The 121,896-nt window shown below is 42.1% G+C and overlaps 1 protein-coding gene across 3 annotated transcripts; it reads right to left on the bottom strand.

Moving 5' to 3' along the window:
• Positions 1–15,248: 15,248 nt before the first annotated feature.
• Positions 15,249–83,408, bottom strand: CACNG7 (calcium voltage-gated channel auxiliary subunit gamma 7). 3 transcript variants are annotated; one of them, XM_070766875.1, is made up of 6 exons: positions 83,350–83,408; positions 66,660–66,899; positions 54,970–55,074; positions 35,460–35,600; positions 26,902–27,047; positions 15,249–16,226 (listed from the first exon to the last, which is right to left on the bottom strand). In XM_070766875.1, the coding sequence occupies exons 2-6, from the start codon at positions 66,853–66,855 to the stop codon at positions 15,969–15,971; spliced, it is 846 nt and encodes a 281-aa protein (XP_070622976.1). In that variant the 5' UTR covers positions 66,856–66,899; positions 83,350–83,408; the 3' UTR covers positions 15,249–15,968. The 3 variants fall into 3 exon arrangements, with proteins under 3 accessions (XP_070622976.1, XP_070622975.1, XP_070622977.1); XM_070766874.1 differs by lacking the exon at positions 83,350–83,408 and adding an exon at positions 81,815–82,260; XM_070766876.1 differs by lacking the exons at positions 35,460–35,600; positions 83,350–83,408 and adding an exon at positions 81,815–82,260.
• Positions 83,409–121,896: the final 38,488 nt, after the last annotated feature.

Raw genomic sequence — 121,896 nt, 5'->3', positions numbered from 1 at the left:
GAGAGGGGCGGCATACGAACAAACAAACAAACAAACAAATAGACAAACAAACAAACAAATAAATTTTCCATCTACTTGCATTTCTGCGTGGGATCTTTCAGTTGCTTCTATATCAGCTTGCCTTTTTCCCCTCTTCTTGTTTACCACAACTGCTTCCCGACTTGAATTCTTAATATGAATTTCATCTTAAGGTGTTGAAGCTCAGCAAACTGGGTTCCAAAAGGTGAGAGTTCTCATATTTGGCAAGTTTAAGATGGGTGGAGTTCAATTCTTATATAATAATAATAATAATAATAATAATAATAATAATAATAATAATAAGGGACTGAGGTTAAAACATATGAAGAACAATTTCAGGAATTGGGTATGTTGAGTTTAATGAAAATAAGGACCAGGGGAGACATGATAGAGTGTTCCACTATCTCAGGGGTTGCCACAAATAAGAGGGAGTCAGGCTCTTCTCCAAAGCACCTGCGGGTAGAACAAGAAACAGTGGGTGGAAACTAAACAAAGAGAGAAGTAACTTAGAACTAAAATTTCCTGACAGAATAATCAGCCAGTGGAACAGTTTGCCTTCAGAGGCTGTGGTGCTCCATCACTGGAGCCTTTTAAGAAGAGACAACCTGGACAACCTTTTGTCTGAAATAGCATGGGATGTCCTGCTTGAGTCCAGGGTTGGACTAGAAGACCTCCAAGGTCCCTTCCAATAAGGATGATGAGAATGATGATGATGATGATGAGTCTTCAGAGAGGGGCGGCATACAAATCTAACAACTTGAATTGAATTGAATTGATGGTGATGGTAGCTCTTCAAACTTGGCAACTTTAAAATGGGTTGGACTTTAAGACGGATGGATTTTAATTTCCTCATTCTGGCTGGGAAATTCTGGGAGCTAAAAAGTGTGATGGTTGAGAAACACTGTCTCACACCCTCCTGCTCCCCACCTCCTGAGTTCAATCCTGCCTTGTCCCATTTTCCTTAGGTGTCTTCTTCAGAAAACATCATTCTGAGATGTTTTATTTCAAATTCAAAAAGAGGGGAAAAAATGTGCCACTCACACCATCAAACATTTGACATTTTGGCGAACTCCCCAGCCAAATGCACAGAGAATTAAATCTCGAATGGGGGTGGGCAATGCAGGATTTCAATGCCTCTTTTCAGTTCTCTGATGGGTCAGCCAGGAAGAGTGAACATTAAGTTGTGAACTTGGTGGCAACTAGGGAGTAGGAAGTATAAATGTCTCCTGGTAGCTGGTTTCTTGCTTATTGGAGGTTGCATTTCCTTTACTACTATGATCAGTTTGGATTCTGATGATTGAGTGGGGTAGTCATTACAGCTACTCCTTTGTGTTTGTCTAGTTATGCGCAATATCTATATATCTGCAAAATGTTTTCTCTCTAAAGATAAAATATTTGTGGGAACTCTGGATTCTTTCATTCTTCCTCCAGACCTCCTGCTGCTGTGTAATTTTCTGAAGTGGCTTTGCAGGGTATCTATGGAGATTCTCAGCCATCCAGGTCATGGTTCTCCCAAAGCTGCTAACTGTATTTTGCTTTTCCTTGAAAATGTTTCATTTCCCTGCATGAAAAATGAAATGTCTTCAAGAAAGAAAATCAACCTCCCTTTGCGTTTTGAAAAAGCAGTTTTGGGATAGTTTTGCAAAAATAAAATTGTTTTTTTTAATTGTGCCTTTATTGTTTTTATAAATAACTCAAGGCAGCAGACATACTCCTTCCTCCTCCTATTTTTCTCACAACAACCTTGTGAGGTATGATGGACTGAGAAACACTGAACAACCCAAAGTCACCCAGCCATTTTTTTTGCCTAAGACAGAACTACAACCCGTGCCTGAGAAAATACGGAATATTTTGAAATTCTCTGGAACATTTTGAAAACACACTTTACACCAACTCCAACTCCTTCTCTAGATTAGATAATATGTGATTGGAAAAAGATGTATTAACTCAGCATATGACTAACAGACAAATGCTTTCTTTTGTAAATATTGCTGGACAACAAAAATTTGGCTTCCTGAACAATTTTGGATGCAGCTGATAGATTTTTGGCTGCTAATCAGACAAATAACCTGTAATTTAACCATTTTATGGAGTCTTTTGTTTTTATACTATGGCAAATATACACCCTTCAATACTTCTTGGCTCTGTTGAACACATGAAAGAAACAAACGAAAACATGGAACTGTTATTGAAGCACTTGCAATACACCAAGTACAACTGAGATGTCTGTGGAGAATTAAAAGTAGTGGCTCTACTGTTTAGAATGCAGCTTGGATATACCAACTGCTACTGTTGTATATGCAAATGGGACAGCTGTGCAACAGAGGCACTTTACATTAAAAAGAATTGACCGCTCCAAAAGAATTTGGTGTGGTTTTTTTGCCTCTGCTTCACATAAAACTCAGACTGATAACAAATGTTGTGAAAGTTATAAACAAGGAAAATGAAAGTTTCATTATTTGAGACCGATGTTTCCAAGAATAATTGATATCAAGATTAAGAAAAGCAGATTTGTTGGTCCACAGATCAGATACGTCATCAGTGACAAGCAGTTCAAAGATCTGTTAAATACTGAATAATGCATTGACTGCCGATCGGTTTCTGGATGCAATTCAAAGTGTTGGTTATGACCTATAAAGCCCTACATGACATCAGGCCAGATTATTTGCAGGACAGTCTTCTGCTGAGTCCCAGTGACTGGTTAGGTCCCACAGAGTCAAGCTTCTCCAGGTCCTGTCAACTAGACAATGTCATTTGGCGGGGTCTCGGGGAAGAGCCTTCTCTGTGGGGGGCCCGGCCCTCTGGAATCAGCTCCCCCCCCCCCCCCTAGAGATTTGTACTGTCCCCAATCTCCTTGCCTTCTGTGCCACCAGGCTTGGGACCATTAGACTCTAGCTCCCTGGCCGACAAGTGTAGGTATGTTTTGCAGTTTAAATGGGAACGAGTGATTTATATGTTATTAGGGTTTTTTAAGGAATTTAGCTAAATTAATTGGATTTTAGATATTGTTTTTGATATGTTGTGAGCCGTCCCAAGTTCTTGGAGAGGGATGGCATACAAATCCAATGAATGAATGAATGAATGAATGAATGAATGAATGAGTGAATGAATGAATGAATGAATGAATGAATGAATGAATATTAAAATGTGAATGCGATTTAGGTTATTCTATTATTATTTATAAAAGATAATATATGGATATAAATTGCACTGAAGGTAGATGTGATGTTATGTATGTTTTTTAATGTGGAGAAAAAAATTATTTTTTTTTTTAAAAAAAGAGCTGTTAGTGGGGCAAGAGAAAATTACCTGGAAAGCATTCAAGGATGTTATTGAGAATTTTCTTGGCAGATGGAGATCACTGAACAACATTCAGATGTTTGGCAAACTTCCTACAGCAGGGCTATCAAACCTGTGACATGTTGTTGTCATACGACGTGTCACAATTCCCCCCCCCCCTTTGCTAAACCAGGGATGAGGATGGCCAGTGTATGATGTAGTTGACCTGCAGGTCACAAGTTTGAAGTCTCTGTCCTACGGTGTACAAGACTGTACTGTAGTCTACTGTAGTGCAACATGTCACTGAAGATTTTCTGCATTCACACGGGTTTCTTTTCTGAAAATCAGTGACACACACAGTGTATATATGTTTTCACCATGACATTGCTACAATGGAAAAATATATATCAGGGCAATTAGGATCCCATCAAAGCTTGCTGACTGCTATTTTGCTAGACATTGCAGCGAGATACATCGGACACTTAGTATAAATGAAAATCAGGAGCAAAACACTTTTGTTCCTGTTGAACTCGTGCAGCATGTCAGAAACATTATGCGATGAAATACATTATAGTCATTATAAGTAGTCCGTATTTCTCAAGATTCCTATGTGCTGCACTCATTCTGAAATTATATTTGTGATCAGTTTGAAGAGCTCTATTACGATCACCAAAAGTCTTTCAGGAAGCAAAACCTCTGAAAAAAATTCTTCTCTAGTGTTGTGGTTAGCTCTGGCCCAGCTCCTGCCCCAAGGACTGTGGATGTGGGGGAGACATCCACATGCTGCAGGCCTGTTTTGCGCCCCCCCCCCCCGGTAGAATCTGCTGATGAAGGCTTCTCTGACCAAGAAGACATGAGTGACAGGGAGGAGGAGAGTGTGGCAGACAGCTCAGAAGGAGATCAATTATCTAGCTCCTCCTTGGATTCAGAACAAGAGTTAATGATACAGCCACGCCTGCGGAGAGCGATGCATAGGCAACAACAACTGAGAGATTATTATCAAAGAAAATGAGGTCACCTGTGGTTGGGTGGGGCTGTGGTAATTAGTGAGGCTGCTATAAATAGCAGCCTGTGGGTTTGGCCATTGTGGAGGATTATCTGATCGTTGTGTTTCGGTACTGCTTTACTGACTTTGACCTTTTGTGTGCTGATTTTTCCCCGCTTTGAAACTAAACCAGAGCAAAGTGTGTTTCGCTTTGTGAAAGAAGAAGGACTGTGAATTGCCTCACAGCTGCAAGATAAGTATCTCAGAACTGATAAGGGACTTGTACAAATTACCAATTTGTTTGGAGACGAGTGCTCTTTGCTATACCAAAAGAGGGCTTAGTTTATGTGAATTTTCATTATAAAGAACATTGTTTTGAATTTTCAAACGTGTGTGTGTCTGAAATTTGTACCTGTGAATTTTTGGGAGGAGTCTACCAGAGAGCCCAACAGAACATCTAGTGTATTTGCAGTTTTTGACAAGGGTGTAAGGGGTTTATATTTGTTGCTATTTTTAATCAACTTCTGTGAGGCCTCAGTCACCAGTCTTAGGCCGTTTAGGCTGTTTACATATTGAAATTAAAAACAGCCGCAAGAAAAATAAAACCAAAAGTCTAATACATGTTCATATTGGAAAAAGATAACCAGCTCGATCCACAGCTCACATTAGAAAAACATCTCTCAGCTGTGGCGAGGGGGGCGTTTGCCCAGGTTCGCCTGGTGCACCAGTTGCGGCCCTATCTGGACCGGGACTCACTGCTCACAGTCACTCATGCCCTCATCACCTCGAGGTTCGACTACTGTAATGCTCTCTACATGGGGCTACCCTTGAAAAGTGTTCGGAAACTTCAGATCGTGCAGAATGCAGCTGCGAGAGCAGTCATGGGCTTACCTAGGTATGCCCATGTTTCTCCATCACTCCGCAGTCTGCATTGGCTGCCGATCAATTTCCGGTCACAATTCAAAGTGTTGGTTATGACCTTTAAAGCCCTTCATGGCATCGGACCAGAATATCTCCGAGACCGCCTACTGCCGCACGAATCCCAGCGACCGATTAGGTCCCACAGAGTGGGCCTTCTCCGGGTCCCGTCAACTAAACAATGTCGGTTGGCGGGCCCCAGGGGAAGAGCCTTCTCTGTGGCGGCACCGGCCCTCTGGAACCAACTCCCCCCGGAGATTAGGATTGCCCCTACTCTTCCTGCCTTCCGTAAACTCCTTAAAACCCACCTTTGTCGTCAGGCATGGGGGAATTGAAACATCTCCACCTGGGCATGTTTAATTTATATATGGTATGCGTGTGTGTATGTCTGTTAGTATATGGGGTCTTTTAAATCTTTAAACATTTTAAAAATTGTTGGATTATTTATGATTTGTTGTTACATGTTGTGAGCCGCCCCGAGTCTTCGGAGAGGGGCGGCATACAAATCGAATAAATAATAATAATAATATTGATATTGGTCAGAATAAATTGCCAAAGAATGCATCCTATCCTAGGACTGACAGTTTTATGAACAACCATAGAGCAGGCATGTCCTTGGCAACTTTAAGAACTATGGACTTCAACTCCCAGAATTCCCCAGCCAGCCATCATGACCGAGCAATTCTAGGAATTCTAAGATTTGTAGTCCATAAGTCTTAAAGTTCCCAAGGTCAAACATCCCTGCAATGAAGCATCAGAGCCATATAGACATAGGGCTGAGGTGGGGAATGCTGCTCCTACAGGAAGCTACAGGAAAGGCACATTGTGAGTTTGTGACATCCCATAAATTCACAACCTGGAATTGGCCATTTTTTCCAAATCTTCCTGGCTAAGTAGGAATGACCGGTTATTATCTGCAGTAATCCCTTACAAACTCTGTACATGTCATCTTCTGATTCATCTTCCCATTTGCCCTGCTGTGGCTAGGAAATTTAAACCTTTTTAAAATTTCCTATTTAACGTCCTTGTCTACATTCTCCTTTCTTGGTTGAGGGAGGGAGGAAGGGGGACAGGGAGGGGTGGGAGGGAAAGAAAGTGATTATTTTTTGGGTATAGTTTTTATTTTAGCACAACTTCCTCTTTCTCCTCACTCATTTAAAAACTTTTATTTCTACTACTTCCCCTAATGCAGAACCTTGGGTTTGGTTTTGCACCACAACTCCCCCCCCCCTTTCTAAAAATCTCCCAATTGCACTTTCCTTTCCCACAATCCCTGTTGTTCTTTCTTCTTCTTTTTCTATTCCCCACCCCTTTTAGCTCTCTCTCTCTCTCTCTTGCTGCAATGGTTATTCTCGAACTTTACCTAATTTTTCCCCCACTAGATATCTCTCCCTTCCCCCCCCCCAGCACAAATCTCACATTTGCTGCATCCAATTGCAGGCATCATCTCCTATTGTAGTCTTTCTGGCTTAGTTTAGACCACTCCCCTCTTCCCCCCATCAAAGACTTCAGTCTCACCACCATCACCCAACACTCCCCCCCCCCATTCCCTGTTTGACGTGCCACATTAATTGCATCCTTCCTGATTCCAGTCCCTCTCCATCCCCACCCAGTTCTTCTATGCGGCACAGTTTCTGCCAGTTCCTCTGTTGCCACGTGTGCATCCAAGGTACCACATTCCCAGCTCATTGCCATGGTGACCATTAACCCCTTCTACATTTGCCAGGAGGCTGAGCGGCTCTTGATGCTTCCTTATGTTGAGTAAGAAAGTTGAAGGACTTCCAGCCTCTCTGGATTTCTGCTCCTCTGAGCTCTGTGGAGAAATAGACCCCTGGACAAAGAGCCAAAAATCCCAGACCCCCCCCCCCAACCCACACAAATGACCCTGCCAGATTCCATTCTCCCTTTTCTGATAAAAGTAACCCTTTCTCACTCCATTTTTGGGGACAAATTTCCTTCATTTTCCTGCTTTCCGTGAATTTTCTCCCCCAGAGAATCAAAATTCTGCTGGTTCTACCCAGGAATAAATAAGTGAACCAATGCAAGGAGGCATCTCTTACTTTTTAATTATTATTTATAGTCCACCTTTTTCTTTCTTTCTTTTTTCCTTTCTTTTCCTTTTCTTTCTCTCTGTCTCCCTTCTTTCCTTTATCCTTTATCCATTTATTTATTTATAATATAACTCCTTTCCCATAACAACAATTATGTGGGTTGGGCTGAGAGTGAGTGACTAGCCCAAAGGCACCCAGCCAATTTTCATGGCTGAGATGGAGCTAAAATTCAAGTTTCTTGGATTCTAGACCTGAACGTTCATCACTAGGTCAAACTGACTCTCTATGACCCATTGTTTTAACTCCCTGGGCCTAAAAGAAAGAAATTCCTAACCACTGGATAGATTTTCGTAGCCTTATACACTCTGGAATTTTTTAGGATTTCACCAGAGAGGGAACTCCGTAGCCACGATGCCAAACTTGTTTTGTTTGAAATAAAGTTTATTGAAGTTGTATTTACAGTATAATACAGAGTAAATAATATTTTTTGTCCCAATCCCTCCACATTGCAAGGAGGGAGATGGGGTTGGGACACTGTATTAATAATAATCATAGTAATTAATAACAATTTCCTTGTAATTATTTAAAAAACCAAGGTTCTTTTGTTCATTAAACACCCCCTCCCCTTAGAATCCCCTTGCCCCCTACCCCATTCAACCCAAAAAATCTAGGATGCAGACTAATAAAATAACACCAGTGTCTTTCGAAACCAGCACTGTGGCTCTGCCTCATTTGTTGCAGAACCCATTTTTCTCACAATAGCAGCTCCCTACTTGCTTTATTATTTGAAATTCCATTCTGTTTAACTTTACTATTAATAGAGAATAAAATGCTGGGCTGGTACCAAGATGTGTGTGTATGTGTGTGTGTGTCTGTTTTGCACAAAGCCGAACACTTGTTTCTTCCATAATGTGATCAAACTGCTATGAATAGCAATATTTTACTTAAGGGAAGTATATGGCTTGATCGTGTTTATTTTTCTCCCCAAGCCATCCTTCTAACCTCAGTGTGGACATCATTCCCAATTCCTCCTCTCTTTCATCGGTGTGAATGTACAAGATGGCTTTTAGCCCTTGAAAGTCTTTTTTTTTTAATTATGTAAAATATTTAGCTCCATGCATGTGGAACCCAAGTATTGACAAATGTGTTATTTCTCTCCGTGTCCAAATCCACGAGCCAGAGGGACCCATCTTTATTCCTCTTGCAGAATATCTGTCTTAGCAGTTCTAGTCTGGATGGAAGCTGAACAGGTGCACCTTCCGCCAACTATGGGATGTAGGATTGGTGAAAGCCTCAATTATTTGATTTTCATTCATCTGTGAAGGCACATGAGCCCTGCTCTTTCCGAGCACAATAAAAACAAAAGCTTTCCTCTTGCTGCTTTCAGCTCTTTTCCGCAGGAAACCATGAGTGCGGAGTTAGCAAATTGAGGTTTCTGAAAATACATTCGCACCTTTCAAAGTTACATTCGGGAGGAATCCTCACCAGATGTTTTCCCCAATGCTGCAGAGTCACCCTTCTTAAAGTTATGGGAAGCGTCTCAGAAATCGGGCTGCCATGTTTATTTGAAGTTTTCCCTTTCCTCTGCATGCACTATGTCTCCTTCCTCAGAAAGCTCATGAATAGGAACACGGATAGATGAAGAGGAGTAATTGTCCTTTCTTGATTGGTATATACTCAGACTGTGCTGCCATGGTACATAGAAATGTTCTAATTTCTGGATTCACATAACAGGTTGAAACTAGCCACGAAGGTGGGATCATAGTGTCATATACATTGCCTTATCTAGATTGCAAAATCCTAGATGACCTCTAGATGCAGCAGCAACAGCAGATATAAAATTCTACCTCTTGGGTGCCACCTGCTGTTCAGCTCAGGTACAGTATCTTAACAATGCACTCAGCTGAAATCTGGGCGGCTAGTTTTGTACTTGCCTCCTGTAACCCAGTCTTACATGCCCCTTGGCTGCTAGGGCATTGAGCCCATTTGAAGCAATGATCCAAGGCCACATGTCACTAATAGACAATATCTCTCCACTCCTCATTCAGAGGTGGATCAGCGAACTGTCCAAAGTCAACAGAAGCAGGTGTCCAATTCATGCCTTCTGAACCCTGAATAATCCAAAGGTTTATTCCCGAGTCAGAATGCAAAATATAAAGGACCAAGACTTACATAGCAGTCACTTTATTGAATGGTCTCCTTCCTACTGTTTTTTTTTTGTAATTTCCATTATTCTTCCATGCTTTCTATCCTGAACTGCAAAAAGCTCTCTCTTTCAATGCATCCCTCCTTTAAATGGTTTCAGCAGTTCCTGAATTTTGTGCAGACCCTGCAGGAGGAGAGCCATGCTTAGTTGCCAGAAGCAAAAAGATCAGAAGCTCCCGAAAACTTATGCCTTTTAATTCAACACACACTAGTCGGAAATTGTGCTACTGAGGGCTTCTGGTTTAAGGGTGGTTTAGGGGGTGGAATGCGACAAGCGTGAGAAAGTAAACACTGCCCTAATTGAATGTGCTTGGACCCATCTCTCGAAGAGATTCGTGGCAGCCAAGATTGCAATGTTGATCTTTCAATTTTGTTGCTGTATCCCGGAGCCAGGAACCAGCTGGAAGCTTGCCTATTGCACATCAGCCACGGGATGCAAAAGAATGACCTTCTCACAAACTACCAGTTAGAAAAATGTGGGAAGAAAGCAGTGGGCATTCTTTTTATGTTTCACACCGTCTTTGCACTTGCTTGCGGGTGTGAATTTTCATTCACAGCCTGTATACCTTAATCTTCCATGTGTCAGCAAGCGTATACAAAGCTGCAAGACTTTACACACCTGATTACTACAGCAAACAACCACCCACTTTAGTGGGATTTATTTCTGTGTAAACAATCGGAATATGATATTTTTCCCCCCCTTCTTATTAAAAAACATAATCCTGTGTTCAAAGCTCTCATTTGTCACCCAGCATATATTTTGAATAAACATTGCTTTTTAAAAATCTTGAATGTTCTGAGTTTTAATCATTTTTATAGAGATGCAAAGAATAAGCCCCCCACCCCCCCACCCCAAAAAAATCCTTATAATAAATGAGGCTGTAATACTGTTTAAATAGGATGACATCAATGAATCTTTCCATGGGCATCCGTTAAAAACATATAAAATAAAGAATATATGTTTGTTTATTTAAAAGAAGGTTTTTCTTTTCTGAAAATGCATGATTGAATATGCTGTCATATTATCTCAGCAGGTTCACTGGGCTGGAGGTTTAGATATCTATGACTAAATTCACTTAAGCCCTGCTTAAGAACAAGAAATTATTTTTCAGCTTTCTGTAACTGAGTAATATCTGAGCAAATATGCATAGGACTGAGTGGTAAAACCACTTTAATCCCACAGCAATGTTACTCAGCATTTGATTACTTACTAACATCTCTGCTGTAAAGTCCTTACATCTACAGATTCCCTATGGCAACCTCTTGGGCTTGGAGGAACACCGGGGAGGAGGTGGTTCTGCCCAGTGCAAAGAGCTGGCACCCACAAGCACACACAACTCCATTCACCTGAGTGGCAGCTGCATGGGTGCCACTTGTGCAAATGGATCATTGCGCACAAGGGTGACCCACCACTTGTGCAAATAGAGCTGCGTGTGCACATGTGCCCGTCAATCACATGCGTGGCCGTTCCAAATATGCCCCAGGAGTGGGCGGCAGTCCAGACCTTGAGGACTCCCGCCTTACGGTTTCTATTAAATTCCCCCCCCCATCAGGATTTTCCTTGTTGTCAAATCAGAGCTTCACTGAGGTCAGATGTTGTGTTCCGAAAGGAAAACTACTGGCCCAGGTAAAGAGAGTTTCCCAGCAGATGGAAACAACTTGGAAAATTTAAGATCTTGTCTTCCCTCTCGTCTGATTGCTTACCAATCGAGAGATGATCTCGTGGACCTCAGGAGCGTTATAGACCATTTCTTCTCAATTATGAAATGACATTTTGCTCTCATGGTGGTTGTTTGGACTGGCTAATGGACAATGCCCAAGATAAATAGGAGCAGAATGGGTCTTCCTGACTGAAGCCACAAAAAAAAATATAATAATAATTGGAGAACGCACCAAAGAACAAACCCTTCAGACTTTGCCATGCAGCGTTTACAGTGGCCCGCTCCTCTTATCTATGCCGTGGTCCTTCGTCTGAAAGGGCTGCCTTTAAATAGGAAGCAGAAGTCAGTATTATTACGTATCTGCCACAGTAATGTTTTCTTAGACATTCGAGATCAAAGGGACTAGAAACTTAATTTAGGGCAAAAGAGTAGGTTTTTTCACTATCCTGATCATTCCCAGCGCCTCCTGGAGGGCAGGTGTTTCCATAATTCATACCCATAGTCCCATGATTCCCCCCACCCACACCCACCCCAAGATTAGAATGTCTTATTATAGTGTCACTATATACAGCCATGAAAAGTCAGTGGTTGACTTTGGGTCAATTGCTCTCTCTCTCTCTCTCTCTCTTTCTATCTCTGTGCCCAGTCTACTTCACAGGATTGTTGCGGGAAGGATGAGAGGATATTGTTTTATATATATATACATACATATGTATATATTATATATATATATATATATATATATATATAAATGTGGGGGAAAGACTTATTTAAAGCCAGGTACACCCTTTTGCAATGGAGCAAGGGTAGCAACTCCTCTTTTTTGCTCTGAATAAGCCGAGATGGAGAAGCAAATAGCAACTAAAACACCAGGGGAGATGCCCTTGAGCGAGGAGAAGGGGATGAAAGCACGTGCACGAAATAGATCTTGTGCCGGATTGCGATTGTGAACGCAGTACCTGAAGGTGAACTGAGCTGCAGTAGATGCTGACACAGCAGCATCAGCAGGAGACATGCCGGGGGGGGGGGGGAGTGCAGGGGTGTGTGTGAGATTCAGGAGGCTCTTTGCGCGCCAGACCTGAGTCAGCATTTTTCCTCCCCTTCCTCTCCCTTTTCAAAGCCATCCAGAGGGATCTGATGCTCTTTATCCTTCACAAATCCTTGTGATTTGCCCGGATCTTTCTACTTCTATGGTGTCTGCACACTTATTTTTCCTCAATGGCCTTCTAGTGCAGTTCATCGCCATCACTTCAAACTGGTATTTTTTTAAATTAAAAAAAACAGGAGGCTAGGATGGTCTTTGCTTCTCTCAAGAAGCATGCGCTGCAAATATAGGGGAAATTCTGTATTTGGGGATGACTTCCGTTTCCAAGTTTCTCAAGTTTCAAATATGTGGATTTCTACTCCCAGAGTTCCCCAGCCAGCCAGGGGATTCTGGGTATTGAAGTTCACACCCCTTAAAAGTTGAGAAACATTGATCTCCCTCTTGCAAAATGGATGAGCCACTTAATCCAATAAAGCGATGTTCCTTTCTCATTCCTTTTAAAGAAAATGGAGCGTTCTCCTCCCCACCCTTTGCTTGTATGATGGGCCAGAAAAATAGGCTGATTGGGGTGGGTGGGAGGGGTGTTGTAAAAAAAAAAATCACTAAGGAAAAATACAATCCTCTTGTCTTACACAAGATGTAAGCATGGGGCTGAGGTGAAAGGACAGGTAGTCCCCAAGTTACAGCCATTTGTTGCTTAGTGACCATTTGAAGTTAAAATGGCATTGGAAAAAAGTGACTTAAGACCATACCTACGACCATTATAGCATCCCATGGTCAATTTAACAACCCCAAGGATTCACTTAATAATTGTGGCAAGAAAATTGTTAGGTGGGGAAGACTTAACAACCTTTTTGCTTTGCATCAGAAATTTTGGGCTGCATGTGATTATAATTCAAGGACTACCTGTGTTTCATTTCTGTCAAAATAACTCCTTTAGACCTAGCAAGATTCCTCACATGTTTTTCGTTTACTGTTTACTGCTTCACTTTTCCACCAAATGCACTCTATTTTTCTGTCCCCTCCTTTTTTTTTTAATCCAGCAATTTATATTGGCGTGCTTGCTTATCATGGCATTTTCTTCCAAATTTCATTGCAATTTTCAATACTTGGTTCTTCTTGGCTCAACACTGAATACACAGGAGCAAGAAAGGCATAGCTGAATAGCAGAGAGAAAAGAGGAACAGGGAAAGGTGTTTTTTTAAAAAAAATGATAATGGATATATATATTAAAACAATGGAATATCATAAATAATTAAATTAGATCAGGGAAAGGTAAAAACATTGGGCATCTGGAATGTCTCCACCAGCAATAAAATCTGTAAAAAATTGAAAATTGAAATTAATTAAAAGATGAAAATGTGGTTAATTAAAAATTAAGAGCAAAGGAGCAGAAGCCCCAAAAATATATGTAATTTTTTTAAAAAATGGAGAAGGCAGTAAAGCAGTAAGGAAATTGAGCAAACCACCAATGAATAATGCCTGAAATAAAATTGAAAGAGTTGAATACTAAATTCTTTTATGAGTGTGGGGTTTTTTCTTTGTAATTATATATGTGTGTCTGTGTGTGTGTGTGTGGTTTTCACCTCGCTGGCCATACGTGGCATCAAAATGGAAGGAACCATGACTGAAGAGAGTCTTGCACTGTAAGGAACTTCGATTTGTGGCCGACTATGGCCAGGTTGCTTGGGATGGAGGTGGCATTTGAGGCATTGATGGCTGGAAGACACTGTTAGTTCCTTACCCCTTTATGATGATGCATTAGTTGTTCTTATTGATTGGGGGCGGGGTTTTCCAAATGAAAATGACTCTTCAAAAAGGTTTCTTGAAGAACAACCTGTAGAGTCGTTTCTTCACAATACTGAAGAAAATAAAAACGGAGAAACAGCCAGGAAGTTGAGTCAGCAAGAAGGTAAATGACATGAAAGGCTTTGGAGCAGTTTTAGATGTTAGCTAGGTTACTTCCTTCAATGAGAAGAACAATGAGATTACAGAGGGGGAAAAATATCCCTGATAGGATCCATCTATTAGCCTGCTATGATGATGCCCTATTATTTCAAAGGTTTCAAGAACAGGCTTGGAAGCAGTATCAAAAACTTGCCAAAATGGGTCAGTTGTGACTGTATTAAAAAAAAAAAGTGGCCTAGTCATTGGTTGACATAATCCAGAACAGGGATGTTCAACCTTTGACTTCTGTGGACTTCAACTCCCAGAATTCTTTGAGTTCAAGTCCACGAGTCTTCAAGTTGCCAAGTTGGACATCTATAAGATGAGAACGAGGGAGCAAGAACTGCAGTTAGGGATACAGAAAAAATTACTTGGATTGCTTCTAACTACAATTCGTAATTAAAAAAATTATTGGGAGAGGGGAAACCTACAGGAAATTGCTAGACCAGTCTAGCAACAATCTAAGAATTACGCTTTATTCCAGAATACAGTTAGTCCTTGACTTGTAACCCTTCATTCAGCTACTGCTTGAAGTTATACCAAGCACTGGGGAAAGTGACTTATGGCCAGTCCTTTTGCAGCAACACCAGGATCACATGATCAAAATCCGGGCACTTGGCAATTATTAATGTCCATTGGATCCCAGAGTCATGTGATCACTGTTTGCTTGCAACAAGCAAAGTCCATAGGAAAGACAGAGTCACTTAAGGACTAGAATGATTCATTTAACAACCATGGCCAAAAAAATAGCCATAAAATCATGCTGAGCCACTTAACAACCACTTACTTAGCAAAGGAATTCTTGCCTCATTTGTGGTCATAAGTAAAGGACTACATGTAATGAAAAGAAAAATAGCAAGATACTTCGTTGAACCAGGCCAGCGGTAGGCAAAGTTGGCTCTTCTATGACTTGTGGACTTCAACTCCCAGAATTCCTGAGACAATCATGCTAGCTCAGGAATTCTGGGAGTTGAAGTCCACATGTCATGGAAGAGCCAACTTTGCCTACCCCGGAACCAGGCCATTCTTAGTCAAACCAATATGGTATCCCAATGGTATACCTGTCATTTCTTACTAACATCATGGAAAGGTTTATTGTTTGCTGATGGATAAAGCTGGAGAAATGGGGGGGGGGGGTGTTTCGTCATGGAGGAAAATAAAACAAGATGCCATTTGATGTCGCCAAGAAGAGTAAAGCAATTATGTGCTGTTTGATAAGAGGGGGACACTGAATCTCTCCGATCAAGAATTGGTTAAAAAAAACCCAAAATCCAGCATTTGCTAATTCTTCCTCTCAAGATCTGAAAAGCAGAGATTGTTTCACAACCCCGTTTTTGTCAAATCTTTGGGGAGAAGGTTGAGGGGAGCATGCCTGGCGAGCTGTTTCTTGATAGCGACTCCAACTCTCTTGAGTGAAAGGAGAAAAACATTTGAAGCAGCGTAGCAGCTTCGTGCCGCTTCTCGATCCATCTGTGGAGGATCAGGAAGGTAGGGAGGGACGAGGAGGATTTTTTTTTTCATTGGATGGTGGAGCTTCCTGGAAGAGTCCAAAAAAATAAAATAAAAACAGGTTTCCAACATGAGCATCAGCAATTATAGGTGACTCCCACTAGCTGGAGAAGAAGAAAATGGGAGAAAGGGAGAGAGAGAGAGAGAGAGAGAGAGAGAGAGAAACAGAGATGGAGGGAGAGGGGGAGAGAGAGAGATGGCATTTATAGCAAAGCAGATGGTAGAAGGTCTTCAAAGAAGGAGAGAGGTCCCCATTAGTAGGGCATCCTCAAGGGGGGGGCTGAGGGGATTGGACAATGTAGTCTACAAGCAAAGGTCAGGCTCCGTGTCCACCATGTTCTATGGCAGGTCTAGCAAGGTGATGTTGATATGTGCATATGTTCGGGATACTTGATGGCTGGCGGGTAGTTCTGAGTCATCTGGATGGAAACATCACTAGAGATGTCAGAAGGGCTGCGCCCACGGTGCCACACTTCAGGGTGCAAGAACTGGCCCGAATAGTCAGAGCAGTCGCTCAAGCGCGGACGGTAGAAGGCCGGGTGCGGGCGATACATTTCCTCTTCGGCGTAACGCTTGGTGAAGAGGTACACGGACATCACACCTGCACCCTGCACAGAAGTGACAGAAGGAAGGGTCGAGATTAGGATACAAAGGCATCATGAAAGACACAATTACAAGACAGGCAACACCAGTATCAGTAACTCTGAAGAGGGCACCTCCCTGATGGGAGAGCTGTTAGGTGGAATAAAATACAACGACAAATAGTTTTCACTGCACCGGTTACTCAACTTATCATCACAATTGAGTCCAAAATTTCTGTCACTAAATTGAGATGGTTGTCACATCTTTTCCTTTTAACTACCTTTCTTGCCACAATTGTTAAGTGAATCACTGCAGTAGTTAATGCCACAGTTGTTAAGTGAATCTTCATTCCTCATTCATTTTGGTTGCCAGAAGGTTGCAAAATGGGATCACATGGCCAGGTGTGCTGTGTGCGCAGCTCTGCATGTCCGGTGTGAGTGCACGTCCGAGCAAGATTTTGCTTCTGCACAAGTGCAGGAAGAAAAATCTCACAAGGGGATGCACACGCATGCGAGATTTCGGTGATATTTTTTGCTTCCATGCATGCACAGGAGCAAAAATCACCGAAATCTCATATGCGCGTCCCCTCGGGAGATTTTGCTTTCTGCGCATGACATGCAAAGCTGAGTGCGCAGTTCAATTTTCGCTACCGCTATGGCATTGACCGTACTTGTAGGAACCCGCTACTGCACATGACCGTGGGATATTGTAGTACCTGGAGTACCTGGTACATAAATACATGCCAGTCACCAAGAATCCAAATTTTGATCACATGGTCATGGGGCTACTACAATGGTTGTAAGGGTGAAACATGCTCATAAGTCACTTTTTTTCTCTGCCACTGTAACTTCGAATGCCTACTAAATGAATTGTTTGTAAGGCAGGGATTACCTGTAGTTGTGAACATTAGATTCTAGGGCAGTGATGGTGAATCTTTTTTGCTTGGCGTGCCCACGCCAATTTCTTCCCCCCATGCATGGGCCCATCTCACTCTGACCCCTGCGCATGGGTACAAGCCCCCGCGCCCTTGCACATGCGCAGAGGCCTCACTGAAGCTTATGACAGTGAATAAACAACTCAACGGGCAAGCCAGAAGTTTGGGAAAAGAGACTTCCAGTTCTCCAATTGGACTGTTTTTTGCACTCCAGAGCTTCAGGAAGCTTCCCTGAAATCTACAGAGGGTGGAAAATAGTGCAATGGGCAAACTGGAGACCATTTTTCTGAACTTCTGGTTTGCCCATTGGGCCATTTTTTGCACTACAGAGGGTGAAATGGCCTTCCCAAGGCCAAAAATCAGCTCACCAGCAAGCACATGCCTGCTGGAGCTGACATAGGGCAACGTCTCACGGGGCCTTTGATATGGCTCCACATGTCATCTGTGGCTCGCGTGCCATAGGTTTGCTATCACTATTCTAGGAGATAACATGTTATATTTTATTATAGGGAGGGGGGGGGGGAAACCAAAGAAACAATTGGTCCTCTAAAATAAAAAATGGCAAAGAAATAACAGACAATACGGACAAAGCAGATTGTCCGTATATACAACACATTCTTCGTATTTGTCTTCACTCAAAAAGAAGCTGTAAACCAACAAACCAATAACACAGCTGCAGGATATAGAATTGGAACTCAACTCCACATCAGCAAAAAGGCAGGAAGAGACCACCTGTTAGAACTCAACATGTACAAATCTCCAGAACCAGAAGGACTACACCCCAGAGTCCTGAAGGAGCTAGCAGAGGTCATTGCCGAACCACTTTATCACATCTTCCAAAGATCATGGCTCACAGCAGAACTACCAGACAATTGGAAACAAGCCGATATGGTCCTCACAATTATTGCATGTTGTGAGCTGTTCCGGGTCCTCAGAGAGGAGAGGCATGCAAGTCTAATAAATAATAATAATAATAATAATAATAATAATAATAATAATAATAATGGCAAAGAAACAGACCCAGGAAACTACAGACCAATTAGCCTTATGTCAATACCGGGAAAATACTAGAAAAAATAATCAAGAAACAGATCTGCCACCCTCTAAAGACAAATAACATAATAACCAACAGCCAACACGGGTTTGTCATGAACAGATCATGCCAAACCAACCTCATCCCATTCTTCAATACTGTGACCAAATCAATTGACCAGAGCAACACAGTGGATTTAGTATACCTGTATTTCAGCAAAGCTTTCGACAAGGTTGACCACAATCTACTACTCCACAAACTAGAGAAAAGTGGGATAGACAGCAACATTACCAGGTGGACTAGCAACTGGCTGACCAACTGCACTGAGTGAGTAGTCCTAAATGGGTCCATGTCCACATGGAAATAAGTCAGTAGTGGGGTACCACAAGGATCAGTCCTAGGCCCAGCACTTTTCAACATATTCATTAATGACTTTGATGGGGGAGTAGAAGGGGAACTAATCAAATTTGCAGACAACACCAAGCTGGCGGGAGTGGCCAACATCCCAGAGGATAGGCTCAGGATACAGAGGGACTAGTGCAATGGACCCAAACAAACAAAATGAAGTTCAATGCAGAGAAAAGTAGAATCCTCTACCTAGGTAAGAAAAACCCAAAACACACATACAAAGTGGGTGAAAACACTCTCTAGAGCAGTGAATGTGAGAGAGATCTTGGAGTCTTAGTGGACAACAAACTAAACATAAGCCAACAATTTGCAGTGGTGGCTAAAAAAGCCAACACAATCTTAAACAGAGGAATACACTCAAAGACAAGGGAGGTGCTAATACCACTCTATGATGCCCTAGTTAGACCACACCTAGAGTGTTGCATTCGGTTTTTGTCACCACACTACAAAAGAGACATTGATACTATAGAAAAAGTGAAGACGAGAGCAACCAGAATGATAAAGGGATTAGAAACTAAAACATAGGAGGGAATGTTGCATAAATTGGGCATGGATAGTCTTGCAAAGAGGCAGTCCAGGGGGGACATGATAGCAGCAGGGAGGACAAATACTTGAGAGGCTGCCACAGAGAGGGGGGTACACATTATTTTCCAAAGCACCAGAGAGCCAGACAAGGAGCAACGGTTGGAAGCTGTCCAAGAAGATAAGAGGAACTTTCTGACTGTGAGAGCGATCAACCAGTGGAATGGCTTGCTTGCTGAAGTAGTGAACGCTCCAACACTAGTGACCTTCAAGAAAAGATTGGACTAAACCAGAGACGTTCTTGTGGGAATTTTACCAGAAAGTTTTAATAGAGATCTACTTAATTGTGTGTATATTAATGGCGGCTAGAATTGTTTCCACACAAAACTAGAAATTGAACAGGATACAGTGTTCCCTCTAATTTTTTGGGGTGGGTGGGTGGGCGGAAAAGTATAGTGTCTGAGCGGCAGTCCCTTCAGGACTGGACGGCACAGAAACAATAAATGAATGAATGAATGAATGAATGAATGAATGAATGAATGAACGAACAAACAAACAAACAAATAAATAAATAAATAAAAAACCCACCCTGTTTTGCCTCAGAGAATTTCAAAATAAAATACTGTACTGTGTGTCTATAACAGTGAGCTCATAATAGGGCAACTCTATCAATATCAAAATGCCACTTAAATAGTTGAGCTAGTTTCAAACTAGATTTTGATTTTCTTTCTCTCTTCCTTACTCCCATTCTTTTTCTTTTTCTTTTCCTTCCTCTCTTTTTTCTATCTGTTTCGCTCTCTTCCTCTCTTCCTCTCTCTCTCCTTCCCTCTCACTCCTTCCCTCTCGGCTTCTGGGCAGGTTTGGAAAACTCTGAGTTGATGATGATTTTTAAGTGAGCGATTGCTCAGCTTAGAGGGAACTATGACAGGATACCAACAGAAAGAGAAATAATAAGGAAGATTATGGATTGTTCTGAAATGAAAAGACTTACTTTGAGATTTAAAGATAAAGAAGATTCAGACTATTAGAGAATCTGGGGAAAATTTTACGAACGGATGGAAGTTAAAAATAATTAAAGTATATGAATATTTTTGTAAAAAAAAGTGAAGTAAAAGATTGAAAAAATAGCAGGTAGACACCAGATAAAAAAAAAGAAGAAGAATTGGTGGCAGCATTAGTTGCTAATGTAACACAAATTTAAGATGGTTTATGTTTTGTATTATCTATTTTTATTAGATTAGCTAAATGTTGGAGGGAGGGGATTTTTCTATTCTATTATTTTCCCCCTTTTCTCTCTCCCTTTCTCTGTAAATAATGATGAATATGGGATTTATAGAATAGAATAGAATAGAATTTTTATTGGCCAAGTGTGATTGGACACACAAGGAATTTGTCTTGGTGCATATGCTCTCAACGTACATAAAATAAAATATACATTTGTCAAGAATCATGTGGTACAACACTTAATGATTGTCATAGGGGTCAAATAAGCAATGAAGAAGCAATATTAATAAAAATCTTAGGATATAAGCAACAAGTTACAGTCATACAGTCAACATGGGAGGAAATGGGTGATAGGAATGATGAGAAAAACTAGTAGAATAGAAGTGCAGATTTAGTAAAAAGTCTGACAGTTTTGAGGGAATTATTTGTTTAGTAGAGTGATGGCGTTCGGGGGAAAAACTGTTCTTGTGTCTAGTTGTCTTGGTGTGCAGTGCTCTGTAGCGACGTTTTGAGGGTAGGAGTTGAAACAATTTGTGTTTGATATTGAGATTTTGTTTTTGTTCTTTTCTCATATATCCATATAAAGATCCACAGAATTAAAATTTTGAAATGCTTCACATTAATTAGGTAACTGGAGTCTAAAAGATATAAAGAACAGTTGCAGGAACTATGTCTAGTTTTATTTAAAAAAGGACTAGAGTTGACATGATACTATTGTTCCAATATCTCAGTGGCTGCCTCCAAAAGAGGGAGTGAAGCTATTCTCCAAAGCACCTGAGGGTAGAACAAGAAGCAATAGGTGAAAACAAAGAGAGAAGCAACTTAGAACTAAGGAGAAATTTCCTGACAGTTAAAACAATTAATCGGTGGAACAGATGCCTCCAGAAGTTGTAAATGCTGGAGGTTTTTAAGAAAAATTTAGATAACCATTTGTCTGAAGTAGTGTAGGGCTTCCTGCTTGAGCAAGGGGTTAGACTACAAAATCTCCAAGGTCCCTTCCAACTCTGTTATTCTGTTATTGGCTTTATCTAGAACAGTGTTTCCCAACCTTGGCAACTTGGAGATATCTGGACTTCAACTCCCAGAATTCCCCAGCCAGCATTCGCTGGCTGGGGAATTCTGGGAGTTGAAGTCCAGATATCTTCAAGTTGCCAAGGTTGGGAAACACTGATCTAGAATATGTATTCACAAAGGTAAAGCTGCTGTGGCATCGCTGCAGTTAATTGTGATCACATGATAGTGGTTAAAGAAAGGTATTAAAAATTAAGATTTAAAAAGTGCGGAGGGGGAAAAAAAGGAAAAGGGAAAGGGAATTTAGAAGAAGAAATCATGCAGATCATTATTTCCTAGTTTCCAATAAGGAAGCCCAATGGAGAAGCCTGCAGGAAGTCAGAATTCGTTCCTGCTCCTTTTATTATTTTGTCTGCCTGTGGTCATTCTGTTTTCTCTTTAGGTAAGGAAATATCTTTGAAAGGATCACCCAATGGGTCATGCCTTGTCTTCTGTGCCTTAAGGGTACTGTTGCTGGATGCCTTTGGAAAAAGAGGGAAACTACTGTTAGATGGCTACAGTTAGCAATGACTTAACGGGTGGGGACAAGACAAGGACATTGTTTGCCCAAAGAGGAAAATTGTCAGAATATGATTTTGCTGTGATGAACAAAATTTGTCCTACACTGGCAGCCTCTAGAAGACATAAAGTGGCATAAAGAAGAGAGATTACAGGCAGAAGACTCCTTTAAGCCTAGAGCCAGTTTTGTGTGTCCTTGTCAAGACCAGTGTTTTTCAATCAGTGTAGCGTGCCGCGAGACATAGTCAGGTGTGCAGTGAAGAAGGAAGCTCGGGTTTCGGTCTCGCAACTTTTTGCTGAGAGAAAGAAAGCAAAAGAGAGAGAAAGAAAGAGAGAGAGAGAAAGAGAGAGAAAGCAAGAGAGAGAGAGAGAGAAAGAAAGAGAAAAAGAAAAGAGAGAAAGAGAGAGAAAGCAAGAGTGAGAGAGAGAGAAAGCAAGAGAGAGAGAGAAAAGGAGAGGAAGAGAGAGAGAGAGAAATGAGCAAAAAGGGAAGGAAAAAAGAAATGAGAAAATGATTGAGACAGAGAATAAGAAGAAAGAGAGAGAAACAAAAGAGAGAGAGAAGTGGCTCTTGATTTAAAGCATATGATAAAAAGCACCCAAAAATAAGAGAGAGAAAAAACCCAGCCCTCACCTGTTTTTGAAAATGGTTCAACAATGTGTACACACACACACACACACACACACACACAAGGTGGGGAGGAGACATGGATGGAAAAAGAGAGGAGAGTGTCTTAGGGTGTCATTTTGTGTCATTGTGGTTGGTGGTGTGCCCCAGGATTTTGTAAATGTAAAAAATGTGCCGCGGCTCAAAAAAGATTGAAAATCACTGGTCAAGACAACACTGATTTTTCCAACCTCCCTTAAAATGCAAAACAAGGTATTCCAAGCAATCAGCGTAACTTGTTCTTTTGGAAAAATTCAAGGTGCTAGCTAGTCATCATCTATAAAGTTCGATGTAGCACAGGGCCAGGTCATTTGCAGAACCACTTCTCCCTGCAAGTATCTGCCTGTCCCATTAGGTTAAACAGAGTGGATACACTCCAGTTCCCTTCCTTTAGATGCTGTCATTTGACAGAACCTCAAAGGTGCACCTTCCCTATATATTTACCTTTTGGAATAGTCTCCCACCGGAAATTGAAGGAGTCACTGTGAACCTTTTTTTCCCCTGGGTGCCAAAAGTGCATGTATGTGCGCTATCGCACATGTGCAAGTGCCCACACCCATAATCCAATGCCTGGGGAGGGTGAAAATGGCTTCCCCCTAGGAGCCGTTTCCCAACTTCTGGTGAGCCCATTAGGCCCGTTTTTCACCTTCACCAGGCTCTAGAGGTTTCCCCATCCCCACAGAGGCCCTCTGTAAGGCAAAAATGCCCTCCCATAGCCTCTGTGTGAGCCGAAAATCAATTGGCCAGCATGCAGATGGATATTGGAGCTGAGCTAGGGAAATGGCTTGTGCGCCAGCAGATATGGCCCGTCGTGCCACCTGTAGCACCCGTGCCATAGGTTCACCATCACTGCCATAAGAGAAAATCTGGCTCTTTCCCAATATTTAGGGGGCTGCCACTAAGAAGACAGGGATCAATCTATTCTCCAAAGAACCTGAAGGCAGGACAAGAAGCAATGGATGGAAATCGAATCAAGGAGAGAAGCAACCTGGAATTAAGGAGAAATTTACTGACAGGAAAAATAATTACCGTATTTTTCAGACTATAAGTCACACCAGTGTATAAGACACATCAACTTTTCAAAAAGGCAAGTTAAAAAAGAAGATTTTGTCCTCCCAGGGCCCTAGGAGCAATCTGCAAGCTTCCCAAACCCTCTGCATGCCTATTTTTTTTTTGCAAAAATGGGACTGTTTTTCGCAAAAACGTGGGTGTTTTTGCCTTCTCCGAGCCCCCAGGTACACTCTGCAGGCCTCCCAAGCTCTCAGCCCCATTTTTTGCAAAAAAGGGGCACGGGGGGCAAAGCTTTGGGAGGCCCAAAATGGCTGCAAAAAAAAGGTAAACAGTGGAACAGCTCGTCTTCAGAAATTGTAGGTGCTCCACAAGGGTGGATTGCTACTGCTACCACTGGTGCACTGCGTGCGCAGCTTTAGTTGTGTTGCAGGTGCGCACGTGCTGTGCGTGAACGTCCCCAGCGTATTTTTGTTTCTGCGCAGAAATGTGCCAAAATTTTGCAAGGGGACATGCGCGCATCCCAAAAAAATACCAAAAAAAGATGGCAGCGCCCATAGGACTGCCACTGGAGCGGTTGCGTGCAAATTGCACAATCTGGCGGCTGCTACCAGTGCGCAATCCACTACAGCACCGGTAGCAATCCAAATTAAGTTCTTAAGTAGATACCACTGTACTTGGCCATTGGTTCATATTTATATTTATGAATTGAACATCATGTGATCCCCTTCTGTGATCTTCTGACAAGCAAAGTCAATAAGGAAGCCAGATTGACTAAAGGTTACTAACTTAAAAACTGAAGTGATTCACTTAACAACTGTTAAGAAAGAAAAATCATAAAACCAGGCAAACTCACTTAACAGCTTAGCAGCAGAAATTTGGTCGTACAACAAGGACAACCTGAATTGTTCGTTTGGATTGCTGTGTGTGACAGGCAGTCATTGAAGTTTGTTAAATCACTATTTTATTTAAAAAAAATAAACATTTTGTCTGCACTTTTAAAAATTACTCCGTATCCATTTCTCTGTGCACTTCTGAGGCTCAGTATTTAAATATATTATTCTTTTTTTCTGAGGAAAACTGAACGATCGACTTGTAAGATTAAAGAAAAATACAGGTTTGTAAAAGAAATCTGCCCATCATAATAGTCATAAGGCATGTCAGTCTTAAAGTGGCTATGTGACCAACTAGATTTTCCAACTTTTTTTATGGTGATTGTTAAATCACCATAAAATGGTGAATATCACAATCATTAAGCAAACCAATGGTTCCCCCTATGGGCTAGTTTTATTGAAAACCGGAAGTAAATGCCAAAAACATTGTAAAATGTGGCCATGTGTCTGACCACGGGAGTCTGTAAATACAGTCTGGTTGTCAAGGGTCCAAAATGTGGTGGGGGCTGCCGGAACCTCAGAACCAGGGGTAGTGCGTTGTAACCAGGAGAAGGCTGCTGAGGGTTCGCAGATGTTTGGGAGTATCTCTAGTTAAGACTCTGTGCAGTTCAGAGAACGACCAAATCCCACTCCTGGTTGGCCACGCCCACCCCACCCCACCCAGAAGTCCCCTTGCGACCCGTTTTGGATGCAGGATGCACGCAAAGGCTCGGAGAGGGCAAAGGCCGGAAGTTCCAGTAGGCCTGTTCAGGAAGGCCGGAAGTAGAACGTTCAGGAAGGCTGGAAACTTCCAGTAGGCCTGTTTTTCTACAGGGTCTCCAGAGTCTGATGAGACAATTTTCGCCCTCCCTGAGTCTTGAGGATAGCTCCTGCAGCCTGGAGAGGGCAAAAATGCCTCCTCCTGGTGTAGGAAGACAAAATAGCCACACCCACCCAGCAACCAGGAAGGGAAGCCCTTGCTAACATCTTTGAAGCCCACCCCTAGTTGTAACTTCAACTGTCAGTAAGCAATTGGCCATAAGTTAGGATTATTTGTATCTCCATAGCTACATTTCTCCTAGAAGGAATGGCCAGAACAACAACAACAATAACAACAAAGCTGAGGTTGATTCCCCCCCCCTCCCTAGTAGACAGGAACACATTTCATCTAACAATAACAATAACAACAAGAGTTGGAAGAGACCATGGAGGTCTTCTAGTCCAACCTCCTGCTTAGGCAGGAAACCCTACGTGTTACAAGAGAGGGAAAAGATTCACTTCAGACAAATGGTTGTCCAACATTTTCTTTAAAACTTCCAGTCGTTGGAGAATTCACAACTTCTGGAGGAAAGTTGTTCCACTGATCAATTGTTCTAACTGTCAGGAAATTTCTCCTAAGTTCCAAGTTGCTTCCCACTGTGGTATCCAGGATACTACAAGTTTGCCTGAAATGAAAGAGAGTGGCTACATACTCTGTATGTTGTGCTCTAGAAGCCAGAAGAGGAACAACAATGCAATAGTATGATACAAATTGACCTCTCCAGGTTCCTTAGAGGTCAGTAAGGGGCGTGCGTAAGTGCACCAGTGTGCCTTCCGTCCCCTGTCCAATTGTCTCTCCTTATCTCATTTATCTTTTCTTTCTTTCAAATTTGTTTACCTATACTTTTATATCTTTCCTTCTATTCTTTTCTTTATTTATATTACTACATATCTATTCTCTTCAATGTGTATTATGTATTAGACAAAATAAATAAAATAAAATAAAATAAAATAATAAAATAAAATAAAATAAAATAAAATAAAATAAAATAAAATAAAATAAAATAAAATAAAATAAAATAAAATAAAATAAAATAAAATAAAATAAAATAAAATAAAATAAAATAAAATAAAATAAAATAAAATAAAATAAAATAAAATAAAGACTTGTTTGTGGGCCTATCCATTAGCCTCAAAGTGATTATTGCAGGAGAGAGTGACTTAAGACATTGTAGGGTTCATCTAACAGTTCATAGGTCAGATTTTAAAATTTTGTCCACCACTCCTCACTGTCTTTTCTGTTGCAGTTCAAACGTGGAGATTGCTGGCAGTTACATGAGGCTTTTCCAGCCATTCGGTAGGTAGAGGAGGCAAGCAATTCCTTCTGCTCTGACCCTAAGCCTGAAAAATGCTATTTGAGGCACACTGGATTCACACATTGCAGTGAGCCATGATTTTTAAAATCACACTTTCGACAGCCAAACCTTTCCCCTCTCTTGTAACACATAGAATCATCCAAATAGTGTGCTGATACAACAATGCAGAAAACGCAAACGGAAAATGGCCTGACACATAGTTCATTGTGTTCACACAACCCACTGAGCCCAAAGCAAGCTAGTTACATTTTGATTCAGCAATTAAAAAAAAAATACGAAGGGGAGTCTAACAATGCTGAAATGGAAAGGTTTTGTATTCTCTTCTGTACCTCTTTGAGCAAGAAAGAAGAGGCAGCAAATGCGAAGGACCATCCATAGCGATACTGGAAATACTGCTCCGACCCACTGGGGCGGTTCATCACTTCGTCATTGATGCTGGAGATGTACAGGACTAAGCCCACCACCAGGGACAACCCTGAAGAAGAAACACAAGGTTAAAAGAAGGTGTTATCTCACTTCTACCAACTTCCAGGTTAAGTCTAAGGGTTTGTAGAAGCTTCATTTGGGGGTTGAATTGAGGTCTAATCTCTGCAGCTGTTTCTTGGCTAACTAAAGGTCTTTCAATGTTTAGCTTTGTGGAGAGGTTTCTCCTTGGCAGATAATGCTCCCTGCTCTCATCTCCATTGCTTATATATTCCTCTCAATGAGGAGGACTTTTGCTCTGGATCACAATGGTGCTCCCAAATTGTAGGTTGGATGCTGTCCTCAAGAAATGACCGAAGAGTTACTGAAAACAAGGGTGTTTCCTGTTTCCTGCACAGACCCAAGCTGAGTTTCATTTCTTGCCCAAGACAGCATAGAGCAGTGGTTCTCAACCTGGGGGTTGGGACCCCTTTTGGGGTCACAAGGGCTGCCTAAGACCATGGGAAAAGACAAATTTCCCATAGTGTTAGGAACTAAAGCTTCTATTCTGTCACCTTGGAACATATTCTTACAACCTGACCAATCAGGCATTTGCAGTGGGGGGTGTCCCTCTGACCTTCCTGACAATGAGCTTAAAGTTCTGCTGGACTTATGGTTGGGGGTCACCACAACATGAGGAACTGTATTAAGGGGGCGCGACATTAGAAAGTTTGAGAACCACTGGCAGAAATATAAAAATATTACAGGGCAGGGCAGTATGCCACAGTACAATTTTGTGGAGCAGTTTTATGGATTTCTACTACTTTCTCTTCAATGCCAACACTGCAGTGTAGAGTTAGTGTTCAAATTACTCCTGGCAGTGTCTTGAAACTACTGATCTTCCGCATCCCTTGGGACTCCTGCCCCAGAGAAGTGTAATTTGAACTCACTGCTCCCTTCCTGACATTCTTCACAGGACAACACTTTAAACCCTAATGTCTTAGGGTCCAACTAATTCTAGAGGCAATAACCCCCAGGTTTATTTCCTCCCAAAAAGGCAACTGGACTTTCTTCTTTCTTTGAAAACATTTTGCTTCCCGTCCAAGAGGATTCTTCAGTACTAATGGAACTGAGTTAGAACTGAAGAAGCTTCTTGGATGAGAAGCAAGTGTTTTTAACCAAAAAAAGTCCGATTGCTTTTCGGGGAAAAAACCACCTGTGGGACAACCATGACCTGGATGATTGAGAATCTCCATGGACATCTAGAAGCAATACTACTTATTCTGCTTGCCCTTTCCTCTTTGCCTCTGGCACAGATGTTACCTAGACTTATGAAAAAGAATAGAATATTAAGTACTTTGTGTTATTAAGGAATTTGTCTCCGCTACAGAAGCTCACAATGTACATGCAAAGCAACAGAATGACCATAATAAGATACCAATAAGAAGGAATAGTAGAGAAGATGAGGATAATAATAATAATAATACTACAGCCATACAACATGGATTAATATACTTAGACATAAAACTATACTGTGAGGATTAGGTACTCAGTGGAGTGAGGGCACAAGGGGAAAAACTGTCCCTGTCTCCAGTTGTTTTGGCATGCAATGTCCTATAGTACTGTGCTGAGAAAAGGAGTTGAAACAGTTTATACCCACGATGTGAAGTGTCTATAGCTATGAGGGTGAACCTGTGGCATGCATTTGATGGCTCATGGGCACACAACCCGTGGCCCCAGCTCAGCTCTGCTGTGCATGCATGCATGCCTCCCACCAACCAGCTAGTTTCTGGATCTCTGCCGTGCATGCGCAGGGGGGCATTCAGGAGATGTGTGCACATGTGCAGGGGGCTGGGAACATGTGTGGGGGTTGTACATGGGAGTGGGGCACACGTGGGAGTGCACACACATGCACAGGAGTAATGTGCATTTGTGGATTGTGCATGCATGCATGTGTGGTGGGGCACTGGGGTTGTCGTGCATGCATTGCATTGCGCACTTTTCCACGCACACATGCACACTTTACGCACTCAGTGCCAGAAAGTTTAGCCATCACTGGTCTATGGATATCTTCTCAACCTTTCTTCTGACCTGCGCAATCAGAGGTGGCATTTAGCCAGATCTGCAACAGCTTCCTGTGGGTGGTCCTGCCTCCACCAACCCACCCCCGACCCTACTCAGGCACTAAGCCGTCCTATTTAGATACATTTTCAAACTGGGCACATGTATGCAAGCCATGCATAGGAGTAAAGCGTATAGATGAAAGGCCGTGCGCATGCGTGGAAGGCGCGCATGTGAGCAAAGCATGCACATGCAGTCTCACACATTTTCGGTGCTGGGCAAACCAGTAGGAAAATTAGTTGAATCCCACCTTTGTGCACAATATATAGGTCTTCTATAGAAGCCAGTCTGATTGCAGTTCTTTTTTCTTCAGTTCTATTCATCCTAAAAGAACTTACCAACTAACCTAAAAGAACAGTTCTAGCTATCCTCAAAGAGAATGGCAGCTATTTTCTTTTCTTTCTTCCTTTCTTCCTCCTGATGAATGCAATTCCTGCCAAATAATTTGCGTAAGGAATCAATGTGACCAGGGGCCGGAGGAAATAAGAAGGGCTGAACTGGTGCCCACCAGAAACTGGCCAATTGGTGCTGGATTAATTCCAACACTTTGGGCTCTGGGCACTGTCTTCCAGGAAATTCCGCTGGGAGTGGTGGGGAAATCCTGTTTTTTTCAAAGGAAGGTACCTTCCAGAGACATGGTTGAGCATGAACAACTATGGGTCTCTAGGTGGCAGAGAAGAATTGAACATCCCCACACCACTCCTATGCTTGTCAATTGTTCAGGATAGAAACATAGAAGATTGACGGCAGAAAAAGACCTTGTGGTCCATCCAGTCTGCCCTTATACACTGCTCAAAAAAAATAAAAGGAACATTAAACAACACAATATAACTCCAAGTAAATCAAACCTCTGTGAAAGGGGCGAGTACAAGTGCACTAGCGTGCCTTCCGTCCCCTGTCCTATAGCTCTCCTATATCTCCTATACTTTTCTTCTATTCCTATATCTCTTCTTCTATTCTTTCATTGATATGTTCTATTCCTATATCTTCTTTTCTATTCTTTCATAGATATATTTTACTATGAGTATCTCCTCTATGACCTTCATCATGTACTTTACTATGTGTATATATATACACCAGGGTGATTCGACACAAAAATATGTAACCCTTCCCTGGTGCAGAGCTGAAGGGATTGGATACTGTAGCCTAGAGGATAATTCTCTGCCTTACAAGGCAAAGGTTGCAGGTTCAAGTCCCATTGGGTACGGCTAGCTGATGAGGCCAAAATAGATCTATCCTAGTCTCCCTTAATTTTCAAATTCAGCAAAAAAACATGTGATTATATATATATATATATATACATACACACACACACACACACACACACACACACTAAAACTCTCATTGTGAATTGGACTAACTAACTAACTAACTAAATATATATGTCCACTTAGGAAGCAACACTGATCGACAATCAATTTCACATGCTGTTGTGCCCATTCAACTTTGTACAGAACAAAGTATTCAATGAGAATATTTCATTCATTCAGATCTAGGATGTGTTCTTTGAGTGTTCCCTTTACTTTTTTGAGCAGTATACTATTTCCTGTATTTTATCTTAGGGTGGATATATGTTTATCCCAGGCAGGTTTAAATTCAGTTACTGTGGATTTACCAATCACTTCTTCTGGGTTTGTTCCAAGCATCTACTACTAAGGATGCTTTTGAATAAAGTTTTAGTGCTCTTCTAGACAAGCACTCCATTTATATTCAACATCAGCCTGACAGCTAGAAGGGATTGGCTGGGTTATGAAGCAACAGAGAGTAAACAAGAAAAGGATGGCTCGGGTACTCTTTTGATTAGCTGTCAGAAGTACAAGCTTATCCAAGCTTATCCAGCGCTTCGAAACTAGGAAACGTGGTGATAAAACAACCTCTTCCTCTACCATCTCCACCAGCCCAGCGGGGCAAATTCTGACAAGATGTTGGTCCATAGAACCAACATCTTCTGTAACCACAGCAGTGTCACCACTCAGATTTATATGGAGAAAAGCAGCAGAGTTTGAAATTGGATGACCATTGAAATGTTGCGTCTCAACAGTGAAAAAAAAAGGTACATTTCCATCTACCAAACATCTAATGTGCACCCGAGGTAAGTCCTAAAATCTTGCATTTCCACGAATACTGGTAGTTCTCACTGAGCGATTCCCCAGTGGAATCTGCAGTTCCATCGCTGAACAATATGGATGTTCAGCAAGACATCTTGTGACCACAATGAGCTTGCAACATCACTTCCAGCAGGGTCGTTAAGTGAGACATCATATGACCACAAAACTTGTTATTTTGCCACCAGGTTCACCCTTGACCTGCCCTGTTAGAAACCAGGTGTGAACTCCAGAAATGGCAACCATGCGATCACAATCATGTTACTTCCCCAGCAATGTCATAACTTTGAATAGTCACTAAGCAGTTCAATGAGCAATAAGTGCAGACTTTTTTGAACTCCTAGAGTCCTCAGTTAAAATGACAGGGGGCATGATTCCTGTTAAAAACACTTCCCTCCTGAACCCTATTTAACCCTTTAACATATTTAAATGTTTCGATCATGTGCCCCCTTTTCCTTCTGTCTTCCAGACTATACAGATTGAGTTCATTCAGTCTTTCCTGATACGTTTTATGCTTAAGACCTTCCACCATTCTTGTAGCCCGTCTTTGGACCCGTTCAATTTTGTCAATATCTTTTTCTGGAGACCTCACCTACAAAAAGATATTGACAAAATTGAACGGGTCCAAAGACGGGCTACAAGAATGGTGGAAGGTCTTAAGTATAAAACGTATCAGGAAAGACTTCATGAACTCAATCTGTATAGTCTGGAAGACAGAAGGAAAAGGGGGGACATGATCGAAACATTTAAATATGTTAAAGGGTTAAATAGGGTTCAGGAGGGAAGTGTTTTTAACAGGAAAGTGAACACAAGAACAAGGGGACACAATCTGAAGTTAGTTGGGGGAAAGATCAAAGGCAACATGAGAAAATATTATTTTACTGAAAGAGTAGTAGATCCTTGGAACAAACTTCCAGCAGACGTGGTTGGGAAATCCACAGTAACTGAATTTAAACATGCCTGGGATAAACATATATCCATTGTAAGATAAAATACAGGAAATAGTAAAAGGGCAGACTAGATGGACCCGGAGGTCTTTTTCTGCCGTCAGTCTTCTATGTTTCTATGTTTCTATGACGTTCGCAGATTTTCTACCCTGTCTTGCAGATCCTATACTCCCTACTCCTATGGGGACCTTGCAGCTGATTTTAAGGGAGGATGGGTAGTGAACAAAAACTGAAATAAGTGGAAAGGATTTCCTAATCTTCTTCCATTAAGAAAATAAGATAAACCTTTATGGTCCCTTTTTTTCTGTGAACACATTGACACACATTAGAAATGAAATTCTGATGCCTGCTCTCAGAAGAAAATACTGTATACTGCTTAAAAAAATAAAAGGAACACTCAAATAATGCATTCTAAATCTGAATGAATGAAATATTCTCAATGAATACTTTGCTCTGTACAAAATTGAATGTGCACAACAGCATGTGAAATTGATTGTCAGTGTTGCTTCCTAAGTGGACAGCTTGATTTCACAGAAGTTTGATTTACTTGGAGTTATATTGTGTTGTTTAAGCGTTCCCTCTATTTTTTTTGAGCGGTGTATATACCGTATATACCCATACATCCTGGTTTGGACCGATTCTAAAGAACCGGTAGAAACTTGGGGGCTTGGGTCACTAGAACCAACAGCGTTCTAGGCCTGCCATGCCCCAGAACTGGTTCTCCTGGCAGCGCCATAGGTGCCGCTCATCTTGTTTTTATCTTCTGCGCATGCACAGAAGCTTTTTAAAAGAACTGCACATGCACATGACATGTGTGGTGCATGCACACACGACACACCCCTGAGCAAACCAGCAGCAGGTGAAACCAGAACTCACTCCTGCAATACACATATATGCACACACATTTATTTATTATTTATTAATTTAATTTGTACGCCGCCCAACTCCTGAAGGACTCTGGGCGGCTTACAACCGCTAAAAAACAACGTAAAACAATTTAAAAACCCAATTAATACAATCAGACAATTCTTATTGAGGCCGGATCTAGATGTGTTGATCAATCATGGCCCTAGGCTTGTTGACAAAACCAGGTCTTTAGGACTTTTCAGAAAGCCAGTAGAGTGGGGGCAGTACGGATCTCCGGAGGTAATTAGTTCCAGAAAACCGATGCCACCACAGAGAAGGCCTCCTGCCATGGTCCCACCAACCGGTAGAGCTCATGTAGCAGTGGTGTGATATGGGCATAGTGAAAAGCACATATTATTGCTCATAGACTGCATTTTGTACCAGCTATAAACTCCTGACAATCCTGAAGAGCAGCCTCATGTAGAGCATACTGTGATAATCCAATTGTCAGGCTGAAGCCAGAATGCTTGGGGGTCTTGGCCTGCCACACTATGCTATATTATTTTGGAATGTTTCTTGCCATGGGAAGTGGGGAGGGGCGGTTGCATGAAGAAGTAGAGATAGATAAAATAAATTCGTTTTAGTGTTCAAGGTCATCCTTTGTTCAGCGCCTGGCTGGAAGAAGATGGGAGTGTATGGACCTGCTAGCCGAAGATTAGTGGTCCATGACGAACTTGTGGGTGTGGGACAGGAGAATGAACTTTAAACTGGAAGTAGAAACACTGGGAAAATCCTATTCAAGTTTCCCCAGATGTACTAAGATGGCTCTAGGAATAAATTGGAACTTTAGGAAATCTTTGCCTCAGACTCTGATTTAAACTTAGGTATTAATTGGAATACTGATACCAATTGTGAAAGGGCCGGCGTGGGAATTATTGTCTGTAGGCCTTTCACTCAAGGAAAGGGTGCAACTAGTGCACAAGATGAATTTGGACAAAATCCCCCCTGGCTATACTAAAAAAATTAAATAAAAATTAATTCCCTGGAGAGAAAAGGAATATATAAATTATGCCTGGCATATGCATATGCTATAAATACACACAATATACAGTGGTACCTCGAGATACGAGTTTAATTCGTTCCGGACCTGGGCTCTTAAGTCGAGCAGCTCTTATCTCGAACGACTTTTCCCCATAGGAATTAATGTAAATAATTTTAATTGGTTCCAGCCCTCAAAAAACTCACAAAGTTAGTCTAAATTATGCAGAAAGACATGTTTTTAATGAAGAAATGTACATGTACATATAAATGAATAATGAAGTTTCTTTCACTTAACTTGTAAACTTTCTTAAACTTTTAAATTTACATATGTTCAACTTCTCTGCCACCCAATCCTGTAGGACAGAGGTCCCCAACCCTTTTTGCACCAGGGACCGGCTTTAAGCGATCAAGAGAGGAATGGGTGAATGAATGGACGGAGGGTGGGAAGGAAGGAAGGAAAGAGGGAAGGGACAGGAACAGAGGAAGGAAGCAAGGAAACTTATGAAAGGGGAGAGTAAGAGAGGAATGAGTGAAGGGAGGGAGGGAGGGAAGAAGGTGGGAAGGAGAAAGAAAAGAAGAAATAGAGGAAGGGAAGGTAAAAGAGAGAAAGAAAAAGAGCAAGAAAGAAAGCTGCAAGCACCCCCCCGAGCCCCCCAGGCCGGCTGCAACCTTTTAAAACACGCGCGCCGCTTCGCAGCTGTCTCCTGAAGCCGAACGCGGAAGTTAGCGTTTGGCTTCAGGAGACAGCTCCTTGGCGCTTGTATCTCGAATTTGGGCTTGTAAGTAGAACAAAAATATCTCTCCCCTCCCAGCTCTTATCTCGAGTTGCTCTTAAGTAGAGCAGCTCTTATGTCGGGGTTCCACTGTATATACTAATTACTTTCCATTTTATTAATGGAATGGCAAATCTGGATGCTATCCATAGATATTCATTCATTCCTTTATCAAATTAGCATGCTATTTTTGTTCTTGTTCAAAACCAAACATTTTGGGTAGCTTATGCGACCCCGCAGGGTAGAATCTAAAACCTCTGTCCTCTCTTTGTACTTCCTCATTTTTTATTTAAAACGTAAGTCATCGACTGCTGTATTTGTTTCTGTCTTGGATCTGACAGTAATTATTGATCACAATCTGTGTGTTTTGCTTTGTGGGGTTGAGATCTCCCTGGGGGCGCCCATTCTACTCCACAGGAACAGCCCCACTGAATCAGAGGAACTCTAAACTTGGCAATTTTTAAGACTTGTGACATGCTCATTGAGGAATTCTAGGAGTTAGCCCACAAGTCTTGGTTGCCAAGTTTGGAGACCCCACTGTAAATTCCCATTCTTGATCTTCAACCCAGAATTGCCTCTGCTATTACATTAAGCTCAGAGCTTGCAGCTCAATCTCCCTTAAGCAGAACAGCCCCAGCTAGTGAATCCTTACCAGAAAGGATGAAGAAGATGCCTGAAACGAAAGCCAGGATGGTTCTCTGTGGGCGGATATGTCCAATATTGCTAATGACAAAGGCTGTGAAGACCAGGAAGAGGCTGACCATAGGAAAAGGGGTGGCTGTGCGAATGGTCTCTGCCAGGAGAAAGGGAGCAAGAGAAAAAAGAGAGAGGGAGGGGGGAAAAGTTAAATTGGAGTCCATCCCTAGACTTGTGCTCAGAGTTATTTCACATTAAGGCTTCTTAGACCGGAGGGATCCCACAAATGAGACGGCTTAAGAGCATACATTGCAATCTTTTCCTTCACTGGTAAATAACTAGCAGCAAGGGATGGAAACTAATCAAGGAGCGAAGCAACCTGGAACTAAGAAGAAATTTCCTTATCATTGAGAACAAACAAAACAGTGGAATGGCTTGCATTCGGAAATTGTGGGCGATTCACCATTGGAGGTTTTTAAGAAGAGGCTGGAGAGCCACTTGCCTGAAATGCCAGTGATGGGTATTTGAAATGGTATAGGGCAGCCATTACAGATATAAGGTCTTCTGCTTGAGCAGGGAGTTGGATTAGAAGAACTCCAAGACACCTTACAACTCTTTTATTCTATATTCTGATTCAATCTGGACTTTTTTTGACCCCTTCCTGTGAATATTTATTTAAATCTGACACTTCTTTCTAAAATCAACCTGCCCACATTTAAAAGATGGAGAGTGGGGAGAGAGAATTTTGTCAGGGTCAACCATAATGCGTTTCATTCCTTTGCAATATGAATCTGTTTTCTCGCTATAAGTAAAGGAAACCCCCAAATGAATCATAAGAACTCCCTGTCAGATTCTGTCACAGTGAAGTAACTGAGCCAAAACGTTTTTAAACTTAACCCGAATCAACTCACTCTCACCTCAGGGTTAGCAAAATGCTTATTCTGGAAAAACTGTGCAACATATCTCAGCTGTTTCAGAAGTGACACTGATGACTACAAAAAGAAGGGTGTGATGATGAAAAGGCTAGAAAACTTGATAGCAGAACTCAGTAGGATAGTATAAAGATTTGAAGTCCAATCCTAGAGCTTAAATAATAAATGAAGATGTACATCACATCTTTTTATGGAACAAGGTCATACCGATAGTATTAAATATATTTCATCACAGCGGAGTGGACCAAAGTCTATTGTAACTTGAAGAACCATCCTGCATACTGCAATTTTCAGCACAACATATATAGCATACATCGTCCATGGTATATATGTTGCAATAGAAAACAGCAATCTTTTGCATGTTATATCATCTACACCACATCATACTGATTTATAGATTCTCATCCACTCAGTTTGTTAAATTTGGAGAAAGCATGCTGAAATGTGTTTATTATTTTTAGGAAGATAGAAAGATAGATAGATAGAAAGAAAGATAGATAGGTGGATAGAGATAGATGGATGGATGGATGGAAGGAAGGAAGGAAGGAAGGATGGATGGATAAGATAGATAGATAGATAGATAGATAGATATATAGATAGATAGATAGATAGATAGAAAGGTAGATAGATAGATAGATAAAAAGATAGGTAGGTAGGTAGGTAGGTAGGTAGATAGATGGATGGATGGATGGATGGATAGCTAGATAGAAAGATAGATAGAAAGATAGATAGATAGATAGATAGATAGATAGATAGATAGATAGATAGATAGATAGATAGATAGATAGATAGGTGGATAGAGATAGATGGAGGGATGGAGGGATGGAGGGATGGAAGGAAGGATGGATAAGATAGATAGATAGATAGACAGACAGACAGACAGACAGACAGACAGACAGACAGACAGACAGATAGATAGATGGATAGAGATAGATAGACAGACAGACAGACAGACACACACACACACACACACACACACACCAACAAAACACATATAAACATAGAAAGCCAAACTGAGAGCCAGTGTGGTCCAGACTAGATACCAGACACCAGACTAGAAAACAGGAGACCATGAGTTCGAATTCTGCCTCAGCCGTGAAAGCTAGCTGAGTGATCTTGAGCCAGTCACTTCAATCCAACCTACCTCATAGGTTTGTTGCTGGAAAAATAAGAGGAAAGTGTTTTGGATATGTCAGCTGCCTTGGATTGTTGTAAGTAAAACACTGGTGGGATTCAAATAATTTAACAACTGGTTTTCTGCCCTAATGACTGGCTTGGTGGGTGTGGCAGGTTGGTCATGTGATTGGGTGTTAATGGCCAATGAAATAACTGTCATCACACCCAGCCCCACCTCTCGACCAATTGCCTCAAAGGCCTCAACAAGGTACAGTTTCCCTCTCTATTTATACTGAACATCCAAAATGGCCAGAAAATCAAACCAAAACTCAGCCGAAAAGCGGGCAGGTCCAGCCAGTGGTGGAATTAGCCAGTTAGCCGAAGTGGGCAGAATTTTAACAACCCATTTGCCTGAATTGATCTGAATTGGCTGAATCCCACCTCTGGTTGAAAAACTAATAAAGTTGGAACAGAAATAAATACATACATAATATATACATACAATATATAATACATCTGTAATAGGTGGCTACCAGAACAGTAAAGGATGCTGTACTGGTAGTAAAAATTGAGTTGCGAGTACATTTGACTGTGGGCATGCACACATGTCCAAGCGTGTTTTTGTTTCTCCTCATGCGCAGGAAGCAAAATATTGTGATGGGATTTCGGTGACTTTTTGCTTCTGCGCATGCGCGGAAGCAAAAAAAAAATCGCCAAAATCTCTCTCGTGCAAGATTTTGCCTTCTGCGCATGCGCAGAAGCATGACCACGCTGGGAAACACAAGCGCGTGCCCACAGGCAAAGTGAAACTGTGTGCACAGGGCACTGGTAGCAGCAGGAATGGGAATCCGCCTCTGTAATACGTAACCTTGACCTTTAAAGCCCTTCATGGCATCGGACCAGAATATCTCCGAGACCGCCTTCTGCCGCACGAATCCCAGCGACCGATTAGGTCCCACAGAGTGGGCCTCCTCCGGGTCCTGTCAACTAAACAATGTCGGTTGGCGGGCCCCAGGGGGAGAGCCTTCTCTGTGGCGGCACCGACTCTCTGGAACCAACTCCCCCCGGAGATCAGAACTGCCCCTACTCTTCCTGCCTTCCGTAAACTTCTCAAAACCCACCTTTGCCGTCAGGCATGGGGAAACTAAACATCTCCCCCTGGGCCCGCTGAATTTATACATGGTATGCTTGTGTGTGTGTATGTTAGTATAGGGTTTTTTAAAACTTTTAATATTTTAATTAATTGGATTATGTATTGGATTGTTTTTTCACTTGTTGTGAGCCGCCCCGAGTCTTCAGAGAGGGGCGGCATACAAATCCAAATAATAAATAAATAAATAAATAAATAAATATACACACACGTGTGTGTGTGTGTGTGTGTGTGTGTGTGTCTTAAGCCTTATTAAAGTTTTGGTTAGCAAAGCATAAACCGGGGTACTTCGTAAGGCACCAGGCAAACAACCAAGAAGCCATGAGTTCTAGTCCCCGTCGTCGTAAGCCTGAAGCTACCCGGTTAACCTTGTTCCAGTCACTCTCACTCAGCCCTAAGAAGGAGGCAATGGCAAAACACTGCTGAAATTTATTTATTATTATTTACTTATTAATTTGACTTGTAGGCCACCCAATCCCGTACGACTCAGGGCGGCTCACAATAAAAAACTATACAATAAAAATAAATAAATTGCAAAGAAAGTTGCCAGGAATCAACACTCACTCAAAGGCACCCCCTCACACACACGCAAAAGGGACATATAAATGTGTCCTATTGTAAAACAGCACAAACATCTGATTATCTACCTTTGTCCTAATACTGGAATTATTTACTCTCTTGCTTTAAATATAAAGTTTTAGCAAAGTTTTTTCCCGAACGCCATCACTCTGCTAAACAAATAATTCCCTCAACACTGTCAGACTTTTTATTAAATCCGCACTTCTATTTCTACTACTTTTTTTCTCATCATTCCTATCATCCTTTTCCTCCCACTTAGGACTGTCTGACTGTAACTTGTTGCTTGTATCCTAAGATTTTTATTAATATTGATTGTTTATTCATTGCTTATTTGACCCCTATGACAATCATTAAGTGTTGTACATCATGATTCTTGATAAATGTATCTTTTTCTATTCTCTACACTGAAAGCATATGCACCAAGATAAATTCCTTGTGTGTCTAATCACACTTGGCCAATAAAATTCTATTCTATTCTATTCTATTCCATTCCATTCCACTCTATTCTACTCTACTCTTTTCTATTCTGATAAGTGGATTCCACTCCATTCTGTCTAACAATTCACTGCCATATTCAATTCATATTCATATTCATTACTCTGCCTGAAACATGTTTAGTTTTTTTAAACATAAAGTTTCCTAGGACACGAAATTGGGATAAATACTGCATTTCTGTGATTCCCTTCAAGCTTTGTATTTGTGGATTACTATTTCCAATAAGGTGACACAATTCACAATTTCCAGCTGTTGCTCATTGTTCCCTGCTGGTGGCTGGACGTTTCATTAGTTCCTTTATAATCAAATTGGGTGTCTTGGACTTCTTGCACTTCTGAGTAATTGCATAGAAGACTTTTCGGAAATGCAGCTTTTCTGACCCCCTCGAGGGCAAATTCTATCCACCCATGTTCGTGCTTGAATTAATAATGCAAGAGCTCTCTCCAGCTCTGTATTCAACCGCTTTCCTCATCAAGATACCTGGACTGTCTGTTCTGAAGAAGCTTTGAGGGGAGGCCGAGTTAATCAAGGTAGACAAGAGAGCAACCCAAATTTCCATGGCTTCTGAGTAATCAGAGAAGCCAGAGGAACACAATTAATCACTAACTTCTACACGATTGCCAAGAGATATGACATGGATGTGTCCTGCTGTGTGGTCAGTGAGAGCTGAATTTATTTTATTTATTTGTCAAGTATATACTGGGAGTATACACACCCTGTTTCCCCAAAAATAAGACGTACCCCAAAAGTAAGGCATGTCAAAGGTTTTGCAGAATTTGCTAATATAAGGCACCCCCCGAAAATAAGGCGTAGTCAAGTTTACTTACGGTACGGTGAAAAAACATACGGTACCATTCAAAGCTGTTCATAGCGGTACCGTAATAATGTGGCGTCCCCTGCTGGCCCCTTCTATCACTTTGTACCGTCCAGTACAGCAGACACAGTCTGCTCATGTCTCACCGCCATTACAGTCTCCACTACAGTGCGTAGACTGTAGTTCCTCTGGTGGCCAGAAGCTGCAATAGCGGGAGTATACTGTTGTACCATATAAGTGCCGTTGTTTGTGTGTGTGGGTGCCATACTGACAGGTACCGTACTGTAATCAGTGTACCGTACGGTACACTTTCTTTGGGGGTGTCAGCTTTTCTGCCTGTGAATTTGTCTTATTTGAGAAATATAAGGCACCCCCCAAAAATAAGACGTAGCACAACTTTTGGAGCAAAAATTAATATAAGACAGTGTCTTATTTTCGGGGAAACACGGTAGATATAATACCCATAGATGAGATGGGTACTAATGAGAGGGAAACATTAGGACAGGGACAGTAAGCATGCTGGTGCCTTTCTGTGTCTGTTGTGTACTCGTGTATTCCTGTGGTTGAAGCTCAACTAGTTGTTGATAGGAAGGACGTTATAGTAGATGAATTTATGAGCTATGCTTAGGTTGTGTCGAAGATGACGTAGTTCTAAACTTTCTAAGTCTAGGATTTCAAGTCCTAGTTTGAATGTGAGTTTGCTACTAATTTAAGGGAGCTGGTTACAGCAACTTTCTCAATTTGTGCCCTGATCAAAATATTGAATAACGTTTCTAAGCCACCTAGTCAAAAACACCTCTAACACACAAAGCAAAATGAGGTGTTAGGCTTCTGAGATGGGGGCAGAATATATATTAGATTTTGTTCCTATCTCAGCAGCTATCCCCTTATTTTATATATTATGGTATGGAAGAGGAGTAGCATTAGTTTTTTAATGCTGCACGAAATTTTGAGTGAGAGGCAGAGGAAGAGGAGAAGGTGAGGGACCTTCTTACTTGACTTACAACAATAGCAATAGAACTTACAAACAGACTTATATACTGCTTTACAGTGCTTTACAGCCTTCTCCAAGTGATTTACAGAGTCAGCCTACTACATCCAACAAGCTGAGTCCTCATTTTACCACCTCAGAAGGATGGAAAGCTGAGTCAACCTTGATCCTGGTAAGATCTGAATTGCCAAATTGCTGGCAGCTGGCAAAAATAGCCTGCAGTACTGCATTCTAACCACTGCACCACCATGGCTTTCTTTCGGAGTTATAATGACACTGAAAGAAATGAATTATGACCATTTTTCACACCTGCAGCATCTCCATGGTCATGTAATTTACATTCTGGTGCTTGACAACTAATCCATATTTATGAGGGATGCAATGTCCTGGGATCATAGGAAAGTGATGATCAAAGTGATTCATTTAAGAAATGGGGCAAGAAAAGTCATAAAATGGGGCAAAACTCAGTTAACAAACTAGCATCATAAATGTTGGGCTGGATTTTGCTTGTAACTCAAGGACTACCTGTATATCTCTGCTCTGTGCATTGCCAGTTTGGCATTTGTTGCCTATAATGCAAACTTGTTAGGGTCATCTTATAAACTAATATTTCCTGTTCTGCAGCATTCAAACAAGATCAGATTAAAGGCATTAATGTTGGGGGCAAAGCGTACTATCTCTGAAAGTAAAATATATGATTTTGAATGTTCCTCCTTGCAATAATTCCCTGTGCATAATATATGTATACTGTATATGTATGTATGTATGTATGTATGTATGTATGTATGTATGTATGTATGTATATATGTGTGTGTGTATGTATGTATGTATATGTATGTATGTATGTATGTATGTATGTATGTATGTATGCATGGAGAGAGAGAGATCCACAAAAGGAAGAAAGTTTCTAGTTCTTTCCCTATTGTCCTTATTTTCCAGTCTGCACCAAACTAGAAAATAATAATCTCTTATAGAAACATAGAAGATTGATGGCAGAAAAAGACCTCATGGTCCATCTAGTCCGTCCTTGTACTATTTCCTGTATTTTATCTTAGGATGGATTTACCAACCACGTATGCTAGAAGTTTGTTTCAAGTATCTACTATTCTTGCGGTAAAATAATATTTTCTCATGTTGCTTCTGATCTTTCCCCCAGCTAACCTCAGATTGTGCCCCCTGGTTCTTGTGTTCACTTTCTCATTAAAAACACTTCCCTCCTGAACCTTGTTTAACCCTTTAACATATTTAAATATTCCGATCATGTCCCCCCTTTCCCTCTCTCTGCTATCACTGATGATATTACCTGATTGGGTAATGAAATGTCTGCAAGATAACCACCAAGCTCCAAGGACCCTTCATTTCAATCCTGAGCTACAAATATCATCTTCTATTGGTAATATTATATCTTCTAAACCAGCAGATGACAGCAAATGGCTTCTGTGGTCTAGGTTGTGTTGTGGTTAGTTCCGGCCCAGCTCCTGCCCCAAGGACCGTGGATGTGGGGGAGACTTCCACATGCTGCAGGCCTGTTTTGTTCCTGGTGGAATCTGATGATGAAGGCTCCTCTGACAAAGAAGACATGAGTGACAGGGAGGAGGAGAGTGTGGCAGACAGCTCAGAAGGAGATCAATTATCTAGCTCCTCCTTGGATTCAGAACAAGAGTTAATGATACAGCCACGCATGCGGAGAGCGATGCATAGGCAACAACAACTGAGAGATTATTATCAAAGAAAATGAGGCCACCTGTGGTTGAGTGGGGCTGTGGTAATTAGTGAGGCTGCTATAAAGAGCAGCCTGTGGGTTTGGCCATTGTGGAGGATTATCTGATCGTTGTGTTTCGTGACTGCTTTACTGACTTTGACCTTTTGTGTGCTGATTTCCCCCCGCTTTGAAACTAAACCAGAACAAAGTGTGTTTCACTTTGTGAAAGAAGAAGGACTGTGAATTGCCTCACAGCTGCAAGCTAAGTATCACAGAACTGATAAGGGACTTGTACAAATTACCAGTTTGTTTGGAGACGAGTGCTCTTTGCTATACCAAAAGAGGGCTTAGTTTAAGTGGAATTTTCATTATAAAGAACATTGTTTTGAATTTTCAAACGTGTGTGTGTCTGAAATTTGTACCTGTGAATTTTTGGGAGGAGTCTACCAGAGAGCCCGACAGAACAGGTTGGGAGCTAGGTTAGTACTTGGGTGGGAGAACCAACAGGGAATATTACAGGTCCAGAGTAGACTGAGAAATTAAGCAATATCCCAGAAGGAGACCATGGCCAATCATTTTGGTATTGCTACCAAGAAATCGGAAATCAAGTGATTTGCGCGTTGGTTCCGACCTCCCCAGAGGCTTTAAGCAGAAGGTCTGCTGATCAAACAGGGGAAAATTGATCTCAGGCTACAGGAATCACGTCACACGAGGCCATCAGTCAACCTCCCCTATCTTTTCTCCATTCCATTAGTCATTGCTTGTGCTGATAGAGGATTTGGATATGGATGAGTATATAAAAAAAGAATAAATATAAAACCGGGAAGGGCAGCTTTGATAGCAGAGGGTAAATAAATTCTGCTCACTCCTTTTCACCTGCTTAAGGTTTCTTCTCCCTCGTCTGGATACAAACATCCTGCATGCCTTCACTTCCTGCTTAAAACCCATCCTCACTGAGCTTTTTCCTGCACAATGTCATAGCTGGGTTTTCCCCCTTTCTGGGTGGAATTGCAGAAGAGTTTGCTGCTGATAAAATGACATTTCCGTTAACTATCCCATTTGTCCTTGATGGAATTTCTGCTTGGGACAGCACTAATAATGAGCTGCATAATTCTTTCTACTCTCCGCATGCCAGGATTGCACCATTTTCTGACCGGCGCTGACTGCTGAGAGCACGAAAAAAAAATAATTCTTCCCAGGTTAAAATATAACAGTAAAATAGTTCCTTATTTTATCCAGCAGAGGGAGCAAGAATAAATGTACTGTATTTGTTTTTCTCTCTCCCTCTCTCTCTCTCTCTACACAAAAACATACATACTCAGAGTGTAGCAAAAAGTGAGAAAATTATTTGATGGCCGCAGCTAGACACAGCGGACTCTAAACTCATTTCTGCCCTCTGGTGGCTATCTGGATTTGTGCAGAACAGATATGGTAGCCCCACTTGCTGTTAATTGCTGCCATGGAGATCTTTCCTTGCTCACCAAATTCCCACAAAGTTGCCTTAATCTAATCACAGCAACCTTAATTACTCTGGAGGAGTGTGTTTTTTCACTCCTACTCTAGTTGCAATCCATGACAGTTTCAAAATCTCATTGTGCCAGTGGTGGGCTGCAGCCAGAATGGCTAATTGTGAGTGCAGGATTGAGCGCATGCAGGCAAGCAAAAAACCCTTGGTGAAATGCACCCACACATGCTCCCTGTGCAAGATTTTGCTACCTGCACAGGTGCGGGAAGCAAAATTGTGCTCAGTCCCGCACTCACGCTCCAGAGCTGTGCAGCTGCGCATGATTAGCTGTCCATCCATTACCCTGGGGGGGGATTATTGACCCTCAGAGAGGGTCCGCAACTTGGGCATCCTCGTCGACCCACAGCTAACTTTAGAAAACCATATTTCAGCTGTTTGCCCAGGTTTACCTGGTGCACCCTATTTGGACAGGGAGTCTTTGCTCACGGTCACTCATGCCCTTATCACCTCAAGGTTCGACTACTGCAATGCTCTCTATATGGGGCTACCTTTGAAGAGTGTTCGGAAACTTCAAATCATCCAAAATGCAGCAGCACAAGCAGTTTTGGGCCTTCCAAAATATGCCCACATCTCTCCATCACTCCACGTACTGCATTGGCTGCCGATCGGTTTCTGGACACAATTCAAAATGTTGGTTACGACCTATAAAGCCCTAAATGGCATCGGACCAGAATACCTCCAGAACCATCTTCTGCCACACGAATCCCAGCGACCGATTAGGTCCCACAGAGTTGGCCTTCTCTGGGTCCCGTCGACTAAGCAATGCTGTCTGGCAGGACGAAGGGGAAGAGCCTTCTTTGTGGGAGCCCCGGCCCTCTGGAATCAACTCCCCCCAGAGATTCGCACTGCCCCCACCCTCCTTGCCTTCCATAAGAATTTGAAAACACATTTATGTCACCAGGCCTGGGGTCATTAGACCCCAGCCTCTGCCCAATGAATGTATTCGGTGTGATAGTATGTGTGTGACTCTTTGATTTTAAATGTTTAGTTTTAAGATAATTTTTAAAAATTAATTGCTCTATTAATTGGCCTAGAATGTTTTATTTATTTATTTGTTTGTTTGTTTGTTTGTTTGTTTGTTTATTTATTTATTCATTTATTCATTCATTCATTCTTTTTACTAAAATGTTGTAAGCCGCCCTGAGAGGGGCAGCATATAAGTCCAATAAATAAATAAATAAATCTCCCCATCCCCAAAGCATGCACGTGTGAGATTCGGCTTCTGTGCATGCGCAGAAAACAAAATCCCATGCGAGGATGCTCGTGTGCATGAGATTTCACCAATTTTGGGTGGGTTTTTTGCTTCCATGCATGTGCGGAAGCAAAGAAATTGCTGGAAATCCGTGAAATCCCATGCGCACGAACGTCCTCATGCGAAATTTCACTTCCCGGGGATGCGCAGAAGCCATATCTCACGCCCATGTGTGTATGTGCCCATCAGACACGTGTGCACCTGCGCTGGTCACCAGGAGCGCACCGGTAGCGCTGGCGACAGAGAGTCTCCACTGGGCAGCAGCATAAGCGCCACCCAGTGGTGAAATCCATTTTTTTTTTTACTACCAGTTCTATGAGCCCGGTTTGATGGGTGTGGTGTGGCTTGGTGGGTGGGGCAAGGGAAAGATACTGCAAAATCCCCATTCCCAACTCACTCTGGGGCCAATCAATGGTGGTATTTGCCGGTTGTATTCCGCTACCAGTTCTACACAACCTGTTGGATTTCAGTCCTGATGCCGCCATCTTGTTTTTTGTTTCTGTGCATGTGAAGCTTTTTTTAGTGATGGGTAGGTATCTAGGTAGGATATTTGAACCTGTTGTTGACTGACTGCTGGGGGAAGCTTCTAGATGTTGCCTAAAAAGATATACCAGTGATGGCGAACCTATGGCACGGGTGCCACAAGTCGCACATGGAGCCATATCTGCTGGCACCTAAGTTGTTGCCCTAGCTCAGCTCCAACGTGCATGTGTGTACTGGCCAGATGATTTTTGGCTTGCACAGCAGTTCTGGAGGGCATTTTTGGTTTTCAGAGAGCCTCCAGGGGGATTTGTACCCTCCCCCAGCTCTGGGGAAGCCATTGAAGCCTGGGGAGGGCAAATATGAGCCTACTGAGCCCACCATAAATTGGGAAATAGGCTGTTTTCAGACTCCAGAGGACCTCCATGGGGTGGGGGAAGCTGTTTTCGCTCTCCCCGGGCATTGAATTATGGGTGGGATGCTCACAGGTGCTTAATAGCGCATGTGCATGCTCTTTCAGCACCCGAAGAAAAAAGATTCGCCATCATTGAGATATACCAACCTTCAAATATCCTCAAACTTCTTTGTCCATGTGGATAGGTATGTTCTTAGGTTTGAACCCAGAGCTAAGTAACTACCCCACTTCCCTACTCAAATCCACTTAATCCTTATTGATTGATTGTTTATTTAGATTACTATCCTGCCCTTCTCCAGAAACTCAGGCAGCTTACAACAATATGAACAAATTACAATACAAAATACAATATAATACAAAAGTGAAACCCAACCTAAAACTAATAATTAAAACCTGTATAACCATGATGGCACACCTATGGCATAGGTGCCACAGGTGGCATGCGCAGCCAAATTTGCTGGCAGGCGAGCCATTGCCTAGCTCAGCTCCAACACACATGTTTGCCTGGCCAGCTGATTTTCAGCTCACAGAGAGGCTCTGGGAGGGCGTTTTCAGCTTCCAGAGGGCCTCAAGGAGGGATTGAGGAGGGCGTTTTTGTCCTCCCCAGGCTCCCAGGAAGCCTCTGGAGCTTGGTGAGGGTGAAAAATGGGCCTACTGGGCCGACCAGAAGCTGGGAAATGGGCCATTTCTGGCTTCCAGGGGGCCTCCAGGTGGGGTGGGGAAGGCCATTTTCGCCCTCCCTAGGCACTGAATTATGGGTGTGGGTACTCACACATCCACAATAGTGCGCACACACATGCTTTTAGCATCCGAGGAAAAAAAGGTTCGCCATCACTGCCCTATAATATAAGAAACCCCTGTTAATTAAAATCCCTATAATATATAAAAAAACATTCATTCAACAACAGTCAACAACAGTCTTGTACTCACATCTATGACTGGAACAAGATGTTAAGCTCAACAGCCCTAGGCCTGCTGACACAGGTAACTTTTTAAAGCTTTGCGAAAGGCCAGGAGGGAGGGGGCAGCACAGATCTCTGGAGGGAGTTGGTTCCAGAGGGCCGAGGCAGCCACAGAGAAGGCTCTTCCCCTAGGCCCCGCTAGTTGGCATTGCTTAGCTGATGGGACCTGGAGAAGGCCAACTCTGTAGGACCTGGCTGCTGGGATGCATGAGGCAGAAGACGGCCCCATAAGTATCCTGATCCCAAGCCACGTAGGGCTTTATAGGTCATAACCAATACTTCAAATTGCGTCTGGAGATATTAATTCATGCCGCCACCCAAGCCTGGTGAGTCTATTGATGAGAATGTGGCTGGCACCCTAAAGGTTAAATTAGCTCCCTACCACCTCTTGCAAAAACCCCTTCATTTTTTTCAACTTCCAACAAAAGAGAGCTGTGTACGGGTTTTCTTTCTTTCTGCGGTGCCCATTTTCTCCACAAAAATAACTACTAACTTGTTAATTCTTCTGGAATTCTTGGCTGAGAATTTATAATGGAGCCTTCTGCACGGCTCCATTAATCACCTCCTTTTTTTTTTTGCCAAGAAAATGGCCCATATTAAGAATACTTGATTTACTTTGAATTAGCAATCTGGGTTAGAACAAAGAGCATTTTGCCAATCCCTTAATAAGGAAATGGGGGATTAAAAACAAATAAACTTCGAGGCACCAATTAAATCCATCTCTACGGTTAGGATGCCTGATTCCTGGGTGGGTGGGAGAATACTGTTTTAGTTAATAAATTAGAATCCGAACATTTTCAACAGAGGTGTCCTGGGAGGAGAGCTGATGTCGAATTGAGGATCATGCATCATAACACAAACGGTGTGTTTGTACACGAGCTGGGTGGGGATTATGTGGCACTATTTATTGCTTCTTGCATGGCATCGTTTTGACAACATTATCACACCCTTTAGGCAGAATGGGAAATAAACTGCATGCCTGTGAAATCAACAGATGTTGAAACACTGCTGCATTCTGGAAAAGCTAAGTTGATTATCTGTACAACAGATAAACCTCAAACCAATTCTCATAATTTGGATGAAGTATCTCAGCAAAAAGTTGGAAAACAGTGTTGATATAACTATTTGAACTAACTGGTTGTTGGACTTTACCTGAAGAAAATAAAGGAGCATTTGGGAAGGAGACAATTAGTGCCTCCAAAGTAGAAAAAAACCTTAAATCTGTTAGCACTTAGAACAAGGTAGTTCAACACTCCGCAGTCTGCATTGGTTTCAGATCAGTTTCCGGTCACAATTCAAAGTGTTGGTTATGACCTATAAAGCCCTTCATGGCACCGGACCAGATTATCTCAGGGACCGCTTTCTGCTGCATGAATCCCAGCGACCAGTTAGGTCCCACAAAGTGGGTCTTCTCCGGGTCCCGTCAACTAAACAATGTCACTTAGTGGGACCCAAAAGAAGAGCCTTCTCTGTGGCAGCCCCGGCCCTCTGGAACCAACTCCCCCCAGAGATTAGAATTGCCCCCAGCCTCCTTGCCTTTCATAAGCTTCTTAAAACCCACCTCTGCCGCCAGGCATGGGGGAACTGAGATACTCTTTCCCCCTAGGCCTTTACAATTTTATGCATGGTATGTCTGTCTGTATGTTTGGTTTTATAATAAGGGTTTTTAACTGTTTTAATATTGGATTGTTACATGCTGTTTTTATTACTGTTGTTAGCCGCCCCGAGTCTACGGAGAGGGGCGGCATACAAATCAAATCAAACAAACAAACAAACAAACAAGTAAATAAGTAAGTAAGTAAGTAAGTCAGTCAATCAATCAATCAATCAATCAATCAATGTAATTATTAATGCATTGGGCACCATTTTGGTCTGTCGTGACTTCATGATGCTGCCTACATCAGGGCTGTCAAACTCTCGGCCCGTGGGCCAGATGCATCACACGTTGACCATGCCAATGCTGAGTTTAACAAAAGGGTGGGAGCGAGTCCTGATATGTCACCTGACACCGCCACGACAAGTTTGACACCGGTGGTCTACATCTCAATCCCAACCAATATCTGAGAATTGTAAGTCAACATTAACTATTCCGTTTGGTGTTTTCACTCTTCTTCCAACATACTTTCTTTGCTAAGGAGACAATCTGGAATGCTTCATTGAGAAGATGATTGCTAACTTGGACAGAGGATGAGACCAAGGTCAGCTCCTATTAGCCATTTTAGGAAAATGAGGGTCTTGTTGGTTGTGGGAACCTGCATTTCATAACCAGTACCTGAGTGTCAAAAAACCTAAACTTGGCTTCCACAGAGACACTTTTCCAAAATATTGTCATATCTGATGCTGGACTTTTATAAACACACTAAAAGGATCTTTGTTTGAAAGCAGGTTTTGTGCCCTTTTATGAGAGAGATAATTCTGCATTAAATCAAACCAGGAAATAAAACTGGTTCCTCCCAGTTGTGTTTTTGTGGTTCCATTCTCACTAGGTAACATTACAGAATTTGCACAGCTCTGGCTTGCTTTTGCATGGTTATACCTTGTATTTTATCTTCCTTTATTTCCCTTTTTAAAAAGAACTTTAGTTGATGGGGAGAGGGGCTCCATTTGTTGCAATCTAACCATTGGCTGCTACTGTTGTTACTATTCACAGGGTAATAATAATTGCTTGTTCTCCGTCAATATCCACTAACCCAGGGATGGGTAACTGTGGCCCCCTTTATGCCCTGTGGATCTCAACTCCCAGAATCCCTGATTTTACCTCAGCTGTGAATATCCGCCTGATCTCTCTGTTACTTCACCTGAGCCAAGATGGCGGAAGTCCACAGGGCAAAAAAAGAGAGCCGTAGTTATCTACTCCTGCACTAGTTAGTTCTGGCTAAATCCAGTGACAAAATTGGAACTGGATTTCTTCATCATTAATCATTCTTAATCAATTACAGCCCTAGTAGAAAACAAAGTTTATCAATCATTTCCTTCGATTTCACCGCCCCTCCCCCCATCTCATAACCAGGCCTTTTGCCTTTTTCATTCAGACTATTTTCAGACACGGGTTTAGCACCCTTTCAGAAAAGTGGTAGACCCGTGTTCAGAAATAGGCTGAGGGACACATACGTCATACGCCTGGACACTTCTGCCACTGTGCCAAACATGTCATTTCAAGCATATTCTTATGTGCTCAATCCTGCCCTTTTTCAGGGAGAGTGATTTAGCAGTTTACTTTTGGTGGAAGGGAAAAAAAGGAACTTATTTATTTTACAAGATTCTGTTTTTGAAGCCCCTCTGGGTGGCTTACAACATGGGGAATTCAAGCAATCGCTTTCTTTAACTTGCCCCCCACCCTCATTAAATCGCTACAGATAGCAACCATTGATGGTTTTGTTCATAGGACTAAGTAAGCAAGAAAGGGAGGCACAATTTTTAAAGCTTCTCTATCTCCTTATGACTACCAAAATCAGTGAATGTGTTCCTGCTAGCTGGTAAAGCTGGGGGTAAAAAGCAAACCCAATCACTCTTCTTACACATATGTAAAAGAGGTGATGCTTTGATCACATGATTATGACAGCCATCTTGATTTTTTCACTCGCCTCATGCAGACCCCAATCTCTGAATTGGAGAAATGGTGGCTGCCATCCCCCCTCCCTGTTCTTGGTACCGGATGAGCAGCTGGTCTGCCGCAACTGCCTCGGGGCAGGACTCTGCAAGGCTTGTGCCGTTGCATGCATAAACTGCATGACTGCTGCAAACTTCACCACACAGACAGCCGGGGTCCTGTTGCAGTTCGTGCATGCAATGATACAAATTTTGCAAAGTCCTGTTCCACCAGGCAGTGCCATCACGAGTCCCGCAGAGACTCATTTCTAGCAGGTGGGCCTTGTGCAGGGCCGCGAGATGGGCATCCTACCTGACACTTGTAGCTCCGACACATCCCTCGTCATTGTGTCCAGATAAGCCCATTGTTAGTGATGGGTGAACCCAACGGTGTTCGGGTTCGGCAAGTTCGGACGAACTTTACACAAAATTCACCTAGTGCCGGTATTAGTATTTGGGGATCTTTGTTTCATGGCAAAGGATGTGTCACAGTCAAAGGAATACTCAGGTATTTGGAGGGAAATCTGAATGTGGGTCTTCAAATACAAATATCGGAAGAAGGGAGGAGTGTTAAAAGATATTGATGACTGGGAGAGCCATGTTAACAAGGTCAGCTAATGAATAGGCATAGCAACTGAGTCAGCCAATGGGAGCTAAGCACATCTGAGTCTGTGCAGAGAATCGAAACTGAAAACTTAAGCTTAAGGCTGGGCATGGCTTAGTCCACTCTGCTCTCTATCCATTCTGTATCCACAGCCTACTCTGTGCTTGTCTGCTCTGCTGAAATGAAACTAACTCTACTGTTTGTGTTTATTTGAAGAAATAATCTACTTGTGGTATTGTATATATATTATTATATATTATTATTATAAAGAAGTTAATGAATCCAGCTGAATCAGTTATCTGTGTGTGTTTCTGGAATTGATGTTTATGCAACAAACTCTGATACAGATGGTCACTTGATCACAAACAAGTGAAGGTCTGCCCCGCTCAAATCCAGACAACAACTGAATCGGGGTTGGGTAGATGTCCCAGCCCACCAGCTGAGAGGTGGCCAGAGGCAGTGTTTGATTTAATTACCAATATGATACTCAGCACAGAAACCTGGCTCCCTTTTTTATCGATTGATTTTTATCCTGCTTTTATTCTTATCCAACTCACAATGGCATGCATATACTGTGACTCTCTGAGGTGAGTTGAGCTGAGAGAGGGGCATTGGCTCAAAGTCACTGAACTGGCTTTCCTGTATAAGGCGGGAGTAGAACTCACAAACTTCTGCTGATTGGCCCAAAGTCACCCAATTTGCTTTCGCGCCTAAGGTGGGAGCTGGTTTGTAGCCCAGCCCCTTCACCAATACAAACCGACTTAGGTAAGTCCTATAGTCTCTGCCGCACGAATCCCAGTGACCGGTTAGGTCCCACAGAGTTGGTCTTCTCCGTATCCCGTCGACTAAACAATGCCGTCAGGCGGGACCCAGGGGAAGAGCCTTCTCTGTGGTGGCTCCGACCCTCTGGAATCTGCTCCCTCCAGAGATCAGGACTGCCCCCACCCTCCTTGCTTTTTGTAAACTCCTCAAAACCCACCTCTGTCGTCAAGTGTGGGGGAACTGAGACATCTCCCCCTGCCTATGTAGTATTTGTGTATGATAGGATTGTATGTATGTATTTATATATTGGGGTTCCTTGTTTTTAGATTTTTAAATGCACTATTGTTATTTTTTAGATTTTAATTATTAGATTTGTTATTATGTATTGCCTTCATCACTGTTGTGAGCCGCCCCGAGTCTGCGGAGAGGGGCGGCATACAAGTCTAATAAATAATAATAATAATAATAATAATAATAATAATAATAATAATAATGTACAACCCAGCCATAGGGGACTTAATGCCCAGGTCCTTGATCATTGCCCCTTATGCACATGGCAGGTTTCTCTCTCTCAAATGATATGAACAAACCATTGGCAAGCCAGGATTTAACCTAGAAGCTGTGTCTGGAAACCCAGCAGGTTTGGAGGGAGAGAGATTCCCCTCCTGTCACTCCCTGTCAGTTGCCTCTGACTTGTCAGTTGCCCTCAATTGTTTCTGGAAAAGCCAAGCAGGGCAAGAAAGTTGGTGGTCTCCCCCCCCCCCCACTTCCAAGTTAATAGTACATTCTGTTAGTACGTTTAGTGCCCTTTTAGTGTTCAAGTACCTTTTCTCATCCGTGAAACTTAACAACTCTGTATTGTAGCTGACTCATAAACATTTGTATGTGACTTACAAGAATTCGAAATACATGTCATCACCATAATGTTGGAAGAGGCAGGCTTGCAACCTTAACTTTGCGGAACAAGTGGAAGTAAAAGGTTAATGTAATACATTTTGTGGTTCTGATTGTTAAAATCCTGGAAATGATGGAGATGGGCATCCGATGTGGATAAAAGCAAATAACGGCAAGAAATGCATTTCAGGTTGAGATTTCTGTCCTTTAAATGGATAGAATCTGTATTTTATGTGCAAGACTTTTCCCGCAATGCACTTGCAATTGTGTGAATGGGTTTAAAAATGAAAGATAGGATGGGATATACTATATTTTTTGAGTAAAAGATGCACCTTTTTCCTCCGTAAAAGAGGCTGAAAATGTGGGTGCATCTTATACTCTGAATGTGGCTTTTTGAAGCTTTTTTTCGGTCCTAAAAAAGGCGCTAATGATCTTTTATTTTTTTAAATTTATTCATTTGTCCAATACACAATACATATGGAAGAGAGTACTGTAGATATGAAGTAATATATATAAAGATAATATGTAAAAATAGAGGAGAAGATATATGAAAGGAAGAAAATATATATGATATATGAGATAAAGGAAAGACAATTGGACAGGGGACGAAAGGCACACTAGTGCACTTATGTACGCCCCTTACTGACCTCTTAGGAACCCTGAGAGGTCAATCGTGGATAGTCTAAGGGAAAAATGTTGGGGGTTAGGGGTTGACACTATTGAGTCCCAGCTCTTAGTGGCTTGCAGGCTTTTTTTTCATTGCTACTTGTTCCCAATAAAGTTTTTTCCAGCCCCAACGAGGTGGTAATGATCTTCCCAACTCTTAAGGCTTGCAAGCTTTTTCATTGTTACTCTCTCCGAAGAATGTTTTATTCCAACCCTAAGTCTTTGCAGGGTTTTTTTTCATTGCTACTCACTGTAAATAAGGTTTTTTTAAAGCCCTAACCAGGGGATACAAAATGTGCTGAAGCTGACCAGACTAAGGACTTACCAGATGAATACCTGGCAGGTAAATCTGCCCCCTCATTTTCCTCCCCAAAAACTAAAGTGCACCTTATACTCTGGTGTGTCTTATACTTTGAAAAATAAGATAAGTTAGGAACTTGGGGGCATATGGCGCACAGGGCTATACGGCATGCAGAGTGTTAATTCTTCCCTTCGGCTGCTGTGCTGATTTGGCTCACCTCTCCAATATGCACCTAATGTTAATTTATCCATTGTTAATGCTGGGAATCGTATCATGTCTACATGACTCATCTACTTACTGAGAATATTTTCTGTGTTCTCCGTAACAAGGGGCCCTTCAGGATCAGGATCAGGCCTCGGCTCAAGGAAATATTCGGAAGCTACACAGCTGCCTTTTTTCTGACCTAGAAAGAGAGAGAAGGCATAAAAATCCAGGCAGCAAAAGTGGCCCATATTGAACAGTGTTTCTAAACCTCAACAAGTTTAAGAAGTGTGGACTTCAACTCCCAGAATTCCCTAACCAGCACAGCTGGGGATTCCCAGCAGAACTCTGGGGATTGGTCCATATCTCTTGCAGTTGCTGAGGTTCAGAAACACTGGCATAGGACCTTCAGGGAAGAAGTGAGCCACGGTGGCACAGCGGTTTGAGTGCAGTACTGCAGGCTGCTTCTGCTGATCACTGGCTGCCAGCAATTTGGCAGTTCGAATCTCACCAGCTCAAGTTTGACTCCGCCTTCCGTCCTTCCAAGGTGGATTAAATGAGGACCCAGGTAGTTTGGAGCAATATGCTGACTCTGTAAACTGCTTAGAGAGGGCTGTAAAGCACTGTGAAGCGGTATATAAGTCGAAGTGCTATTGCTATTGCTAAATGGTGCCTTTGTAGAATGAAGTCCCAAATCAGCAAGGCCAAATTGTAGTCATATATACAGTGTTCCCTCGATTTCCACGGGGGATGCGTTCCGAGACCGCCCACGAAAATCGAATTTCCGCGAAGTAGAGATGCGGAAGTAAATACACCAATTTTGGCTATGGACAGTATCACAAGCCATCCCTTAACACTTTAAACCCCTAAATTACCATTTCCCATTCCCTTAACAACCATTTACTCACCATTATTACTGGTACTCACCATTGAATAAGACACTTAGTGATCCTGATATTTATGAACATAATTATTTATTAACAATAATTATTTTTTTTGTTATTTATTTGCAAAAATCATTAGTTTGGTGATGACATATGACGTCATCGGGTGGGGAAAACCGTGGTATAGGAAAAAAACCGCAAAGTATTTTTTAATTAATATTTTTTGAAAAACCGTGGTATAGGCTATTCGCGAAGTTCAAACCCGCGAAAATCGAGGGAACACTGTACTTCCATTCAAACAAGCCACTTTTGTAAGATAAGTCAGCTCAGAGCTAGTGCCAAGCAGGCTGCCTCTGACTATTTCCAAAGCCGTTCTAAGCTAGATGAGAAAGAAGACACTCCATTTTTGTTCTGCTGTCCAGAACATGGTCCTGAGGCCCCAAGAACCATCCTGGAAGAGATGTAACTCTTTTCTTTTACTCTTTCATCTTGGGATAAAATTAACCAACAGCCCCATAAATGCATCTCTAAGGATAGGAGAGTAGAAAGGAAGTGGGTGGAGAGTAGAAAGGAAGTGGGTGACCAAGCACAGCTACTCAACGCCTACTTTGCATCAGTCTTCACACAAAAGGGAACCTCCCTCCAACCAATCTGCAATTTAACTGCAACAAACTGCCCCAGAACCGAACTCAACATAGACAAAAGCACAGTGAGGGAACTCAACGAATACAAATCACCAGGGCCAGACGGACTTCACCCCAAAGTCCTAAAAGAATTGGCAGACACCATAGCGGAACCACTCCTCCTCATCTACCAAATATCCTGGATCACTGGAGACCTACCGGAAGACTGGAAGCGAGCTGACGTAGTCCCCATCCACAAAAAAGGCAAAAAGACCGACCCAGGTAACTACAGACCAATCAGTCTGACCTCTATACCTGGAAAAATACTGGAGAAAATAATCAAAAAACAACTTACCCACTTCCTAGAAACAAACAAGATCATATCCAATAGCCAGCACGGATTCATCAGAAACAAATCATGCCAAACCAATCTCATATCATTTTTCAACACCATAACCAAGTCAGTTGACCAACGCAACTCAGTGGACCTCATATACTTGGACTTCAGTAAGGCTTTCGATAAAGTCGACCACAATCTCCTAATCCACAAACTAAAAAAAAATGGAGTAGATTACTACACATGTAGATGGATAAACAGTTGGCTGACCAACCGCACCCAACGAGTTGTCCTCAACGGCACCAAATCCACATGGAAAAAAGTAGACAGTGGAGTACCACAGGGCTCTGTCCTGGGTCCTGTACTCTTTAACATCTTCATCAACGACCTGGACGAGGGAATAAAAGGGGAACTAATAAAATTTGCAGATGACACCAAGCTGGCGGGGGTAGCCAACACCCTTGAGGACAGGCTCAGAGTACAAGAAGACCTAGACAGACTATCACAGTGGGCCCATACCAACAAAATGAGGTTCAACACCGACAAATGCAGAGTCCTCCACCTCGGCAAAAAGAACCCTAGACATACATACAGCCTGGGAGATACCCCACTCAGCAGTAGTGACTGCGAAAGAGATCTTGGAGTCTTGGTGGACAATCAACTAAACATGAGTCAGCAATGTGCAGCAGCAGCCAAAAAAGCCAACTCAATCCTAAGCTGCATCAACAGAGGAATACGCTCCAAGACCAGGGAAGTACTAATACCACTCTACTATGCCCTGGTCAGACCCCACCTGGAGTACTGCATCCAATTTTGGTCACCTCACTACAAAAAAGACATCGAAACTCTGGAGAAGGTGCAAAAAAGAGCAACCAAAATGATTAGGGGACTCGAAACCAAGACTTACGAAGAGAGATTGAGAGAACTGGGCATGGACAGCCTAGAAAAAAGAAGGTCTAGAGGGGACATGATAGCAGTTTACAGATACTTGAGGGGTTGCCACGGTGAGGAGGGGGTCTCTTTATTCCCCAGGGCACCAGAGGGCCGGACGAGGAACAATGGTTGGAAGCTGACCAAGGAGAGATTCAACCTGGAAATAAGGAAGAACTTCCTGACGGTCAGAGCGATCAACCAATGGAACTGCCTGCCAGGGGAGGTGGTGAACTCCCCAACTCTGGACACCTTCAAGAGGAGATTGGACTTCCATTTGGCTGGGGTGCTGTAGGGTTTCCTGCTCAGGCAGGGGGTTGGACTCGATGACCTAACGGTCCCTTTCAACTCTATTAATAAAATAAAATAAAAATAAAAAATCTTTTTTTAGAGAGTGCCACAAAAGGTCAAATGCTCACAGAACAGTTTTTTTCTCGAATGCCTTCACTCTGCTAAACAAATAATTCCCTCAACACTGTCAAACTATTTACTAAGTCTGCACTACTATTACTACTAGTTTTTTCTCATCATTCCTATGGGTAATCCTCCCAGTTATGTCTATATGACTGTAACGTTGCTTGCATCCTTAAGATTTTTTATTAATATTGATTGTTTCTTCATTGCTTATTTGACCTCGATGGCAATCATTAAATGTTGTACTTCATGATTCTTGACAAATGTATATTTTTTTAATGTACACTGAGAGCATATGCACCAAGGACAAATTCCTTATGTGTCCAATCATGCTTGGCCAATAAAGAATTTTATTCTATTGCATTCCATTCCATCCTATTCTCTCATGAAGGTCCAACTGAACTGATTTATTGCTGATTATGCCTATGCACAAGAATCTTCTCAATTAAAGGTTAATTGTCAACAGACAATTAGGTTAAGGTCAACAGACTTCAAGGAAGGTTGGACAGTTCACTAATAGTTATGTAGGGATTCTAGGCTGGTCCCTGTTTTAACTCCTCGTTCAGATTATGCCACTCCTTGTCCTACATCACTTCAATAGCTTCCTGGCAGTTTGGTTCAGCCAGTTAACACTCCCCCTTCTACCAGCATGTCACAGGAAAGGCTCCTAGGAAAGGCCCCTGGGTCAAGGAACAAGTAGCCAGAGTCCCACATTCCAAAGGAGCATCAGGTATCTGTACCCACTGCTCTGTTCATGAGATCTAGTAGTTCAGATGATGAACCAGCACTGGAGACTCAGATTCAAGTTCTACTTCCAACCATGGAAGTTCAGTGGGTGACTCTGGGCCGCTCACTCTTCCTCAGTGGCCCCATCATCTCATAGGAATATTGGTGTGGAGCAAAAGAGGAACTAAACCGTATTGGGCTTTGAGCATGAGAGTAACAATCTAACAAGGAAACAAACAAAGAAATGTCTCTTTTGTTTATTTCACTGTTCCACACCCGCTACCTTAGATGTAATAAAGGAACAGTTTCCCTGAAAATAAAACAGGGCCTTATTTTCTTTTGAACCCCAAAATATGGTCTTGGCCTTATTATTGGGAAGGGGGGGGGTTATTATTTTGGGGGTGTAGTAGGTGGCGAGTGTGAGACTCGATATCCCATCGCTGCCATCCCCCCTCCCTGTTCTTGGTACCGGATGAGCAGCTGGTCCACCGCAACTGCCTCGGAGCAGGACTCTGCAAGGCTTGTGCCGTTGCATGCATAAACTGCAGGACTGCTGCAAGCTTCACCACACCGACAGCCGGGGTCCTGCTGCAGTTCGTGCATGCAACGGTACAAATTTTGCAAAGTCCTGTTCCACCAGGCAGTGCCATCACGAGTCCCGCAGAGACTCATTTCTAGCAGGTGGGCCTTGTGCTGGGCTGCGAGATGGGCATCCTAACTGACACTTGTAGCTCCGACACATCCCTCGGCATTGTGTCCAGATAAGCCCATCGTTAGTGATGGGCAAACCCAATGGTTTTCAGGTTCGGCAAGTTTGGACGAACTTTACGCAAAATTGGGCCGAACCTGAACCGAACCTGAACTCGAACCCGAACGGGGAATCCCTCCCACGAAGAGATTCCGGGGGCGGAACTTTGACGTCACTGACAGGTTGCTAAGGATGCCAAGGTGATCACTTCCTGGATTCCATGGAATCTAGGAAGTGATCACCTTGGCGTCCTTAGCAACCTGCCGGTGACGTCAAAGCTCTGAACTCCAAACACAACCCCGAACTTTGCCCGAAGTTTGAAAAAATTTCAGGTTCGTGTTCGGCATACTGAACACCGCAAAATTCAGTACGGACCCGAATTGTGCGGGTTCAGTTCGCCCATCACTACCCATCGTAAAAGATAACTTCTCACAAGTTCAATAAAACTTCTCAAACTTGTAAGAAGTTTTCATTTACGATGGGCTTCTCTGGACACAATGCCGCAAAACAAGTCTCAGGTGGGATGTGCGTCTTGCGGTGGGGCACAATTTGGGGCTGGCAGGGCGGGAAGGGCCGCGAGATGTGTGTCCTCCATGGGACTCGTAGCTCCATCACATTCATTGTGTTGTGTCCAGTGAAGGGCTGCATTTACCGGTGCTACCGGAACACCCGTGAGCACGCACGCACATGTGCTCCCAGCAGGAGATTCGGCTCCTGCACATGTGCAGAAGCTGAATCTTGTGTGAAAACACGTGTGCAAGATTTCTCAAATTTTTGGCATTTTTTTGCTTCCGCATATGTGAAAGGAAATGGAAGAGCCTTCTCCTCCCCCTCGGCCCCCGCCTGCATTGGTAAGAGACCTCCAGCAGTCCCCCCCATCGCGAAAGGTTCCCCTCCATTTCCCAGCTGGTCATTCTGGCTGCCCCCACCCCCTTTGGTTCTTCTCCGTGTCCCATCTGCTCATTCTGGTCACCTCTGCCCCCTTCGGTTCCCTTCTGCATCTCCACCACTGGTTCCGGCCACCCCCGCTCCCTTCAGTTCCCTTCCGTGTCCCCGCCACCCAGTCTCTTTTTTCACTACCTTTGGGGTGAAGCCACCACCGCTTGCTTGCTCCTTGGCCCTCTTCTGCAGTGCTAGGAGCAGGCTAGGCAGGCAACCAGAGCTTGGTGCCACCCCAGCTGCTGTTGCAGTGGTGAGATTCGGCTACTGCACATGCGCAGCAACTGAAATCTTGCACAAGCATCTCCGTGCGAGCGAGATTTTGGCAAAAATCACTGATTTCTCTGCTTCCGCACATGCACAGAAGCAAAAAACCTGGAGATTTTCACCGGAATCTAGCCAGTTGAAGCCGCTGGTGCTGAAGCTGCGCATGCAGCCCCATTTTTCTTATCCTCACATCTTCCCCACCCCACCGTGTGACCAGCAGCCCATGATTGTTGTGTCTACTGATCCTCTCCCGCCTCCAGCTTGCGAATGAAGTGGGATGGGGAAGAAACTCTCGCGGGCTGCCTGAGGAAAGATTGCCCATTATTATAGGGACACGTGTTATTTTTGGGGAAACATGGTATATTGTCATTACCAGTAACATTGATTGATTGTGTTCCATGACACTGTTTTAAATTATTGTGTGTGTGTATGAATGTGTATACACACACACACACACACTTGTTTTTTCCCATTGAATTTTCTGTCGAATTTTCATTATCAGCAAAAATATGTTATACACACATACACACACAACACAAACACACATATATTCATAGATTTTTCACAAGTATAGATACATAGGTCTTGGCGTATTCGGGTCTTTTCCCCGTGTAAGATTGATAGAATCTTGGTGACGTCTCGATGAGGTCCCACTCGTCATCATCAGGCTTGAAATTCGGCAAATTTTATAAAACATTTTACGACATAAAACAGTTTATGGTGTTACACAAAATGTCACAAAAACATTTTCTGTGCTGATGTTTTGTGCTATATGTTTTAATATGGGCTGTTTTTGCCTGTCCGGTGAAGGCAGTGCCTTAGAAATTCTGCCACTGTTAAAGACTCTGAAGAATCTGGTGAGGAAATACTTCTGACCCAAAGGGGTCACCGAGTTCCTACCATGTTTCCCTGAAAATAAGACCCTGCCTTATATTTTTTTGCACTCTGAAACGAGCGCTTGGCCTTGTTGCCATGCACTCAAAAGCCTGATTGGGCTTATTATCAGGGAATGTCTAATTTTGGGGAAAACAGGGTAGTACAGTGATACCTTGTCTTACAAACACCTCGTCATACAAACTTTTCGAGATACAAACCCGGGGTTTAAGATTTTTTTGCCTCTTCTTACAAACTATTTTCACCTTACAAACCCACTGCCACCGCTGGGATGCCCCGCCTCCGGACTTCCATTGCCAACAAAGCACCCGTTTTTGTGCTGCTGGGATTCCCCTGAGGCTCCCCTCCATGGGAAACCCCATCTCCAGACTTCCTGTTTTTGAGATGCTGCAGGGGAATCCCAGCAGGGGAATCCCAGCAGCGCAAAAACGGGTGCTTCGCTGGCAACGGAAGTCCGGAGGTGGGGTTTCCCAGTGAGGGGAGCCTCAGGAAAATCGCAGCATCGCAAAAACACAGAGGTCCGGAGGTGGAGTTTTGAGAACTTCGGTGTTTTTGCGATGCTGTGATTTCACTGATGGTGGGATTTCCCTTTGCTGGGAAATCCCACCTCCAGACTTCTGTTGCCAGTGAAGCGCTCGTTTTTGCGATGCTGTGGTTCCCCTGCTGGGATTCCCCTGCAGCATCTCAAAAACACGGAAGTCCGGAGGTGGAGTTTCCCATGGAGGGGAGCCTCAGGGGAATCCCAGCAGCGCAAAAATGGGCGCTTTGGCTGGCAAAAGGGGTGAATTTTGGGCTTGCACGCATTAATTGCTTTTCCATTGATTCCTATGGGAAACATTGTTTCATCTTACAAACTTTTCACTTTAAGAACCTCGTCCCGGAACCAATTAAGTTTGTAAGACAAGGTATCACTGTATAGGTAATCCTCAATTTACAATCCCACTTGAGCACAAAAATTTTGCTGCAGTGCAAGGCAGTTGCTAAGTGAGTTCTGTCCCATTTTACGATCTTTTTTTGGCAGAATTGCTAAGCAAATCACTGCAATTGTTAAGAAAATCATGCAGCAATTAAGTGAATCTGATTTCTACCCATTGCTTGCTTGCGGGAAGCTTGCTGGGAAGGTTAGAGATGGTGCTGATGTGACCAAAGTATCGTGCAACTGTCATAAATACATGCCAATGGCCAAGCAGTCAAGTTTGATCATGGGCTGCAATGGTGAAAACTGGTCATAACTCTCCTCCCCCCCCCCCAGTGCTTCAGTGGTTGTAAATCAAGGACAACCTCTATACATGTTATTTTATGTATCTAAATCACTATTTCTGAATCTCAGCTCTGTTAAGATGCGCAGACTTCAACTTTCATAATTATTTAGCCAGTTCGCTAGGGAATTTGGGGAATTCATGCATCTTAAAGTTGCTGAGATTAAAAGAGGCCAATTTAAATGTATTTTTTTGGAGAGGGGTTTGCAGACTGCCAAAAGGGATCCATGGCACAATCCCTGGCTTAGAGACAGGAACAAAGGGTGATATCATTGCATAGGAAATACAAGACAGCTGAATGTGCAAGGGTGGATAGTTAAGTTGCACAATTTAAACAAAAGGAATATTTGTAAATTTATTTATTTATTTTATTTATTCAATTTTTATGCCGCCCTCCTCCTTAGACTCAGGGCTGCTCACAACATGTTAGCAATAACACTTTTTAAGAGAGCCAGCCTATTGCCCTCACAATCCGGGTCCTCATTTTACCCACCTCGGAAGGATGGAAGGCTGAGTCAACCTTGAGCCAGTGATGAGATTTGAACCACTGACCTACAGATCTACAGTCAGCTTCAGCGGCCTGCAGTACAGCACTCTACCTGCTGCGCCATCCCGGCTCTATTTGCAGTACTTGCAATATTTCTAGCATTATTCAGTGAAAAGAAGACTGGCAGCCCTTCTCATTCCAAGACCCTTAATGAATTCTTCTCTCACAGACTCAAACTCAACCCGGATAAGACGGAGTGGCTGTGGGTTCTGCCTCCCAAGAACAATCCCATCTGTCCTTCCATCATCCTGGGGGGGGAATCATTGCCCCCCTCAGAGAAGGTCCGCAACTTGGGCGTCCTCCTCGATCCACAGCTCACATTAGAAAACCACCTCTCAGCTGTGGCGAGGGGGGCATTTGCCCAGGTCCGCCTGGTGCACCAGTTGCGGCCCTATCTGGACCGGGACTCATTGCTCACAGTCACTCATGCCCTCATCACCTCGAGGTTCGACTACTGTAATGCTCTCTACATGGGGCTACCTCTGAAAAGTGTTCGGAAACTTCAGATTGTGCAGAATGCAGCTGCGAGAGCAGTCATGGGCTTACCAAGTATGCTCATGTTTCACCATCACTCCGCAGTCTGCATTGGCTGCCGATCAGTTTCCGGTCACAATTCAAAGTGTTGGTTATGACCTTTAAAGCCCTTCATGGCATCGGACCAGAATATCTCCGAGACCGCCTCCTGCCGCACGAATCCCAGCGACCGATTAGGTCCCACAGAGTGGGCCTTCTCCGGGTCCCGTCAACTAAACAGTGTCGGTTGGCGGGCCCCAGGGGAAGAGCCTTCTCTGTGGCGGCACCGGCTCTCTGGAACCAACTCCCCCCGGAGATTAGAACTGCCCCTACTCTACCTGCCTTCCGTAAACTCCTTAAAACCCACCTTTGCCGTCAGGCATGGGGGAACTAAGACATCTCCCCCTGGGCATGTTTAAATTGTGTATGGTATGCTTGTGAGTGTGTATGTACTATATGGGGTTTCTTTTTAAATCTTAAATGTTTTAAATGTATTCAGATTATTTATGATTTGTTTTTCTCTGCTGTGAGCCGCCCCGAGTCCTCGGAGAGGGGCGGCATACAAATCTAAATAATAAATAAATAAAATAAAATAAATAATGAGCCAAGGTGGCGCAGTGGTTAGAGTGCAGCACTGCAGGCTTCTTCTGCTAACTGCTAGCCGTAGTTCAGCAGTTCAAATCTCACCATCGGCTCAAGGTTGACTTAGCTTTCCATCCTTCTGAGGTGGGTAAAATGAGGTCCCAGATGGTTGGGGGCAAAATGCTGATTCTGTAAACCGCTAAGAGAGGGCTGTAAAAACACTATGAAGCAATATATAAGTCTAAATGCTATTGCTAAATGCTATAATATACCGTATTTTTCAGAGTATAAAACACACCTTTTTCCTCCCCAAAAGAGGCTGATAATTTGTGTGCGTCTTATACACTGAATGTAGCTCTTTTTGCCCCCCAGCCCTAACTAGCTGCTATCGATCTTACCAGCTCTTACTTTGCAGGCTCTTTCTTGTTTCTCTCTGCGAAGAATGTTTTCCAAGCCCTAAGTCATTGCAGGGTTTTTTCATTGCTCTAAGTTGCTCTGAATAAGTTTCTTTCCAGCCCTAACCAGGTGCCTACGATGTTCTCAGCTTTTAGCCACTTGCAAGCTCTTTCATTGTTACTCTCTGCAAAGAATGTTTTCCAAGCCCTGTCTTTGCAGTTTTTTTCTTTTTTCATTCTCTACTTGCTCCGAATATTTCTTTCCAGCCCTAACCAGGTGCTAACAATGTTCCCAGCTCTTACCGCTTGCAAGCTCTTTCATTGTTACTCTCTGCGAAGAATGTTTTCCAAGCCCTGTCTTTGCAGTTTTTTTATTTTTTCATTCTCTACTTGCTCCGAATATTTCTTTCCAGCCCTAACCAGGTGCTAACAATGTTCCCAGCTCTTACCGCTTGCAAGCTCTTTCATTGTTACTCTCTGCGAAGAATGTTTTCCAAGCCCTGTCTTTGCAGTTTTTTTATTTTTTCATTCTCTACTTGCTCCGAATATTTCTTTCCAGCCCTAACCAGGTGCTAACAATGTTCCCAGCTCTTACCGCTTGCAAGCTCTTTCATTGTTACTCTCTGCGAAGAATGTTTTCCAAGCCCTGTCTTTGCAGTTTTTTTATTTTTTCATTCTCTACTTGCTCCGAATATTTCTTTCCAGCCCTAACCAGGTGCTAACAATGTTCCCAGCTCTTACCGCTTGCAAGCTCTTTCATTGTTACCCTCTGCAAAGAATGTTTTCCAAGCCCTAAATCTTTGGAGGGGTTTTTTCATTGCTGTACTTGCTTCAAATGTTTCTTACCAGATGCTAATAATGTTCCCAGCTCTTATTGGCTTGCAGGCTCTTTCATTGTTATTCTCTCCGAATGTTTTTTTAAGCCCTAACGAGGGGATAAAATATTATGCTGAAGCTGACCCGACTAAGGACGCTAGCCAGATGAATATGTGGTAAGAAGATTCTTTTCCCTATTTTCCTTTCCAAAAACTAAGGTGCATCTTATACTCCGGTACGTGTTATACTCCAAAAAATACAGTATCCCTAAAGTCAACTCTGCCCTGCCACCCCAGCCTGATTAGCTGGATTCAGAGCCAACTTTTAAAGCTAAATCTGGGTGAATTTAAGCTCTCTGGAGAACCTTGTCAAGAGCTGAGATGCAGACCACTCCGGACCTTCTGGGAAGAACCCCATTTCTTGGGTTTCCACATTGCCCAGTGATTTCAACTTTGCATGTAATCAACCAGAATTAAGTTGACTAGAATCTACCCAAATATGAATGCTGCCTTTCACTCAAAGCATTGCTTTGCTACTCTAGCTATCAAAGGTTGATCTGTTGTGAAATTACCACCTAGGATGGAAGGAGGAGTCAAGCAAGGGCTTAGCCTGGAGTCTTTTGGCAGCTGCAAGCAACATAAGCAAGACCGCCCTCAAGATTCAGGAAGTTTTATCTGGTTGTTCCTAAGACAGGCTTTCTGGTGAGATTCTTGCAACATAGGTTACTGACGCTCGCTATTCATGAGTGGCTCTGGTTGCTTGCATCTGATATGATCTGAAGAATATAGAGGAATTTAAGAAATGAGGAAGCTCGAGTCCAGTTTAGTCCTGAGGTCCGAAGATGAAAATACTAAGACTGGTCCTAAGAGTCATAAAAGAAAGCAGCATTGGAAGAGAGCCCTCAGATCCTTACCTGCAAAGAAGCAAACCCTCCAGAGGCCAGCATGGAGCGCCATGACTATTTCCGTGGTCTGGTTTTGTGGAAACACAATCCCCTCCTCCATGAACAGCCAATAGTCAGTACTGACAGCAATGCCCACCAGGAGCAGCCCGCACGCTCCAAAAACACTAGACAGCAGGGTCAGGGCGCGACTGCTGCAGTTACTCATCCTAGGTGACAGAGGGAGCGAGTGGCCAAATGCAGCGCAAGGACCTGGAAGAGAAATAAAGCTCGGTCAGTCCAAAACTCCTGGGGAGAATTAAAACCACGGGTGAAATCCAGCAGTTTCGGGAGAAATTTTAGCAGAAATTTTGAGTAGTTCGGAGAGTGTTCGTTATGACCCATAAAGCCCTACATGGCATGGGACCAGATTACTTATGGGACCGCCTCCTGCAGCATGAATCCTAGCGTCCGGTTAGGTCCTGCAGAGTCAGACTTCTCCAAGTCCAGAGTCGGACTTCTCCAAGTCCCATCCCCTCCAATGTCACTTGGCGGGATCTAGGGGGAGAGCCTTCTCTGTGGGAGCCCCGGACCTCTGGAATCAATTCCCCGCAGAGATTCACATTGCCCCCGCCTTCCTCGCCTTCCGCAAGAGTCTGAAGACTCATTTATGCTGCCAAGATTGGGGACATTGGATTCTGCCCCCTGGCCATTGAATGCATAGTGGGCTTGTTTAAATGGGTATGTTTGTATGTTAATAGGCTTTTTAGTTTTTAAAATGTAATTCTTAATTTAATTTTAATTAATTATTTCTCGATGTATACTGTTTTTATATGCTGTAAGCCGCCCCGAGTCTATGGAGAGGGGTGGCATATAAATTTAATAAATAATAATAATAACCAGCAAATGTTAAACATTGTCGTTTGGCGGGACCCAGGGGAACAGCCTTCTCTGTGGTGGCCCCGACCCTTTGGAACCAACTCCCCCCAGATATCAGAGTTGCCCCCACCCACCTTGCCTTCCCTAAGCTCCTTAAAACCCACCTCTGTCATCAGGCATGGGGGAATTGAGACTTTCCCTTCCCCCTAGGGTTATAAAATTTATGCATGGTATGTCTGTATGTATGATTGGTTTCTTAAATTAGGGTTTTTAAATTAACTTAAATATTAGATTTGTTTATATTGTCTTATTATTGTTGTTAGCCGCCCCGAGTCTACGGAGAGGGGCGGCATACAAATATGATTGATAAATAAATATAAATATAAATATAAATATAAATATAAATATAAATATAAATATAAATATAAATATAAATATAAATATAAATATAAATATAAATATAAATATAAATATAAATATAAATATAAATATAAATATAAATATAAATATAAATATAAATATAAATATAAATATAAATATAAATATAAATATAAATATAAATATAAATATAAATATAAATATAAATATAAATATAAATAAATATATATAAAAATAAATAAATAAATAAATACCTGCCACGCCCACCAAGCCACAGCCACAGAACCGATAGTAAAAAGAATTGGATTTCACCACTGACTAAAACCAAATCAAACAGGCAACAAACAGAATGAAAGAGTTGGATGGGCCGTGGAGATCTTCCAGTACAACCTCCAATTCAAGCAGAAAACCTTGTGATGATGAACCTATGGCACACGTTCCGCAGGTGGCACATGGAGCCATATCTGAGGGCATGCAAGGCGCACATGTACGTTATTCTTAAAAAAGATTGCTGGATCCGCTCCTTCCCAGAATTTGCTCAGTCCTCCTACCAGCAGGACGCGTGGTGGCTCAGCTCCTCTCAGCTAACACCTTCCCTCTCAACGTCTTCTCCGTCAAAAAATAGTACAGATAAGTTTTCCTTCTTTTTCGCTAATTTTCCAGACAGTTAAATCAGTGGAGGCTTAAAAAGATGAGCCAGTCCTCCTGGGCTTGGCTCCGGCTACCTGAGTAGCCACGGTGCACGCTTTTAGCCACACGAGATTAGCCACTCAGTTCGCGCCACTGCTGGTCGCATTTAAAATTTAATTAAATCTATCCGGCTGGGGCTTCCTTCATTCCCTCTTGCGAAGCGGGACATCGGACACATTTTGCCTGGTCTAGTCTTCTGGACTTTAGTTGTTAGATCAGCGCAACGGCCCTCAGGGTGCCTTAAGTTTTCAGCACCAGCGGCTCATCCACCCAATCCGCTTGGCGCCATAAAGTCCACCGCACACCCAGAGCTTGCTGTGAGGTGATTTTTGGCATTCCGGAGGGCAGGGGGAGGCCATTTTCAACCTCCCCAGGCTTTCCTGAAGCCTGGGAAGGGTGAAAAACAACTCAATGGCCCAACCGGAAGCTTGTTTCAGAACATCTGGTAGGTCCATTGAGCCCTTTTTTCTCTATACACAGGCTCCAGGGACTTTCCTGAAGCCTGGTGGCTAGGGCAAAAATGACCTTCCATTGGCCCTCCAGAACAAGGTTGTGTGCACATATGTGGGGGGGTGTTGCATTTTGGGTGTATGCGCATGTGCACATGCTATAGGGTGCACACGCGCCCTTTTGACACCCAAGCAAAAAAAAAAAGGCTCGCCATCACTCTCCTATACCATTTCAGGCAAAAACCCTTGCGATTTTTACCACATCATTTGTTCCCCATTTTTGGAATCAAATGTATTGGTTCCCGGAGATCTCCAGAATTACTGGTTCTCAAATGCTTTTATGTTGTCTTGGATAATTTGAGCATGCAGAGCCACCAAATTCGTTAAAACTTTCCCCAGGCCCCAAGGAACCTGATACCAACGTTCTGAAAAGAATTTCCTAAGGATGGTCTCTCCTCTTTGCATTTTTTCTGACTTGGAAAAGTTGAATATTTGACCATGAAATCCAGGGCAGTGGGAAAGCTTCCTTCTGTAATATGTACTAGAGCAGGCGTCCACAAAGATGGGAAGCCTTGATGAACCATGATTGAAAATCCTATACAGTCATACCTCGTCTTACGAACCTAATTGGTTCCAGGGGGAGGTTCGCAAGATGAAAGGTTCGTAAGATGAAACATTGTTTCCCATAGGAAACAATGTAAAGTCAATTAATCCGTGCAACCCAAAAAAAACCCGCAAAAAAAACGCTGCCGCCAGGCTGTCACCTTTTAAAACAGCCTGGGGGCTTCTCAGTGACCTCCCGAACGCCGAACGCCAAACCCGAACTTCTGGGTTCGGCGTTCGGGAGGCTGCTGGGAAGCCGCGCGGCTGTTTTAAAAGGTGACAGCCGTGCGGCGGGGCTTCCCAGCAGCCTCCGAACGCTGAACGCGGAAGTTTGGGTTTGGTGTTCGGCTTCGGGAGACGGCTGGGAAGCCGCGCGGCTGTTTTAAAAGGTGACAGCCGGGCTGGGGGGCTTCCCACCAGCCTCCCGAAGCCGAACGCCAAACCCGAACTTCCAGATTTGGCGTTCGGGAGGCTGCTGGGAAGCCCCCAAGCCTGGCTGTCACCTTTTAAAACAGCCGCGCGGCTTCCCAGCAGCCTCCGAACGCCAAACCCGGAAGTTCAGGTTTGGCGTTCGTAACACGAAAAAAGTTCGTAAGAAGAGGCAATTTTTTTCTGAACCCCGGGTTCCTATCTTGAGTTGTTTGTAAGACGAGGGGTTCGTATCTTGAGGTACCACTGTAATTGCTAACCTCCCAATATTTGTATTCATCACTTATCACAGGGTGCAAAAATCTTGTGCCAGTATTTGACAAGAAAATACTCAGAACGGCTTCGTGTCGTTTGAAAACTCTTCTTAGCAACCCAGTTTTTCTGCCTCTGGTCTCTTATTGTTCTCATGTGCCAGGAATTTTAGATTCTAGTCTTGCACATTAAAGTGACAAATTCCTCCCATACCAATAAAACGGAGGAATTATGATTGCTTGTATTCAGCCTAACCAATTTTCTGACATTATGCAAGTGTCATACAGGAGTCATTTTACAACACAAGATTTCTGCTTCTTTTTGAAAGATATCTACCAAGCTTTGCTATTTAGCCCATGGCTGGCTCTAAATTTGGCAAAGTGTTTATGGACCAAGTTTGGCTAGTCATGTTAGTTGCAGTGGTGATGGCAACCATTCTGTACTGAATAGCATCGGGCAACTGGATCTGAGAACACCATTTTCTGATTTCTTAAAACATTTCTATGTGCTGTTTAGATGAGAGCCATTGTGGGAAAACTAAATATAATTGCTGGATCCAGTAGCTGTTTGTAGGAGACTAAAATATCTCTTACATGTATAAAAATAGCATTTCACCAATATGCAACATTGTGGTAATAATTTTGCAGACCTGTCTTTGAAAAATGTGGCTTTTCCATCTCTTTCCATCCATCCATCCATCTATTTTGTATATCTATCTTGTCAGAGGAGCTTCTCTTAAACAAATAGCCCTCCAAAAATACACGAGTCTTGGACCATATGTACAAAACGCATTTCTCATATGATTGTATTGTAAATAGTGGTTAAAATGATTTTCTGACAGTCTCAAAATGGGTGAGCAGTGCGGTCGGGCAGTAGGAAAAGCAAGTAGGATGCTTGGCTGCATAGTTAGAGGTATAACAAGCAGGAAGAGGGAGATTGTGATCCCCTTATATAGAGCGCTGGTGAGACCACATTTGGAATACTGTGTTCAGTTCTGGAGACCTCATCTACAAAAAGATATTGACAAAATTGAACGGGTCCAAAGACGGGCTACAAGAATGGTGGAAGGTCTTAAGCATAAAACGTATCAGGAAAGACTTAATGAACTCAATCTGTAGAGTCTGGAGGACAGAAGGGAAAGGGGGGACATGATCAAAACATTTAAATATGTTAAAGGGTTAAATAGGGTTCAGGAGGGAAGTGTTTTTAATAGGAAAGTGAACACAAGAACAAGGGGACACAATCTGAAGTTAGTTGGGGGAAAGATCAAAAGCAACGTGAGAAAATATTATTTCACTGAAAGAGTAGTAGATCCTTGGAACAAACTTCCAGCAGACGTGGTTGGTAAATCCACAGTAACTGAATTTAAACATGCCTGGGATAAACATATATCCATTGTAAGATAAAATACAGGAAATAGTATAAGGGCAGACTAGATGGACCATGAGGTCTTTTTCTGCCGTCAGTCTTCTATGTTTCCATATGGAGAAGACCTTAGATTTCTTACAGTTTTCCTGAATATATGTTGAAGTGCAGGATAGATCATTTTATTATTATTAACACAAACATTGCAGGAGCATCTTGAGTTCATGCTTGTTCCAGCCAATAAAATAATCAATTCCTATATAGCTAATATTGACCAACCCAAAGATAAGCCATGTTGCTAAATCCAACAGTGTGTTATACAGCATAAAGGATCCTATATAGTCTGAACTGTGAACTACTGTATGTTGTCCTTGCAGTTTAGTTCCTTGGCAAGCTTGAACAACAACACCTCCTGAAAACCTTCTAAGAACACAGATGGCAAAGATGAGAACACAATATAGTCTTTTTTCTCTGTTTTTATCAAGGTTTTCACCCCTTAAGGAGGATACTAAAGACCAGAATTTGAGAGCAACATCTGATTAATGTGTGGGAAGATAGGTTTCACACTCTATTATAAAAATATTTTTGCAGAGGGTTGGTGGACCAGGAGTAGCAACAGAGTTTGTTGTAAATTGGCACAATCTGTTGAAATTCAGTTGAATAAGAGGCTCATGTGCCAAGTTTAACTTTCCATGTTTCTGCTCTTATTCCTTGACCTCATGGATTGCACTTTCTTGCCTTATCCAGAAATGGGAGTGATGAAAAGCGTGAATAAAAGGAACTTTTTCCACTTAGCCACCTTCTAATTCGAAGGAGAACCTACCCAATTTCTTCTCACCACACTTTCATCTGACTCTTGTCCGACAAAGGATTAGGACCATAAATTAAGTTGCAATTCAAAAAGGATTTACTACTTAAGCCTATATACACCAGCATCTAATCAATTAAAGTTTAATATTATATTGATACCAAATAAGGGTCAATGGAATTCAAGAGGGGTTGAACTTGGACCATTTATGACAACTTATTGACTCTAAACTGATGACGTGCTTAGCTGTGCCCCCCAGCTCTGTTTGCTCTTTTTCCTACACACTGGAATTAGGATGGAACAGTGCCTGTTAACAGTTTGATAGAGAATTTCTGCCAAAGATCCATCTGGTGATTTGTAAATAATATGCGAATGCCATCTTTTTATTTTCCTTTCTACTCAAGATCGTGTCTTAAGATGCACTTCTCTGGAAGTTCTGCATTACTGCATTTCATACTTCAAACTCAAAGAGTAGGAGCACCACACAGGCTTAGTTTCCCTTGAGATATTATGCATCTGAAACCTGGACAACTTGTGTTCCAGAAATAAAACTCTGATTCTAGACTTCCTTCAACTATCCTGATTTTCATCCACATTTTTAACAAGCTTCTTCCTCCTCTCATGGCACCCTACCAAGAATTTCAAAAACTAGGATTTCTATGCTTTCTTATGAATATTTTATAGTTTTAGCTATATGAAATGCTTTTAAGAAGTTTAATGACTTTGGTTTATTTCTCTTTGAAGAAGATGGAGATACGGAAAGGTTATTTTCATGAAACGTTTTTGGCCATGATTAACTGGACCATGATTTTCTGGACTGAGCCAATTATCTGGGCTTGGTTGGTATTCTGGATTTTGTTTGCAGAAGATGGAAATTTAAGATCTTGCCGACTGTTTTTGTGGTTCAATATGCCACATGAAAATAATCAAAAAGTAAGCACCATTTATTCTCTGAGAGTGCAGGGTTTCCCAACCTTAGCAACATGAAGATGGTGAACTTCAACTCCTAGAATTTTTCAGTTAGCATGACTGCACCGATGCCCTTCAAATCAAAACTTTACTTCAATTTACAACATGTGTATAATGAAATTGAATGAGCTGCCCTTGGTGCAGCCTCAAGTTCGGCGATGTGGACCAGGTTCCTTATCCTGTTTTCTTCGGTAGTTTCTTATTGGTTTCCCACAAATATTACCAAGCCTTGATCTTTATTTTATTTTATCTTATTTTGTCACAAACTTACCATTCCCTTCAGGATATTTTTGCACTTTCAACACCTAACACCATCTCCACTTGCCATGCAGTTTTCAAGAACTTTTCTTTGCTTGTATCTAGTAGGATTTCTAATTATGTTTTCTTTGGCCAAATTTGTGCCATTGAGATTTAAAAAAAGAAAAACTCTTCCTACCCACGATATAATTATCTGTTCATATGTGTAAGTAAGATAGAAAAGTAGAATTTGGGTTTGATAGAGCAGTGTTTGCCAACCTTGGCAACTGGAAGATATTGGGACTTCAACTCCCAGAATTCCCAGTGTTTCCCAACCTTGGCAACTGGAAGATATTTGGACTTCAACTCCCAGAATTCCCAGTGTTTCCCATCCTTGGCAACTTGAAGATATCTGGACTTCAACTCCCAGAATTCCCAGTGTTTCCCAACCTTGGCAACTGGAAGATATTGGGACTTCAACTCCCAGAATTCCCAGTGTTTCCCAACCTTGGCAACTGGAAGATATTTGGACTTCAACTCCCAGAATTCCCCAGCCAGCGCTGGCTGGGGAATTCTGGGAGTTGAAGTCCAAATATCTTCCAGTTGCCAAGGTTGGGAAACACTGGGATAGAAGATAGAGGACCTGGGAGAATGGCCAAGAATCCAGGCATAAAATGACTTGATAGATAGGGCAGGTTCACATGCCAAAAGGGACTGTGCGTGTTCTAGCATATGCACACATGCCCACACTCAATCCCTCCCCCATGCATGTACACTCCATCCTGCGCATGCGCATAACTACCATCCCCGTGCATGCGTACAGGCCTCATTGAAGCCTGGGATGGTGAAAAACAAACTTCTGTTTTGCCTGTTGTGCTGTTTTTTGCACTCCGGAACCTTCAGGGAAGCTTCTAGAAGCCACGGATTATGAAAAACAGCACAATGGGAAAACCGGAAGTCTATTTTTCTGGGCTTCCAGTTTGCCCGTTGGGCTGGTTTTTTGCACTCGGGGATTCAGAGAAGCTTCCCTGAAGCCTCCAGAGGGCGAAACGGCCTTCTCGAAGGCCAAAAATCAGCCGGATAGCGTGCACATGTGTGCTGGAGCTGAGTTGGGGCAATGCTACATGCGCCCTCAGATATGACTCCGCATGCCACCTGTGGGATGCGTGCCATAGGTTCTCTATCACAGAGATAGCGTCTTGTCTGTAATAAAGGCACTACTGCCTTTTTATGCATTGTTGATAATTCCTGGCAGTGTGGCATTACCCCAGCTGCTAGCTGAGAAGCTTCATCTGATGTCTCCCATCTGCAATGGGTTTATTTTGGTTACAGAAGGTGACACAATACCCAAACCATCCTACACAAACCCTGTTCCAAATCAGCACATACACGCACACGCATATAACACAATCAGGCACATAACCCTTCCAAGTGTGCGTGCATGGAGCAATATAGGTGTGAAGAAAGAGGGGGATTATATCAGCTAGTGAGAAAAGAGATGTGTATGTTTATAGCCAGAGACCAAAGTATGGAAGAACAGACAATCAAGTTCGGACAGATATATATATATATGTTTCAATGTATAGAGATGTTTAAAGAGATGGATGATACTTGGGAAAATAGCTTTTTTGCTAGGAAGTTACAAATAGAAAAGATAGTAATCTTAAGAGATGCTTATTCTGGATTTCTTGCTTTGCCCATTACCATTCCTGGGTAACTAGATAATTGTAAAGGAAGACAGAAATGTAAATACTGAAGAGAATATTGGATACATTAGAAAACATCCAGAAACACAATTCATAGAGATAATCCTAATTTACAACAGTTCATTTAATGAATATTCGAAGTTATAACAGCATTGAAAAAAGTGACTTATGACCGTTTTTCACACTTATGACAGGGTGCAGTATCCCCATCAGCAGTGAGTTGCTTCCAGTCTGGACCAGTTCTTAGAACCAGTAGCACCAACGGTGGGAGGCTCCGCCCACCTGCCCAGGGCATTTCTGTGCATGCACAGAAGTGTTGCATTTGCATGCAAGCGCACACACAAATTGGTAGCAAAATCATTTGCAACCCAACGTGACCAAAATTCAGTCACTTGGCAACTGCTTCCTATGTATAACCATTGCAGTGTCCCAAGAGGGTCACCTTTTGTGACCTTCTGACAAGCAAAGTCAATAGGGAAGCCAGATTCACGTTTGTGTTACTAACTTTAACAACTTCGGTGGTTCACCAACTGTGGAAAGAAATGTTGTAAAATGGGGCAAAATTCATTTAACGGCTGTCTCACTAAGCAACAGAAATTTTGGCCTCAATTGTAGTCACAAGTTGAGGACTGCCTGTATTTCTTTGTGTTACTTATGGCTTTTTAGTAATTATACTGTATATCTGCTTGAATAACCTTCCTTCTCTTACAATTTATTGTGTGTGGCTTACTACTCCCTGTGTCCAAGACAGGACAGATTAAACATTTAAGACACAAAACATGCCAAAAATGCGCTTTACCCATAAACCAGTCACTATGATCAAATATTACATGCACGTGGTTTGTGCATGTTGTTAATCGCACATGATCTATTTCTCCATGATTTATCACATTATGGCCTTGACAGAACTCATCCAGCAGACTAAGCAAAACATATGCCCAAGATCTGTTGACACAAAAGGGAAAAACAACAACCAACACATGGAAATGGACTGGGAACTATGCCACCTTCCATTGGACATTCATCACTTCTGTAAATGTTGGCCTACACAAATGTGTTTTTTTTTCACACACTATGCCCAGCGAGATATGTTAGCACAATTAAATACACATTCTGAATGGCAAGCCATATAATTTCAAAATTCTGGTATTCATGTGCAAGGAACTCTGATCCTGTGTTCAATTAACCACTTTAGATCTTTCCAACTGGATACTCTCCAGATTTTTCCATCTCTCATTGGCCCAACCAGCAGGAAACAGTGGGAACAATCAGAATGGCTTGTCTTCAGAAGTGGTGGGTACTCCATCGCTGAAAGTTTTAAAGAAGAGACTGGGCAACCATTTATTTGAAATGGCATAGGGCAGTGATGGTGAACCTAGGGCATGGGTGCCACAGGTGGCACACGGAGCCATATGTGCTGGCACCCAAGCTGTTGCCCTAGTGCAGCTCCCATGTGCATGTGTGCCGGCCAGCTGATTTTTGACTAGCACAGAAGCTCTGGGAGAATGGTTTTGGCTTTCACAGAGCCTCCAGAGTGATGGGGAAGGGTGTTTTTACACACACACACCTGGCTCCAGGAAAGCCTTTGGAGTCTGGGGAGGGCAAAACACAAGTCTACTGGGCCCACCAGAAGTTGGTAAACAGTCCATTTCTGGCCCACATAGGACCTTTGGGAAGGTGTGGGAAGTTCTTTTCGCTCTCCCCGGCATTGAATTATGGGTGTGGGCACCTACGTATGCGCAATAGTGCGTGCACATGATTTTTGGCACTTGAGGGAAAGAACATTCGCCATCACTGGCATAGGGTTTCACATACTGCCTGAGCAGGGATTCAGCTAAAATAATTAATTAATTTAATAATAATAATAATAATAATAATAATAATAATAATAATTTATTGGATTTGTATGCCGCCCCTCTTCGTAGACTCTTCCAAAGTCCCTTCCAACTCTGTTATTCTGTTATATATTTTGAAATAATATGAGACTTTAGTGCCTTTGACTATTACTTTTCCAGAGTGAAAAATATCAAGACGTTATGGATTTGTTTCGGATTCTCTTAACAATCAGTGAAAACATTACAGCAGTTGCCAATGTATCCTAGAGCCTGGCCAAGTGATCTTTTGGGCATGGACCAAGCCATTTGTCTTCAGCGAGGGCAGCCATCTTTGCCAGCCTCACTCCCGAGTCTTCAATAGCAGCAGAATCCACAGAAGTGTAAACAAGTGAAATCCCTCCTTTTTTCAATGGGGGGAAAAACTAAGCTATTAACAAAGTTAGTGTGATAGATTCGTCTTGCTCCGTAGTGTCAAACTCAAGTCTCAGGGATGGGATTCGGCACATAGGGTGCGTAGATCTGGCCCATACAGCAAAGACTGGTCTGAGTTGCCTTTGCCAGCTCCTTTTTCTCTGGCAGAGGGTTGCAGGAGGCCGTCACAGCCAAAAATGGAGCTTGTGAGGGCCGCGGGCAGCCTTCACGAGCTCCATTTATGCTGTCAGAGGGTTGCAGGAAGCCGTGACATCTGAAAGGAGCTTGGGAGCCCATTTTCATTGGCAGAGTGCTCAAACCACCACAGGAGCCCCTCCGACATGAGTGACATAGAATTGGCCACGCCCACCCCGGCAACACCCACCCCAGCCCCCTGGAGGTCAAAAACAACCCTGAATGTGGCTCTCAGTGAGATTGAGTTTGACACCGTGGTCTAGTTGAAGCCAAGGGATGCTTTTTAGAGGTGTTGTGCTACGCACTCTCTCATCATCAAACAATTCTGGGTAGGGCTAAATAAAACAAATAAAGACTGTGAGGTTGCAAAACCTAATTGTATTTATTTATTTTTAAAGGAGAAATGAAATCTGCCTCCAGTCACTAAAGTTGCTGGATAACTTAGCCTAACCTAGTTGAGGTGAGTACCGGTACACTGTGTTGTGTCCCTTTTTTGTGCGATACAACCAGAGTACAATTAATGTAAGGCAGTTTCACAGGTCTGTTTTTAGAATAAAAGGGAACACACCTGTGCCTAACCCATCTTCTCCATGCTTTGAAGGGATGGGTTGTAACTGTAACACATTAGATATGAATGGTACATCTCAAGGACGCCAAATGAATTTTTACAGGACTAATAATTTTTAGGTAGGTGGGAGGGTATTGTTTTTTACCTCTCTATAAACAAATGGCATGCGGAACTAGACCAGGGGTGGGCTACTGCCCGGACAGGGGGGAACGCAGTGGGGTAGAGAAAATGGAGCTCCACCCCACAGAACCCAATTTGCACTGAAAGATGTTGAAAGAAAATGCAGGGTGTCCTGCATAAGCTATGCCCACAGTGTGGTAGTAAAAATTTTGGTAGCCCATCACTGAACTAGACAATCTAATTTCCATGTTACCTGTTGGTTTCCAAAGTCAAAATAGTAAGCTCCAATTTACAAGAAAGCATAGATGCCATTTTGGGCTTCAAATCGCAGAATTCCCTAGCCAGCATACCTGCTGGGGAATTCTGGGAGTTGAAGCTCATTTGTCCTAAAGTCACCAGGTTTAAGAAATAACCATTTAATTCTCCCCCTTGACCCTAAAGAACACCCGTTTGTTCGCCAGCTTAATTTATTTATGTTTTGACATCAGATGGGTCAGATAGGTAGAGTTGAGGGGTCCCAAATTAGTAAATAAGCCTTATGGGTGTGGGTGGTGGGCGGGTGGGGGTAGGTATTGTGCGTGATAATGCCTCCCTCACCCTAACAATCTCAAATTATGTCAGACTACAGATGGACTTTTTGCATTTAAATATACTGCTTGCCACTCAGAACAAGGTATAACATTTAAGCTGAGTGTCTCTGTAAACAGTCTACAATAAATGAACAGCAAACAAATTCCAGCCCTCCTGGAGAACCTATTTCAGCCTCTGCAAGTCTGGGAAAGTGAATTGGAGGCTCCTTTGTTTAAGACCAGCAGTCTAGCCACTATGCCCTACTACCTCCCATACAACCCGCTCAGCACCAAGGGAGGCGTAACAACATTCCCTCCATCATCCCTTTCACTGCATAAGATGATACTCTGGCTGCCTGATGCTTCAACTCACAGCATACTACTATTATTGTAGGAATGATGCTGTGCCTGACACAGATTCACAAAGGTAGTAAAATTAGCTCTCAGCCAGCCTGCCTCCTCTTTGGCTCTCATGTGCTATGTCAGTCTGTTACTGATCTCCATCCCAGCTCACCACCGGGAGCTTCTCCTCCCAGCCTTGGCTACACCACCTTCACCTGTCAAGAAATACAAGCTGAAATCCGTATCACCTTTAGAATCACCTGGGCTTCTTTTGTGTAAAATCGCCAACAGTCTCCGCCAACTGAGCACCAACACCACCAGGATAACCTCAGCTTAGGCGGAACAATACCGTTCCAAAAAATTGACGTTCCTCTACTAGTGGGGTGAACCTCCCCCATAATCCCACCAAAGTAGAAGAATAGAAAATTCACATGGATGAAGGGAACTTCCCTAGAAAGGCAATCAGCCAAGGAGGAGTGAGAAATGTGATCAGCTTAAATCTATCTGCATATCCAGGACAGGTCAGACACATAGATACAAAGATCACCGTTGTTCAATGTATAATGTAGGGATCATCCCCGATATATCATATGTGCCTGTAATAGAATATTAATAAGGGGCGTAGGGAGGTGGGGCTGCCATAATCCCAATATTGGGGGGGGAAGGAATTGTGCAATATGCGAAGACAAGGAAAATAGGAGTGAAGAGAAACCATGCAAAAATGTCAGGGCATCAAGCAGAGAGAAGTACAATAAATTATTCTGTGAAATTATTCTCGTAGGCAGATTAATGCTTGGGGGGGGGGGGAAGGAAACTGAGGGGAAACCAGTTGCAGTCACATGCATACACACACACAGAGAGAGAGACACACTCTGACACACAATGCACAACAGTGCAAGCACCCTCAATCTTGTATTCTTCAAATGTGTTTGGACTACAACTTCCGATATCCACAATGATCAGCCTCCATGATTGGTATGGTGGTCAGGGCAGCCCAGCCGATGTATCTGGAGGTTGGAGAAGGCTTGCCCTGATGCACCATCTAGAGAAAAAGGTGTTAAACATTCTTGCATCCTCTCTTAGCTTGTCCTACTAAGCCTGCACAACACAGCAGCACAACCTTCCTAATCAGGCTAAGCAAAAAACACTTCAGCATTACAAGAAACCAGTGTCGTGTTCTGCCTGAAATCACAGACTGACTGCTCGCCTATCAGCGAGGAGCTAAAGAAATTTATGTATGACACCAATTTTCTCCCCCTGCCCTAATACACACACACACACACACACACACACCCCTAGCCCTGCTACGTTCTTGTAGCATAACAGATACATCCTGTCATTCTAGCCTAAAGAACACCACAATAGAAGTATGAATCTCGGACAAGAAACCTTATGCGCCTGACACATAATCTTTATTAGGAAGGTGGGGAAAACAATAAAGATATTTACAACAGCAGCAGCAGCAGCAAGTTGGTGGCAATTGGTCCAAGGAAGGTTGCTTTAAAACCAAAGGTGGACAGGTGCTTTTTTTAAAAAAACCCATGAACATTTTAACGAAAGTCAGAGAGGAAGCAGAATTCCCAGCTGCAATGGGAAATTTTATTCAGACTCCAAGAAAATTTGCACTTTTAGGAATAGATGGTTGTCACAAATAGGCAATACGCATGTGTGGTGGCAAAGAAAGTTGCCACCTCCAGTATCCCACAATCTTAGGCTGGGATTATTATTCCAATAATTACCTGCCCTATACGTCAGCACCCACTACCCAAAAGCAGACTTCAGACAACTCTATGAGCATATAGCATCCAACCGCACACTTGCTAATCAGTAAGGAATTAAAATATTTCAAGTTGAAGTCAATTCGTTTAATAAAAAAACCCACAGAGAACTAATGATTCAAGACCCCACCACCAACAACCATTACACACCCGCCACATACCTAGGTAGTCCACAGCCACCATTGCACTGATTAACGTGAGAAAGGCCACAAACCTGGCAAAGCAGCCAAAGTAGTACAAAGTGGCACTCACATCTGGACGAATCAGCCTCAAAAGGAAGAAATAAACAAGGGGGTTCTTTCCGAAGATCAGCAAAGGACGGTGGGATGGCAGGGAAGGGGTTGATGGGCTTTGCGACGGCCTCAGTTTGCCAGTATAGACAGAACTCTGGTCTCTGAAGTTCTGCCTGGCTTGCTGGCTTATGGAGCGACAGCGGGGCAGGCTGCATAGTTCCCAGGCATGAATGCAGAGGGGCACGCATGCACTTCCCCCTTTCCCCCCCCCCAGAAGCAGCGGGGCCCGGGGGGAGGCAGGCAGTGATTCTCAAGTAATAGGCTCGGCCGACCACGGCACGGATCGGCCCGAAGGGCAGCCTCTCGTCTCACCTTGCGGTTAGAACGCCGCGGGGGCTCCGGATTCCTCGCTCGCCTTCCCCCTCACCTGCATCGCTCCCCTGCTTGTTACTTCGCCTTGTTTTGCACTCCGACGGCGGCGGCGGCCTGGGAGGGGAGCAGGTTGGGGGGAAACCGCCTTTCCCCCCCCTTTTCTGGTGGGGGTGGGAGGCGGCCGCCGAAATGGGGACCCCCGGCTTCTTCAAGGACCGGCCCTCTGCAAGCCCAAAGGCCAGGGGTCTATTGCTGGGCGCCCCATCCAGAAGTTTGCTTCATTCCAAAGTGAGGAGGAGGAGGAGAAAGGAGTATTTGAGCGTGTGTGTGTGTGTGTGTGTGTGTGTGTGTGTGTGTGTGTGTGTGTGTTGTGGAGAGGAGGGGGGGAGAGAGAACGGGTGCAGCGTTTCGAAAGGGGCGACCGAATGGAAAAAGGAAACGCTGCAGCAATGGACAAGCGGGGGGTAAATCTCGATCTGGGAGCTGGGGAGAGGGAGGGAGGAATGCAGCAGCGGGCAGGGAGGGGGGCAATGACAGAAGGGGGGGAAGCAGCGAAAGAAGACAAGCGGCGGCGAGGAAGAGGAGGCGACGGCGGGAAGGGAAAGAGGTCGGCTGCAGCAGCAGCAACGGCGGCGGTAGACGAAACGCTGAGCGCCGAAGAAGAGGGAACCGCTGGAGGACGAGGCGAAAGGGGGGGGGGGGGGAGGCGAGGCAGGAGAGCGGAAAGAAAGAGAGAGGGAAGAGAATGAATGCAGCGGGAGGTGGGGGGGGGGCAGAGGAGCAGCCGGGAAAGCCGCCTCAGCGGACGGAGAAGGAACGGCAGAAGCCGGCGCAGAGCATAGCAAAGGCGGCCAGCAGGCGGGAAGCACCGACGGGGCGAGGAAGAAGGAAGATTCGCAGGTGGTCCGGCCAGAGCGACGCAATTGCAAGGGGGAAGGGGAGGGAAGGAGAGAGAGAGGAAAAAAACGCAAGAGGAAGAAGAGGAGACGGAGAGAAAAACCCAGCAAGCCTCCAAAAATCGCAGCGGGAGGGGAAAGCCGTCTGGGGAAACCGCGCGCGCGCGCGCGCAAACGTACACACACACACACACACAGAGAGAGAGAGAGAGAGAGAGAGAGAGAGAGAGAGAGAGAGAGAGAAGAAAGCAAGCAAGCAAGAATAAAAGCGCCTCAAAGAAAGACAAACAGACCAGTGGGTGGAAATGCCCAGGCTGCTAGGAGTCGGGGGGGAAAGGGGAGGCCCGGCTCGGCTCAGCCAGTGGTCGTAGCGGTGAGCGAGATGGAGTGGGGGGGGGGGGGGACAGGATGGCAGCTGCCGCCGCCGCCGCCGCTATACCGAGCTTGTCTTGGAGGTTTCGACCAGGCACCCGTGCCGCAGTCGGCTGCCGAGAGGCTGCTGGGCTGTCTGCGAGTCGTTTCCCCCGCTTTTTCGCGCACACGTACGCACACACACACGCGGCGTGCTCATACAGCCACACACATACATATATACATACACACGCACGCACGCAGAGAGAGACAGAGACCCGCACACACCCAGGATGAAAAGCACAGGGCGCCCCCGCTGCCGGATCCCGCTGGACCACGGTATCCGCTTGGCTGGGAACCGACGAGGGGCGCGAGGAGAATTCACAATCACATACACACACACACACCCCTCCCCAGCCTCAGCAGCACCCAGCCCGGCTCACTGCAGCTGGCCGTGATGTCAGAGTCACCACTCTTAAAGGGGCCGGCAGACCGGCTGGCGCTCGCAGGTTTGCCCGCTCAGCCGGTGTCTGACTCGGTGTGTGTGTGCGCGCGCGCGCGCGTGTGTGTGTGGAATTTGGGGCGCGAGTTGCAATGCGAGCGGCGTTGTGGAAGGGATCTAAAACGAGAGGGAAACGCAAAGGCGACTGCAGCGGCGGGGTAAAAGGGAAAGGGATGAAAGAGCGCGCATCCCAAACAGAATTTTTGTCCGGCGATTCTCACGCTCCTTTGAATGTTATGTACCCGCTCAGCTGGACCGTCCAAGAACTACTGCCGTGGAAATGTAAACGTCCGGAGGGGTGTGTGGAATTCTGAATGGTGTACTGTATATTATTATAGACTTCGTGCCTGTATGTGTGTGTGTATATGTGTGTCCTAGCTTGCCAGCCACCCTGAAGTTTTGAAGTTAGGCCGGCTATGGCTTCCCAACCCCCACCCCCACCCCCCAATATACATACACACCACAAGCTCAGGTGTGCGCGTGCGTGTGCATCCCTGGAGTGATAGACAGACAATTGGAGCAAGAGAAGGGTTTTGGTCAGAGAACCTTTCAAACAATGGGGAAAAGTCAGACTGTAACCCTCAAACAATTCGGAAAAGATCAAAAGCTGGACTGAACGTTTAAGCTAGTCGAATAAACCTCTGCGAGCGGAAATTCTCGTATCCTCAGTCTCCCTCCCTCTGATCTCTTTTGGGGAAAGTATTGACATTTGAAGGAATTGGTCCGCTTTTAAGATTCCCTTTCTTCTTCGCATTTCATTTCAGACAAACAACGGAGAGTACCCTCAAATTTCGCTTTCATTGCTGAGCTGTTTACTGTGTTGTTTCACACGATTTTTGGGGAGCCCCAGATATTGTTGTCTACTAGTCCCCCTCCCCCCCCTCTCTCTCACTCTCTCACACAGGGTGGGGTGGGGGTTGTCCAATTTATTATAATTGAAACACTAGAACGAGTGCGGAGGAAAGCAACAAAGGTGATTAGAGAGCTGGAGACTAAAATGTATCACCAATGTTTGCAGAAATTGGGTATGTGACTTGATAGCAGCCTTCCAATATTTGGAGGTGTTGGTTATTTTTCTATCTATCTATCTATCTATCTATCTATCTATCTATCTATCTATCTATCTATCATTCATCTATCTATATCTATCTATCATTCATCTATCTATATCTATCCATCTATCTATCTATCATTCATCTATCTATCTATCTATCTATATCTATCTATCTATCTATCATTCATCTATCTATTTATATCTATCTATCATTCATCTATCTATATCTATCCATCTATCTATCTATCATTCATCTATCTATCTATCATTCATCTATCTATCTATCTATCTATATCTATCTATCTATATCTATCTATCTATCTATCTATCTATCTATATCTATCTATCTATCATTCATCTATCTATATCTATCTATCTATCATTCATCTATCTCTATCTATCTATCTATCTATCTATCTATCTCTATCTATCTATCTATCATTCATCTATCTATCTATCTATATCTATCTATCTATCTATATCTATCTATCTATCTATATCTATCTATCTATCTATCATTCATCTATCTATCTATCTATCTATCTATCTATCTATCTCTATCTATCTATCTATCTATCTATATCTATCTATCTATCTATCTATCTCTATCTATCTATCTCTATCTATCTATCTCTATCTATCTATCTATCTATCTATCTATCTATCTATCTATCTATCTATCTATCTATCTATCTATTTATCTATCCCGCCCAACTCCTGAGAAACTCAGGGTGGCTCACAACAAAAATGGACATGAATCAGTATAAAAACATTTCAATTTGAAATAATTGCAGCCCTCCATACATTTATGGGCCAACCTCATCTAGTAACACCCCCCCCCAAAGTTAGTGGCCCTAGGTCTGTTGGAAAAGCCAGGTCAATAAGGTCGGGGTGGTGCAGATTTCAGGAGACAGCTGATTCCAGAAAGTTGGGGCAACCACAGAGAAGGCTCTCCCCCTACGGACCCGCCAGCTGACACTGTTTAGTTGATGGGACCCAAAGAAGTCCAACCCTGTGGGATCTTACCGGTCACTAGGAGATATGTAGTAGAAGGTAGTCTTGAAAATACTCTGGTCCTGAGCCATGTTGGGCTTTAATAACCAACACCTTGAATTGTGACCAGAAACAGATAGAAAGCCAGTGCACCTTGTGAAGGATTGATGTAGTCTGGGTGTATCTGAGTGCACCCACAACAGCTCATGCAGCTGCATTCTGGACCAACTGTAGTCTCCAAATACTCTTCAGGAGTAGCCCCATGTAGAGGGCATTTCAATAATCCAGTTGAGGTTGTCACAGAGAAGAGGGGGTCAGTCTATTCTCCAAAGCACCTGAGGGCTGGATAAGAAGGGATGAAAACTTACCAAGGAGAGATCCAACCGAGAACTAAGGAGACATTTTCTAACCATGAGAACAATTAGCAAGTGAAACATCTTGCCTTCAGAAGTTATGTGGACTCCATCACTGGAAGTATTTAAGAAGAGACTTGACAGTCACTTGTGTGGAATGATATTTTGTTTATGTATTTATTTATTTTGTCCAATACACAATGAGGGTTTTAGTGGGTATATATCTATATACACATAGTAAAATACATGATGAAGGTTATAGAGGAGATACTCATAGTAAAATATATCTAAGAAAGAATAGAAAAGAAGATATAGTAATAGAACATATCAATGAAAGAATAGAAGAAGAGATATAGGAATAGAAGAAAGGTATAGGATATATAGGAGAGCAATAGGACAGGGGACGGAAGGCACTCTAGTGCACTTGTACTCGCCCCTTACTGACCTCTTAGAAATCTGGATAGGTCAACCGTAGATAATCTAAGGGTAAAGTGTTGGGGGTTTGGGGATGACACTATGGAGTCCGGTAATGAGTTCCACGCTTCGACAACTCGGTTACTGAAGTCATATTTTTTACAGTCAAGTTTGGAGCGGTTAATATTAAGTTTAAATCTGTTGTGTGCTCTTGTGCTGTTGTGGTTGAAGCTGAAGTAGTCACCGACAGGCAGGACGTTGCAGCATATGATCTTGTGGGCAATACTTAGATCTTGTTTAAGGCATCTTAGTTCTAAACTTTCTAGGCCCAGGATTGAAAGTCTAGTCTCATAGGGTGTTCTGTTTCGAGTGGAGAAGTGAAGGGCTCTTCTGGTGAAGTATCTTTGGACATTTTCAAGGGTGTTAATGTCTGAGATGTGATATGGGCTCCAAACAGATGAGCTGTATTCGAGGATGGGTCTGGCAAAAGCTTTGTAAGCTCTGGTAAGTAGTGTGAGATTGCCAGAGCAGAAGCTACGTAGGATTAGGTTTACAACTCTTGAAGCCTTCTTGGCTATATTGTTGCAGTGGGCTTTGGCACTTAAATCTTTTGTTATTAGTATACCAAGGTCTTTAACCGAGTGGGGATTATGTGTAATAATTTGATTATTCAGTTCGTATTTGGAGTTCAGATTCTTCTTCCCAATCTGTAGGACAGAGCATTTGCTAGTTGAGATTTGGAGTTGCCATATGTGTTAGACCACTCAGAAACAGCGTCAAGGTCTTTTTGGAGAGTCGTTGTGTTATCGGTGGTGTTGAAGAGTTTTACATCGTGGGGTTTCCTGCTTGGGTTGGGCTAGAAGACCTCAAAGGCTCCTTTCCAACTCTCTTATTGTTATACTGATCAGGAAAAGAAGGATGGATGGAGATTAATAAAGAGGAAAAGCCAGAAGTACAACATTCTTAATAAGAACTCTCTGTCTCGCAGCAGGTGGAGTGCTGTACTGCAGGCCACTAAAGCTGACTGCTAGATCTTCAGGTCAGCGGTTCAAATCTCACCACTGGCTCAAGGTTGACTCAGCCTTCCATCCTTCCGAGGTGGGTAAAATGAGGGGCCGGATTGTGGGGGCAATATGCTGGCTCTGTTCAAAAGTGCTATTGCTAACATATTATAAGTCTCCCTGAGTCTAAGGAGAAGGGCGGCATGAAAATCAAACAAATAAACAAATAAAGACTTTATATAGATAATCCTCAATTTATAGTTATTAAGTTGGAAAACTGGTCGTTAAGTGAATCTGGATTTTCCTTTGACTGGTTTGTTTGCTTGTTTGTTCGTTTGTTTATTGATTGGTTGGTTTATTATTCAGGGGTGGGCTGCAGGCAGGAGGGGGTGGAAACACAGTTCCACTGGCGGAAATTTATTTATTATTTATTCAATTTTTATGCCGCCCTTCTCCTTAGACTCAGGGCGGCTTACAACATGTTAGCAATAGCACTTTTTTAACAGAGCCAGCATATTGTCCCCACAATCCAGGTCCTCATTTTACCCACCTCGGAAGGATGGAAGGCTGAGTCAACCTTGGGCCGGTGATGAGATTTGAACCGCTGACCTTCAGATCTACAGTCAGCTTCAATGGCCTGCAGTACAGCACTCTACCTGCTGCGCCACTCCGAAATGGAGCTGCATGCGTAGCTCCAGCTGATCAGTGACTGTCACTTCCTGGATTACCGGTCTCTGCTCAGCTTTTCTTTTCTATTTTTGCCTGCTGCTGCTGTGTCTGCGCTCTTTGCTTTTTTCCTCTTTCCTCCTTCCTGGCCTCGGATAAGGTTCCCTTTCTCCTGCCCGGCTCCCCTCCATCCTCGTGTGATCACCTCCCGCTTGATGTGCAAGCAGAAGGCGTGGGTGGAAGCAGCACTGGCAGCACCTGTTCACCCATGTACCCAGCCTGAGGTGGAGGGGGTGGCGACCCAGGATGGAGAGCGCGGGAAACACAAAGCAAATTGTCACCCCAGTAAGCGACACTGGTAAGGTTGTAAGTCGAGGACTTAACAGTTCACTTGCACGATGATCATTCAAGCCACTCCCACCTGGTCACATGACCATTAAACCACACCCACAAAATAAGCCACACCCACAATGTGGCAATAAAATATTTGGCTGTCCACTACTGGGTTTATTGATTGGACTTCTATGCCACCCCTCTCCAAGGACTTGGGACAGCTTACAACATATAAAAACAGTACGGCATCGTAATCTAATTAATTTAAAAACAGTTAATCCAAAACCCCCAAAATATTAAAATCAGTTCCTACCATTTACACAGTGAACATACATTACATTCGTTTGGCCAGGGGCTAGGGTCTAATGGCCCCAAACCTGGCGGCATAAATGTTGTTGTTGCAAAAAGATTGCAAAAAGTGATCACATGACGCGGGACACTGCAACTGTTATGCTGTTACTCCATTATAATTTATATTGCTAGCCCACATATGATACCTATGAACCACATATGAATATCTCCGGGACCGCCTTCTGCCCCACGAATCCCACCGACCGGTTAGGTCCCACAGAGTCAGCCTTCTCCGGGTCCCGTCCACGAAACAATGTCGTCTGGTGGGACCCAGGGGAAGACCCTTCTCTGTGGTGGCCCCAGCCCTCTGGAATCAACTCCCCCCAGAGATTAGGATTGCCCCCACCCTCCTTGCCTTTCGCAAACTCCTCAAAACCCACTTCTGTCATCAGGCATGAGGAAATTGATTCCCCCGGGCCGTTTCCGCTTTATGTATGGTCTGTATGAGATGTATGATTGTTTTTTATATTAAGGGTTTTAAATTGTTTTTATTTATTGGATTTGTACTGTTTCTTGTTGTGAGCCGCTCCGAGTCTTCGGAGAGGGGCGGCATGTCACGCTGAGATTGCCAGCCAACAGAGACTTTCCTTAGTTAAAGTGTTGCTGTGTTTCTTTATTTGCTCTGATCACACCCCCTCTTACATCACTCCTACAATCCTTATCTTTCTCTGTTTCCTATATATATATCCGCTTGCTTATGTGAGCAAGCACATTCTAATCTAACCTTCTTGTGTGCTTGCAGCCATGTTTTCGTTAGAAGCTGCTTGATAAAGCGCAGCTGGCACAATGAACTTATTTCTGTTTATAAAATAAAGTTTGTTTTCACTATGGTTCCTGCCTGCTGAAGTCCTGCTTTAAAATCCATCCCCAACACGGCATACAAATCTAATAAATAAAACAAACAAACAAACAAACAAACAAATAAATAAATACGCTATATGCTAAATAAACTGCAACTGTCATAAACATGGGTCAAATTGCCAAGCTTCCGAATTTTGTTCCCCTTGCTACAGGGATGGTGCAATGGTTTTATGTGTGGAAAAACAGTAGCAATAGCATTTAGACTTCTATACCGCTCCATAGTGCTTTTACAGCCCTCTCTAAGTGGTTTTACAGAATCAGCATATGGCCCCCCAACAATCTGGCTCCTCCTTTTACCCATTTCGAAAGAATAGAAAGCTGAATCAACTTTGAGCCGGTGGTGAGATTTCATACCGGTAGTTCATATTTTTCAGTGCTGGTGTAACTACGAATTGTCACTAATTGAGCTGTTATAAGTTGAGGATTACCTGTAAAGAGAATTGGAACAGGAATTTCTAGGATTGGGCAGAAATTGGGAGGAGCTGGAGATTTTGAATTTCTAAATAGTTCAGACTGGTTGGTTTGAGCTGTTGAGCATAGAAAATAAAAGTGCAAAAGTGGAGCAGAATAAACATTTTGTGTTCTCTGGGTGGCAAGAGGAGAATTAGGAAGCAAATAGAAGAAATCCCAGTTTGGATTAAAGTCTGTATAAATTTTATTTTTCCAAATGATGTGATGTATTAGAGCAGTGGTTCTCAACCTTTCTAAGACCAGAATATCTTCGGGACCGCCTCCTGCCGCACGAATCCCAGCGACCGGTTAGGTCCCACAGAGTTGGCCTTCTCCGGGTCCCGTCGACTAAACAATGTCGTCTGGCGGGACCCAGGGGAAGAGCCTTCTCTGTGGGGGCCCCGACCCTCTGGAACCAGCTCCCCCCTGAGATTAGGATTGCCCCCACCCTCCCTGCCTTTCGTAAACTCCTTAAGACCCACCTTTGCCGTCAGGCATGGGGGAACTAAAACACCTCCCCCTTGCCCATGTTGTTTTGTTGATTGATTGACTGTGTGCCTGTTTTTTATATATACTGTTTTTTATGAGATTATTAATTTAAATTGGAACTGGATGGGTGGGCATTGGATTTGGTATTGTGTACTGTACTGTTTTTTATTATTGTTGTGAGCCGCCCCGAGTTTGTGGAGAGGGGCGGCATATAAATCCAATAAACCTAAACCTAAACCTAAGTGATCCCTTCATACAGTTTCTCATGTTGTGGTGACCCCCAACCATAAGCCTAGCACCAATTCTCCCAACAGAGCTTTAAGCTGATTGGCAGGAAGGTTGACTGTAAATGTCTGATTGGTCGGATTGTAAAAGTATTTTCCAAGGCACCAGAATAAAAATTTTAATTCCTAACATCATGGGAAATTTGTCTTTTCCCTTGGTCTTATTAGTGGGACTGAAGCAATGGGAAAATTGTTTCCAGCAGTCCTACTAGAAGTAACTCTGCTTAGTCCCAAACACCACAGATCCAACACCATGCCAAGCCCTTCATGGCACTGGACCAGAATATCTCCGAGACCGCCTCCTGCCACACGAATCCCAGCGACCGATTAGGTCCCACAGAGTGGGCCTTCTCCGGGTCCCGTCAACTAAACAATGTCGGTTGGCGGGCCCCAGGGGAAGAGCCTTCTCTGTGGCGGCACCGGCCCTCTGGAACCAACTCCCCCCAGAGATTAGAACTGCCCCTACTCTTCCTGCCTTCCGTAAACTCCTTAAAACCCACCTTGCCATCAGGCATGGGGGAATTGAAACACCTCCCCCGGGCATGTTCAATTTTATACATGGTATGCTTGTGTGTGTGTCTGTTAGTATATGGGGTTCTTTTAAATCTTTAAATATTTTAAAGTTATTTGGATTATTTATGATTTGTTCTATCTTGTTGTGAGCCGCCCCGAGTCTTCGGAGAGGGGCGGCATACAAATCTAAATAATAAATAAAATAAATAAATAAATTTCAATTAACCCCACAGAATTTTATCCAGTCTTTTTCTTCTTTCCTTTTCTATTTCTCTGGAGATACAAGTGGAGCCAATTTTACTCTCCAACTGTCTGAATTCTTTCCAAAGTTACAGCAGTGTTTCTGCAGACTCTACAAATTCAAGATGCGTAGACTTCATGTTCAACGTTCAGAAATGGTGCCCAGAGAAGGACAACCTTGACTTGCACTAATTTGTTTAAGCGGCTGTTACAATGGCGCTGGAAAAAAGTTTTTCACATTTATGACCAATTGTAGCATCCTAATGGTCATGTGATCAAAATTTGGACTCTTGGCAACTAGCAGGTATTTATGATATTTGCAAAGGCCAGGGGTCACGTGATCCATTTTTTGTGACCTTCTGACAAGTAAAGTCAGTGGGGAAACCAGATTCACTTAACAACTGTGTAAACAGCTGCAGTGACTCCCTTAATAGCTATAGCAAGAAAAATTGTAAGATGGGCCAGGATTCAAATAATAACTTTTTTGCTCAGCAATGTCAATTTGTGGCTGTATGTCAATTAGTACCTGCAACTGGCATTATTAATACAACTCCATAATGCTCTAGTCCAGTGGTTCTCAACCTGGGGGTCAGGACCCCTTTGGGGTTCGAACGACCCTTTCACAGAGGTCACCTAAGACCATGGGAAAAGAAAAGTGGGTAAAACTCTTGGTCAGCAGAAGTAATTAAAAAAAACCCCTGTAATGCACTACTCTGGGAAAGAGAGCCAGTAATTTATTTATTTATTTATTTGTTTGTCTGTCTGTCTGTCTGTCTGTCTGTCTGTCTGTCTGTCTGTCTGTCTATCTATTTTGTCCAATACACAATGAATGTTATAGAGGATAATAATAGAGAAGAAATATGAGATATAGGAGAGACTATAGGACAGGGGATGGAAGGCACGCTAGTGCACTTATGTACGCCTCTTACTGACCTCTTAGGAATGTGGAGAGGTCAACCGTGGACAGTCTAAGGGTAAAATGTTGGGGGTTAGGGGATGATACTACAGACTCCAGCAATGAGTTCCACGCTTCAACAACTCGATTACTAAAGTCATATTTTTTACAGTCAAGTTTGGAGCGGTTAATATTAAGCTTGAATCTGTTGTGTGCTCTTGTGTTGTTGTGGTTGAAGCTGAAGTACTCTTTGATAGGCAGGACATAACAATCCCTATGTATTTATATGGTGCAAGGATGTCTGTGCACAGTAAAGGGTACCAATTTTTTTACTACCAGGCATGGCTTATGCAGGACGTCCTGCATTTTCTTTCCACATCTTTCTGTGCAAATTGCGTGCTTGGGGTGGAGCTCCTGTCCGGGCAGTAGCCCACCCCTGTCCGTGCGGAGCGAGGAGGCAAGGATCAATGTTTTTAAAAGCTGCCAGCCCCTTGAAGTAAGAACTGTCCTACAGCAGGAGGTTTCTGCCCACCCTTGACTGCTAAGGCTCCAGAAGATTTGAAAACAGACAAAGAAACAAAAGGGAAGCCCCCCCCCCCATTCACATGCTTGGTGGTCCTGAGCACCGGACCAGAATATCTTCGGGACCGCCTCCTGCCGCACGAATCCCAGCGACCGGTTAGGTCCCACAGAATTGGCCTTCTCCGGGTCCCGTCGACTAAACAGTGTCGTCTGGCGGGACCCAGGGGAAGAGCCTTCTCTGTGGGGGCCCCGACCCTCTGGAACCAGCTCCCCCCTGAGATTAGGATTGCCCCCACCCTCCCTGCCTTTCGTAAACTCCTTAAGACCCACCTTTGCCGTCAGGCATGGGGGAACTAAAACACCTCCCCCTTGCCCATGTTGTTTTGTTGATTGATTGACTGTGTGCCTGTTTTTTATATACAGTATACTGTTTTTTATGAGATTATTAATTTAAATTGGAACTGGATGGGTGGGCATTGGATTTGGTATTGTGTACTGTACTGTTTTTTATTATTGTTGTGAGCCGCCCCGAGTTTGCGGAGAGGGGCGGCATATAAATCCAATAAACCTAACCTAACCTAACCTAACCTGAGGCTTGAAACAATAGCTTGAGAAACAACAGCCTCATGGCTTACCTGTTTCCAGCCTCCCTTCTACCCCTTGCCAACTCTTCCTGTTGCAGAATTGAGCTTCTGTTGTACCAGGTGCTGCAAAAACAACAAATGGGTTTTGCTTCTTGCCAGTTTGAGGGAGCGAAGGTAGAGATATATTTATCATCAAGCAATAATAGAACAGAACACACCTTGTATCCTTCTCTCCTGAATTCTAAAAGTTGCTTCAAACGATATTTCTCCTCTAAAATATTGCCTGATGATTATGTGCCATTATGTTGGTATTGAATCTTAGCAACCATCTAGGGCCCGTGTGAGTGTGTGTGTGTCCAAACTTGACAACTTTAAGACTGGTCGACTTCAACTCCCCAAATTCCCCAGCAACAATGGCTGAGGAATTCTGGGAGTTAAAGTCCACCAGTCTTAAGGTTGCTAAGTTTGAAGAACTCTGCCATTAGCATATGCTGGCTTTTATAAAGTCCCTAAAAACTTCCTTCTTTTATTGGGTATTGGGCTGATTGAATTGGTTGATTTCCATAAGGTGGACTATAATAGAAATCCAAGTTCTGGACATTTATTTTTGCTGTTATTTTCAACAGTTTTGTTTCCTGATATTGTATTGATTGTGTGCTGCCCAGACTCCCAATGGTTCAAGCTTGGCATCCAATTAATTAATTAATTAATTAATTAATTAATTAATTAATTAATCAATATTGAATTATGTATTGACTCATTGGAGGCAGACAATGAATGAAAAATGAATGAATGAATGAATATTATTAAATATATATATTGAATTATAGGAGGCAGCGAAAGAATGGATGGATAGATGGATGGATGGATGGATGGAATATTATTGAATTACAGTATATACTGCTCAGAAAATAAAGGGAACACTTAGACAACAGAATATAACTCCAAGTAAACCAAACATCTGTGAAATCAAACTGTCCACTTAGGAAGCAACACTGATTGACAATCAATTTCACATGCTGTTGTGCATATTCAACTTTGTACAGAACAATGTATTCAATTAGAATATTTCATTCATTCAGATCTAGGATGTGTTATTTGAGTGTTCCCTTTATTTTTTTGAGCAGTATATATTGAATCATAGGAAGCAGCCAAGGAATGAAGAATGAATAAATGAATATTATTCAATTATATATTGAATTATAGGAGGCAGCCAAAGAATGGATGGATGAATGAATGAATGAATGAACGAATATTATTGAATTATATATTGAATCATAGGAGGCAGCCAATGAATGAATGATAAATTTATTATAGACTTCTCAAGTAAGATAAACCTTCAGATTATGTGTCCAACATACGATAATTTGACCCTGATCATTTGTGCTTCAAAGGAGAACTTCAATTCTTCCTGTAAGATAAAGTAGGGATAAATAGGAAGGTCAAAATTCTTCCTTAAAATTAATGATGTATATTACAGCGTTGATTTTGATTTCAAATGTAGTGTGAACTAAGAGGCTACAGTTTCTCAAACCTGATTTGTAGCTTAGAATAAATTATTTGTGTTGATCAGGTATCTTCCAAAATAGATTGCAGAAATGCTTTCATACAGTACATATAGACTTGAAAATGTGCTGATTTGCAAGCTAGTTAATTGTGAACTGGATTGCACAGCAATTCAATACTTTGGCAGGAACCAATTACCCAAGACGGAGGCAGTGGGCTCCATTTCATTGGAGGTCTTGCCCCCAAGGTTAAGTAGCCATCTTTCTGGGATATTTTAATTTGGCTCTTTATACTATCCATATTTTAATGGCTTAAATACCCCTTTTCTAATTCATAAGCACACACTAAGTTACATTACTTAAGTATGGTTTATAGAATCAATAGAAGAGAATATATGTAGGTCAGGGTTAAGAGCCCTTGGCACTCTCTGAGCTTATTTTCTCGTAGACGTTTTATTACCAAACTACGTAACATCATCAGTCCTAGTAAGTGAACAAAGTTTGCTTTCATTTTATATAATTGTGGCTTGCCCTATCAGTGCTGGTGAGATTGGACTTGATGTTTCCTTGATTGGGCTGTTGTTAACTTTTAGTTGCATGGTAGTTGCATGATTGCTTCTTGTTTGTTTCTTGATTGTTGGTCCTAGTGTTAATCTTGGTGTTAAGGGACGAGTACAAGTGCACTAGAGTGCCTTCCGTCCCCTGTCCTATTGCTCTCCTATATCTCCTATACCTCTCTTCTATTCCTATATCTCTTCTTCTATTCTTTCATTGATATGTTCTATTACTATACCTTCTTTTCTATTATTGCTTAGATATATTTTACTATGAGTATCTCCTCTATAACCTTCATCATGTATTTTACTATGTGTATATACCCACTAAAACCCTCATTGTGTATTGGACAAAATAAATAAATAAATTAATTAATTAATCTCTGCTTATCTGTGTTGATTGCAGATGAGAAGGGATTGAAGTCTTTCTGTCTCCTCTTTGGCTTTTTGATTGTCTCTTTTGAATGATAGGTAGATGTTGTTTGTCTCTATGTGCCTACTGATGGCTGTTTTGGTTCAATGTTAGGTTTCTAGGAATCCTCTAATAATTTTGGACTTGGCTTTGTCTAATCAAATAACAGAGTTGGAAGGGTCTTTAGAGATTTTCTAGTCCAACTCCTTGCTCAAGCAGGAGACCCTATAACTTTTCAGACAAAGTCTCTTCTTAAAGGCCTCCTGAAGGAGCGCCCACAACTTCAGGGGGCAAACTCTTCCACTGAATATTTGTTCTCACAGTTAAGAAATTTCTCCTTAAATTCTAAGTTGCTTCTCTCCTTGATTAATTTGCATCTATTGTTTCTTGTTTTCCTTCAGGCACTTTGGAAAAGAGGCCCAGGAGGAGATCAGTCATCTGTATCACCCCTGGATTCTGAACAAGAATTAATTACACATCCACGCATGTGTAGAGTGATGCATAGGAGACAACAACTGAAGGATTATTACAAGAGAAAATGAGGCCACCTGTAGTTGGGTGGGGCTGCTGTAATTAGTGCTACAGATAAAAGTGCAGCCTGGTGTTTTAGCCTCATAGCAGTTTATCTGATTCATTGTTTCGTCAAGATCGTGTTTTTTGCTGTTCAGGATTGTGTGTGTGGACTCTGGACTTTAGAATTGGACTCAATTTCCCAGTTATTGGGTGAGCAATTGGACTGCATTTAACCTGTGCTTTGTGTGTACCAGAAAATCCCTTTGACATTTAAAAAGAGAGCTGTTTCTGTTTTTCTGTTTATAAAAACTTTTGGGTTTTCCTTTTATCGTGTGGTGTGTTTCTTCCTGGACTAATTATCCTGTAATTAGGGGCGGTTGAGACACACCGGCAGAACAGAACTGCAGAAAAAGCAGTTGCTACCAACCTGCCTTCCACTGAGGACCTGTATACTGCATAAGTCAAAAAGAGGGCAGTGAAAATATTTACTGACCCCTCACATCCTGGACATAAACTGTTTCAACTCCTACCCTCAAAACGTTGCTACAGAGCACTGCACACCAAGACAACTAGGCACAAGAACAGTTTTTTCCTGAACACCATCACTCTGCTAAACAATTCCATCAATACTGTCAAACTATTTACTAAGTCTGCACTACTATTAATCTCATTGTTCCCATCACCCATCTCCTCCCACAAATGACTGTATGACTGTAACTTTGTGGCTTGTTGTATCCTTACGATTTATATCGACTGGTTACTATTATGATTTGATTGCTTATTTGTACCCGGACTCTCATTAAGTGTTGTACCTTATAATTCTTGACAAATCTATATTTTCTTTTATGTACACTGAGAGCATAGGCACCAAAGACAAATTCCTTGTGTGTCCAATCACACTTGGCCAATAAAAAAAAAATTCTGCATCATTCCTTAACCTGCTTTTTACCCTATAGGAGCCATCCTGAAGAAGTATATTGGGGTAATGATTAACACTCAGGTAAACTAGTGCAGCTTGAGCCTACCTGGTATGATGTCACAGGAGGTGCACTTTCTATCAGATACCCATATTTAGAATGTAACATAGATTTATTTATTTATTATTTATTTATTAGATTTGTATGCCGCCCCTCTCCACAGACTCAGGGCGGCTAACAACAACAATAAAACAACATGAAACAAATCTAATATTAAAAATGACTAAAAACCCTTATTAAAACCAAACATACATACAAACATACCATGCATAAATTGTATAGGCCTGAGAGGGGGAAGGAATATCTCAGTTCCCCCCATGCCTGACGACAAAGGTGGATTTTAAGGAGTTTACGAAAGGCAAGGAGGATGGGGGCAATTCTAATCTCTGGGGGGAGCTGGTTCCAGAGGGTTGGGGCCACCACAGAGAAGGCTCTTCCCCTGGGTCCCGCCAACCGACATTGTTTGGTCGACGGGACCAGGAGAAGGCCAACTCTGTGGGACCTAATCGGTCGCTGGGATTCGTGTGGAAGTAGGCAGTCCCGGAGATATTCTGGTCCGATGCCATGAAGGGCTTTATAGGTCATAACCAACACTTTGAATTGTGACCAGAAACTGATCGGCAACCAATGCAGACTGCGGAGTGTTGGTGTAACATGGGCATACCTAGGGAAGATTACCAAGATTATACAGTCTCACTAACAAACTTCAGCTTCAACCGCAACAACACAAAAGATTCAGACTTAATATTAACCGCTCCAAACTTGACTGTAAAAAACATGACTTTAGTTATCAAATTGTTGAAGTGTGGAACTCATTACCAGACTCTGTAGTGTCATCCCCTAACCCCCAACATTTTACCCTGAGACTTTCCACGGTTGACCTCTCCAGATTCCTAAGAGGTCAGAAAGGGGCGTGCATAAGTGCACCAGCCTGCCTTCTGTCCCCTGTCCTATTGTCTTTCCTATACTCATATAAATTTTCTTCTATTCCTATGGCTTTTCTTCTATTCTTTCATTGATATATTTTATTCCTATATCTTCTCTTCTATTCTTTCATTGATATATTTTATTCCTTTATCTTCTCTTCTATTCTTTCATTGATATATTTTATTCCTGTATCTTCTCTTCTATTCTTTCATTGATATATTTTATTCCTATATCTTCTCTTCTATTCTTTCATTGATATATTTTATTCCTGTATCTTCTCTTCTATTCTTTCATTGATATATTTTATTCCTGTATCTTCTCTTCTATTCTTTCATTGATATATTTTATTCCTGTATCTTCTCTTCTATTCTTTCATTGATATATTTTATTCCTGTATCTTCTCTTCTATTCTTTCATTGATATATTTTATTCCTTTATCTTCTCTTCTATTCTTTCATTGATATATTTTATTCCTATATCTTCTCTTCTATTCTTTCATTGATATATTTTATTCCTGTATCTTCTCTTTTATTCTTTCATTGATATATTTTATTCCTGTATCTTCTCTTCTATTCTTTCATTGATATATTTTATTCCTATATCTTCTCTTCTATTCTTTCATTGATATATTTTATTCCTATATCTTCTCTTCTATTCTTTCATTGATATATTTTATTCCTATATCTTCTCTTCTATTCTTTCATTGATATATTTTATTCCTATATCTTCTCTTCTATTCTTTCATTGATATATTTTATTCCTGTATCTTCTCTTCTATTCTTTCATTGATATATTTTATTCCTATATCTTCTCTTCTATTCTTTCATTGATATATTTTATTCCTGTATCTTCTCTTCTATTCTTTTATTGATATATTTTATTCCTGTATCTTCTCTTCTATTCTTTCATTGATATATTTTATTCCTTTATCTTCTCTTCTATTCTTTCATTGATATATTTTATTCCTGTATCTTCTCTTCTATTCTTTCATTGATATATTTTATTCCTTTATCTTCTCTTCTATTCTTTCATTGATATATTTTATTCCTATATCTTCTCTTCTATTCTTTCATTGATATATTTTATTCCTATATCTTCTCTTCTATTCTTTCATTGATATATTTTATTCCTATATCTTCTCTTCTATTCTTTCATTGATATATTTTATTCCTATATCTTCTCTTCTATTCTTTCATTGATATATTTTATTCCTATATCTTCTCTTCTATTCTTTCATTGATATATTTTATTCCTGTATCTTCTCTTCTATTCTTTCATTGATATATTTTATTCCTATATCTTCTCTTCTATTCTTTCATTGATATATTTTATTCCTGTATCTTCTCTTCTATTCTTTCATTGATATATTTTATTCCTGTATCTTCTCTTCTATTCTTTCATTGATATATTTTATTCCTGTATCTTCTCTTCTATTCTTTCATTGATATATTTTATTCCTGTATCTTCTCTTCTATTCTTTCATTGATATATTTTATTCCTGTATCTTCTCTTCTATTCTTTCATTGATATATTTTATTCCTATATCTTCTCTTCTATTCTTTCATTGATATATTTTATTCCTGTATCTTCTCTTCTATTCTTTCATTGATATATTTTATTCCTATATCTTCTCTTCTATTCTTTCATTGATATATTTTATTCCTGTATCTTCTCTTCTATTCTTTCATTGATATATTTTATTCCTGTATCTTCTCTTCTATTCTTTCATTGATATATTTTATTCCTGTATCTTCTCTTCTATTCTTTCATTGATATATTTTATTCCTGTATCTTCTCTTCTATTCTTTCATTGATATATTTTATTCCTGTATCTTCTCTTCTATTCTTTCATTGATATATTTTATTCCTGTATCTTCTCTTCTATTCTTTCATTGATATATTTTATTCCTTTATCTTCTCTTCTATTCTTTCATTGATATATTTTATTCCTGTATCTTCTCTTCTATTCTTTCATTGGTATATTTTATTCCTGTATCTTCTCTTCTATTCTTTCATTGATATATTTTATTCCTGTATCTTCTCTTCTATTCTTTCATTGATATATTTTATTCCTGTATCTTCTCTTCTATTCTTTCATTGATATATTTTATTCCTGTATCTTCTCTTCTATTCTTTCATTGATATATTTTATTCCTGTATCTTCTCTTCTATTCTTTCATTGATATATTTTATTCCTGTATCTTCTCTTCTATTCTTTCATTGATATATTTTATTCCTGTATCTTCTCTTCTATTCTTTCATTGATATATTTTATTCCTGTATCTTCTCTTCTATTCTTTCATTGATATATTTTATTCCTGTATCTTCTCTTCTATTCTTTCATTGATATATTTTATTCCTGTATCTTCTCTTCTATTCTTTCATTGATATATTTTATTCCTGTATCTTCTCTTCTATTCTTTCATTGATATATTTTATTCCTGTATCTTCTCTTCTATTCTTTCATTGATATATTTTATTCCTGTATCTTCTCTTCTATTCTTTCATTGATATATTTTATTCCTGTATCTTCTCTTCTATTCTTTCATTGATATATTTTATTCCTGTATCTTCTCTTCTATTCTTTCATTGATATATTTTATTCCTGTATCTTCTCTTCTATTCTTTCATTGATATATTTTATTCCTGTATCTTCTCTTCTATTCTTTCATTGATATATTTTATTCCTATATCTTCTCTTCTATTCTTTCATTGATATATTTTATTCCTGTATCTTCTCTTCTATTCTTTCATTGATATATTTTATTCCTGTATCTTCTCTTCTATTCTTTCATTGATATATTTTATTCCTGTATCTTCTCTTCTATTCTTTCATTGATATATTTTATTCCTGTATCTTCTCTTCTATTCTTTCATTGATATATTTTATTCCTTTATCTTCTCTTCTATTCTTTCATTGATATATTTTATTCCTGTATCTTCTCTTCTATTCTTTCATTGATATATTTTATTCCTGTATCTTCTCTTCTATTCTTTCATTGATATATTTTATTCCTATATCTTCTCTTCTATTCTTTCATTGATATATTTTATTCCTATATCTTTTCTTCTATTCTTTCATTGATATATTTTATTCCTATATCTTTTCTTCTATTCTTTCTTTGATATATTTTATTCCTATATCTTCTCTTCTATTCTTTCATTGATATATTTTATTCCTGTATCTTCTCTTCTATTCTTTCATTGATATATTTTATTCCTATATCTTTTCTTCTATTCTTTCATTGATATATTTTATTCCTATATCTTCTCTTCTATTCTTTCTTTGATATATTTTATTCCTGTATCTTCTCTTCTATTCTTTCATTGATATATTTTATTCCTGTATCTTCTCTTCTATTCTTTCATTGATATATTTTATTCCTGTATCTTCTCTTCTATTCTTTCATTGATATATTTTATTCCTGTATCTTCTCTTCTATTCTTTCATTGATATATTTTATTCCTGTATCTTCTCTTCTATTCTTTCATTGATATATTTTATTCCTATATCTTCTCTTCTATTCTTTCATTGATATATTTTATTCCTGTATCTTCTCTTCTATTCTTTCATTGATATATTTTATTCCTATATCTTCTCTTCTATTCTTTCATTGATATATTTTATTCCTATATCTTCTCTTCTCTTCTTTCATTGATATATTTTATTCCTGTATCTTCTCTTCTATTCTTTCATTGATATATTTTATTCCTGTATCTTCTCTTCTATTCTTTCATTGGTATATTTTACTACGAGTATATCCTCTGTAACCTTCATTGCGTTTTGGACAAAATAAATAAATAAATAAAATTAAATAACCCCCCAAAAACCTTGGAAGACTCTGCGTATTAAAAGGCCTTAGGCAGAAAAGCTAAAGAAGTTGAAAACACGGGTAGATTTTCATCAGTTCTTCCTTGTATGAGAAAAGGAGGCAAGATCCTGGAAATTATCAATTGCACAGATGGGATCACCACACAAATTTTGGCTTCTAGAACAATGACCTAATTTACCATCCTGAAGGGAAGGAAGGGATGGGGCAGTGGCTTGCCAATCTCATCAGGAGGGCAGGATGAAATTAGAAGTGGGGAAGGTGATAAAGGACCAGAACTTAATATGTAGCCGAGGGCATTGAGGTATGAAGAGCAAAGAGAGAAGGGGAGAAACAAAAGAAAAGAAACTGGAAACCAGCACAAAGACTTAAAAGTTTCCCAAGACACGACAACAAAGACAGAAGGATATGTAGGACAGGGGACTAGAATAAAGTGACCAGATTTTAAGATTGGAAAGAGGGACACCATTGGGGAAGGGGGGCTAAAAAAAATTCGCAAAAAAAAAAAAATCTTTTTCTCTCCCTCCCTCTTTCTTACTCTCTTCATCCCTTCCTCTCTCTTTTTTTCTCTCTATTTCTCTCTCTTCCTTCCTCCTTGTCACTTTCTTTCTCCCTCCCTCCTTCACTCCCTCTCGGTCTCTTTATCTCTCTCTTCCTTCCTCTTCTTTTTTCTCTCCGTCTTCCTTCCTCCCTTTCTTTCTCTCCCCCTCTCTTTCTCTCCCTCTTGCTCTCTCTCTCTCACTTTCTCTCTCTCTTGCTTCCTCACCTTTTTTCTCTCTCCTCCTTCCTCCCTTTCTCTCCTCTCTCCTCCCCCTCTCTCTCTTGCTCTCTCTCTGTCTCACGCTCTCCTTTGCTCTCTCTCTCTCTCTTGCTATCTCTCCCTTGCTATTTCTCTCTTTTTCTCTCTCTTGCTATCTCTTTCTCTCTTTCTTTCTCTCTCTCTCTTCCCCCCTTTCTCTTTTTCTCCCCCCTCTCTCTCTTGCTCTCTCTCACACACTTCCTCTCTCTTGCTTCCCCTCCTTTTCTCTCTTTCTTCCTCCCTCCCTTTCTCTCTCTCTCCCCGCACACTCTCTTTCTCTCTCTCTTCCTTCCTCACCTTTTTTCTCTCTCCCCCTTCCTTCCTTTCTCTCGTCTCTCCCCCCTCTTGTTCTCTCTCTGTGTCACGCTCTCCTTTGCTCTCTCTCTCTTGCTCTCTCTCTCTTGCTATCTCTCTCTTTTCTCTCTCCCTTACTATCTCTCTCTCTTCCTCCCCCCTTTCTCTTTCTCTGTCCCCCCCTCTTTCTCTCTCTCTTACTCTCTCTCTCAATGTCTCTCTCTCTTTATTATTATTATTATTATTTATAAGCTCCAGGACAGAGGCACCGATGGCAGCGGCTGGACATGTTACTGGACGCCATACATGCTGGCGCTGCACTGGGCATGGGTGCGGGGCTGGCACTGGCCCGCTGGCTGGGCCGTGGCGAAGGTGCCAGCCCCGAGCCCATGCCCAGCACAGTGCCAGCATGTACGGCATCCAGCAACACATTCACAAATTCTTGCTCTTCCTTGCTGACATCATTTGTCAGAAGATGGAAGAAAGAACAAGATGATCCTCTATTCTGGACGTAATTCTCATCAAACTGTGTTGAAGAAGTAAGAAAGTGCCTACTGAATAGTTGTTCGTTTGTTTATTATTTATTTATATGCTGCCCACTTCGAAATGGGACAGCAGACATTCGTTATATACAAATCTGCAATATCTAGAGGAAGAATTTTTTTAAAAAAATCTGGATTTGAGAATTGTTGATTTGGTAAACTACAAGGAAAGGCAGGTTGGACTGAACTGCTGAAAGAGAAAAGTATCCGAGAAAGATTGGAAATTCTACAAAACAAGATTTCATTATCGATTACCACGAACAAGATAATAGATACCTTGTTAAAACATAAATCACACATACAGGAATCCCCAAAAGACAAAATGGAAGGAGTCTTCAAGGCCATGATAAATACATGCAGAGCTCTCTAAATGTGGAAAACAACATGTACAGAAAATGCAAGGGAGAGAACATAAAGAAGCAACATAAAGTAGGTTCTAGCAACTGTAGGAATTCTGTCAAAAACATTATAATGAAATAAAACATAAATAAACATAGAAACATAGAAGATTGATGGCAGAAAAAGACCTCATGGTCCATTTAATCTGCCCTTATACTATTTCCTGTATTTTATCCTAGGGTGGATATATGTTTATCCCAGGCATGTTTAAATTCAGTTCCTGTGGATTTACCAACTACGTCTGCTTGGAGTTTGTTCCAAGCATCTACTACTTTTGAAGTCAAATAATATTTTCTCACGTTGCTTCTGATCTTTCCCCCAACTAACCTCAGATTGTGTCCCCTTGTTCTTGTGTTCACTTTCCTATTAAAAACTTCTCTCCTGAACCTTATTTAACCCTTTCATATATTTAAATGTTTAATAAACCAGTGGAACAGCTTGCCTGGGGAGCAGTGATGGGCCACTCAACTTACCTGCTACCGGAGCTCCCTTGGAAGCTGTTGTGGCCATGTGTGCCATCATTGTTACATGAAACTCTAAATTGAAGGCTTCACTATCTTCTCTTAAGAAGAGAGTCCGTCTTTTATCTTTAGAAGCAGATTATAAATGCACCGGAGTATAAGACGCACCTTAGTTTTGGGGGAGGAATATAGGGGGGGGGATCTACCTACCAGGTATTCATCTGTCTAGCATCCTTAGTCTGTTCAGCTTCAGCACATTATTTTTATCCTCTGGCTGGGGATGGAAAAAATATTCTTTGGAGAGAGTAGGAATGAAAACAAGCCAGCAAAGACTTTGAGTAGGAATGAAAAAAAAATCCAGCAAGCTGGGAAGATCGTTAGCACCTTGTTAGGGCTGAAAAACCTTTTTTGGGAGAGAGTAGCAATGAAAACAAACCTGTGGGAAGATAGTTAGCACCTCGTTGGGGCTGAAAAAAACCTTTTTCAGAGGGTGTATCAATGAAAACAAGCCTATTGGAAGGTAGTTATCACCTCGTTTGGGCTGAAAAAAACTTTTTCGGAGGGAGTAGCAATGAAAACAAGCCTATTTGAAGATACTTAGCACCTTGTTTGGGCTGAAAAAACCTTTTTCGGAGGAAGTAACAATGAAAACAAGCCTATGGGAAGGTATTTAGCACCTTGTTAGGGCTGAAAAAATCTTTTTTAGAAGGAGTAGCAATGAAAACAAGTCTATGGGAAGATAGTTAGCACCTCGTTTGAGCTGAAAAAACCTTTTTCGGAGGGAGTAGCAATGAAAGCCTATGGGAAGGTAGTTAGCACCTTGTTAGGGCTGAAAAAACCTTTTTTGGAGGGAGTAACAATGAAAACAAGCCTATGGGAAGGTAGTTAGCACCTCGTTAGGGCTGAAAAAACCTTTTTTGGAGGGAGTAGCAATGAAAACAAGCCTATGGGAAGGTGGTTAGCACCTTGTTTGGGCCGGGGAGTAAAGCTTCGGAAAAGCTACATTCAGATTATAAGACGCACCCAAATTTTCCAGGAAAGGTATATCTTATACTCTGAAAAATAAGGGTAATATCTATTCGATAAATGAATAGATACAAAGTCGAAGGAATTGTTTTCTGTCTTTCCCAGTGAGGCCTGCTCTTTAATCAGCTTTTGCATAACTAATTCCACAAGTGTATGGTGGAGGAAAAAGGATGAGTCAGTTTGACAACCTCATGGCGGTGACAAGTTCAGAAACTAATTGGATCTAATGGGGAGTAATTTGTCCTTTGTACTGAGCATGTTAGGCGAAAATAAGAGTCAGTCGGCTTTACAGATGATAGGACATCTGACCACAAGGAGCAATTGAGCAACCTGCAAGATAGAGAAGGTTGTTTACACAGACATCCAGATTAAAACAAACACCCTTCTCTGACATTTTCCCAGTTCCAGGAAACTATCATCAAGTTCCATATTTTCCTCCCTTAAACAAATCCCCAATCCTTCAAATAGGGTGGGATTCCAGCTCCCGATGTTTATCACTTAAAAACCCACTGCCAAGTTGCGGCAAGCCCCTTTTGAAGGTGCGAAATAACCACATACTGTCAAATATATATTTTATTTTATTTATTATTTGGACTTATATGCCACCACCCCCTCCGAAGGACTTACAGCCAAATACAGATAAAAATAACATAAAAGTTCCTAAAAACAATAAATAGCTATCAAACAATTAAAACAATTAAGAACAACCACGGATAGCCCAAGCCTGCCGGAAGAGCCAGGCCTTCCAAAAACCCATAAAGACCTGGCTCTTCCGGCTCTTTGGAACTAGCTTCCACCTCAGATCCGGACTGCCCCCATAAGAACCTTGAAAGACGGCATTTAAGGGGTGACTTGATCGAAGTGTATAAAATCATGCATGGGATAGAAAAGGTGGATAGAGAAAAATTCTTTTCTCTATCACACAATTCTAGGACAAGGGGGCACTCCCTAAAGCTCATAGGTAAGAAAGTGAGGACAAATCAAGGGAAATATTTCTTCACCCAGAGGGTCGTTGGTTTATGGAATTCACTTCCAGAAGAGGTCGTGACAGCTGTCAGCCTTGATAGCTTCAAGGCAGGATTAGGCAGATTCATGGATGCCAAGTGTATCGGTGGTTATTGAAACGGATATCCATGTGCCGCCTCTATGTTGGTTGAGGCAGGCAGGATTCCCATGAGTACCATTTGTTGGGGGTCAAGGGAAAGGGAGGGTCTTGCCTTCTCTTTCTGCTCAAGATCCCCATGGACAATTGGTGGCCCACTGTGGGACACAGAATGCTGGACTCGATGGGCTTTGGCCTGATTAAGCATGGCTCTTCTTAGGTTTTTAGGTTCTTATGGGGGCAGTCCGGATCTGAGGAGGAAGCTAGTTCCAAAGAGCCGGAGCAGGCACAGAGTAGGCCCTTCCCCGTGGGCCCACCAAATGACATTGTTTAGCTGACAGGACCCATAGAAGACCAACCCTGTGAGCACTTATTGGTCTCTGCACTATTTTAAACTATGTATACTTTTTAAAACCATGTACACTTTTTAAAACCATGTACACTTTTTACAAACTTCAAACTTGACAGCTTTAAGACTTGTTGACCCTCTTGTTGACTTCTGGGAGCTGAAGTCCAGATATCTTCAAGTTGCCAAGGTTGGGAAACCCTGGGCGAGAAGATCTGCGAGGTCTGTTATTCCGTTATATTGTGCAAGACCTCATATGGTGCTAGGTCTTGTTGAGGGTCAACAAGACCCATCTTATTTCTCTTCGTCCTCAAAGGAGGAGACCCGGATGCCATTTGGGAGAAACTCTGTTTGGACAGAAGTTCAGAGGAGAGGCAGAGGGCAGCATCAGATAACACTGAACTCAGCATCTGAGCACAAAGTGCTGAATTGCCTTCTTTCTCCCTCTCCTCTAATAGCCTTGCTTCCTTTTGCTCAGTGTCATTGTTCGCATCTCCTTTTCAAAGGCTCCCGTTTGAAACACATTATTTATTGAGCAGGCAATTTGGTGCTGATAGGAGTGGGAGAGGCAGGCAGGGGAGAGATGCTGTAATTCCTGCTCTGCAAAAAAAACCAACCTCTCAGTCCTGGCATACCATAGACAGAGAGCAACTCTGGCCTTTCAGCATCTTCATGTCGGACCCTCATTTAATGAGATGCCCCTAAGCTATGCTAGATTTCGGATAGTCAATGTTTCTCCCACGCTTCTCATTTGCCAGCGTAGGGACAAATCAAAGATCTTTATTATCACTAAACTAACAGGCCAGGTACGGTCCAAGCAAACATGGCAATAAATCAAGACACATATCAAAATATTCCTAGGGCGAAGGGACCAGTTAGTTTAAAAGACCACTAATAATAATAATAATAATAATAATTATTATTATTATTATTATTATTATTATTATTATTATTTATTAGATTTGGATGCCGCCCCTCTCCGAAGACTCGGGGTGGCTCACAACAATAATAAAACAATGTTACAGTGGAACAAATGTAATATTAAAAGAGAAAAAGACATATAAAACCCTATCATTTAAAACATACATACCAAACATAAAGTATAAAAGCCTGAGGAAGGTGTTTCAGTTCCCCCATGCCTGGAGGTATAGGTGGGTCTTGAGTAGCTTACGAAAGACAAGGAGGGTGGGGGCAGTTCTTATCTCCAGAGGGAGTTGATTCCAGAGGGCCAGGGCCACCACAGAGAAGGCTCTTCCCCTGGGGCGCGCCAAATGACATTGTTTAGTCGACGGGACCCGGAGAAGGCCAACTCTGTGGGACCTTATCGGTCGCTGGGATTTGTGCGGTAGCAGGCGGTTCCGGAGGTATTCTGGTCCAGTGCCATGTAGGGCTTTAAAGGGCATAACCAACACTTTGAGTTGAGTGACCGGAAACTGATTGGCAACCAGTGCAGGCCACGGAGTTTTGTAGAAATGTGGGCGAATCTGGGAAGCCCCACGATGGCTTTTGCAACCACATTCTGCACTATCTGAAGTTTCTGAACACTTTTCAAAAATAGCCCCATGTAGAGAGCATTGCAGTCTTAAATGTGCAAAAAAAAAAAGTGAGCTCTAACCAAAAGGATAATTGAACCAATGAGAAATGGACACATTGTGCTATGCAGAGTTACGAGATCTGTAATAACTGAAATGTGTATGTTTATTCCTAGGGAACTGCTCCAGCCATGATTGAAGAATAAACTTTTCCCTTTTCCTGGTGGCTGCCTCTGTTCATTGTGTGCAGCATTGTTATTCTACAACATCAGGAATAATGTTTCGGGGGATGTCAGGGTAGTCTTACTCTTCGGCGTGGATAGACTCCAAATGCCAGGGCCAATGCAAGAAGTTTTGCTCCCCAAGGCAAAATGGCCCAGAATTAATTAATTAATTAATTAATTAATTAATTAATTCATTCATTCATTCATTCATTCATTCATTCATTCATTCATTCATTCATTCAATTTTTATGCCGCCCTTCTCCTTAGACTCAGAGCGGCTTACAACATGTTAGCAAAAGCACTTTTTAACAGAGCCAACATATTGCCCCCACAATCTGGGTCCCCATTTTACCCACCTCGGAAGGATGGAAGGCTGAGTCAACCTTGAGCTGGTGATGAGATTTGAACCGCTGACCTTCAGATCTACAGTCAGCTTCAGTGGCCTGCAGTACAGCACTCTACCTGCTGCGCCACCCCAGCTCAAAATTCATTATTTTGAAAAGCAGTCAACTTATTTTGGTGCCTGAGATTAAAAGCCCGTCAGCATTTCATAGAATTAAAATAACCAGAATAATATTGTTGTGTTCCTGGTGTTTGCCCCAATTGTTTTACATTTCAAATTCTCACACGGGAACATAGGTAGTCCTTGACTTATAACTGTAACTGGGACCAGAATTTCCATTGCTAAGAAAGGTGATTGTTAAGTGAGTTGCATCTGATTTTATGACACGTTTGGCTAGTCATTAAGCAAATCACAACTGCTGTTAAGCAAATCATGCGGTTGTTAAGTGAATCTGGCTTCCCCCATTGACTCTGCTTGTTGGGAGTTGGTTGGGAAACTCACAAGTGGCAATATAGGAACCTGGGATGCTGCAAATCATCCTTAGACCAATCATGCCAAGCATCCAAAATTGGATCACTTGACCGTCGGGATGCTATGGTAGCCGTAAGTGCAGTTGTAAATCACTTTTGTCAGAACTGTTGTAACTTTGGCCACTAAATGAATGATTGTAAGTTAAGGACGAGCTACAGTAAGGCAAGATCTCCGGGACCGCCTTCTGCCGCACGAATCCCAGCGACCAGTTAGGTCCCACAGAGTTGGCCTTCTCCGGGTCCCGTCAACTAAACAATGTCGTTTGGCGGGACCCAGGGGAAAAGCCTTCTCTGTGGCGGCCCCGGCCCTCTGGAACCAACTCCCCCCAGAGATTAGAATTGCCTCCACCCTCCTCGCCTTTCGTAAGCTCCATTTTTTCACGGCTCAAGCTTCAGTAAAGCCTGTGCGCAAGTGCGGGGATGGGGGGATTGTGTGCATGCCTGGGTGCAGTGCAGGGGGATGCACATGCATGGGGGGGAGGGAAGGGGTGTGGGCATGTGCATGCAAGCTAGCACACCCATACACACCCTTTTGGGACGCGAACCAAAAAAGTTTCACCACTGCTCTAAGATGTTATTCATTCATTCATTCACTCATTCATTCATTCATTCATTCATTCGACTTTTATGCTGCCCTTCTCCTTAGACTCAGGGCGGCTTACAACATGTTAGCAATAGCACTTTTTTTTTTTAACAGAGCCAACATATTGACAATCAGGGTCCTCATTTTACCCACCTCGGAAGGATGGAAGGCTGAGTCAACCTTGAGCCAGTGATGAGATTTGAACCGCTGACCTTCAGATCTACAGTCAGCTTCAGTGGCCTGCAGTACAGCACTCTACCTGCTGCGCCACCCCGGCTCTCTACTCCTACCAGCTTAGTTACTTAGCTACTCCTGCCAGCTTAGTGTCAACTGAAAATTTGGCAAGTTTGCCTTCTGTTCCCTCATCTAAGTCATTTATAAAGATATTGAAAATTATTGGGGCTAAAGACAGAGTCTTGTGGTATCCCACTGCTTACTTCTCTCTAAGTGGACTTAAACCCATTAAGGACCACTTGCTGAGTATGATTTGCCAGTCACTTGTGGTGATGTTGTCTATCCCACTTTTCTCTAGTTTACAAAGAAATAGAGTATGGTCTACTTTGTCGAATGCCTTGCTAAAGTTTAGATACAGGTGAAACTGAATAAATTAGAATATTGTACAAACATTCATTCATTTCAGTAATGTAACTTATTTTATTTATTTATTTATTTATTTATTTATTTGTTTGTTTGTTTGTTTGTTTGTTTGTTTGTTTGTTTGTTTGTTCGTTCGTTCGTTCGTTCATTCATTCATTTATTTATTTATTTATTGGATTTGTATGCCGCCCCTCTCCGTAGACTCGGGGCAGCTAACAACAGTAATAAAAAACATCATGTAAATCCAATACTGAAAACAACTAAAAAACCCTTATTATAAAACTAAACTTCCATACATACAAACAAACATACCATGCATAAATTGTAAAGGCCTAGGGGAAAAGAATGTCTCAATTCCCCCATGCCTGATGGCAGAGGTGGGTTTTAAGGAGCTTACGAAAGGCAAGGAGGGTGGGGGCAATTCTAATCTCTGGGGGGAGTTGATTCCAGAGGGCCGGGGCCGCCACAGAGAAGGCTTTTCCCCTGGGCCCCGGCCCTCTTAACTTAAAAGGTGAAACATAATATATGAGAGATATTCATAATGTATAAGGCAATATAGTTCAAACTGTGATTTATTTATTTATTTATTTATTATTTATTTATTAGATTTGTATGCCGCCCCTCTCCGTAGACTCGGGGCAGCTCAGTACAACAATAGAACAATTAAAGACAAATCTAATAATTTAAAAACATTAAAAAAAAACGTTATTAAAGCAGACATACACACAAACATACCATACATGAATTGTATAGGCCCAGGGGAGATGTCTCAGTTTCCCCATGCTTGACGGCAGAGGTGGGTTTTAAGGAATTTTCAAAAGGCAAGGAGGGTGGGGGCAGTTCCAATCTCAGGGGGGAGCTGGTTCCAGAGGGTCAGGGCCACCACAGGGAAGGCTTTTCCCCTGGGACCCGCCAAACGACATTGTTTAGTCGACGGGACACGGAGAAGGCCAACTCTGTGGGACCTAACTGGTCGCTTGGATTCGTGCGGCAGAAGGTGGTCCCGGAGATATTCTGGTCCGATGCCATGAAGGGCTTTATAGCGACAATATACGTATATTGATTTCTATTGAAGGTATATGTAATGCAGTGTTTTTCAACCAGTGTGCCGTGGCACACTAGTGTGCCGCGAGACATGGTCAGGTGTGCCGCGAAGCTCAGAGAGAGAGAAAGCAAGAGAGAGAGAAAGCAAGAGAGAAAGAAAGCAAGAGAGAGAGAGAAAGAAAGCAAGAGAGAGAAAGAGCGAGCGAGAGAGAAAAAGAACTAGAGAGAAAGCAAGCAAGAGAGAGAGAGAGAACAAGAGAGAGAAAGAGAGAGAGAGAGAAAGAGAGAGAAAGAAAGCAAGAGAGAGATAGAAAGAGAGGGAGGGAAGGAGAGAGAGAGAAAGACTTAGAGGGACGTAGGAAGGGAGAGAGAAAGAGAGCAAAAAAGAGAGGAAGGAAGAGAAAGAAAGAGGGATGGAGAGAGAGAGAAAGAAAGAGGAAGGATGGGAGAGAAAGAAGGAGGGAGAAAGAAATAGAGCGAATGGGAGGAAGAGAGAGAATTTGTTTGTCCAAACTTTTTTTAGCCGCCCCCCTCCCCTCCCTCCCCCGCTCAATGTGCCCCAGGGTTTCGTTAATGTAAAAAATGTGCCGCGGCTCAAAAAAGGTTGAAAATCACTGATGTAATGTATGTTAACTATGCTTTTGATATGAATGGAAAGAAATAAAAACCTTTACGGGAAAAAAGATTTGCCTTGATCCTGAGTCTATTTTTTAGGGCCGTGATGGTGAAACTTTGAATCCCTGTTAAATACTTTTCTACGGTGTCTCTTAAGGGTTGTTATATAAACTTCATATCTCTTATTCTGCGTTGTGTGCTATTGTTCGGTGTGAAAAAATCCCTACTCCCGGTGCCAAAAAACCCACAACCCCCAGGGTCACACTCCCCCCCCCCCCCCGGCATCACTCCACGCCACATTTGACACTATTTGAGACACTCCGTTTGTAAGAGGTCTATAAGAGACATGCATAAGTGCACCACTGTGCCTACTGTCCCTGTCCTACTGTCGATGACTCTAAAGTGTGCAATAGGGTTGATATTCCTGGAGGGGTCTGTAATATGGTAAATGATTTAGCGTTACTAGATAAATGGTCAAAGCAATGGAAACTGCAGTTTAATGTTTCCAAATGTAAAATAATGCACTTGGGGAAAAGGAATCCTAAATCTGAGTATTGCATTGGCAGTTCTGTGTTAGCAAAAACTTCAGAAGAGAAGGATTTAGGGGTAGTGATTTCTGACAGTCTCAAAATGGGTGAACAGTGTGGTCGGGTGGTAGGAAAGGCAAGTAGGATGCTTGGCTGCATAGCTAGGGGTATAACAAGCAGGAAGAGGGAGATTGTGATCCCCTTATATAGAGCGCTGGTGAGACCACATTTGGAGTACTGTGTTCAGTTCTGGAGACCTCACCTACAAAAAGATATTGACAAAATTGAACGGGTCCAAAGACGGGCTACAAGAATGGTGGAAGGTCTTAAGCATAAAACGTATCAGGAAAGACTTAATGAACTCAATCTGTATAGTCTGGAGGACAGAAGGAAAAGGGGGGACATGATCGAAACATTTAAATATGTTAAAGGGTTAAATAGGGTTCAGGAGGGAAGTGTTTTTAACAGGAAAGTGAACACAAGAACAAGGGGACACAATCTGAAGTTAGTTGGGGGAAAGATCAAAGGCAACATGAGAAAATATTATTTTACTGAAAGAGTAGTAGATCCTTGGAACAAACTTCCAGCAGACGTGGTTGGGAAATCCACAGTAACTGAATTTAAACATGCCTGGGATAAACATATATCCATCCTAAGATAAAATACAGGAAATAGTAAAAGGGCAGACTAGATGGACCAAGAGGTCTTTTTCTGCCGTCAGTCTTCTATGTTTCTATCTATGTTTCTACTGTCCTATTGTCCTCTTTTATCGATACTTTTTTTACTTCTGTTATGTTTATACAAACTACTACTATTCTATACATGTTTGACAAATAAAATAAATACATGGTTCTTTCACACCTTTCTGCAAATGTGCCTACACGTGAACATCAAAGCATCATGCTGTGGACAGATTGCCATGTCATGAGGCTCATTAGGAATAAGGAACAACAGATGGCAGGACAATTGAAATTTTCTAACACAATTTTTGCCTAAAGAATACCTGCACTGGATAAACAGGCACTGGACCAGGGCTTCTCCAGCATTTCTCAGGAAAGATTAAAACATGTAATTGTTTACTTTAGGGAGGAAAAAAAAAATCTGAATAAAATTTTTTGACACCAATAAAAGATAATATTTGTAGTTCAGTTGGTGCTCTCTTAGATGTTACCTGTTGTGGTTACCTGTTGGGTAATAAAATATCTGCAAGTAAACAACCAAGCTCAGAGGTCACCAAGGACCACTGAAAAAATAGAGGTATGCCCCAGTATATAGTGGAAGTGATGTGCCAGTGCCTGGAAGCTGTTAAGGTCTGGATGGGTGCTAACAGGCTCAAACTCAACCACGACAAGACGGAGTGACTATGGGTTCTGCCTCCCAAGGACACTTCCATCTGTCCATCCATCACCCTGGGGGGGGGGACTTTTGAACCCATCTCACAGAGAGCTCATCTGTTTGGAACCCATATCGCATCTCAGACATTAACACCCTTGAAAATGTCCAAAGATACTTCACCAGAAGAGCCCTTCACTCCTCCACTCGAAATAGAACACCCTACGAGACTAGACTTTCAATCCTGGGCCTAGAAAGTTTAGAACTAAGACGCCTTAAGCAAGATCTAAGTATTGCCCACAAGATCATATGCTGCAACGTCCTGCCTGTCGGTGACTACTTCAGCTTCAACCACAACAACACAAGAGCACGCAACAGATTTAAACTTAATATTAACCGCTCCAAACTTGACTGTAAAAAATACGACTTCAGTAACCGAGTTGTCAAAGCGTGGAACTCAATACCGGACTCCATAGTGTCATCCCCAAACCCCCAACACTTTACCCTTAAGATTATCTACGGTTGACCTATCCAGATTCCTAAGAGGTCAGTATGGAGTATTTTACTCTGTGTGTGTGTGTGTGTGTGTGTGTGTGTGTGTGTGTGTGTGTGTGTGTATATATATATATGGTTCCATTTTACAACAACACAAAGATTGGAACTTTAGCCTGATGATGGTGAATGTGATTTCACCGAAACGTCGCATAGACATGCAAAATATTACACAGGGCAAAAGCCGAACTCAGAACAATCTACATATATATATATATACACACACACACACACACACATACACACCCACTAAATCCCTCATTGTGGACAAAATAAATAAATAAATAAATAAATAAATAAATAAATAAATAATAATAATAATAATAATAATAATAATAATAATAATAATAATAATAATAAACAGAGTGGGCTTCCTCCTCGACCCACAACTGATTTTAGAACATCATCTTTCGGCTGTGGCGAGGGGGGCATTTGCCCGGTTTGCCTGGTTCCCCAGCCCTTATCACTTTGCGGTTTGACTACTGCAATGCTCTATCCATGGGGCTACCTCTGAAGAGTGTTCGGAAAGTGCAAATTGTGCAGAATGCAGCTGCGTGAGCAGTCATGGGTCTGCCCAGACATACACATATCTCTCCAGCACTCCATGGTCTGCATTGGCTGCCAATTGGTTTCTGGATACAATTCAAAGTTAGTACTTATGACCTATAAAGCCCTGCATGGCATCGGGCCAGATTGCTTACGGGACCGCCTTCTGCTGCACGAATCCCAGCGACCGATTTGGTTCCACAGAGTTGGCCTTTTCCAGGTCCGTCAACTAGACAATGTCGCTTGTTGGGACCTAGGGGAAGAGCCTTCTCTGTAGGGGGCCTTGCCCTCTGGAATCAGCTCCCCCTGGAGATTCAGACTGCCCCCACCCTCCTCGCCTTCCGCAAGAATCTTAAGACTCATTTATGCCGTCAAGCTTGGAGCACTAGACGCTAGCCCCCTGACCGATGAATGTATTGAGAGTAAGTTGACCGAATGGGAATGACTTTTATGATTTTCTGAGGTTTTTAGATTATAAATTTAAATTAATTGGATTTAGGACGTTATATATTATTCCATTATAGGTTGTAAGCCACCCCGAGGGGCGGCATAAAAGTCAAACAAACAAACTCCTCAACTTATAACCATTCATTTAGCGACTGTTCGAAGGCACTGAAAAAAAATGACTTATGATGGGTTTTCAAATGACCATTGTAGCATCCCCATGATCACATGATCAAAATTTGGGCACTTGGCAACTGTTGTGATTCCGTCTGAGGCCCCTCAGGGAACGGCTGATCCTCTGCCGGCTTCCTGCTCAGAGGGGGAGGATGAGGAACAGGAGGTTCAGGCAGACGGGGAGGAGGAATCTCAGGCTGAGGGAGAGGGAGGACAGCCAGAGTCCCCCTCGGGGGAGCTCTCCCAAGCAAGCAGCCTGGATTCCTTAGATGAAAATGCACAAGCAATCATAGATCTCCGGCAGAGAAGAGCAACACAACGAAGGGGACAATTAGCCAGGTACTTTCAGCACTAAAGAGGCAACAGCTGGGTTTGGGTGTGGTGCTCTCTGGAAAGGCTGAAAAGGCAGACCCACCCTTCCTGGCTTGTGGAGTATTATCTTTGGGAGTCCTGGGACCTGGCTGTGATCTTTGGTGTCTTGGAATTCTGGTTTGTGACTTTGAATACTGAAACCTTGGGGGGAAAAGGTGTGGGTCTTATTCTCTACAGTGGTGGGTGTGCCAGCAAGAAGTCTGCTGTATTGTCTGGCCATCAGGACTCTGCTGTGAAGTCTCATAGCCTGCCTGTTGGGAAGAACAGGTTTTTCTCTGTGTTTATTTTTCAAACTATAAAGTGCTTTTGCTTTTACCAGCGTGTCTGGCTGCTTTTTCCAGTTGGTGTTGAAGTCTGGGGGCACCCAGACAGAACAGCAACCAACATGTATTTTTTGATAATTACACCGTTCTGGGGTTATGTGTAACCTAGCTGGCTTTGGAGAAGCAAACTCAATATGCAAACTCAGATTTGCTTAGATGGTTTATTTAACAACTGCAGCAATTTGCTTAACAACCATAGCCCTAAAATTGGGCAAAACTCACTTACTGACTCTCATTTAGCAATGGAAATTGTGGTCGTAAGCTGAGGGCTACCTATATATTGTATGAAGAAAACAAATGGAGAATTGTTCACCCTCTCTGAATACTAATGGTAGAAAATTCTCATCAGATGAACAGGCAAAGAATTCAGATACTCAAGAATTGACAGTAAAAGCCAGCAACTTAGATGAGATAATATTAGACAGATTTGGTCTAAAATTCTGCTTGCTAATATTATCACTTTTCCTAGGGTTTAAAAGGAATGCTTCTGCTCGTTTTTGCTGTAATGGATTCTGAATATTTCCCTCAAGGGCATCTGCATGGTTCTATACACTGCATTTTCTCTGCTTCTTGCAGTCTTAAGTGATCCTTACTCTTTATGACCTCTTTCTTTGCAATTATATTTTTATATTTGTCCGCAGACGATTGAGGTTTCTTGGCCGGTTTAGATATTCCCAATATACTGTACAACCTCTTGGACAGAAGGCAAAGCAAGAATCAACTCTTTCGCGAGGAAGAGATGGTCTTGGTCATATAAGGACAGAAGTCCTTGATCCCTTCCTCTCTTAAGGATATGAAAAAGTTTTTGTTTAAATTAGATTATTAGTAGAGTTGGAGGGGACCTTGAAGGTCATCTAGTCCAGTGTTTCCCAACCTTGGTAACTTGAAGATATTTGGACTTCAACTCCCAGAATTCCCCAGCCAGCGAATGCTGGCTGGGGAATTCTGGGAGTTGAAGTCCAGATATCTTCAAATATCTTCAAATATCTACGGAGAGGGGTGGCATACAAATCTATTGAATGAATGAATGAATGAATGAATGGAGTGAGTGAGTGAGTGAGTGAGTGAGTGAGTGAGTGAGTGAGTGAGTAAGTAAGTAAGTAAGTAAGTAAGTAAGTAAGTAAGTAAGTAAGTAAGTAAGTAAGTAAGTAAATAAATAAATTTCCCCTCTCAAGCAGGAGTCCCTACACGGACAAATGGCCATTCATAGAAACATAGAAGATTGGCGGCAGAAAAAGACCTCATGGTCTTATACTATTTCCTGTATTTTATCTTAGGATAGATATATGTTTATCCCAGGCATGTTTAAATTCAGTTGCTGTGGATTTACCAACCACATCAGCTGGAAGTTTGTTCCAAGCATCTACTACTCTTTCGGTCAAATAATATTTTCTCACGTTGCTTCTGATCTTTCCCCAACTAACCTCAGATTGTGCCCCCTTGTTCTTGTGTTCACTTTCCTATTAAAAACACTCCCCCCCTGAACCTTATTTAACCCTTTAACATATTCAAATGTTTTGATCATGTCCCCCCTTTCCCTTCTGTCCTCCAGACTATACAGATTGAGTTCATTAAGTTCATTAAGTTCACCTTTCTTCCATAGTTCCCTCTAAGCTGAGCAGGTGAGCAATCGCTCACTTAAAAATCATCATCAACTCAGAGTTTTCCAAACCTGCCCAGAAGCCGAGGGGGAAATTTTATTATTATTACTGTGTCGCCCAGTCCCGAAGGGACTGCCGCTCAGACACTATACTTTTCCGCCCACCCCAAAAAAAATTTAGAGAGAACACTGCTTTCTTCTATTCCTATATCTCTTCTTCTATTCTTTCATTGATATGTTCTATTACTATACCTTCTTTTCTATAATTTCTTAGATATATTTTACTATGAGTATCTCCTCTATAACCTTCATCATGTATTTTACTATGTGTATATACATATATACCCACTAAAACCCTCATTGTGTATTGGACAAAATAAATAAATAAATAAAATAAATAAATAAATTAAATTTAAGCTCTTCTTGAAAGTCTCAAGCGTTGGAGCGCTCACAACCTTCGCAGGCAAGCCATTCCATTGGTTGACTACTCTCACCATCAGAAAGTTCCTCCTTATTTCCAGGTTGAATCTCTTCTTGGTCAGCTTCCAACTGTTGCTCCTTGTCTGGCCTTCATGTGCTTTGGAAAATAGCTTCACCCCCCTCCTCTCTGTAGTAACTCCTCAAGTACTGGAACACTTTTATCATGTCACCCCACGTCGCTAGATGTTTCTTTTAAAGGGGGATGGAGGCTGGAGATCATTTACTTATGACAACAATTGAGCTCAACATTTATAATGCTAAGTAGTGTGTATCTGTCATTATTAAAAACTAATAAAATTTATTTTAAAAAACATTAATAGTGCTAAGTAAGACATTTATTAACTATATTTTGCTTCATATTTACTGACCCCTCACATCCTGGACACAAACTGTTTCAACCCCTACCCTCAAAATGTTGCTACAAAGCACTGCACATCAAGACAACTAGACACAAGAACAGTTTTTCCCGAATGCCATCACTCTGCTAAACAGATAATTCTCTCCAGACTGTCAAACTATTTACTAAGTCTGTACTAATATTACTACTATTTTTTTCTCATCATTCCTATCACTCTTTTCCTCCCACTTAGGACTGTATGAACTTTTTGCTTGTATCCTTATGATTTTTATTAACATTGTTTCCTCATTGTTTATTTGACCCTTATGACAATCATTAAGTGTTGTACATTGTGATTCTTGACAAATGTATATTTTTCTTTTATGTACTCTGAGAGCATATGAACCAAGTACAAATTCCTTGTGTGTCCAATCACACTTGGCCAATAAAGAATTCTTTCTATCCTATTCTATTCTATTCCATTCCATTCCAACCCTTCTTGCCACAGTTGTTTAGTGAATCACTGCAGATGTTAAATTAGTAACACTAAGTGAAGTGTAAGTGAATCTGGGTTCCCCATTGGATTTGCTTATTAGAAGATCAGAAAAGGTGATAACATGGCCTGGGATACTGGAGTCATCATAAATGTGAACTAGTCCCAAGCATCCAAATTTTGATCACGTGACCATGGGGATGTTGCAATGGTCATAAATGTTCAAATTGGCCCTCAGTCACGTTTTTCACTGCTGTGGTAACTTCAAACAGTCATGGGGGGACATGATCGAAACATTTAAATATATTAAAGGGTTAAATAAGGTCCAGGAGGGAAGTGTTTTTAATAGGAAAGTATACACAAGAACAAGGGGACACAATCTGAAGTTAGTTGGGGGAAAGATCAAGAGCAACATGAGAAAATATTATTTTACTTCCAGCAGACGTGGTAGATAAATCCACAGTAACTGAATTTAAACATGCCTGGGATAAACATATATCCATCCTAAGATAAAATACAGAAAATAATATAAGGGCAGACTCGATGGGCCATGAGGTCTTTTTCTGCCGTCAGACTTCTATGTTTCTATGTTTCTATGTTAAAATGAATTGCTATTAAGTCAAGATCTACCTATACGTCCTTCCCCAAACATCCCTTGATCAAAGGCTGAAAATTTCAGGAATCTTTAGATAGTAAACTGAAAAACAAAGGAAATGTTGTTTTTAAAAGTTTTATTTCTACAGAAGAAGATAAGAGGCCTAAAAAGGATTGTAAGTTAGGATTTTGATTTCTGTTCCTTTATTTCATGCTTAATTCCAGATTCTTTTATTGTCTATTTAGGAAGTGAGTTTTTAAAGTAAACTTGAATCATACTTCAGGTAAATTCCAAAGGCATAATAATATTTGCCTGCTTTTAAACATTTTGTGGTGATAGATAGATAGTATGTTGTTTCTTTATTGAGACTTTGGAATCCTAAAATTCTATACGTAGCGCCATCTTGTGGCATGTCCATGCCATTACTATATGTCATCTCCACTTTTCCTTTTTTTTTTTTTTTTTTACATAGTTGAATATTATCTCCTTCAACATGAAACAATTACAAGATTGGGTATTAAAAGTTAAAACAAGGATTTTTTTAAAAAAAATCTATTCTTTTTTTAAAAATAAAGTTTTATTTTGTCTAAAGTTTTATTTTGTCTATAATGCACTTGGGGAAAAGGAATCCTCAATCTGAGTATTCTATTGGCAGTTCAGTGTTGGCAAATACTTCAAAAGAAAAGGATTTAGGGGTAGTGATTTCTGACAGTCTCAAAATGGGTGAACAGTGCAGTCAGGCGGTAGGGAAAGCAAGTAGGATGCTTGGCTGCATAGCTAGAGGTATAACAAGCAGGAAGAGGGAGATTATGATCCCGCTATATAGAATGCTGGTGAGACCACATTTGGAATACTGTGTTCAGTTCTGGAGACCTCACCTACAAAAAGATATTGACAAAATTGAACGGGTCCAAAGACGGGCTACAAGAATGGTGGAAGGTCTTAAGCATAAAACGTATCAGGAAAGACTTAATGAACTCAATCTGTATAGTCTGGAGGACAGAAGGAAAAGGGGGGACATGATCGAAACATTTAAATATATTAAAGGGTTAAATAAGGTCCAGGAGGGAAGTGTTTTTAATAGGAAAGTGAACACAAGAACAAGGGGACACAATCTGAAGTTAGTTGGGGGAAAGATCAAAAGCAACATGAGAAAATATTATTTTACTGAAAGAGTAGTAGATCCTTGGAACAAACTTCCAGCAGATGTGGTAGATAAATCCACAGTAACTGAATTTAAACATGCCTGGGATAAACATATATCCATCCTAAGATAAAATACAGAAAATAGTATAAGGGCAGACTAGATGGACCAAGAGGTCTTTTTCTGCCGTCAGTCTTCTATGTTTCTATGTTTCTATCTCTTGTGAAACTGGGTACAGTAATACCTCATCTTACGA

This window comes from Erythrolamprus reginae, chromosome Z (assembly GCF_031021105.1).
Source record: "Erythrolamprus reginae isolate rEryReg1 chromosome Z, rEryReg1.hap1, whole genome shotgun sequence".
Lineage (NCBI taxonomy): Eukaryota > Metazoa > Chordata > Lepidosauria > Squamata > Dipsadidae > Erythrolamprus > Erythrolamprus reginae.
This window is presented reverse-complemented; position numbering and strand designations above follow the sequence as displayed.

Excerpts from the sequence above, each read along its gene's own strand:
- CACNG7 (XM_070766875.1), bottom strand. The coding sequence starts at position 66,855 with ATGAGTAACTGCAGCAGTCGCGCCCTGACCCTGCTGTCTAGTGTTTTT. Across the intron at positions 27,048-35,459 it reads CATCTTCTTCATCCTTTCTG|GGTTGTCCCTGGTGGTGGGC; the intron begins GTAAGGATTCAC and ends TTTCTTCTTCAG. Across the intron at positions 16,227-26,901 it reads CTTCTTTCTTGCTCAAAGAG|GGTGCAGGTGTGATGTCCGT; the intron begins GTACAGAAGAGA and ends ACTTCTGTGCAG.